This window comes from Miniopterus schreibersii (assembly GCF_964146895.1).
Source record: "Miniopterus schreibersii genome assembly, chromosome: 6".
NCBI lineage: Eukaryota > Metazoa > Chordata > Mammalia > Chiroptera > Miniopteridae > Miniopterus > Miniopterus schreibersii.
In genome coordinates this window covers 12634997-12752755 of record NC_138107.1, presented here as the reverse complement: position 1 = coordinate 12752755, position 117759 = coordinate 12634997, and the positions used below count along the sequence as shown (strand labels likewise).

Below are 117759 nucleotides of genomic sequence, written 5' to 3'. Positions count from 1 at the left end.
TTTAGGTCAGCTAGTTTGACCATCAGGACTCATATCTTTACACCATCCTTCCCAGAGGTCATGCAGCCTTGACTTGGCCTCATCTAGGGAAATCTCTTCCCTCTGTATTTCATCACTTAACTCTTGAGACAAAAATCCAAACAAAACATACCTGCCCTTTCCCCCCCAGATTGTGGAGACTTGATTGTTCTTAATGAGGGGTTTGTTGTTAGTTGGTGCTGGAATATGCATGAACTATGACCCTAAAGTAGGGGTTCTAACATTGCTACAGGTCATCAACCTCCAAGGGGAGCCACAAGAGACCTAAGATGCCTTGAAACGAGACACAATTTTGAGTATGTGTTCAGTTTTTTGGGAATAGGATTTATAGGGTTCATTATAGTATCTCCAGAGATCCTTGATCCAGAAAATGAGTCTGAAGGGAAACAGCAGGAAGACAGAAATAAAGCAGGGGTGAGATATGTCCCTTATCGTGAGCAAGACCTGTGCCACCTTTTGGACACCTTATCTGGGGTGCTCTCCAGGCAATTTCCTCCTTCAGGCTTTTTGTTCATTTTCTGGGAAGCTGGGCTGCTTTCCTGCTCTTATCTTTTCTGTAGGTTCCCCCTTCTCTTGTCTCTTCATACACATACACAGAACCTTGTAGAAATGAGTGGGAGTAAATATGTATGAAGCAATCTTTACAGCTTTCTTTGTGGCCCCAGGTGTTCCTCTTCCATTATGACACACTTGATGGGATTGGAAAATTATTCTGTTATGATGGAATTTGGCATAATGAGTATATTTTCATAAGGAGGTGATTGATGAGGCAGAGAAATAGTTCCTAGTCTCTGTGATGAAATAGCAAGTTAAAAAAAAATTCTTGGAACTATTAGGGCAAAGATTCCTAACTCTTTTATTCTGTTTTATTTCCTAACACATTTCTGCCCCATCAGATGGCATAGGCCTGTTTTTAAGGTTAGAAATCTTTTGTCGTGTAGAAAAGACAAGGCTAGGGATTTGAGGTGACAGTTGTTCTGAGGCAGCCTATTAACAGTAAGAGACCATGTGTTAGGAGACAGATGGCTGGTTGCTAGCCATAGTACTGTCTCTGTTTGCCCAGGAACTTCAATCAAGTTAGCCTTTCTGGGTCTCATCTGTAAAGTGGGAATGATGATGCTGGCTTTCCCTATTTCATCGGCTCCTTGAGAGGCTCAAAGGGGAATAGATGTGAAGAGTGCTTTGTAGGTAAGGAGATGCTGTCTCTGTTCGGCTCTTGCATTTTTGCAAGAATGGTGCTGAAGGTATTGGCGTTTGGTTAGGATGTTTAAGATGGGCGGCTGTGAGGTCATTACTGTTTAGTGTCAGGTTAAAATTCTCCAGTGCAAAGAGTGTTGTAATAGAGAACAGTGTAGAGAGGCTTCAGAGAACGTATTGTATAGGTTTTTTGGGGTTTTTAACCAGATCAGTGAACACAGTTGTATGGACCATCTCTTAAGCATGGAAATACGTTTTTAATACTTATTCATAGTGATGAAATTAGCCTAAAAGAAAAGGGGTGGGCTTTAAAAAAAAAAGTGGGATAGAAGCGACTATATCTTCTAAGTGGAGCACACCCATTCCTGTTTCCCCTCAACTCCCAAGCCTTTATTGTGGCTGTCTCCAAATGTTTTTGTGTGTGTGTGTTTTTAATGACGTGTATCACGATTGCGCTCGTAAGCAGTTGTGTCTTTTAAAGAAAGTTCAGTGTTCCTAATTCTATTTTCCATTTACGATAAAACCTTTCGGCCTGGCCAGGCATCGCTCAGCGGTTGAGCATCGACCTAGGATCCAGGCAGTTGGGGTTCAATTCCCAGTCAGGGCACATGCCCGGGTTGCACGATCAATCCCCAGTTGGAGGCGTGCAGGAGGCAGCCGATCAATGACTCTCTCATCATTGATGTTTCTATCTCTCTATCCCTCTCCTTTCCTCTCTCTGAAATCAATAAAGATATATTTTTTTAAAAAAACACCTTTTGTTAACTATCCTGCATAGTTGTTTCATATTTGAATTATCGAAAAGTCTTTTTATTCTTTCTGCTTTCATCTAACACACAATTCCCAAACATTTTGGTCACAGGACTTCTAGGTGCTCTTAAAAATTACCAAATACCCCAAAGAGCTTTTGTTTATGTAAGTTGTATTTATTGATGTTTACCTTCATAAAAATTTATATTGGAAAAAATGAAAATACAGTGGTACCTCGGTTTTCGAATGTAGTCTGTTCTAGAAACCCGTTCGGGAAACCCGTTCGAGTTGTGAAACGTTGGAAAACCAAGGGATCCACAGCCGACAGCTGGGCCTCAGGATCTTGCCCTCAGCAGAAGCCGTGTGGCATGTTCAACTTCCGAGGCATGTTCGAAAACTGAAGCATTTACTCCCGGGTTTACGGTGTTCCTAAACCAAAATGTTCAACGGAGACATTCGAAAACCGAGGTGCCACTGTATTTAATTCATTTAAAGGTAACACTAAACCTATTACATGTTAACATGAATAAAATATTTAATGAAAAGTTAACTATTCAAAAAAATTTAGTGAGAAGAGTGGCCTTGTTTTATATTTTTGCAACTCTCTTGAATGTCTGGCATAATAGAGGAGAGCGAACTCTCGTATCTATTTCTGCATTCAATCTGTTGTTTTGGTTGAAGAATATGAAAAAAGTCCAACCTCACATAGATGTGTAGTTGGAAAGAGGGAGGAGTATATTCATAATTTTTTTAGTCCTGGTTGGTGTGGTTCAGTGGTTAGAGTGTTGACCAGAGGGTTCAATTCCCAGTCAGGGGCACGTACGTGGGTTGTGGGTTCACTCCTGCCCCTGGTGGGAGCACATGTGGGAGGCAACCAGTCAGTGTGTCTCTCTCACATCAATAGTTTTCTCTCTCTCACTCTTCCACTCTCTGTAAAGCAATGGAAAACATATCCTCAGGTGAAGATTAAAAATATATATATATTTTTTTTTTTTAAAAAAAGGAAAAGCAGTGTGGGGGAGAAAAGTATCCTCTGGTGAGGATTAACAACAAAAAAATCTTTTCAGATAATTGTGGATATTCTTCGCTACATCACAATTCCGCTAAAGGCTAGTTGCAGTGTGGAATCTCAGGCTCAATCCGTGAACCTTTTATACTATATTACATTAACATTCATTGGTTTATTTTGCATTTTGAAGGGATCTTTTACTGAGGTGTGATTGGTGCATTGATCATTTGGAAAATACTACAGATCTTTTAAATGTTGACGTACATTTCATTATACAATATCAAAAAATTGTATTTGTTAATATCACCACCAGTCTCATCAGAAAAGTCTTGGGAAGCTGTTAAGCTCGCAGGAGTGAATGCAAGTGTTCAAAAAATTCTAAGTTTTGTTTAAGACTTTGAGCTTGATCATTGCTAACAAATGCTTGTCAGGCTCACTTTGTTTATTTTTGAGAAAACATCTGTCAGAGACCTAAGGCTGAATTACTTAAATTTATCTGTTTGCTGTTCTTTCAAGTAAAAGTGGTATTCCATGAAGAGAGTTGCTAATTCAGCTCAAAATTCAGAGAAATTGCCCATGTGCTTTTACTCAAGAAAAACATTGTACATAGGTAAGGAACAGAAGTGCTTCATGCATACATCCATAGAATAGTGTTCTTGAAAAGATGTGTACCTAAATAAAACAAATGATTTTTAGTGCTTCATCAAGGACTTCCTTAAGTAGAACAGGTATTTTTTTCCTGTGAATGGGTGGCAGTGAAGACTAAATACCTTGACTGCTATGCTAGTACAATTTAGTGTCATTGCTTTGATTTGTGCTAAGGCAGTAACAATTTTACCTGTCATTACTTCTCTATCATCAGTGCAAATGTCATCACAGTGACAAGGGCAAATGATATCTTAATATTATGAAAATAATATTAAGGGATCCCAAGGGCTCCACAGGCCACACTTGGAGAACCACCCGTCTAATACATGCTCACAACACTGAGAATCTTTCCCCAGTGGACTGCTATTCTGAGAGCACCCTTTCCTTCAGAAGTCTTAAGTATCTCCAAAATCCTTCACTCAACAAAAGCACCTGTTATGTCAGGCTCTTTGTTAGGGAAATAGCATTGAGTAAGAAACAATCTTTATTCTCCAAGAATTTTCTTGGGTGGTTTGGGGACCATGGGGAGAAAATAGGTAATTAAGGAATTATAGTGTAAGATAATTCCTTAAAGAGAATAATGTTAAAGGTGATAGCCAATAAAATGAATGCTGAATTTTAGATCTCACTGTGAACTCTTGATCCACATGACAGGTCTATCACCAGGTCCTCTCCTTCCATCAAACCTCTTTAAAATGTCCAAGTTAATTAACCTTTAGAAATGTTTTCACCCATAATTGTGCTTGGCTCCAGGCAGTGTGTAGTTTTGCGCTTATACATGCATGTGGTGTTTCCCCCTTCTTATTTTATTGTTCTTTGGCTTTTGTGCTTCTCTGTTTCATAATTACAAGTGTGTAGCCTTGTGCCAGTGTAGCTGATAACGCATGTTTCTTTCCTTGTCCTTATATTTAGATGTAAGCGTTTACCTGCTTTAGCCATGTGTTGGGTGATGTAACAGTGTTGGTCTTATTTGGGGGACCGTCACCCCTCAAGTTATGTCAGGACAATACACCCAAGAGGCTGCTCAGGAAGGAAAACTTCTGAGACAGAGAAGGCTTGTAGAAATAGCCGCCGTTCTGTTTCCCTGTGGTCTCCGTCCCCACGATCTGCCCCGCGTCTTCAGTTCACGGAGTCAGACTTCCTTGGTGGGATTTCCATGAAACAGCTGAATCCCGCCTGGGTCATCAGTGGCAAAAGTCAGACACGTGCTCGCCCGTCCGGAAGCCAATAGTAACTTTTGGCAAAGAGCTGCCTCAGGAAACCCCACTGCTTGGAGGCTGCTGCTTTCCGAACAAACGACCCGGTTAAAACTAAGTCTTTTAACAGAACAAAATAAAAGCATAGACGGGATAGTGAGGAAGGCTTTTCCCCTTGGCAGTGGTGAGATGTTAAAGGAGCTCCAAAGAGTGCGGGGAAGTAACGTAAAATTCCTTTACTGTTTCGCCGCTGAAGGGTTGGGGAGAAGGGGGCGGAGATGGGCTCGGGAGAGTCTCTGGCCCTTTAAGAAGGAGGGACAGGCAGAAGACTCGGTACCTTAAGAGCCTCTTTGTCTGGAAACCTCCTTATTTACCGTCCTGTGCTTCAACCAAACTTCGACTCGCGATTCACAGTGTTCCTCTACGCCACCGCCCCTTACGCCAGGCTCAAGTTGGCCTTGCGTGTGTGCCTGACCCTAAACTTTGCGCCCGCGGCGCGAACCCTGGGAGCGGACGCTAGTGCCGGGGTCGGGGCCCGGCGCTGCGCCGTTGGCGCAATGCGGGGCTCAGGGGCGGGGCTCCGGCGTGCGAGCCAATGAGTGGGCAGGGGGTGGGGCCGGGTTCGGTTGTCTCGCGCCTTGGTGACAGCTCGCGCGTGCTGATGATGGCGGTAAATAGAGGAGGGGGTGTCGTGGGAGGGGGCGGAGGAGGTGGGGGGGCAGCAAAGGGGTAGCTCCAGGGGGTGGGGGGACGGGGACCTGGGCGGCCAGGGAGTCCATTCTAAGACTCGGAGGCGGGGACAGGAGTCTCGGGCACACTGGCCCTCCCCTTTAAAGAAGCCAAATCCTCACACCGGGTGAGGGGCGACAAAGACAGCGCGCGCTTCGCGGGCGGGAGGAGCGGTGGCAGGGGGCGGGACCGCGGCGCCGGCGGGCTGGGGGCGCCCGGGGCGGGGGCCGGCGGGAGGCGAGAGCCGGCAGTGCGGGCGCGCGGGCGCTGGATTTTGGCGGGGTGGGAGACAACTGGGTTTAGGTGAAAGCCTTGAGGAGAAGAGGGGAAGGCAGGCTTGGGAGGCGGTTGCGGGGAAGGAGTCTAAGAATGAGATGGGGATTCAGGGGAGAAAGGGTTAGAAGGCAGGAGAGAAAGCCGGCCAAGGAGGTAGGAAGGAGGCAAGAAACAGGGTGGGTGTTAAGGAAACCTGGCAGGGAATGTGGTTAGGAAGACCAGGCTTGGAAGAGGAATCCTGGGGTTAGGTGGGAGAGCAAGGGTTTGAAGGGGCAAGCTTTGCAGGGCATGGCAGTGGGGCGAGGGGTACTGGGGTAAGAGTTGGAAGTGGGCGGCAACCAGGCGCGGAGCTGGGGTAGTAGTTGGGAGCAGAGGGGAGAGTGATTAAGAGCCAGACGTGACAAGGGTGTGAACTAGTGCGGAGCGAGAAGAGCTGAAGGACTAGGACTGGCGGTGGGTTGGGAACTGCGAGGTTCTGAGAAGGGTATGGGTTAGTGGTGGGCAATGGATGTAAATCCTTGAAAGTGAGAGAGTGAATGAAACACTGGACTAGCACCAGGTGGAGTTAGGAATAGGAGCGTAGTGGAAGGGTGGAAGGACATAGTGCTGAGAGACAGGCGTTTATAGGACAATTGGGGCACCAGCGAAGCTGAAAGGAAGAGAGTAAGGGTGTAAGATGATGGCGGCATGGGACAGGGTAACTGGGAATTGTGTTAATTGATGAGGTTCAGCAAGATCCAAGGTAAAAAACAGTGAAGTGAAGAGACAGGATTAAGAGTGGAGGGTAAGAGGAGCAAGGCAGAGAGGGCCCCAGGATTTAAAGGATGAGATAACGAGTAAAGGAAGAGAACAGGGTGAAGGGAAACCAGGGGAGTCCTGATGGATGCAGAACTGGGGTATAATGCACAGGGGTGGGAATCACATGTGCATGTTGTGGGGAGATACTCCAGAAGGTCTGCGCGGGACAGGGCACAGATGCTGTAGTGAAGGATCAAGTGTAGGGAGCCTTTGGTGCAGAAGAGGAGGAACCATGGTGAGTGAAAAGAGACCTAGAGATAGGAGTAAAAACTAAGAAGTAAGGGGGAAGGGCAGGAAAGGAATTCTTTGTTGAGAAGAGAACTGTGTTGAAACTGTGAGTCCTTTTGTCCATAAAAGTAGGAAATTCCAGAAACCTCTTTCTCTCTCCAAGGAATTTTGATTCTGCTTCTACCTTTCATTGTTTTTAATTTGACTTTTATGTCCACTTTGAAGAGATGAGACCCATTTTGATTTGGTTTTGTTGTTTTCTGAATGATAAAGCATCAACTCTGTGCTGAAAACCTCTTCATTTCACTAGGGTTGTGATCTTAGGAAAATGGGGTGTGTTTTGTTTTTTAGTTTTTTAACAGGGTGGCTGTGCCTGTGTAGTATGCTAGTGTTGTACCTGACAAGCACTGGGCAGGCAGAGTGCTTTATCCACAGCATTTTCATTTTCAATGGAGAGCCCACTGTTAGTGAGATAAAGACGAAGATCTTTTTGTTTTGATAATCAACCAGGTTTCTGCCTAGCTGTGTTTGGTGACTGGAGAATACTGAGAAATCATTTCAGAGAAAGGCAAATAACCAACCTGGGAAGTTTGCTGGAGAAGAGATTTAAATCAGGGCTGTGAGGGCTTTGAGTTCCTGAGCTGCCTTTAGCTTTGTGTGGGACATTTCATACTGTAGTAGGTAGCTCACCCACTTCGCAAAATGGAATAAAGAAAGGAAGATTTGTAGAATAGTGGAGGATTTTGGAGTAGGATTTATCTTTTAGGTTAAATAATGAATTTATGAGTAATTTTTATCATGGAAAAAACCTCTGTAAGATAATGCAAGCTGGAGCCTTGGACAGTTCCACTGCCTCTCCTGTTTTGTAGGTGTGAATAAAAAAGACCATATTAATATTAATTTTACAAAAGCTTTTGATTTTTAAGACACTTGGAAATTAAAAGGAAGATAAGAAATTTGGGACAAAATTTAGGTTATTCTTACTGAGTGTTTTGACGATTTTTAGTCTGAAGCTTTTACATTTAGCTAAGAATATGAACAATTATACTTGATGGTTCTAAAGAATAGAATATAATTTACTTTAAAAAATAAAAGCTGTTCTTAAGAATCTTTTTTGAGGTTATTTCATTAGTGTACACTCAGATACATAAAGATACTTTTTTTTCAAAGTCATGTAAATTTTGGATTGCTACTGTTTTGTGGGTGTTTGTGTAAAAGCAAAGATTAGGTTGTAATAGCAAAGATTCAATTTTGATTTGTGGATATCGGAAACTGGTTATTAATAATATGAGTAATTTAGAATCTATCTGAATTCAGCTGCTAACTGTATTCATGGATTCTGGATTCTGTTAGGCAGGTGTTCAAGGTGACTAGATTGATTTATCAGTTTAACAGAAGATTTTTAAAAATTACTATTTTTGCTGCTAAGTTTCAAGAAGGTTAGTCTTAAATATTAACTTTCAAACTGAAGAGTAACTTTGGTATGAGGTATGTGTTTCTGTGAGATGTGTGTGCGTATTTCCTTCGTTACAGATGTATTTGGGCTGGGATAATTGGCAGACTGTATTCTGTGTATGGTATTGCCATTTTAATAATGTAATTGTTTTATACTTAGTGTTCTTATATAAATAAACTATTTTAGACTTACTAATTTGATCAAGAAGAAAACATAAGCTATAAGATCAATTAAGGGGAAGAGTCTGTTTCAGTCCTGTCTTTTGTTTCTGTATGCTGCCATAGTGTGCTAAATCATCAATTCTCTGTGAATGGTTATTTCTCAGTTGACACTCCTAAAACTGAAAATGGATAATCTTTTAGTTCAACTGATAATATTTATCAGCAAGGACTCCAGTGATAAACTTAAGCTTTATTTTCATTTGTTCATCAAGTAGAATTCTATTCTATTTAACTTTATTTTGTTTATAATTGTATTTGCTAAGCAAAAAACTTTTAAGTTTATATTTTCAGGTTTGAATAAGTAGGTTGTACATAATTAAATGTCTTTCTGGTTAATCATAGATTCTTTGGATGGGACAAAACCTTGAAAGGACCTCTAGTTTATCCTGCAGCTTCAGTCAATATCCCACTTAAATCATCCCAGGTAGATAAAAAAATTTATACTATTTTCATAAATGCTCAGAGGTAATGTGGCAACCTTTGTAGATAATCTTTTCCAGCATTTAATTATTTTCTTTATAAGGAGAGTCTGCCTTCTATCTTACCAGCACACACTTAATGCTATATTTATATTTGTTCTCTTGCCCCATTCTCAATTTTTGAGTAAAAATACCTGCTTACTATAGTACTAAGAAGATGCTAGTTCATCATAAATTTAATAATAGTAGCTACCACGTATAGTGCTTTTGTGCCAGGCATAGTTGTAAACTCTACAGATTATAACTCATTTACTCCTCAAATCAATCCTGTGTAGTTGGCACTATTCCTGTCCCCATTTTATAGGTGAAGAAATAGAGGCTCCTTGAGATTAAGTGATTTGCCCAGGGTTATACTCGGACATTTCTATAGCTACTTGTTTGATAGCTGATAATCTACAAGTAATAGTTGAGGTTTTTCTTTTGTCAAGTAGTAAGTAAACGATAGGTTTAATATTTTTTACAGTTCATAAGGGAAATTTCTACCAAGTGGTGGAGGATAGAATTTGAACCTTGGCATTTTGCTGGCAAGTCTGTGCTCTGATTCATTGTGTTCTGTCTCTGCTTGACTGTTGTGAAGTCATCCTCTATCATTCTCTTCTCCAGATTAAACAGTGCTGATTTATTTTAATCCCTTAATGTGTCTTGTTTGCCAATCCTTAAACTATCCCTGTCGTTCTGTTATCAACTCTTTCTCAGGTTCTTTCTAGATGGGGAGCCTGAGACAGACACCCTAAGGGTTATGTCTAATGCAAAGATTACATCAAGGCTCTTACATGCTCCTAATTTTTTCATTATAAAATTGTATTTATAAGACAAAATGACCCCAAAACAATAAAAAAATGCCTAACAGCATTGCAGATTAATGGTTACCGGTCCAGCTTTTTAGCTAGAAAAAGGCCCTGGACTTGTTATATATCCTGTAGGTTTGTAGATTAAAGATTGTTGCCATTGAGGCAAAATGGAACTCAGAGTTCAGTGCAGATACCCATAAGCAGTATCTCTTTAGATTGTTGCTGACTTTTTGCTATCTTCTGTGTGTTTGCCTATGTAAATAACATACTAAGTACATTTATGCATGCTTTAATTTGGTTAAGTAAATTGATACTCATTTTTTTAAAATTAAGACTTTATTATTTTTGAAGTTTTTAATTGATTTTTTTTTTAGAGAGAGAAAGAAACATTTATGTGAGAGAGAAACATCAATTGGTTGCCTCCTGTACGCTCCCTGGCCAGGAATTGAACCCGCAACCTTTTTTGGTGTGTGGGACAACACTCCAACCAACTGAGCCACCCAACCAGGGCAAGACTTTATCTTTTGCCCTTGCTGGTGTGGCTCAGTGGTTAGAGTGTTGGCCTGCGCACCAAACGGTTGAAGGTTGGTTCTGTTCCCAGTCAAGGGCACATACCTGGGTTGCAGGTTCCATCTCTGCCCTGGTTGGGGCATATGTGGGAGGCAACCAATGGGTGTGTCTTCCTCACATCAACGTTTCCCTCTCTCTTCCTTCCTCCTTCTCTCTCTCTCTCCCTCTCCCTCCCTTCTACTCTCTCTAAAAAAACTTAATGGGGGGAAAAAAGACTATCTTTTTAGAGCAGTTTTATGTTCACAGCAAAATTGAAGGAAGATATAGAGATTTCCCTTTACCCTCTGCCCCCAACATACATAGCCTACCCCATAATCAACATCCTCCACCCAGTGATTCATTTGGTACAGTTGATCCATTCTTTTAAAAAGATAACTAATAATTAGTATTTACTAAGTGCCCAGCATGAGCTAAGTATGGCAATTAATTGAAACTCAACAACCCTATGAAATAATATCTCTTGTTAATACTAGATTCTTTTGGGTGACTTGATTTTTTTTTTTTTTTACAATGTTTCAAACTTTAGAATAGTTGCAAAAATGGTACAAGGAACTTATATATACCCTTATTTAAATTCACCAGTTTTCATTTGCCCCATTTGCTTTATCATTTTATCTCACTTGAGTATTTTTAAACAAGTAAATTTGAAGAAAAAAATGTACTTGAAGGCCTTAATTTTTGAAAGAGAAGGGAAGAATGTCTTGAGGGTATCAGCAAGTTAGTATTTGATTTTAGTCAAGCATGTGAAGCAAAGGAATCAGAGTGGATTTTGTGCTGTTACGGTTTGTTTTCTTCAGTCTATTATGAAAAACATTCTTTTACCTGTGAATGATGAATTTGTAGGCCCCTCCCACATCAGCAAAAACTATGTCATGGTGTAGCCCTCTGATGGGGACCTCCTCTGATGGGGAGTCTTCAGGATATGATAGGTATTGGTGATGTATGGGTAATTATTTTGTGAAAACAGGAGCCACAGGGCTGTTAACACCATGACTAACATGTATTCTGAAGATCCTTTTGTAGCTTCAGGGAGATGGAAAAGATCTAAGTGCAAAATGTATAAGAACATTGGTTGCAAGTCATACTAATAGGTTTGCCTTATGGTAAGGGAATGAATATAAATATTATAACATCCTATTATCTCCCCCCAAATAACCTGAATTTGGGTAGTCTTTTCAGTTGTTGTCATATAAAGAGATTTAATTCACCCCATTCCCACTGCCACCTTCCAGCTCATCCTCAGTCTTTATTATTAAAATGGTAGCCTGTCCTTTTGATAAAGGTGTGACCTGCAGAATGAGGCCTGTCTGATTTCAGTGAAAGGACTATTCGCTGTATTCGGACAAATGTAAATACAGCACTTGTAAGCCTTTTTTCCTTTCCCCCCATTTTAAGTGATCCTCAAACTGATGAAATAAAGCTTCTTATTACAGCTGATTGTAATAATTAAAAACACTTTGCTTTCATAAGGACAAGAAAATTACAAATTATTTGGAACGCATTCTTCCTAGCCATGCATTATTGTTTTTGAGGCATGGGCAGTTTTTAGACTATAATACTGTTCCTTTGCCATTTACATGTTAATAGAAGTCTGAAAAGTAAGGCACTCTTCTGAAATGTTCAGGGTTGTTTTTATTATGTGTCATGTTGTAAACAGCATTCTGTGACAGGTATTTTCTTTCTTTGTCTTCTATTGAGCTAATTAGTAATTTACACTCTAGTAGCATCTCTTCCAGCCTCACTGTGTGAAAATGCCTGCTACTCTGTGTCTTCCGTGCAGCCTGGGCTGGCAGATGATTGGGGGCAGATGTTGGTTAGCACATCAGAAGGATCAAGGCTAAAATTTATTTTTGTGTTTTTAATAAATGTACAGGCTTTTGTATATGCCCTCCCCCTTCTCCTCCCCCCTCCCCCCACATTTAAATAGGAATGTTATGGCCTCCTGTAATCCAGAGCAACTGTCCTTGATTCAACTTTGGACTCTTTTCTATTCTGTCCCCACCCCCACCCCAATGTTGTGGGATTTGGGGAGGATTAGCAGGACAGTCTGGCATAGTTTAGAGCCCAGAATGCTGGTCTTCACTGCTCCCTCCCATTGTCAGACCTCAGAGCCTCTTGTCATTGTCTTTAGAACCCAGCGGTCCTTCTCTTGCTGGTATGTTATGTGAGGGGTGGGAGGGAAGTTAGGAAGTGAGTTAGAAAGATGCTTTCATAGGACACTCATATTCCTCCAAAGGAATGACAGGCTCTGCTTTGGATCAGCTTTTTCAAAATGCAGCTGTAAGTGACTGAAAGATAATTTAGAGCTTGATTTCAGCATTTGGTCACATTGGTGTTCTGCTCTTTCCCACCCTCTTGTCTCTCTCTCTCATTCTCTGACATGGGAAAAGTGATGTGTAGTATGTTATGTGCTCACTTGGATAGGCCACATGGGTATATTAAAGTAGCAAGAGCTTTTGACTTTGAAAAAAGTTGTAAGCATCAGTTTGTTTAGTGGGGAATATAATTTCATTTGAAAATTAAAGGAATGGTAGAGAGGGGTTTACTGATTTTGTAGTTTTGAGTCCAAACCTTTCTAGTGTGCTAGATAATTTGTGGTATTTATTTTTGCAGTTATGGATACTAATTTATCAGGATAATAAGGTCATAGTCCCCGTTAGAGTTAATTAGAGTTCCCCTGACAAAAAATTATTGCCTGGAGGTGGCCACAGAGAAAATCAGGTAAGAAAATGTGTGAGTAGCTCAGTTCAGCCATCACTGCTAGTAGCGTTATAATCATAGACGTCTGGCCTGTGACAGTGTGTCCTCACTCATAGGCAGAGGACGCTGCATTTATGTTGGCAATCACAGACTGTGGGGCTGTATGCTTTCCTCACACTTACTTCTTTTATTCTCCTTTCTCTGTGTTCCAGTACAACGACCTGTGTCAATTGTCCTAATTATGTTGGGAGTTCATGGCTAGATACTAATTACACCTTTGTGCTTTAACATCAAAAAGAGGTCAAAGGTCAGATTAATAAGCAACTTATAAAACAGTAAAATATCATTGAAGTGGACTGATCACACAAAGAGGTGTTACAAGTAAGTAAAGGTGAGAAAGGGAATCCATGACTATGGAATTGAATATACTCTTTTAAAAGAAACACTTCTAGAATGTATGGCATAGCTTGAAGAACTGATAACGGTGCATTTCACTTGAAAGGTATGGGTACTTGAACAAAGAGATCAAACTCACTTGTGGTTGGCCTGTCTCCTCCATGCTAAAATCCCAAATTGGATAAACATTGCCAGTCTCCCCAGTTATATTGTTAATGTGCTTCTTGAATGTTTTTTATCTCCATAGGCAGTTCAGCTTAGCCTACAACTAATAATAAATTCAAAATCTATTTAAGCTATAAATTCAGTAATCCTAATCGTTTAAATAAATAATAAAATGAAACATATAATTACCACTTCTCGCCTATCAGATTGAGAGATTAAACAAGTTGACAATAGCCAGTAGTGAACGAGGATGTGGGGAAGCTGGAACTTTCACACGCTGTTGGTGGGAATGCACGTTTCCTGGGAGGTAAATTTAGCAATGTCTATTGGAATTTAAAACATGGGAACCATGTGACCCAACAATTCCACTTCTAGAAATTTGTCCTATAGGTGTATTCATACACTTGCATGAAAACTATAGTACAGAGTTTTTCTTTACAGCATTGTTTGTTATAGCAAAAAATTAAGTTCCTCAGTAAGGAACTGGTTAAATAATGTATGGTGGGTCCACACAATGGAATTCCACTAAGCTGTTAAGAATGCAGTGGGTCTCTATATGCTGATGTAGAAAGATGTCCATTGTAAAATTATTTTTAAAAGTCACATTATTGAATGATATGTATAGAATATTCATTCCTATTTTTGTAAAATGTTAGGACTGTTATTGATGTGTTCCCTCTTTGGGGAGGAGGTAGCCACCTTTTTTTTTTTTTTAATATGTCTTTATTGATTTCAGAGAGAGGAAGGGAGAGGGAGAGAGAGAGAAACATCTATGATGAGACTCATTGATCGACTGCCTCCTGCACACCCCTGACTGGGGATCGAGCCCACAACCCGGGCACATGTCCTGACCAGGAATCGAACCAAGATCTCCTGGATCCTAGGTCGATGCTCAACCGCTGAGCCACGCCCAGCTGGGCAGGTAGTCACTTTTTATATTCTATATACTTCTATATTGTTTACTTTTAATAATCATGTGAGGAACGGGTAACTGAGAGCATCTTTGAAGGAATCTTCTGTGGCATTCGGGAGGAGGAGGAGATTAGCCAGAGGAGAGAACTGACTCATCCTTATGAGAAACATCAGTCATATTTTGAGTCAGAAATGTCTGGAAAGGTAGAAGGAGGGAACAAAGGGAAGTTGAGGCCATTTGGTGGACGTTTTAAAGGTAATGAGAAAGAGCTTGCATTTGATTTAAAAAATGATCTGTAAAATGGAGATAATAGTACCTAGTCCATTAGATTGTTGTAAGGACTAAATAATGCATAGGAAATGTTTAGAGCAGTGACCAACACATAGTAAACTCAGTATTAGCTATTATTATTGAATGAAAATACATTAGCTTTTGTAAGCCTGAATAAGTTAATGTGTTGCTTTATTATGTACAATGATGGTTTTGCAGACCCTACTGGCAGATCGTGCAACTTAGGTGTTCTGGTTGTGTGGATGGTTGGCCCAACCATTCCTATTCTTCAGCTTTGATCCTTCCACCTACTAACACTTAGTATCAAAATCTAAAATACTGAAGAATTTTAATTTTAGAGCCCTGGACGCATGATGTCCTATAAGTGACTATTGGTTTTATTTACCAATATCATCGTGTATACTAATTAACATTTGGGGTTTGTGAAAAAGAGAGGGATAGGTAATTTGGGGGAAAGCATCATTTTGTGTGCCCATGGAATGTGGAATAGATATGTTACTTTTCACTGAAAGTGTTAATCAGTTTTGTTAGCAGTGCTGTGTAATGAGCATATTAGCTACAACACCTACATTGGCAGCCAGAAGTCAGCTGTAAAGTCTTTTAGAAAACAGAAATCTGGCAAGAAGTGTTCCCGAGCAGTTGAAATAGTTTAGGTGGGAAAATTACATAGCACAAATAAAGTAGAAAAAATTTCTCCAAAAAGAAATTGATTCACCCCTGAGACAGCCACAAGAAAAGATGTTTTTTACCTGTGAACTGAAATGTGACAATGTAATTTTGTAGGGCTTTAGATTTCTTTTTGTACTTCAACTTCATTTAAGTTTGTCATTTAATTTGTCATTTAAAGAACTTCAAGGTGTATTTATATTTGATGAAAAATTATAAGTTTTTATGCTATAAAAATTAAATTAGTTTATTTTAAGAATGACGAATTTCTCACACTATAGTATATACTATATTCTAATCTAAATTATTTTCCACTTCTACTTCCAGTTAAAACGTCTTAAAACATATAAAACATTTTTGAGGGTTTTTTTTTTAAGACCTTTCAGCAGAAATCACAAGAAATGCTATATTTAAGCATAGCATTTGGCACTTGACATGTTCAATAAATTTTTATGGAATGGGCCCTGCCAGTTAGCTCAGGTGATTGGAGCATTGTTCCATCACACCAAGTGCAAGTTCGATCCCTGGTCAGGGCACATACAAAAAGCAACCAATGAATGCATAAATAGGTGAAACAACAAATCAATGTTTCTCTCTCTCCCTTCTCTCTCTCTGAAATCAAAAAATTAAAATTTAAAAATTTATTGAATAAGTTAATGTATGCATGAATGAAAAATATTCTGAATTTGGACTTCATAATCTGTGGTTTGAGCACACTCTAGCATTGGTGTATAAAGGCCCTCTGTTCAGCCCGGCCAGTGTGGCTCAGATGGTTGAGTATTGTTCATGCACCGGGAGGTCGCTGGTTTGATTTCCAGTCAGGGCACATGCCTGAGTTGTAGGCTCGATCCCCAGCAGGTGATGTGCAGGAGGCAGCCGATCCATGTTTCTCTCTCGTGGATGTTTTTATCTCTCTCTCCCTCTCCCTTCCTCTCTCTGAAATCAATAAAAACGTATATACATTTAAAAGGCTCTCTGTTCAGCCCCTTCCTATGCCCAATTTCCTTTCTCGCCCCATAAGCACCCTCTCTAATGTGTTTATGTCCTTGATTCTGTATGCATCTTTGTAAAATATGAGGTAATGTTTTTTGTCTATGTATCTTTAATTCCAGGATTCCCCATTATATCATACTTCTGTAGAATTTGGCTATAGAATTCTCCTTGTAAAAATACTATAGATCTTGCTCTGGTTTTTACTTTTTTCACTTAGCATTGATTTAAGAGCTGTGTATGTTTTTGGATGTACATTTGGCTAATTGGTCCTAACTGCCACGTAGTATTCCATGGTGTGCATCCATTCCCATAGTGATGGATGCCTAGGCTACCATAAACAACAGTACTAATAAACAGTTTTGTATGTGTCCATTATGGATGTGTTTGAGAATTTCTTTGGGATATAGGCTCAGGGGTGGCATTATAGCCTAAGTATTGTTAGGCCGTTGAATGGGTGTATCAGCTTATATCCCACAGACATTGTATTCCCCATCACCCCAACACCTGATGATGTCCATATTTCTAACTTTTGCCATTTAATAATGTCTCTTTTTAATTTATATTTTCTAATTATTAGTGAGTTTGAGCATTTCTTCATATTTTAGTTAGCTGTTTCCTTTCTGTCTAGTTAGCATGAAACAATAAACAAAGTATTTTATTTTCTTAAACTGGAGGAACTTTTGGTTATGCATTATATTTTGTGAACTATTAATATTTTTTTCAAACTTCAAAAAGTGAAGACATGTTTTATGTTGAAGCTTAAAGTATGTTTTCTTCCTAATTGCAAGAAACAATGAAGCAACCATTTTTAAGCATCTATCTTGAAAGCTATAAAGTATGCTATAATTGAACCACCTGGCTAATCTATTCTCATTGTCTTCATTTATGCTGAAAATTGAGAGCAAGTGTTTTTACTAGAATAGATTTGGTTGGAAAGTGTTTCAGCATATTAGATTTTTAAAAAATCACCCCTGGACAAAAATCAATAGGTTATTTAAAGAAAAATCCAGCGGTTTCCCCATTTACAGTGCTCCAAATGTCATAAAACTGAGGAAATAGCAGGCAACACCTCTGCTTGCCTGTCCATGAAGAGCCCATCAGTTGATCAATAACTATGAACTTAACACTCATGATTCTAAGTAGATATTAAATATGATAAACAAGTACCATATTATACTCCCAGTTTTTCTGTGAAAGGGCCATAGAAAATATAGATGTAAAGGATTTGGAGATAGAGAAAAGCATGTCTCCTAATAGAGATGCCACTTCTTGGGGTCTTAGAGAAAGCTGGGCAGCAGTTGTTTGAGATTTGTACATGAATCCCATTACTATTTGTTCAGTCTTCAGGAGAGTATGAGGGACGGACTCAAAATGCTTTTTCTCTTGTTCCAACAGATTCACAGTATTTGTGCTTTCCTTTTCTGAGGAAGCAATACAGTTTTTTAAGTGTTTTTATTTCTCACTAAAATGTGATGCAGTCAAGTTGTTCTGTTGACTTTGGTTTAGCATCTACTTAACTGAGTGAAAAAGGAAATTTAATTTGTGACATGTTTGACGTAGCCATAAACCATGAACTTTCCCCAATAACAATATGTTAAATTTTCTTTTATTTTTCTCTTTTGCTGGTGGTGTAGTTATGACTTTTGAGTAAGTGTCAGCAGAACATTTTTTCCTGCTTTTATTTGTTTTTCAAACAAAGTCACACTATGCTAAGATGTAGAGATTTCCATATTCTTTGATACTGTTCTGCCTTGAAATTTTATTTTTCTCTCTTTTTTCCCCTCAGAAATCTTGCTTGGAAAATCTTTATTTTTAGATGTGATCTTAAAACATCCTTTTTTTAGCCTCTCAGGAATCTTTAAAAAAAATTATTTTAATCCTCACCTGAGGATTTGTTTTTATTGATTTGAGAGAGAGGGGAAGAGAGAGAGAGAGAGAGAGAAAGAGAGGGAGAGGGAGGGAGGGAAGGGGGAGAGAGAGGGAGAGGGGGGGAGAGAGAGAGGAACATCAATGTGAGAGAAACATTGATTGGTTGCCTCCCACATGTGCCCCGACTGGAGATTAAAACTGCAACCTTTTGGTGTACGGGACAACACTCCAACCAATGGAGCCACTCAGCCAGGGCAAGAGTCTTTTAAAATTTAATATTTATCAATGTTAAGCCTATATAAAGTATACTACCTGCTTCCCCCTCCACCCCCAACATTCTGCCTTTCCAGGTACCTGCATTTTCTACTCTTTGAGCTGTTTCTTTTGATACTTAATGCCATTTTTCTAAACGTTGGGCTTAGACTGCTATTTTTAAAAATCTGTATAGCCCTAGCCAGTATGGTTTAGTGGTTAGAGCATCAAGGGCAGGTGTCTTGGTTGCAGGTTCATCCCAGCTCCAGTTGGGGGTGTGTGTGGGAGGCAACCAATCGATACCTCCCCCCACCCTTCCACTCTCTCTGAAAAGCAGTGGAAAGAAATATCCTCGGGTGAGGATTAAAAAAAAAATCTGTACAGATTATTCTCTAGACCTGCACAGCTATCATCCGTGATCTACCTTCCCACATATCGTAGGTATTTCCTTCACCCCGCTATGTTGGGACTCCCTGTTTGTTGGACACCATATCTTCCTCCTCTATTGTTTATACTTTAATTCCTCCATAAAGTTCCTAGGAAAAAGGTGCATGGGTTATAAATTTGCTTGTGAATCTGCAAATATGAAAGTGTCTTCATTTTTTCTCATACTTGATTTATAGTTCCCCTGGGTATAGAATTCTAGATTGGATGGTATTTTCTCTGAGTTTAACAAGAATTGCTCTATTGATTTCTTGCTTCTATTATTGATAATGATAGTCCGATGGTGTTCTGAGTCTTGATTTTTTTTCCCCGCTCCTTGGTTACTTTTAGGATCCTATCTTTGTCCCTGATGATAATCAGCCTCACTGGGTCTCGTTTTATCTATTGTGTTAGGCATACTGAGGGCTTTAATTTGGATTTTTCATTTCTGGGATTTTCTTGAATTCTTAAATTCAAACCAGATTCCTCCTTCTCCCCCAGTTTTCCTATTTTTTCTTTCTGGAATTCTTATTATTTGTGTTTGGAACTTAAGGACTGATGGGTCCTTTAATTTTCCTAGTTTTTCCATTGTTTATCTTTTTGCTTCTTTGTCCTACTTTCTTGGAGGTGTCTTGAACTTCATCTTCAGACTCTTCTAGTGAGTTATATATTTCTACTATCCTGTTTTCAACTTTCAAGAGGTTTTTTTCTCTGTTGCTTATTAATAGTTTTCTATTTTTGTTTTATGGATGAAATAGCTCTCTTCTGAATATGTTAATTATAATTTTAAAATATTTCTTCAGCCTCTTGCCACATCTCTATTTCCTTAAAATATGTTTACTTGATCATTTGTTTTGGTTTTTCATTTAGGGAATTTCTTTAAATGTACAACCTTTGCTATCTAACTCATATTCCAGAATAAGCCATGGAAAAACTAAAAGCTAAATTTGCCACAGTTAACTGGTAGTCTTTGTTATAAGATGATTAGCCAGGAACTCAACTTTTGGGAATGGGAGGGTTACCTCTAGCAGTCAGTATTTGTAAATGTTTTTCTCTTGGCCAGGTTCTTCCTCAGAGAGAATGCTCCTGTTGTTGGCTTATACACCTGGCTGCAACATTTGCAGAGCTGAATGGGGACAGAGCTGGGGATATTTACTTTTCAGGTTTCCATTAATCCCCAGATTTTTAGACTGGCAGGGCTTCCCCTAGTTGTGCCTAAGTCCAAAGTCTCTTTAAAAGTTTCGAGAGCACACACTTCCTATCCTCTGACCTGTGGATACTTGGAGTTAAGGTGGGAACCTTGGCGTGGAACTTCTACCCTCTTCTCCTTTTTTCAGGCCTGCCCGCAGTCTCCACTTTCAGAGGCATTCTGTTTGGTTTATCTCAGCACAATTCAGTTTGTTTTGGGCTTCCCCTTAACGTGCTCTTGCTTTTGCTTTCTTTGCTCTGCTAAATCAAATATCTTAACCGTTTGCTTTTCAGCTTTGAAAAACTTCTTCGTTGTTGTTTTCTCTTCTTTGTCTTTGAGTATTTTATGTTTTAAATTCCATTTTAGTGGAGTTATGGAGAGGACAGAAGTAAATGCAGGTATTTAGTGCGTTATGTTTCATGGAAAATTCAAGCTTATTTCTTTGATGCCCTGTTTCAACATAAGACTTAGTAGCAGCTATTTTCATCTGGTATGCCATAGCACACTGGTGGGCCTCAAGAATTTTTAAAACATGCACTACCTATTTAGTAAGGGGCACTGACCTCTTTTCCCTTAGATTGTCAGATAAAAAAATGATAACAACCGACACAACAATAGCCATCTGGTGTGAATGAATAAAAATTATACCTTTTTGTTGTTGTTTTTAGATCAGCAAAAAATATATTTTTTGGTGTGACACGGAATTTTTTAATTTTTATCGGTTGTCAAATGATCTGTAATTGAAATATTTTCCTTTGTAGTTAGTTCTTAACTAGCTGGGCATTCCACTGCACTGCTGTTGATGTTGTCTGTGATGTCATGAGTGTGGCAGCCATCAACATTGCAGTCCACAGACTGGGCAGTCCCCAGAATCTCTTTAAAGTTTCCAGAAAGTTCTCTAGCTTAAGATCAGTGCCACATCTATTGGGCAGTGTTGACAATCTCATCAGAAGCGATGCTTCCAGTGTGCTTAAAGTTTTTGGGGTTTTTTTTTTATCCTCACCCCAGGATATTTTTTCCATTGCTTTTCAGAGAGAGTGGAAGGGGGAGAGAGAGAAGAGGATGTGAGAGAGACACATCAATTGGTTGCCTCCCTCACGCGCCCCAACTGGGGCCAGGGATCGAGCTTGCAGCCGATGTACATGCCCTTGGCCAGAATCGAACCCAGGACCCTTCGGTCATTAGGCCGACACTCTTACCACTGAGCCAGACCGGCTAGGGCATGCTTAATGTTTTTGCTTCTTTCTGTCTCGTGGCGGTTCTTTGAGGGCATTGATGATCAGGGAAGAGGCTGAAAGCACTACCACAGTCCAGGCCTTTCTGTTCTGAATGGTCAGGTTTGCTGTAATCCTCAAATCCTTCCAATCACTGGTTGCTTTGGCAATCTCATCACCAACCTTTTTTGGAAACAGGCCCCTGGGGGCCGAGGCAGAAATGGCACTGACTTCACCACCGTTCCACCTCAGTTATTCAACTTTGATCCTGTTGGGGCGTGGTGGAGGCAATTGGTGTTGTATGAACCTGGATTCTGGAAGACTGAAGAAAGTTGCACCGAAGCCGAAAGTATGCTGCAGAATTTTAGAAATTAGTTTATGTGTACCATGAGATGAAAAAGGTTGAAAATCACTGGCTTATAGCAATTGCAAAATTTTGCTACAGTAGCAGAATTGTACAGGACATAAATTCATTTGATTTTTGCTACCCTCATGGGTTAATGCCTAACCCATAGCTTGCAATAAGGGAATGACATCTGAATGACTTTGGGAAGTTAACAAGTAGAATAACAGAAATTTAGGTTTATTAGTCACTTAAATGATCCTTTTGCGGATGTGGAAACAAACCTGAAACCTGTTTCAGTTGAGAAGTGGCTTTCTTATGTTCATTCACTTATCTATTTAGAACTAGAACTGAGTTTCTTCTCCAGGGTTCTTTTTCTTACCAGTATGGTTCTGTTCTCATTAAAGTACCAGGAAATAGGAACGCTTTATCCATTGCTTATGTCACCCAAATGTCCTGTTAATTTAGTGTAGGTTTTAAGTGACAGTCATGGAATTTTTGAATGTTTTTCTTCCTGTTAATATTTGGGGTTCCAGTTTTATTTTGGTGAATTTTAAAACTTGAGAAAATTTGTCTTACTATTTAATGATGTTACTATCTTGAAGAATTATATTGAGCATTTTAAAGGTTTCCTTTTTCCCCCTACTGTTCCCTTCTCAGTGGGTTCCAAAAGTTCTCTGTAGGGGAGGGTGGGACTCTTTCCCGAATATAATTATAACAGGTAAAACTATTTAGAACAAATTAGTATGTCTGTTAAAATTTTTAAGTAATGTGGAAAAGGAAAGCAGGTGTTATAAAAATGTCAACCGGTTTGTTTGGAGAAATCATGGAATACTTTCTTTATCAATTTTTCAGTTCTCAGTTCTTATCTTCTAATACCCCTTCCTGCATTTTACTCCATACTACATAAACCTTTTGTCTTATTTCTCTTTCTCTCCTATAGTCTGTATTTTGTTCAGTTTGCCCCAGAACACCACTGAGTTCTATGTTGAATGAGAAGTCTTTGGCATTTTCACTTATATGTAAAATCTGTAGGGCTGAAACTCTGCTTTATACTTTTAAATAAAACCACTTACACACGTATTTATGGAATGCCTTCTTTGACTGAGGCACTGGGTTCTCTGTAGGTGCTAGCATCTTTTTGGGTACATATTAGCTCTCTGACAGATTCCTGATGGTTGGTGTAACTCCACCTTTTCTCTAGTCACTATTACAAGGCAATTGAATGGGCTCATTGTGTGACATTGGTGACTAATAATACCACCTGGGAGCAGAGTGGGGAAAACCTGTTGTTTGGAAGCTAAGGGGTCTAAAGTTCCCCTATCTGGACATGAACGTGTTGGAAGAGAAGCCCTCTGAGATTCCTTATAACCTTCAGATTTCATGATCATAAAGAGGGGCTTCCAGTGAACCAATGGGACCCTTTATAACAACTGACTGACAAAAATAATATCTCTTGGGATTGAGTGGAATCCAACAGAAATTTTACGTGACTGAGCTAAGCTGTTGCAAATATAATCTGAAGTAACCTTAGAACAGTTAGAATGATAGAGCTTTGTTTTTTCTCTCTCCCTAATCTAAATTTTTTTTTTTTAATATATCTTTATTGATTTCAGAGAGAGGAAAGGAGAGGGAGAGAGAGAGAGAAACATCAATGATGAGAGAATTATTGATTGAGTCTGCAACCCGGGCATGTGCCCTGACCAGGAATCGAACCCTGATCGCCTGGATCCTAGGTCGACACTCAACCGCTGAGCCATGCCCGGCTGAGCTCTTTCCCTAATCTAAAGTTAAACAATGCTTTGTGATTATACTTTGGAAATGTATTTTTTAATTTTTTCTAATTTTTATTTTTTATTGTGAAAAATGATATATGTGAAATACATTTAAAAACATACATACATTTTAAAGACTATTAAAATAAAAGCTGAGGTTACCAGTCTGTAAGTGTAAAAGTTCCCTGTGTGGCCTGGCCAGTGTGGCTCAGTGGTTGTCATTGTCCTATGAACCAGGAGGTGGTAGTTCTATTCCCAGTCAGGACACATTCCTGGGTTGCAGGCTCAATTCCCAGTAGGGGGCGTGCAGGAGGCAGCCAATCATTGACTCTCATCACTGATGTTTCTATCTCTCCCTCTCCCTTCCTCTCTCTGAAATCAATAACAACATATTTATTACTTTAATTAAATTTATTGGGGTTACCATGGTTAATAAAAACACATTTTTTTTAAAAAAAGTTCCCTGTGTGACCCTCCCTTATGCGCCATCCCAGGTTAACCATTATCCTGACTATTATCAAGAAAGTTAGGACTTTGCTTCTCTTTATTATGTTTTAAATTCTACCTTGAAAGCAAAATGGCTCAATGATTAAAGGCCGCTCTTTTTACATGAATATTTTATTTATTTATTTATTTATTTATTGAGGTATAACTAACCTATAACATATGTTTCAGATATACAACATAATGATTCAATGTTTATATATATTATGAAATGATCACTACAATAAATCTAGTTAATATGTGTCACCATGCATATTTACAAATAAATTTTTTCTTGTAATGAGGATATCTAAGATTTACCCTTAGCAACTTTCAAATATGCACACCATTATTATTTACAATAGTCACCATGCTGTACATTAGATCCCCAGGACTTATTTTATAACCAGAAGTTTTTACCTTTTGACTCCCTTCACCCATTTCACCCCCCACCATCACCCCCACCTCTGGCCACCACCAATCTTTCATTTTCTGTATCTGTGAGCTTGCGTGTGTATATTTTTCTTGTTTTGTTTTTGTTTTAGATTCCACATGTAAGTGAAATCACCTGATATTTTTCTTTCTCTGACTTATTTCATTTAGCATAATGACCTCAGGCTCATTCATGTTGTTGCAAATAGCAAGATTTTATTCTTATAGTTGAGTAATATTCCTCTGTGTGTGTGTGTGTGTATCTCAGTCTCACATTTTCTTCATCTATTCATTTATCAATGGACATGTAGGTTGTTTCTATATCTTGGATATTTTAAATAATGCTGCAGTGAACATGGGGGTGCATATACCTTTTGAGTTAGTTTCCTTCAGATATATTCCCAGAGGTGGAATTGCTGGATTGTGTGGCGGTCCTATGTTTAATTTTTCGAGGAAAAATACTGTTTTCCATAGTGGCGGTACCAATTTATATTCCCACCAACAATGTATAAGGGCTGCCTTTTCTCCATATCCTGACCAACATATATTTTATTTTTTACAACAGGTATTACTAGGAAAATACTGAGTAACATTTATTGAGCACTTACTTCATGCCATTTATTCTTCTGAGCACCTTACACATCCTAACTCCCCAACAATTGTATGAGATAGGTGAGGAAATTGAGGCATGGAGCTAGGAATTTGCCCCACTGGGATTCTGATTCATCCAGTCTGGCTCCTAAACCTCCTCTCTTAAATACTATACCTCATTAGGGTATTGTTAAGATCTGCATTTATTTTGCATCTTTGAATTCTCTAACCAGATAACAGTGTAGCCATTAAGTTCTGTATTGTTTCTGCTAGAACCATTTTGTTGGAAAGTTTAGGCTTTTAGATTTCATTGCTTGGCACAGAAAATATATTCCATTAATTTATTGATATCTTATTATAATATTTTTACTATTGTTCATTTCAGAGCCCTTCTAAAACATTTATTTTATAAATATTAGTTTTTTAATGGAAATTTTCAGGGAAAACCAACATCACTTATATTTGTAGTAGTGAATAGTGATATTTAGGTTAGAGTTAACTTTAATTTTTAAAAGAGCTGTGACTAAAACTCGTGGACACGAACAGCAGTGTAGTGGTTGCCAGAGGGAAGGAGGTGGAGGGATGAAGAGGGTTCTAATACATGGTGATGGGAGAAGATTTGACTTTGGGTAGTGGACACACAGTGCAATATACAGATCTTGTAACATAGAAACCCACACCTGAAACCTATATGTTCATATTAACCAATCTCACCCCAATAAATTTAATTTTTAAAAATGCTATTATGGTATAGGAAGCATTTTTCTAATATAATATTTTTAAATTCTTACTTAAAATATTTTCATGTTTGTAAGACAAGTAATATTGACACTTTTAAAAATATAATCTTGAAGAGATAACTTATTTATAAAACAGCTACTGATTCTATTTAGTGAATTAATGTTCCCTTTGCAGTGTTTTCTCTGAAAACAACTACCTGTAATAAGTCTTTATGTTTAAATTTTAAAGTTAGAAACTTCCTTTAGGAGAAGTGTAGATTTACAGCTCCATAACTTCTCAAACAAGGCAAGTAAAGTCCCTCAGGATATTGCTAACTGCCAACTAAGTTTGACTGTGGCACAAAACTTTACTTAACCTCATGTTTTTTTGACACTGATTACTGGAATCGAGCTAACTCAGAACAATTACCTTGGGTCTAGGCTATGCTGTTTTGTTGCTGTGTGATCCTGGGCTAGTCCCTTAATAACCAATTTGAGTACCCATTCTTCATCTGTAAAGTGCCACTGACACCTACTTCATTGTGAGAATTAACTGAGCAAATATACATGAAAACACCTCACATAGTATCTAGTAGGAGTCTAATAAATGTTCATAAATGTCCTCTTCCCATTAAAATTGCCATGCTGTACTGACAAAATTGTTGTATAGTATTTACAAATATGCTTGGCAATGATAGAATTAATGTTTTAAAAATGGTTTGAATATGTGCTGGCAGACTGAACTCTACCAATTGATAGTAATATATGTGGGGAGTATAAAGAGCAGGATTAGATTTAAGCACAGTTAGGAAATAGCAACTCTGGTGTATGCTATATGGAAAGTCATTTTGTGGCTAACACTGTGGCTCTACAAACTAAATGGGATTTGATATTGCTTTTGTTTGCATATATTTATCCTTGATGGTTGAGGAGAATGCAGACATATTATGCTATTGTTTTTAGGTTATTTAATTTTTGGTGAGAAGGAATTCCCAATCTGGCCAAAATCTTACCTTTTAATCCCTATCAAACTGTTAGTTTGACCAGGATGTTATTTAAAGACCCAGATACCAAATACATTTTAGGATTCTTGAGATGTACCTGAATGATCAGGCTGTTTTATCCCAGCATGCCCCCAACCTCCTGGAATGTTTGAATGTCAATGCCTCTTCTCACCAGAATAATCTTGGCTTTGCTCTCTTGGGTAGCAAGGAAAGAATAGCTAACCCATGTGCAGCTTTTGTCAGTTTACAATGCACTTACGCACACATTTTCTTATTTGATCTTCACAGCACCCTTGAAAAGGAGTAGAGTTGATGTTATATCCATTTATAGGTGAAGACTTAGAGGACATTAATGAGTTGCCCAAGGTCACACTGTTAATGAGTGAATAACCTGGGGCTTAAACCCAAGCCTTCTGAATCTAAGGCTTTTTTACTCTCCCATGTTCTTATGCTCCTTATAAATTAACAGACCCATTTATTCCCTTATTAGATATGAAAATCTATCAACAAGGCAGGAGGATTCCTACATCCGTTTGAACCCAACCATTTAGGGAAGAAACTTTCTAATGTGGGACTAGATTATTTTTCATTCTGAGACTCTGGATCTCTTACCCCAAATTATTTTTATTTAAGAAGGCCAAGACAATGGGAAATGTTTTGTACTAATACAAAAATGTATGTGTAGAGAGATGATAAAAATTATAATTTATAGTGTGTAAGTGCCATATGACGTTTTTAGTTTAAAACGCATTATAAATGTTAGAAAGCATATGACCTAAGAAGTAAACTTTGCGATGCACTTAAATTTATTTTTTAATTGATTTTTTGGGGGAGAGAGAGAAACATCAGTGTGAGAGCAAACATTGATCAGGTGCCTCCTGTACTCCCCCCACCTGAGATCAAGCCTGAAATTCAGGCACCTGCAATCCGTCAGTGCACGGGACAATGCCCAACCAACTTAGCCACACCAGCCAGGGTCATTTATTTTTTAAAGCTTCTTGTTTTAATTAAACAAGCACATATTAACAGCCACATGTGAATCCCAGATGATTAAAACAGAACAAAAACAAAAGTGACCTGCACTGCAGCTAGAAAAAGCAAACTTTTTGGCTTATGAGAAATGGTGTGTGTGTGTGTGTGTGTGTGTACACATGGGAATTTTTCAGGAAAGCCATTCCATTCCAGTCTGGACAAATAAAAGCACAGACCATTTCTGGTTTTGTTTCACCCAGAAGTAAACAGAGTAGTGAAGGTATTTTTTTTTAAATAGCAACAATTGTACTCATTAAAAAGCTTTTTCACTGAAGGAAAAAACCTTCCTGTCTATGGTGAGAACACTACCCAATAAAGGAACTATTTTAATTCTTTTCATAGAGTTGATTGACTTTCTAAAGGCCTTATGCTTATTCAGATTAGATTTTTGTTTACCAAGTTTTCTTGATTAGAGGGGATTAAAGATGGAGGCAGACTGAGTGGAAGCTACACTGACACTCTCCCAGGACCAAACTGGAATTACAGCTAAAATAGAGAAAAACCATCCTGAATAATCAACTGCAACTGAAGACAAACTGGAGAGCACCCATATAACCAAGGAGGAAAAGTGGAGACCACATAGGGACTGGTAGGAAGTGCAATGGTGCAAGAGGGCTGGGTGGGCTCCCACAGGCAACAGCTGAAGGTTTGGAGGGAGATCTCAGCTGTGGGGGTTCCCATTGAGAACTCTGGGGCCTAAACCCCAGGCTGGGCCTTGCAGACAAGAGTACCAGAACTGAGAAAGGTGCCTACATAACATCTGGCTATGAAAAGCAGCCGGGTTTCTGTCTGTCAGGGAGAGACAGCTGGAAATGCAGGTACCCTCTTAAAGAGCCAACGCACAAAGTTTCGTGTGTAGCCACTCACCTTGGGCTCCAGCAGAGGGAGGGCAGAGTGGACTGGAGCTATATGAGGAGAATCTAGGGTTGTGTGTTCTAGAGATAGAGCTCAAAGGGCACTTCTTTGGATTCCTGTGCCATGAGACATTCCTCCATACTGCAGAGGCAGACATCTACCTTCTAAGCAACTTTTGCTGGAGGGGGAAGCAGTTGCCCCACCCTGCTGGAACACCTCTCGCTCTACCCAGAGGAGTTTCTACAGCCTGAGGCTTGTTAAGAGAATCAGATTAATCAGCCTGCAGGCAAAGGCAGACCTCAGAGTGCTTTGAGTCTTTACCTGATCTGTTTCTGGACCCTGGCCTTGGAAAAGCAGACTTTGGTGTGCATCTTGGTCTGGTCCAACTGCACCCAAACCCAGCAGAGGAAACCTTAAGCTGAGAGTTGTTGATAGCTCCAAACAGGCTACTCAGGGCCAGTCACAAACTGCATTTGACATTGGCCTGCACCAGAGACCCTCCAAAAAGACTGAGTGTCCTAGATGATCTACCTAATACATAGAAACAAACTCAGCCAAAATGAGACAAAAAAAACAAGCCCCAAATGAAGGAACAAGAGAAGTCTCCAGAAAAAGAGCTAAATGAAATGGAGATAAGCAATCTATCAGATATAGAGTTCAGAATACTGGTTGTAAGGATCCTCAATAGCATGAAAAAAGATATGGAAACTATGAAAGAAATTAAGAATGACATAGCAGAAATAAAGAATACATTGGAAGGAATAAACAGCAGATTAGAGGAAGCAGAGGATCGGATCAGTGAATTAGAAGACAGGGCAGAAAAAATCAATCAGAGATCCAAAATTTAAAAACAGGACAGTTTAAGGGAGCTGTGGGACAACATGAAACGTGACAATATTTGCATTATAGGAGTGCCAGAAGAGGTTGAAAGTAAACAAGGGTTAGAGAACCTGTTTGAAAAAATAATGGCAGAAAACTTCCCTAACCTGGTGAAGGAAAAAGTCATACAAGTTCAGGAGGCACAGAAAATCCCAAGCAAGAAGAATCCAAAGAGGCCTATGCCCAGACACATCATAATTAAAAATGCCAAGAATTCAAGACAGAATATTAAAGGCAGCTAGAGAAAAACAATCTGCTACTTACAAAGGAGCTCCCATAAGGTTATCAGCTGACTTCTCATCAGAAACTCTACAGGCCAGAAGGGAATGGCATGAAGTATTCAAGGTAATGCAAAACAAGGATATGAAATCCAGTGTTCTTGATTCGAAGGATCATTTAGGGCACCTGTTAAACATACAAATGCCTGGGCCCCATTTCAGACTTCCAGCAAAGCTGCCCAGCTAACAGGTGCAGGTGACTCTCACCAGCAGCACTCAGTTCAGGAGCTATTCTGGAGTCTTCTGCTTTGCTTGCCCCTACTCACCCATCCTGGGATATTTTTTGAGGAAAACCCCCACAAAAGCCCTCTAATACTATTTGGTTTCTCTGAGCATTAGAATCGAATGCCTTTGTGAAATGGATAGGAGTTAGAAGACACTGAGTTTAGCCTGGCTTCTGACCCAAACAGCACTGGGACCTCCAGCAAGTCCCATGACTTCTCTGGACCTCAGTTTTCTCTTACCAAAAAAGTAGGTCATATCTCTCTTGAGAACCAATATTTCTCCTGTAGTATAAAATTCCTGCCAAGTCACAATAAACTTAAAAGAGGCGGTCCTCTATCAGTGATTCATTCAAATAACAATATAAAGACAATGGGACATGAAAAAATGAGAAACAATCTTTGTCTTCAGGAAGCTCACAGTCTAGGTTGTCATTTCATGTATGCTGTATCACAGTTTCATAAATCCATGCACCACATTTCTGCTTAATGGTGGAAAAAACATTTTAATAAAAAACTTACAAGAAATCAATTCATTTGGCAAGTGAACTTAGGTTTTACCACCTAGATTATTCTTTATTAAACGTTTTTATTTATTTCAGATAGAGGAAGGGAGAGGGAGAAACAATGATGAGAGTCACTGATCGGCTGCCTCCTGCATGCCCCTCCTGCTGGGGGTCAAACCCACAACCTGGGCATGTGCCCTGACCAGGAATTGAACCTCAATCTCCTGGATCATAGGTCGGTGCTCAACCACTGAGCCCCGCCAGCCGGGCTCCACCTCAATTATTCTGAACCACAGTCAGAGGATATAAACTCAACCCTAGCACCCTTTGTGGTTCACAGAAAATCATAAACCTCTCTGTTTTGCGGTTTCTGTGCAGAGGTCCTAAATTTGAACTTAAATCATTATTCAGAGCTGTTAATGGGTAAAATCCATGGCAAACTAATAATCTAGAATCTTAGAACAGTAAAGTCAGCAGATCTTGAGCCTTTGTTTATGCTGTCCATGCTGTGCAAGAGATGTAAAATGTTATATGTTTGTTTTGCATTATTTATTAGTCAGGGTGATGTGTACAAAATTTTAGAATTTTAAATTTGAGTGGGACTTCAGTGGCAGAGTATGAACTGAAACCCACAGGCTTCATAATACCTGGTCAAGCTCTCTTCCTACCAGTTGTGTTGGGCTTCCTGATTTTACAGCCAAGAGAGATTTGTGGGCTTCTTAAAATTTTATATGAGGTGTCTTTATTTAGTTGTGGATGCATGTAAAATTTTTCCTTATTTAGTTTTGGGGATTTCTTGTACCTTTGTATCTTCCAAGGTGGTTGGTCTGTTTGTTCACTTATTTATTTGTTTTAAGAGAGAGAGGAAGGGAGAGGGAGAGAGAAGGATCAATGTGAGAGCGACACATCAGTCGGCTGCCTCCTACAAACCCCCCACAGGGAATTGAGCTAGAAACCTGGGCAATGTCCCCTGACTGGGAATTGAACCAGCAACCTCCTGGTGCACGGGACAATGCCCAATCTATTGAGCCACACCGGCCAGGGCCATTTGGTCTGTTTTTAGTTTGATTAGATATTGACTGATCATTTATGATTTAAAAAATTACTTAGAACATTGGCTTAAAAATGTCATTTTGTAGCCCTGGCCAGTGTGGCTCAGTTGGTTGGGTGTCATCCTGTGAACCTAAAGATTGCTAGTTCGATTCCTCGTCAGAGCACGTGCCCGGGTTTCAGGCTCAATGTTTCTCTTTCCCTCTCCCTTCCTCTCTCTAAAAATTGATAAAAAACGAAAAAGGAAAAAAGAATAGCTCTGGTTTTAAGAGCTCTTTTCAGAAAAATGTCATTTTGTTGACTTTCTGTCCGACTTCAGAGAAGGCATCTAATTCAGGTTCTGAGCCACTGGTTCTTTGGCAGTGACAATGAGGATATGTTTTTACTCCCAAACCATCAGCATTAGGTATAGTTTCCTAGATTATCAATACACCTGCCTTTTCTACACTCAGGGCTGTCTTGAGTCATCTGGGAGATATATGTGAAAGAACTTTGAAAACCAAAAAGTGCCGTCATAGCATGTTGCATGTGTGCTGTCATGCATGAGTCTTCTGATTAACTGTATACTTGAGACTCTTCTTCATAAGACATTTTGCTATGCATGAGCCTATAGGTTGGGCCAAAAATGTCAAGAAAACACTTAAATCCGGCAAGGCCTTGCTAATAGTAAAATTATGGAGTGAATGGGTGGTAGACATAAGCCTGGAGTGTTAGTGCCTTAGATTGTGAATGGAAATAATAGGCAGACTTAAAATTTTCTTTGTTTAAATCCAGCCTCTTCTTTCTTTCTTTAATATGTATTGAGCACCTAGTAAGGACTAGACACTTTTTTAGACATCGTTGATGTTTACAAGTAAGACAAGATACTATTGCTATCCTTTAGGAGCTTACAGGTAAGATACTGGCCTTGCTGAAAAAGGTATAATCTTAGTTAATTTCTTTTCTGATTTAAATTTATTAATACTCTTTTGGTCAACTTTTTAAACATTTAAGAATATGAAATGTACATAATATATTAAATCTTTTTGAGATATGTAACATATAAACTATTTTTAAATGTATAAACGATGTGTTTTAAAGATAACCTTAATTAACCAAAATGTGGATCTATTCTACTTGGTAAACCATTTGAACATTCCCCATCTGACTACATTAATATTAGAGAGCTCTTAAAGAAAGGGCCTTGCTGCTATCACTGTAATGTTTGTCCTTGGTGCTAGTATTTTATTTTCTCTTTTTGGCTTTTTTCCCTTAATCCTCACCTGAGGATATGTTTTTATTGAGAGAGAGAGAAAGAGAGGGAAACATCGATGTGAAAGAGAAATATTGATCCTTTGCCTCCTGTATGTGTCCCAACCAGGGATCAAACCCACAACCTAGGGACGTGCCCTGACCAGGAATCAAACTCATCACCTTTTTGTGTACGGGACTATGCTCCAACCAACTGAGCTACCCGGCCAGGGTGGTGCTACTATTTCTTAAGAGTAGAAACCTGGGTTTGAATCCTAGTTCTGCCATTTATTAACTGTGGAACTCACTTGTTCCTCAGTTTCAATGTGTGTGAAATGGGACTAAAGATCCTCATAGTTGTGAGGATTGAATGAGTTAATATGTGTAAAACTGCTTAGATGAGTGTCTGGCACACATTGAAGGCTATATAAATGTCATCAACAGCTATCATCATCATCATTATTGCTATTATTGTTTGGCAGAATAAGAGTAAGTTGAGTAAGGTTTTCAAGAATGGGTTTTCTCCTCAAGCCCTGAAAAAATTGCTCTAAACTAAAGGTAGAAAGATAAGGATCACCAGCTATGTGCCAGGCAGTATAGTAGCATTTTACCAACGTTCTCATCTGAGCCTCATACCAGTGCTATGAAGTAGGTGAGGAAACAGGCTCAGAGAGTTAAGTAACTCGCATAAGGTCTGTGCTAGAAAGCGTGTACCATGATGATAACCAGTCTTTGCCTTGCATGACACCAGAAGGCCTCAGAGGACAGCAAGTTTCATTCACAGATCAGCTTGAATATGCTTGTTGGGGACCTTATTTCTAATGATGATGTAAAGGGATATCATCCACATTTTGTTTCTACTGTAGTGATTTATTTTATATACATATTCTTTAATTTCCCTTCCCCCATTCAAAAGTATACTGCAGTAGTTTAAATGATATTAAATGAGACCTAGATGGAAATTGTTTGAATGTGTGGAGTCTTATTAATAGTAAGTTGATTTATTATAATTTCCCAGTTTTCAAGATCACCATCATAATTATTGAAGTCATTGTTCAAATTAATAGCTGTCTCATAGGGCTTTTAAGCTCAAACTCCATGTAGTTAAATATCCTAGGTGCTGTTTAGAATATAATTGATTATTGTGGTCAGCTTTTGGAGAGCATCCAGCATTAATTAAAATAACTTGGATTTAAATGTAATTAAGTTAACTTTTAATCTTTTGGGGTTTTTAAAAAATATTTTGGTGTTCTTATGTTGAAAGTAGAGTTATTTGGATAGGAAAGAGGGAAGTTTTATGGATATAAAACCCCATCCGCACAATATCAGCTTAGCTTCTTGGATAAGGTTGCCTCAAATCCCCAGCCTGGAAGGTGTGGAAACTGTAAGCTCTTCCTAAAAATATTTATGCATTTCCTGGGTTTTATCTTCTAGCAGTCACTTCTGCCTCCTAGTCCTCTGTTTTTTTGCCTTGTACCTCTGATGTGCACTGTGTGCACTCAGATGTGAAACGTGGCTCTTCCTCTGATTTTCAGAAAGGCCCTAATTCACACAGGGCATTTGCAGGTTTGGTACACCTAACTGAAGAAAGGAGACAAAATAGAGGTGGGGTGAGCCTTACATTGCATTAATGCAACTCCCTTGGTAAGGCATCCCCATTCTCAAAATGTTTTCAGGCCTCACATGACCCCAGAGCTTCACCCCAACCTAACCCCAGCTTTGCTCTATTGTACTGACTCTTCCTTTCTCTCCTTATCATTCTTCTCTCCGTTCCTTTCTGAGACAACAGCAAATTCTTTCCCTTGTCTAATGCAGAGCAGTTTCCCTCTTTTGACAACCATTCTGTGATCTTGACAGCCATTCACCCCAAGGGACTGGACATGAGAGGTGGGGTGACCCATATTGAGGGAATGTATTTTCACAAAGAAAGTTCCTTCTGAGCGGAATTCTTGTGTTCACTATAGGATGACAAAATAAAGGATTTTCATCTTGATCCATGATGGCCAACAGTGTATACTAATCTCAAGCTTACTGAGTCCGCTTCCTGGATAAGTGTCAGAAACCTGATTATACATGTAATTTGTCCAAATCATATACTCTAGATATCTTTGACTAATCTAGTGTCCTTGTGTGTGGACTGTATTCCGCTTTTAAAGAAGCAGGCTGCTTCCCTAAAAGGCACAAACCACCTAACACAAAGGGGTCACCTCATGGCATCTCTCATTATTATATAGTTAAAAAATAATGGCAAAAATAATGTTTGCTTTTCATACTTGAGCATTTGTTACCAGGAATTAGTTTTTGTTTTTCTGACAGTTTGGGGTTATATACAAAGACAATGTATCATCTTTAAAACTTAAAGCAAATGCAGAAATGTATTTTTCAGGACATAAACCTTTCATACTTTCATTTATGGATCAGTCTATTCATAAGTGACTGAATCTTTGATTGCTCTTAGCTGAAAAAAAGATCACAGCTTTTTTCACTCTTTTGCATTAATTTTGAGTACTTATAGGGAGTTCATAAAACTGCATTGTAATAAACTGATCCTGTTTTTTAATTTATAAATAAAATTCATGAAATTGTTTTTCTATTGCCATATATTAGCCCAACCTTACAGATTGTTTTCCTCCATAGGTCATAGAGAAGAAAAAACCTAACCAACGACTGGAAAATAATATGGAAGAAGATGGAAAAAAACTTATTTAATGGGTAAGAAGTAAAATTGTAATGAAGAGTTATTAGTGAAAACTATTCGTAATAGCATAGGTAGCCAATCTGTAACAGGTGGCCGAAGTTGGCATACTATGCGTGTGTGTGATCAGTCTCTGTCGGTCTCCATCTTTGTCTCATCTCCATCTTGAACTGTCACCACCTTCCTCCTCCTTACTGGTGAAAATTTTTCACTACTGTGAATTAACATAAGCTAAGAAGGGACACGACCATATTTAAAGGTGAAGGTGGGGTCTGGGAACCAGCAACCATACTAAAACAAGTCGGGTAGATCTTGAAGGTAGCTGATGGTTGGATAGAGAGCATGTCTGTAATGACCTGTCAATATTAATCACCTTTTCTTGTTCTCCAAATACTGCCAGCTGCCGTGATGTTAGGCTCACCATGGGGATCCCATTCATTAGGCAAGTGCAGATTGTGTGTCAGGTGGTAATCAAATAGAATTCCACAGAAAGCCCAATAAAAGGTGTGACTAAATTTATGAGTTTATAAAATTTTTTAATGACACAAGCTCATACATTCTCATTGTTAGTCATTTAAACATGGGTAACCAAAGCCCTCTACCTGCATCTTAGCCCCTCCCAGAGAGTGTATGAGTGTATGGTACATATTTGTGCAACCTTCTTTGCCGCGTGTTTAAAAACTTGGGCTTAGGAGCCAAACTGGTTTTGACTAGCCACTGTTAACTTGACAGCTGGGCAGGTTCATTTCTCTGTGCCTCAATTCCTTGGGTATTAGACAGAAACAATAAAATGCCTACCTCATGCCATGTTGAAGATTAATTAGTTAATCCATATAAAAAACTTGGAATATTGCCTGGAAGATTGTAAGTAAGGGCTTGGTAAATGTTAGCTATAATTCTCATATGTATCCCAGTTAACATGCTTATGTACCAACCCTCCACAGATTAATCTTTTTCTGATATATACCATGAGTTAAACCTTCTTGGATAAGGTTAAACCCTGGTTATAAGGATTTTTTTAATTTTTTCTGCAAGTTTTCCTTTTGGTTTCAGGCTTCATTTCTCTCAGAGTATCCTGCTAGACTAAGTGAGAATAGAGTTAGACGCCTTCAGCTCTTACTGTATATCTTATGGTGTGTATGGTGCTTATAGGTGTGTAAGAATAAACACCTGTCTTTGGCTATGATAGTTTCATCCTGTCCATGAAAGTATCTGTGTCAGAGCTGGACTCACAATTCTCTTGTTTCTGAATAAATATGTCAAATTTTCTAAGATTCCGTCAGTCTCTTCTGAAGAACAGGTCTTTTGAGTTTCTTTTTTGTTTGTTTCACAGAATTGTAATGGTTTTGAAAATGTCTTTGATATCTTTTCCATGGCTTCTCAGCACTGTCATCTCTTTTTAATATTTTTTCCTCCTGTATTGTTTCGGGGCTCTCTTAGATTATTATGGACTATTCTTTCTGCTCTATTTTAGAAGACTAACATATAAAAACAAGTAAACATTTACTGAGTATTTATTATGTGTCAGTATTTGTTATTTTTTTTAGTGCTTTACTCATTGAATCATTGTCTCATTTAATCCTGTCATCCACTTATGAAGCAGATACTATTATTATCTTCATTTTAAAAGAAGTGAGACACAAATTGAGTAATTTGCCCAAAGTCACAGACCCTGTGCTGTGGAGTAGAGGGGTGCATGTCTAGTTAATAAACTCTTTTAAGGCTTCCTAAGGCGAGTGTGAATTTAAATAAAACAGAAAAGTGGAGTATCTCCTAAAAAAGTCACTATAATCTGTTTTTGCTTGTTTGTGGGAAGGAAAATTTGAAATCACGTATCTTAAGTATGAGGGAAATGATGTGAGATGATTATTTGTAAATAATTATTTTTCTTGACCATACTTAAATATACATTGGTTTTGCTTCATTAGGAATTGTTTGTGGTGGATACAAATCACTACCTAGCTAAGGACCGAATACATGTTTAGGAGGGATTAGAGTGAGTTGATTTGTAGATTACCATTTAGCTGCTATTCATAGAAACATGCAGACTGGAAGATTTAACCATGCAGCAGTTTGGAACTGATTGGAAATTGGAAATTGTTCTTTTGTCCCATTAAATAATATTTGAATGACAGTCAGCAGAAAGTTGTGGAAGAGAAGAAAAGGCAGGAGAAAGGTGACTTATGGGTCTTATAATTAGAATGTCATTTATAAGTGATGGTCTAAAAAGTAAATGTGCATTAGCAGTCGACATTTATATAGGAACTGGAAGGACTTATAGTACATGGTTTTTGTTCTGAGGTCTGTCTTGTCAGAGAGAAACATTGACTTTTCTTTTCTTCAAATAGCAATTCATTTTCTGTTGAAATATGGTAAAGTACAAAGAGTAAGTGACATTTAAAGTAACTAGTATGCTGATAAAATGTTTTGGCTTTCTTGTGAAGTGTGGTTACATGTAGTTAGTAACATTTTCCTCTCTCCATCTTTTTTTAAATTATTTTTTAAATATACTTTTTATTGACTTTAAAAAGGGGGTGGAGAGAGAAAGTGAGAGAGAACATTAGTTTGTTCCACTTATTTATGCATTCATTGGTTGCTTCTTGTATGTGCCCTGTCCGGAGATTGAATCCACAACCTTGGTGTATTGGGAGGATGCCCTAACCAACTGAGCTACCCTACCAGGCTCTCTCTCCATCTTTTTTAACTCCATTCCCTTGTTTGGGAATCCCTTCTGAATGTTCGTCAAAGTCTTTTACAACTGTGTGTTGAAGGGTGCTCCAGGGGCCCCTGAGACTCTTTCAGGATCCAAAACTATTTTTGTAATAATACTAATACATTACTTGCTTACAGGTATGCAGAGGAGCTTTCCAAAGGCTACATGATGTGCAGCCAACTGAATGCAGAGATAAGATAGGAGAGTCCAGCTGTCTTCCTTAACCCAGACATTAAAAAGATTTACAAAAGATATAAACTAAGACCACTCTTCACTAGATTTGCAGTAAGCACTGGAGTTGATTTCTACTTTCGAACATTACAGTGACCCCAGTGTGGGTCAGGATGTCCATGCCCTCTCTAGTGATTGTATAGATGGTGAGTGGTCACAGGCAATGTCCCCCACATAACACGTCCATGTAGATTCTAGTGACATCCTGATAGATTACAACTGTGTCTCCCAGCCTAGAGAAGTGAAAATTCTGTTCCTTTTTCATAACTGTGTTAGAGGGCATGTTCTAAATTATAAGGAGCTGTGGAAACCTGGCCCTAAAGGAGAAGGAAGCCTTTGGTGGTAAGTAGGAGCACCACCAACCTCACTAACTATTCTTGGTGTCAGCTGCTTCCAACTTTGGGAGGACCAAAAGGACCTTTCAGGACAGCCTTTTATGTTTTCAGTGTTAATTGAGCATCTGCTATGTTCCAATCCTGTTCCAGGGGCTGGAAATAAGTCAGCAAACAAAATAAAAGAAAAAACCCTCTATTCTCATGGAACTTCCATTCAAGCCTTTGAGTCCTTTGCCCTTGTCACAGCCTCCTCTCCAGGGGAATCTGAATTAATGGGAATGTAGCCACTATGGACCTTGAACACTGACTCGTGTTTCTCATTGTTCAAGTGTTGAAGATAGAGTGGAAACTGCTTGACATGTTGTGATTTATTTATTTTTTAAAAAGGCGCCAAATGGTTTGGGATTTTTCAAATCTTACATGGAACCCCAATCTAGCAATAAAGGTGGGCCTATTCAGTCACCCTCGTTGTGGTTATTTTACTCTTGTTTTGTTTTCAAAGTTAGTGCCGCATTTGTTAAAATTTTTAACTTAAAAAATGGAATACCAATGGATGTTAAATTTATTCTAATTGTTTTCTCTTATTTGAAGAAAAATGTTCATACATGTGTGAGATATTCCTTGCCTGGTGAGTTGCTCCCAAGACCTTGTAATTTGTTTAATAGACTTCTATACAGAAAGAGATTACTTGGCTCATTAAATTCTGTCACTTACTAATGACTTGAAGGTTAACTAATGCGGCCATCAGACTCCTGCTCACCGGCTTAGATGTCTGTCATATCACTCACTAACTTCAGACATTTCCAGATGCAGAGGACTGGGAATACCATTGGTATATTAATGGGAAAAGAAACTGACATTCAAAATGTGAATGACCAAAAAGTGTCTCTAAAGATTACTTTAATTTAAAATACACTTTAATAGAAGTTCTTTTTTAAAAAAAGTTGGGTTGCATTTGGCCTTCCCTTCATTGAAGGTGTGCAAGTAGCTTTCTAATCAGAATTCACCAAATGGCTGTTGTCTTCCAGCATTGCTACCTGCCAGGCGCCCCATTCTCAGCTGTGCCTGGTGTACTGAAGACCAGAAGAACATCTAAGGTTCAAATAAAACCCCAGTCTTCTGCCAAAGTGGAAAAGACATTGTCATTTGGCTGCTCGGGGCAAGGAGGGGAGAACGATGAGGGATCCTTTTAAAAGTGTCCAGCTTTTTAAATTTTATTCCACACCTTACATATATACCTTTATAGGTATGCAGGATCTTCGTGATCCCTAAGCCTTTCCAGGTTCTGAAGTTCTAGCCAGCTTGCTTGTTTATTTCACCCACTCCAGCATTTAAGTTTTAGCATGCTCTTATCTGTTACATTTCCCATTCCTCCATTTACTTTCTAGAGTCTGAAATTTTGATGATTCTCATCTCTCCTTGTGTTATCTTCTCCCATTCTTTCTGTCCTTATGAATTTATGCCCTTTTTACTCTTACTGTGATTTTACTGGGATTTTGAGAGGAGAGGAGGTAAATGTGTATTCATTCTGCTATGTTTTCCTAGAAGCCCAGGTTTTAACATAAATTATCAAGTGCATGTAACATACCATGAATCATGTTGGATACTTGATCTTTTCTCTAATTTAAAAATCTCGTCAAATTCTCTTGAGGCTTAGAAAATTCATTCACATTCGCATTCTTTGCCTACTATTTTTTGAGCACCTTCTATGTACTAGGCACTGTTATATAATCATTCATTTAATCATCACGTCAGCTTGGGATGGCTTACAGATATTATTTCTCATTTTAATGAATATGGAAACAAATTCAGTGTCACAGACCTAGTAAACGGTAATGCCAGGTTTGAGACAGGTTTCTAAAATAAACATGCTTTCATCCTGGACAGTTTTGCTCAGTGGTTAGAGCATTGACCTGCAGACTGAAGGGTCCTGGGTTTGATTCCAGCCAAGAGCACATATCTCAGCTGCAGGATGTTCCCTGGCCCGGGTCAGGACGCGTGTGGGAGGCAACCAATCCATGTGTCTTTCTCACGCCAGTTTCTCTCTCCCTTCCACTCTCTCTTTCCCTTCTACTCTCTGAAAAGCAGTGGAAGAAATAGCCTCGGGTGAGGATTAAAGAAAAAAACATACTTTCCATTATATTATACCTCTACTAACTCTTTTTTTTTTTTTTAAATATATTTTTATTGATTTCAGAGAGAGGAAGTGAGAGGAAGAGAGAGAGAAACATCAATGATGAGAGTCATTGATCAGCTGCCTCCTGCACGCCCCCTGCTGGGGATCGAGCCCGTAACCTGGGCATGTGCCCTGACCCAGAATCGAACCCCGATCTCCTGGATCCTAGGTCGATGCTCAACCACTGAGCCACGCCAGCCGGGCTCTACTAATTCTTTATTGGATATTAGGTAAATAGCTATTGTGGGTTTTTAAGCAGGGGAATACAGTATAGGATGAAAATGTTGTTTTTGTTTAATACAGAAATAGATCTAGTAGATCTATTAGATAGGCACCAAGATCAACTACAGTTAAAGCAGTAAGAGTGCAGGTGTGCAGTGTTACAGGCCTCCATTTGGGGGAAGGAGGGTGGCGGTAATAATGGGGAAGGTACTTAGGTTCAGGAAGCCAGGGGAGCATTTGAATCTCTTCTCTTAAATGAGCTATTGTGGCAAAGAACCTAGACCAGGGTCTGATTCTGTCATTTCTGCGCACAGATTAGCAGGCCCCGGTAACCGACTTGACTGTGGCGTGAATGAGGAGTTAGAGTGCAGGCTTTCAGGTCAGGCGAGGAGTGCGTAGTAGGGCAGGGAGGTTAGGAGGGGTGCAAGGAGGAATGAGTAAATTCAAACTACTTGCATGCCAAGTCCTGGTTTCTTGAAGGTGTGAACAGTGACATGTCTTCCGTATTTATTTGTGTGGTTGTATTTTGACATTTATCTGAATGTCCTGTGATCACATCACACATGATTACAGAAGGTTGACCTCATACATTCACGTTGTTTCTTGGTAGGTGATATGTAGTTGTATTTTGAAGCCAATCTTTAGTATTTTTCAAATCTGTAGTTGGAGTATCATTACTTATTTTCTTTTCAAAACAAATACTCTGATTTCATTAGCACACAAAGTATTTTTACAAATCAGTTTAAAAGACCAAGAATGCAGTGTAAAAGACATGAATTGACAGTTCACATAAAGGGGGGGGGAAGATCAATAGTTACCATAAGTTAGAGACATACAAACACCAAATATCTACTAGTCAATGTTCAAATTTTCCCAATTACGTAGTTTTAAAAATAGTTTCACTGTTTGGCCTGGCCTATGTGGCTCAGTTGGCTGGAGTGTAGTCCCATACACCAGAGGTAGCTGGTTTGATTTCCAGTCAGGGCACAAACCCAGGTTGCAGGTTCAGTCTCAGGTCGGGGTGTATCTGGGAGGCAACCAATCAATGTTTCTCTCTCACATGGATTTCTCTCCCCCCCCCCTTCCCTTTCCTCCCTCTCTCTTCCTCTCTCTCTCAAATCAATTTTTTAAAAAATTTCATTTTTTAAATTAGGATCCAAGTAAAGTTTAACCATTGCAATAGTTGATTTTATCTCTCACCTCCCTCCCCTTTCTCCTATTTTTGTAAGGTATTTGTTAAATTGTATCATTTGCCCTAGAGTTTCCTTTAGTCTGAACATTGGTGACTGTATCCCAGTGGTGTCAGTTAACATTTAATATGTCCTTTACTGTGTTATCTGTAAATTTGTAGTTAAATCTAGAGACTAATTAGATTTAGTTTTTTTGTTTGTTTGTGTGTGTGTTTGTTGAAGAAATAGGAAGTATTGGTGTATATTTCCATTAGGGGCTACATAATGTCTTTTTGTGTGTGTAATGTTAGCAGCCATTGATGATCATTTTCCAGGTCCACTAATTTATAAGAGTCTCCCATAAATGGAAATCTTAGCTACTGGCTTTGGTTAATATATTAAGTATTCTAAGGTATACAACATTTAGGTACAAATTACTTTAAACATTTTCTAGCTTTTTCTATTTTCTGCAGCTGTTCCCATTGGTGTGCTAGTTTATGTTTGGACCCTTTCATCATGATTTAAAGGCCTCTGTTTGACCAGACAGACCATCTTGTTTTTCAAACCCCAATTAAAAAATTACTTTTGTTTTTTTAGTTTTCATCAGGATATTTTCCCTTCTGAAGGTATGTAAGAGGAATCTTAGACGAAACTATTAGTAATTTGCCAAAGAGAACACTAAAGTAGGAAGTTTTTTGTTTGTTCGTGTGGTCTCGCATTCAACAAGGCTGCGTACGCACCTGCTGTGTTCTTGGCACCACGCCTGCCTCAGGTTGGTTATAGTTGTGGCGCAGCCAATCAGAAAGGCAGTTACAGTGTAACACGGCAGATGCTGCGTAAGGGAAAGTACGTCTGTGTACTCTGAGGGCACACAGAAGGTACACCTAACCCAGTCCTGGGGAGCAGGTTTCCTGGATGAAGGAATGCTATACTGATGTGAAGGGTAAGTAGGGTCAGGCTACAGAAGAAGCGGGTGGCCAGGGTAATGATGAAAACGTCCTAGGGGAGGGAGCAGCTTGTGGAAAGGCCTAGAAGTGAGAGGGCAGTTCTTTAGGGGAACTAAAAATAATTTAGAACAGCTGGATCGTAGCCATGGTGTGAGGAAGAGGGATGGGTTAGAGGGGTGTGCAGAATCAGGTCACAAAAGACGTGATGAGCCGTGAGTTTGGGCGTTATCCCCGAGGCAGTGAGAATGACATGTTTGGGAATGAGGGTGACTGCAGAAAAACCTTTTAAAAGACAGTTACAATAATGTGGGCTAGAACAGGTGGTGGTCTGACTTAGACTAGAGGCAGTGAGTGAAGTAGTTTAGTTCATTCCTTCAGAAAATAATTACTGAGCACCTCTTTTTTGGTAGGTGCTGTTCTAGGCATTTGGGATTCAGCAGTGACCAAAGTACACAGAACTCCTTGCCCTCATGGAGCTTCTAGTCTAGTGGGAGGAAGACAATAAATAAGTAAATATATACCACATTTAGGCGGGGGTAACTGCCAGGAAGGAACATAAGTCAGGAAGTTGATGAGTGTCAGGAGCAGTAAACAGAGAGGGATTTTATGTAGTGTAACCAGCGAAGGCTTCACTGCGAAGTGTGAGCAGCTTCATTTGAGCACACATTCGCATGAACTGAGGAAGCAAGCCATGTGGGTATCTTAAGAGTATTTAAAAAAATTTTTATTTTGTTAATCCTCTTCTGAGGATGTTTTTTCCATTGCTTTTCAGAGTGGGGGGGGCAAGAGAGAGCAAGAGAAACATTAATGTAAGAGAGACGCATGCACTGGTTGCCTCCTGCATGCGTCCTGACCAGGGGCAAGGAGTGAACCTGCAGCCCAGGTACGTGCCCTTGACCAGGAATCGAACCTGAGACCCTTGGGTTCGCTGGCCGACGCTCTAACCACTTGGCCACACCTGCCAGGGCTAAAGAGCATTTGAGTCAGAAAAACTGCACGGGCCGTGGGATCAGAGCGTGCCTGTGTGTTGAAGGAACAGTGAGGACGCCAGTGGGTGAAGAGGAGTATGTGAGGGCAGAACAGTGGGACATGAGGTCAGCTGAGCCCTTCGGACTCTGAAAACTGCGCCGACACATTTGTATTTTGTCTTTATCCACAGCCTTTAAGATGTCTGATAAATGCCTACTTGACAGTAACCTAGTTGAATAGTATAGCAGCTGCTTCCATTGAGAGAGGAGTCAGGATTTTTGTCTGTGCTGAGCATGGTTCTGGGAAATATATCCATCCATTGAGCCGTCATTACTGGTGACCTACATAAATCTCTTCCGTGATGCCTGGGTTACAAAGATGACAATGCCATGGTCATTGTTCCAGGTCCCAAGGACTTCAAAGCCTAATAAGTGGACAAAGGAAATTACAGTTAGGTGTGCCATAATATTGGGTGTGAAGAAGGTACTATGGGAAGACCAAGAAAGGGTTCAATAAGCTCTAGACTTAGGCAAACTTGTAAAATAGGGTAACTTCTGTATTCATTGCTTTTTCATTTACTGCCTAATCTTTGTGTAAACTCCCTTCTATCTTCTGTCCTTCTTTCTAAGTCCCTCAGACCATCTTCCTAAGGAAAGCCTTGTCTACAGGTCCCTGAATGAGCTTTCTTATTCTTTCCCAGTAGCCTGCAGATATAATCGCCAGAAGGAAACAGCTGCAAGCAAATATAAGCAGGTTCATATGTTGTTTATTTTATATTAATTTATAATTTAAATGAATAATGCTATTATAAAAAACAGAACTAAAAGAAGAAGCTTTAAAAATAAAGCGGCTTCTGTCCTATAGAACAGTATTTCTCAAACTTCCAACATTTGTATACCAGTGTCATAATTTTTGCCACATTCCAGTAACATCTGTAGCATTTTACTTAATATTTTCTGTAAACCAAATTATTTCCTTTAACTTAAAGCCTACTTGAACCTCACCCTAAAAAATATCCGTGGAGTCAGGGATTTTCTCTTATTTTATAAAGAATTAAGATAATATATAACTACTAAATTGAAAATATTGCCCCTGGACAGTTCCACTTCTGGGTAAGACTGAGAAAGCACACTCCACTCAGTCTCCCATTGAATGCAGCTAAAAATCTGGATAGAATATACAGAACAGCAGTTTGAGGACTCTGAAACGTCAACAGTAGCAAATAGATTAGAGAAGACCAGGATTTGAACTACTACCATCCGGCTGGAAGCTTCCCTTTTTATTTCTAGTATCTGCTGGCCTGGGTGCAGTACAGCCCAAACTTGGAAGTGGGCACCAGGCATGGAAAGAGAGGGCTCCAGGGTAGACCCTCTAGTTCTGACTTGACGTGAAAGGAGACTTCTAACACTCAAGGAAAGAGTGGTAAAAACTTCCCCCTTTAAAATTTTTCTCTCATTAAGAAAAACAACTTTTTAAAAAATGTTTTTATTGATTTCAGAGAGGAAGGGGGAGAGAGATGGAAACATCAATGATGAGTCATTGATCGGCTGCCTCCTGCACACCCCCCACTGGGGATCGAGCCCGAAACCTGGGCATGTGCCCTGACCTGGAATCAAGCCTCGATCTCTTAGATCATAGGTGGATGCTAAACCTCTGAACCATGCTAGCTGGACCATTTTCTCATTTCTTGTGGTGTTGGTACTGGCAGTGACAGTAGCAGGGCCCACAGATGCCTAAAACTCTTCACTTGGAGAAGCTGCAGTCCTAATAAGGTGGGGAAAATCCCCATCACTTTTTTCTTTTCTCTTGTTTACGTGCTGCTCAACCCCCAAAATATGTGGCTGGAAGACAGGAAAGGGGAGCTCCAAGGAGCTGAAGAATACCTGGGAGAAGATGGAGGGGAAGAAAGCAGCTCCATAGAGTTGTTTTTGAACTTCCAGGCTTACCCCAAACAGCACACGTGTGGATCTGACCCTAAACAGCATACAGAAACTCTGAGAATGAACATGAGAGATAAATCATGGTCGAGGTCCTAGACTGGCCACTGGTAGCACTAATGTCAGACAGGCTTGAATAGCTCTACAGAGGCTTTGAATGTGGAACTGGTGTTCATATCATACCAGCAGATTGGTTGCACCTTTGACCTGAATCCAACCAGGTTGATTACGTGTTAAAACAAAACAAAAAATCAACATTTTCCATTGGATTTAAACAGACTTGGAATATCATAATATTCAAAATGTCCAGGGTACAATACAAAATTATTCTGCCTACCAAAAACCAGGAAAATCTCAACTGAGAAAGACAACCAGTAGATGCCAACATTGAGACAGTGCCTCTCCCCTAAGCATGGAATATGCACTTCCTTCAACTTGACTGGCAAGCCCAGGCTACATGCCCACTGCTGGAATAGTGACAATCACCAGGGAGTGTCATGCACAAACTAGCTGAGACTTCCTAGGAACCACCTCTGGAGCTAGTGCTGAGGTCAGCTTCTCCAGAAGCGCATGGCCCTATTGAAGAACAGTGGCTACTTGAGGGAAAAAGCAAAAACAATTTCTTACTTTCAGACTTCATATTTTTTAATTTTTTTAAAAAAGTATGTTTTTATTGAGTTTTAGAGACAGAGGAAAGGAGAGGGATAGAGAGCTAGAAACATCAATGAGAGAGAAACATCATCGATCAGCTGCCTCCTGCACACCTCCCACTGGGGATGGAGCCCACAACCTGGGCATGTACCCAGGAATTGACCCGGTGACCTCTTGGTTCATGGGTTGATGCTTGACCACTGAGCCACACTGGCCAGACCAGACTTCAGAATTTAAGGGACTTTTCTGTAATAAGGTACAAAGAGGGTTGAAAGGAGGCAGCCTATCATATGACTCAGTACAAATTTTATTTTTCAAATTTTTATTAATTGCAGTTGATGTACAATATTATGTCAGTTTCAAATGTACAACCCATGATTAGACATTTATATAACTTCTGAAGTAATCACCCCAGTAAATTTACTACCCATCTGATACCCTATATAGTTATTACAGTGTTATTGACTTTATTCCCTGTGCTGTACTTTACATCTCTGTGACTGTTCGGTAACTACCAATCTGTACTTCCTAATCCCTTCACCTTTTTCACCCATCCCCCAACCCCTCTCCCATCTGGCAGCCATCAAAATGTTCTCTGTATTTTTGAGTCTGTTTCTGTTCTGCTTGTTCATTTTGCTTTTTAGATTTCACATATAAATAAAATCACATGGCATTTGTCTTTCTTCATCTGACTTATTTCACTCAGCACAGTACCCTCTAGGTCCATGCATGTTGTTGCAGATGGTAAGATTTCACTCTTTTTTATGGCTGAGTCATATTCCATTAATGCAAATTTTATTAAGCCCTTTGTGTGTTTTGCTTTTGTGTATGATTCTTTTTTATTTTTTGGGCAGATGGGTAAATATGCCTCCAGGCCACCTGTCACTTTAGCACTGAGATAAATAACCAGTTGAAGAATGCATCCTAGAGAGCCACACCTCAGCCTTTGTAGCTGAAGATGATAACCACTAACCAGTGATTGCTATCTAGCCAGCAGGTGCCCCCCAGCTGCCCACACTGGTCCCTGATTTGTAGCTGAGGGCTCCATGTGCTAAGTTTGGCACAGTGCACCTGCTACCCTCTCTTCAGAAAGAAATATTCCAGGTGCTCATCGATGCTACCTAGGTTTACCTGCCACTGTGATTTCTCTGAGTCTCCAGTGATGCCGTATCATTTGAAGTTTTGCTTTAGTGTATCTTCAAAGTGTTTCTTTTTCTTCTGCTTGAGTTATCTCCATTCAGCTCATCACACAGCAGCTACTTAGGAATGTAAAACAGAATTGCAGAAGGCAAGCTTGAGAAAGAGGCTACTGAAAGTGGTGGAGCTTATTAATATTCTAAGTTCTTATTCATGTTATAAGTTCTTAATGCCTTAAGTGTGTCGAGTTTTGAGTTGTGCAAGCAATAAAGGGGTCTAAAAAAAGGTAGTTTTAAATTGTAAACAAACTTACAACATTAAAGTGGCAGGATCAAATTGTGAAGGACTAAACAGTTGTATTTTACTTGAAGAGGTGACTAATAAGAGCCCAGAATAATAATTTGCCCCAAAATATCAGTACATTACCTTTATAACATTTTACCAATGAGAAGGGGAGTTCTGTGGGTCAAGTGGAAGGATCTTAGCAGCTGAGAGCAAGCTACTCATAGTCCCAACAATGTCAGCTTGTGATCTGGAGCAAGTCACAGAACCACTCTATACGACTGTCGTTTCTTGAGCTCTTACTATGTGCCAGGCATTGCTGTAAGCATTTTGTATATGTTAACTCATTTAATTCTCACAACACCTATGAGGCAGAAACTATTATTGTTTCCATATTGCAGATGAGGAAACTGAGTTCCAGAGAGATTATTTGTCCAAGGTCATATCCAACTAATTAGAGCATAGCTAGAATTCCAACCCAGGCAGCTTGGCTTGACCTTTTAACCACTATGCTATATTGCCTCTCAGGTTATTTATAAATGACACGTTAAAAATATCTACCATAACTATTTTACAGAGTTGTGGGAAGCAGAAAATTAAATAATAAAAGTACTTTTAATAAGGAAATAATACTATGTAAAAGAAAGATATCGCACAGGAGTCCAACATCATTGCTGGCAGTTACCATGTGAGAGCCCTTCCCTAAAGAACTGTAATACTTATGTATTACGTGTATATGTATGTATTTATATGTATGTGTGTTGGAAGGGTCTCTAACCCAGAGCATCCTAGCTTTTGTAGGAGGGTGGTGTAGAGAGCACTGGCTGGTAGTCAGGAAATCTGGGCTCCAGTTCTAGTTCTAACTCAACTAGGCTAATCCTTCTGATTGTGTGAGCCTTAGGTTCTTTGTGAAATCAGAGAGCTGAATCAAATAGATTCTCAAAGCTGGGAACCTCCATTCTTTCAGAATCTGGTTACATAAGTCTTTTTTAAAATTGCCTTTTAATTTTATTATTTTTCAGTGTCCTTTTTGCTGTCTTTTAAAATGTACATGTAACATTATATGTAACACATGTTAACGTGTGAAACATAAAAATATAATAATCACCTGTGAATTTGCAACCAGAACATTATCAATGCCTGCATTCTGTTCTTCTATCCTATACCCCATCCTCCTGTCCCAAGCTAACTACTGTCTCATTTTATGATTACATAGTCTTACAAGAGCTTATGGAGGCCATCTAGTCCCACATGCCTCACTGTCTAAAAAACTAACTCACAGGAGCTCAGTGACTGGTCTGATTGATTGATTGATTGATTGATTGATTGCTTCACCTGGCCCCCTACTCCCATCCCCTTTGGCAATCACCAGCTTGTTCTCTGTATCTATGTTTCTGTTTTGTTTTTTTTAGATTCCACATATAAGTGAAATCATGTGGGATTTGTCTTTCTCTGTCTGACTTATTTCACTTAGCATTATATCCTCTAGATCCATTTATGTTGTCACAAATGACAAGAGTTCATTCTTTTTTATGGCTGGGTAATTTTCCATGTGTGTGTTTGTGTATGCCACATCTCTTTTATACATTCATCTATTGATGGACACCTAAGTTGCTTCCATGTCTTGGCTATTATAATAATGATACAATGAACATGAGGGTGCATATCTCTTTTTGAATTAGTGTCTTTATTTTCTTTGAATAAATACCCAGAAGTGTTATTGCTGAGTCATGTGGCAGCTCAGTTTTTAATTTTTAAAAATAATAAGTCTTTACTGATTTCAGAGAGAGGAAGTGGGGAGAGAGATAGAAACATCAATTATGAGACAGTCATTGATTGGCTGCCTCCTGCACACCTCCTACCTAGGGATCAAGCCCGCAGCTGGGCTCCATTTTTAATATTTTGAGGAATCTTCATAGTGTTTTTCATAGTGGCTGCACCAATTTACAATGCCACTGCAATGTTCAGCGGTTCTCTTTTCTCCACATCCTCTCCAACATTTGTTAATTGTTGATTTTTTTTATGATAGCTATTCTTACAGGTGTGAGATGGCATCTCATTGTGGTTTTGATTTACATTCTCCTGATGATTAGTGATGTTGAACATCTTTTTGTGTGTCTGTTGGCCATCTGTATGTCCTCTTTGGAGGAATGTCTGTTCAGGTCATCTGTACAATTTTTAATTGGATTTTTTTAATGTTAAGTTATATAAGTTCTTTATATATTTTGGATATTAACCCCTTATTAGATATATCACTTGCAAATATCTTCTTCCACTCAGTGGATTGTCTTTTCATTTTGTTGATGGTTTTCATCGTTGTGAAAAAACTTTTTAGTTTGATAATGTCCCATTTGTTTACTTTTTCTTTTGTTGCCCTTGCCCAAGGAGACATATCCAAGAAGATATTGCTAATACTGATGTCAAAGAGTTTACTACTTATGTTTTGTTCTAGGAGTTTGTTTCAGGTCTCACATATAAGTCTTTAATCCATTTTAATTTTTTTTTTATAAGATGTAAGAAAGCGGTCCAACTTCATTTTTTTGCGTGTATCTTGTCCAGCTTTCTCAATACCACTTATTGGACAGACTATCTTTACCCCGTTGTATATTCTTGCCTTCTTTGTTGTAGATTAATTGACCATATAAAGCAAGAATTTATTTCTGGGCTCTCTGTTCTATTTCATTGATCTATGTGTCTGTTTTTGTGAGAACTGTGACATTTAGAATCATAGAATCATGAGGTTGAAAGGCTCTCCAAGGCTTTGTTCTAAGAGGACTCTATCTAACACAATGGTTTCCAGGTTTTTTTCTTTATTTCATGGATCTGTAAAATAGACACTTGTGTGCGCATGCACCCCCCCCCCCCCCCCCCACACACACACTCCAACCCAAACTACCATCTGTTGTCATTACTGTAAGGGAAAGGGCATTTACCTCTAAGAACATTGGAGAGATATAGTCACTTAATAAAGCACATTTTTCCCCCAAGAATAAAACAGAAATGCTACCATGGCCAGTCTGAAGTGTGGTTGGGACACTCATTCATCTGGATTCCTGGGTTAGATTCTGTTTGGGTTGAAGTTACTTTGGGATAGAATGAACTCCCAAATGCAAGCATTAGCAGATCATTTGGAAGCATGTTCGGGGAAGTGCTGGTTGAACTACAGTTTACCCTGCTTCTTAGTAAAGCTTTTAATGTTTGCTGTGGCAACCTGAGATGCCTTTACTTATCCAGGTTTTCTGTACTTGTCATCTATATGAGAGGGTAAGCTCTTGAGGTCACAGATATTGTTTGTGTTGAACAAATGTTTTAATGCTTTTTCTTCTTTTTCAATGTGGTTTAAAAATGACAAAATTTACTACTTTAACCATTTTTAGTGTACAATTCAATAGTGTTAAGTATATTCACATGTGGTGAAACACATCTCCAGTATTTTTTTCATCTTGCAAACCTAAAACTCTATACCCATAAAACAACTTTCCTTTTCCTCCTGCACTTCCTGTTTCTATGAATCTGACTACTTTATATACTTCATATAAGTGGAATACAATATTTGTCTTTTTTGTGGCTAGCTTATTTCACTTAGCATGTCCTCAAGGTTCATCCATGTTGTAGAATGTGTAAGAATTACTTTTTTAAGGCTGAATAATATACTTTGTATGTATATACCACAGTTTATCTATTAATCCATCCATGGACGTTTCTCTAATGATTAGTGAACAGTTCTTTATATATTCCGCATATTAACCCTTTATCAGAGATGATTTGCAAATATTTTTTCACATTCTATAGGTTGCCTTTTCACTCTGTAGATTATGTTCTTTGATACACAACATTTTTTGGTTTAGTATAGTCTTATTTGTCTTTTTGCCTTTGTTACCTGTGCTTTTGGTATCATATCCAATGTCATGAAGCTTTTTCCCTGTTTTCTTCTAGGAATTGTATAGCTTTAGGTCTTGTGTTGAGGTCTTTAATCCAGTTAATTTTTGTATGTGGTGTAAGATAAGGGTCCAACTTTATTTTTTGCATGTGGCTATCCAGTTTTCCCAATTTGTTAAAGAGACTGTCCTTTTCCTATTGGGTGGTCTTGGCACTCTTGTCAAAACAAAGATCATTTGACCATTTCGAATGGTCAAATAATCTAAGAGAGCCCAAGGGCTTATTTCTGGGCTCTCTGTTCTATTCCATTGGTCGATTTGTCTTTATGCCAGTACCACACTGTTTTGATTACTGTAGCTTTGTAATAGATTTTGAAATCAGAAAGTATGAGTCTTCCAACTTTGTTCTTCTTTTTCAAAATTGATTTTGCTCTTCAGAGTCCCTTGAAATTCCATATGAATTTTAGGATGAATTTTTCTACTTCTGCAAAAAATTCCACTGGGATTTTGATAGGGCTTTTGATGAATCAGAAGATCACTTTGAATAGTATGGACATCTTAACAGTATACTAAGTTTTCTAATCCATTAATATGATATGTCCTTCCATGTTTTGTGTCTAGTTTCCTTCAGCAGTATTTTATAGGTTTTTTTTCAATAACAGTTTACATTCAATATTCTTGTATTCATTTTAGGTGTGCAGGTAGTGGTTAGACAATCATATACTTTACAGAATGTTCCCCCCAATATTTCCAGTACCCATCTGAACCATACATAGTTATTGCAATATTGACTATAGTTCCTATGCTGTTCTTTCCAACCCTAATCTATTTTGTAACTACCAATCTGTACTTCTCACTCCCTTCACCTTTTTCATCCAGTCTCCAACCCCACTATCAGTCTATTCTCTGTATCTATGAGTCTTTCTGTTTGTTTGTTCATTTATATTGTTGTTTAGATTCCACATATAAATGAAACCATATGGTGTTTGTCTTTCTCTGACTGACTTATTTCACTGAGCATAATAACCTCTAGGCCAATCCATGATGTCGAAAATGGTAAGATTTCATTGTTTTTTATGGATGAGTAATGTTCTATTGTATATATGCACCACAGCTTTTTTATCTACTGGTCTATTGGTGGGCACGTGGGTTGCTTCCATATCTTGGCTGTAGTTCTCAATGTACAAGTCTTTCACCTTGGTAAGGTATAATATTATTTTATTCTGTTTTATACTATTGTAAATTGAATTTTTAAAAAAATTTGTTTTGGGTTTATTGTTACTTTGTAGAAACATAAATCACTTTTGTGTGTTGATTTTATATTCTGCAACTTTACTGAATTTGTTTATTAGTTCTAACTTTTGTGTGTATGTATCTGTGGAACCTTTAGGGCACGTGTGGGGAACGCCTGGCCCTGCCAAGTCAACAGCAACTTGAAATTCAATAAATCTAGGAGCTTCTTTCTTAGCTAATTTTTAAGTTGTATGTCCCATGAATGATGTTACAAATATCCAATGGCCCATGGCAGAAAAAAGGTTCTCCACCGCTGGTCTACACCTTAACTCTAAAGGTTTAGAACCTCAATTTTGTGAGAACAAAATATGATGACCAGTTTCTTAGGAGCTGACTTATGTGGTCAAAATATTCAGAATGTAGCTTCATTTGCAGTGAGAAATATAAATGTTAAGTATAGTCATACTTGAGTTTGGTGGTTATTGCATTCTCTCCCTGAAGGCAAGCAACATGAAAATCAGTTTTGGTTTTCTGTGTAAGGAATCAGTGCAAAGGGAGTCTGCTGAATGGTTTTAGTGACTAATGGCAGGCATTGGGCCCTTATATGATATCACCAGGCTCAAGTAGTTTTATTTATGAATTGGGGGACCTGCTCCACAGTGGTATAGGAAGAGGACTGCCTAATTATTGCTCTGAGGTTGTCGCTGCCCCCTCTTACTGGCCTCCAGTTGGTGGTCAGGCATAGGCTGACAGTCCTCAGTAGTCATGTTCTCCCTGGCTCTGAGGTTATACCTTGGTCACATTGATTTGGTTTAGGGGTACCTAGAACTCTGCAGTCACTCAGACCCCAAATTTTTTATATTTTTAACAGATGGATCATTGTGTCCACTATATTTTTTCTTTCTAGCTTCAATCTCTGAAGATAAGCCTTATATTATATTATTGCCATGTGTAAACATGAAGTGGTGATTCCTTATTTCTTGAGCCTCAATGACATCAACACCTTGATGGTCCTGCTCCCTTTCCTTTAAGGTCCAGATTTTATCTGAAAAAAATCCTTCAAGGTATTTTCTTTACTGTCAGACTCATAAGCTGGCCTCTTAGAATTAGTAATACCTCTTAGAATTGGTAATGCATTAGATGGTCCCTTAGAGGTCTGTTGGTTGGTGTCTTGGAATATATAATGTATAGTATTATGCTTCTGCCAATATTAGGTATGATGTTTTTATTTTTTTAATATGTTTTTATTGATTTTTTTTTAGAGAGAGGAAAGGGACAGGAATAGAGAGAGAGAAACATCGGTGAGAGAGAAGCTTCATCAATCAGCTGCCTCCTGCTCCCCTCCCACTGGGGTTCAAGCCCGCAACCCCAGGCATGTGCCCTGACTGGGAACCAAACCAGTGACCTCTTGGTTCCTGGGTTGACGTTCAACCACTGAGCCACACTGGCTAGGCTAGATATGATGTTTTTTAATTGTTAGTTTCTTCAAAGGGGTTTAATTCTTATTAGTTTTGTATGAGTGGTAGTTATAGTAATGATATATATATTTGGCTAAATTGGCTATAGCTCTATTAGATGGTTTGATGGAGACTTTATTTGCCCTTGGCCATAGGCTGTTAGTGACATGAACTTAAAAATAATTAACTGAAATTTGCTGAGATGTCAGGGTCAGACAATATATGTTCATAAATGAAAGGTTTAACTTTAGAATAATTACTGTTCTAGCTATTCATATGTATTACTTAGTGAATTACATATATACCTTGTTTCATTATATCTCACTGATATTATAATTAGATGAGTGTGTTCAACATTCAACACAGTTACTACAGGCAACATGGGAGGGATGCTGGAAAAAAGTATGAAATCAGTGAGGCTTTTGTGTGCGTGTGTTTGTATTTTTTTTTTAGAGCCCTCCCTCCTTTGTGTCCATTACTCTTTAAGGCTCAAGTTTTGCTTCTATGGGGTCTCAGGAAGTTATTCATACTTCCCTCTCCATCTAGTTCCTTCCTCACTGCATCTACCTGTGCAGTATCCTTTCCTTCAGAGCTCTGCTTTCCACTTCCTGCTGTGATAAATTCATCTGCACATAGTCACTAGTGGTTGATTGGCTTTGTGTGTTTCCCATATAAGATTCTATATTTGCCCTGGCTGGTGTTGCTCAGTGGTTAGAGTGTTGGCCTGCACACCTGAGGGTTGTGGGTTCAATTCCTGGTCAAGAGCGCATACATGGGTTGCAAGTTTGTTCCCTGGCCTGGCTGGGCATGTGCAGGTGGCAACCAGTGGATGTGTCTTTCGCACATCCATGTTTCTCTCTCTCTCCCCTTCTCTCCCTCTCTCTCTCTCCCTCCTCCTCACTCCCTTCCACTCTCTCTAAAAATGAATGGAAAAAATATCCTCACATGAGGATTAACAAAACAAAAACAAAAGATTCAATGTTTGCCTTCAATGGGGATGCCAGTACTTTAATCAGAATGGGCAGGATTGACCCGAAGGTTGGGAGGGTTGATATGGTTAAAATAGGAGCAGAGGTGGCTGGCGTTTATAGGGTTTGAACTACATGAAGTTCATTGCCTGGGTGTGCACTGGCCCTCTTTTCTCTTGTGCCTGCCCACTATAGCTGAGTTCCCAGAAGTACTTCTGCTTTATTCTTATACAAGAGACGAGGGTTCATGCACAGTTCACGTCTTTGAAATGCCTTCGATGTCTTATTTGAAAGAAGGCCCCTTTTATATTTTTGCCATGCAGCATGTTCTGTTGGACCCGTGAGTATTCAGTGGGCATACCCCCATTGGAGAGTGAGCTGCGACTGATTCTGCTTCCTTAATTCAACTGCATTTTTATGGTTTGTTTTTAACATCTTAATTGGACTTCTACTATCCTTGCACTGTGTTGATATTAAACACAATTTTTAAAGACGTAAGAGAAAAAGAAAATATTAGAAAAATCCTTTAATTTGCTTTGGAAAGATAGTGATTTTTCTCATTTTTAATATAAAAAAATCCTCTAATTTCTTGTTCAACATTTTATTATGAATGTCTTATTAGATGAAACTAGATAAAATAAGATCATATAGTCAGTTACCGTAAGCTGCTTGATTAGCCAGCCTGACATTAGGCCCTATGGAGGAAAAATAACTTCCAAGGATGGATGGCAGGTGGCCAAGTTAGCCAGTACTTTGGTGAGAGTGAGTCATTTTTAGAGTGCAGTTACATGGCCATTTCATCTGAGCCTCCCTCAGAACAACTCTTTGAAGTAGGTATTGCTCCCCAACTTTACAGCCTGAGAAACTGAGGCTTATAGTGTACCTTTCATACTTGGAATGATATTGAGGAGGGGTCCTTCACATTCAGCCGATTACCCGCCCCACCCTAACACACACTCTCATAGTCACCCTCCGTCAGAGAGATTGGTTGGGTGTTGATAGATTTAGCTGACCAGTAAACTGCAATCATGTTAGGAACTGTTCCATGAAGGAAGGGAAGATCCCTTCAGAGTTGGGAAAGGAAAGAGTCTGCCCACAGTGTTCACTTCTAAGGACAGTTTTTGGTGGTATTCCCCTGGGGAAGTAGAATAGAAATTACTATCTTGGTACCTCGGCTGATATGAAATTTCAGATGATGGACACTTGACTGACTGAGGCTCTGCTGTAGTGCCACTCTGCAATAAGCCAAAGAGGTCTGCACTTTGCCGCTCATAAGCTTATGCAAAAGAGGTTAGGGGCATTCTTTTTCCAATGATCAGTGCTTCTAGAATATAATTCCTTAGGCTTTCTATACATGGTAAATATCATCAGACTGCCTATGTCTAAATATTTTCTAATGAAAACATAATAAATCATATATGCTCTGTGTTTAGCTGCAGTCATCTTGCTGATGCCTGAATTTTTAAGATTGTTGAAACAGTCTCCTCAGTGTTGTATCTTTTTAAAAAATAAATAACACATGCTTTTTCCCCCAAAAAGGTACAAAGGTTGAATCTCCTTTTTGTTCATCTCCACCCCCAGTTTGCTACCATAGGGCTTATGGTGTTATCCTCTTAGTTGCATATGAGAGAGAGGGAGGGAGGGAGGGAGGGAGGGAGGGAGGGAGGGAGGGAGGGAGGGAGGGAGGGAGGGATTGTGTATGTGTATTTTTAGTCTTGATGGCATGTTATATACGCCATTCTGCCCCTTTGCTTTTTTCATATACTGTATTTTGAATTGTTTTACACAATTCAAAAAAACCAAACCAAACCATTGGTGGTTTCCGTTGTATGGCCAATTTCTAATTTACTTAACCTGTTCTCTATTGAAGTGCCTGAGTGTTCTCTTTGTAGCTTCCAGTTTTCTCCTTTTAGTATGTATGTAACAAATACCCCTTTGTATTTGGCCCCTTCTTTTTGCACATTTGTCTTCTTTGCTCTTGAAATAAAGTGCTCAAAATTTGTGTCTCCATTCATACAAAATACGATCGCGCTTCCTCCTGACAGATGCGCTTTGGTGTGTTTTTGGGAGGACACAGGACTAAATATACTGCTGTCATTTTAAGAAACAGGCCATCAGGAATGAGGGTCCCCTTCCTTAGCCACCGAAATAGCCAACACTGCTGACGATCCATTTGTGAATTCTAGTCAGATTTCGTTTCTATTCACAGAAATTGTCCCTTTCCCACTGCGGGCAGTTCCTAGCGTACATATGTGTCTTCCATACAAATGGCCACGTGTGGAAAGCCCTCTGCTGCCATGTGGGGAAAGCGGGAGGAGGGAGATTCCCAATCTCACTGCCTGTGCTGCAGCGGGGAAAGCAGTTCTTGGCATTTCAAGTTGAAACTTTGAATTAATCTGAGAATAATACATTTGGTAGCTACCTTCCATAGTGGTAGCACTAGTGTTCCAGTACTGTACTATAGATACATGATGGGCTTAGTGGGCTTTTTAACTGGCCCAGGTGCTACTCTTTCTGTTATTTCTATGGGAAACATGTTCCAGAGTCTCAACTGGAAAACAACCTGTTGGCCGATGTTTGAGTATTATATATTGGATCAGTTTGCCCAAATTTTCTTCACTAAACATCATGTGGACCGAGAGTAACCTTTATGTTACTGAGGTGAGAGAAACAAAAATATTTGGATATTTTAAAATATAATTTTTGTGCTAATGTTTGTTGCGACTACAGTGAGACTTAGAAAAATGTAGGATGAGCCCTGACTGTGTGGCACATTTGGTTGGAGTGTCGTCTCATACACCAAAGGGTTGTGGGTTCAATTCCCAGTCAGGGCACATACCTAGGTTGCATGTTTGATCCCTAATCAGGGTGTGTACGGGAGGCAACCAATCGATGTTTCTTTCTCCCCCTCTCTAAAAATCAATAAACATCCTCAGGTAAGGATTAAAAAAAAAAATAAGAAAGAGAAGTATAGAATGAGTTCCTTTCCACCTGCATGATCGGAGTTAGTGAGGAAGAAGCAGGATGGTGAAAAAATTAGAGATTTTTCTTTGCCAATAAAGGAGGAAGTTTCAGAGAGAGAAAACATTGGACTAAGCAAGGACATTTCAACAGACTGACTAAAGTGGCTATGTGTCCCCGAAAGACAAAGATACTCAGGAGACTTTTGTGGGCAAAAATCTGGTGAAGTTATTGAAAGAAATTTTGGGGGGCTGTAAAGAAGTTGCCACCTGAGTCCAAAGGGTATACCTGAGGCTCAGACCAAAAAGACAACGTTAGCAATCTCTGAGACCAACACTGTCGAGAAAAACTGCATTGCTACCCTGGCTGGTGTGGCTCAGTTGTTTCGGGCATCATCCTGTGCACCGAAGGGTCGCAGGTTCGATTTCCTGTCAAGGCACATACCCGGGTTGCGGGTCCTATCCATTTGGGGTGCATATGGGAGATAACCAATCTCTGTTTCTCTCTCATCAATAAAAAACACATATCCTCAGGTAAGGATTAAAAAATCTCTTTAAGAAAAACTGCATTGATTTGATTTGGTGTATGTATGGGGAGGGGGGAGGGTGCATTTCAAAGTAAAACTAGATGTGATGGTAAATGATAGAGATGAAAGATGTCTTATAACTTGTCTAGTTTGTGAATGGTTTTCTTTTGCTATCAGAGAGTATACTATTGGCTTTTTTTGCATCTTAAAAATTTTTTATGGAACTTTATAAGCATACACAAAAATAAAGGGAATAGTATAATGAATTCCATGTGCCCATCAACCAGCTTCAACTATTATGAACATTTTGACAATTTTGTTTCATGTATTTTCCTGCCTTCTAGAGTATTTTAAAGCAAATTCCATACATTGTAATATTTTACCTATAAATACTTCAGAGATATCTCTAACATATAAAGACTAAAAAATACAACCACAGTGCCATTGTCACATCAAACTAATAATAATTTCATGTTACCTGATACTTAGTGTGTGTTTATATTTCTCTAGTTGTGGACCTGGGGTGGTGGGAGGGAGGCTGGAAGGACGGATTACAAAGGGGCATGAAGAAATGTTTGGGGGTAATGGATGTGTCCATTATTATGATTTCACAAATATATACCATATGTCAAAACTTATTAAATTGTACACTTTAAATATGTGCAGTTGATTGTATATAAATTATACCTCAATTAAGCTGTTAAAAAATTAAGTGATATCGCCAGAGGCAGACAGTATTTTAAAACATTTTTAGCCCGGCCAGGCATGGCTCAGCGATTGAGCATCGACCTAGGATCCAGGTGGTCAAGCTTCGATTCCCGGTCAGGGCACATGCCCCGGTTGCGGGCTTGATCCCCAGATCAGTGGCTCTCTCATCATTGATGTTTCTGTCTCTCTCTCTCCCTCTCCTTTCTTCTCTCTGAAACCAATAAAGATATATTTGGAAAAAAAAAAAAATTTTTATCCCAGTTATCTCAAAATACCTTTTTATATTCAGTTTATTCAAATAAGGATCTAAATAAGAACCACACATGGAATTTGGTTGATATGTCTCTAGATTTCTTGTAATCCACAGTAGACCCACCCACCCCCTTTTTTCTTCATGTCATTTATTTCTTAAACACTCCAGATCATTGATCGTGTAGCATTTGCCACACTCTGATTTGGCTATTTGGCTAATTGCAGCCTTGCCGTAGCATGTTCCTATCTCCCATATTTCTTACACCCTGGTATCAGATCCAAAGGGTCCACTGGACTCAGATTCAATTCTTTTAGCAAGAGTGCTTTATAGGTGATGCTGCTGTGAACCTCTTATTGCAAGATATCGGGGAAGCATATAATGTCTGGTTGTCCTACTTTTCAGTGTAAAATTGATCACTGGAGTCAGGTGTTGTCAGCCTTATCCATCCATTATAAGATTCCCTGTCAGCTTTCACCTAGTAGTTTAAGGAGCTGTTGCTTAGATTTATTATTTCATTAGGGGTAAATTATTCACATGTGTGTGTATAATTTTTAACAGCTGTGTTGAGGTCTAATTTACATATAATATAAATTACATATTTAAAGGGCACAATTCAAGAATTTTTGACACATATACACATACATATGCACACATAATTTGACATATGTCTACATTTTCAATGATTGCCTACCTGCTACAGAAAACATAGTGTTTCAGAGGCATATGCAGGGACAAACCATGATTCTCTCAGTGGTAGCGATAGAATTTTTCCATGTGGCAGTGGAGTAGAAGAAGGACCCTTTAGTTTGGACCTTGCTTTAACACTAGCTTGTTAGGGAGATCATGCTAAAACAACAGGTTGCAGCAAGTAGGTCCCTTTGATCTAGAAGCAGCATAAACTACTAAGCTCTGAAGCAGACCTGTTTAATCGTTACACAGCCAACCTGTTGTCCTTCACTCTCGGCTGCCCCTTCTCTGCACACAGTGAGTCACAGGCAACATTTTTGAGAGAGAGATCTTCTAGTTTATTCAGGATTTCTCTGAATTTAATATCAGCAATCTTCTTTGGCAAGAGTATTAGTTTAATGAATCAAAACGTCAGATCCCTTGCCCTGGCCAGTGTGGCTCAGTTGGTTGAGCATTGTCCCCATGCACTGAAGGGTCTCAGGTTCAGTCCCCGGTCAGGGCACATACCCAGGTTGCAGGTTCGATCCGTGGTCAGGGCATGTACAGGAGGCAATCAGTCAATGTTTCTCTAACAAAAATGAAAAAATAGTCTGATCCCTTGAAGGCCAGCTGGTTTAGCTTTGTTCCATCTCCTTAGTTCCCTATCAGTCAACTCACATATCTTGATCACCAGGAGACCTGGATGAGACAGTGTGTATAGCTCGGTGCATAATTACTGCTACCAAACAAAAAAGCACAAAACATGTTCAATAGCTTCATTTTGCAAATATCATTGATAGTAGTATACCATAATACAGGTATCAGAATGTTAAGATCCACCTGAGAGTAAGCCTGCAATGAATGGAAAGATTTTTATATTCAGAAGTATTGTAGGACTCTGTGAATATATTAAAAATTATTTTGCTTTAAATGAGTAAATTTTATGGTATGTAAATTATATCACAATAAAGTGGTTTTAGAAAAGTATTTGTGAGATTTAAAAATACATTATCTAATAGAAATGATACTTGATGTTCAAGGAATAGATGAAATCGCTGAGAAGAGAGCCAAGGATAGAACTGTAAGAAAAGCCTACATTTCAAGGGAGAGAGACACATATGAAAACAGAAGGTGTGATTACAGGTGTAGGAAGAAAACCAGAAGAGAACAGTAGCCCCAAATGCAGGAGTGAATGTGTGCTCAGTGTCTTGTGCCAAATAGATGCCGATGGGGACTGAGAAAAGGCTAATACTGAACTTAGCTATAGGGAAATTGCTAATGACCTTCTGAGAAAATAGTTTCCATGAAGCGAAGGTGTTAAGGAGTGAGTTGTGAGGAAGGTGAAGCTGCACATTCCACTTGCCAGAAATAAAGTAGGCAGAAGGAGAGTTAGAAACAGTGTCAGGGATAGTCTGGAGGCAGGGCAGGCTTGGGTCGGTCTGTCTGTCTCTCTCCTGACAGGAGAGGCTTGGGTATATGTGTCCCTGGAGAGGAAGGAGGCAAACAAAAGAACAGAGACTGAAGGTATAGAGAGCTTACACCCAACTCTGGCTCTTACATGGTTGGAGAAGTTGGCATTGGGTACAAAGCAAAAGCATTGCTGGTTGTTTTTGTCATTTCCCTGCTCTGCAGCAAGCGTGCCCCCCCCCAACCCAGGGTGCTGTGAGCGGCCCTGCCCCCTAGAGGAACTCGACTCCTGTTTCATTGAAGAAAGCGCCCTAATGCAAGTGAGAGACATTATCCTGCAGGCATAACCTTAAGTCTGTTGTAACCCATGATTAGACAAACTCATTCTTGAACATCAGCACTTGGGTATTGATGCCAAATGAGTGACAGCACTCCTGTCAAGGCTCCGGCACACTCAGCACGTCAGCGGTACCATCACCTGTGGCCAAGAGCCGCTGCTTAAGTGGCCATTCCAGGTCTCAGGTCAGAGAGCTCAGCCTCTCCAAGGGTCTGTGAGCTGCGCTCTGACCTGTAGCTCTTGTCCACCCACCCTTCCCCACACTCAGGGAGAATGGTAATGAAGGGACAGGAGAGTGCAGCCTCCTCTGAGGACACTCTACCCAGTGCGCCATCCCCAGCCCCACACACTCCCTTCGCAAAGGCCTTCCCGAACAGCTTCTTTCCCTAACCTCACCTTCTCAGTCTCTCCCCCTACCTACTTCTTATTTTTATTATTAGTTTGTGTTTGTTATTTTAGCCTTAATATAAAAATTCAAAAGGCTGGATTCATTGTATTTATCATACAGCCTTTTAAAGCCCTAAAGAATATTCTAGAATTGTAGCAGTATTCCCTTTTGGGTTATTAATTGCATCCAAACGTGATTTCTACCTCGTTTTTAAAAATCGTTTTCTTAATTGTTTATTAATACTACATTATATTTTCTCTTGGAAATAAAATATTAGCCAAAAATAAGATTCATTTTTAACACTTGTTATTTGTAAAAATATATTCACTGGGTCTCTTCAAGTAGTCTTTACAGGTTTTGTGCTATGTGTAATTTAGGGTACATTTAGTAAGTTGAAGGGTTAAAATACCCTGCGCTGTCGCATATGGCAGTGAGCAGAATCGCAGATGTTGATGATACCACATAATTAGTATTCTTTTATGTAAATGAAGGCTGTCAGCATGTTACCATAGTGTCTACTCTCTCTGAAGCTGGAATTTATGCCACTTGGTCTCACCAAGACCAGGCAAGATTATTCCACTGTCCTTAGTTAAGAACTGAGAATTAATACTATGAGAGGGGAGAAATTGAAATCTTCCCTTAAAGTAGATAGATTCGCTTTATTTTTTTTCCTATTTTGCTTCTGTTGAGTTTCCCCCCCTAAATGCAGAAATGCATTTAGGATAAGATAAGAAATTTTGTATTTGAAAATAATTGGAATAGTCCAATTAAAGAACAAATCATATTTTCAAGCTATCGATTTTTATATGATTAGAGTGATCATCTCATTCACAATTTTTGTAATGATGTGATAAATCTAGAAATTTATCATCAGAACAAAAAGTAAGAATTGAAAAGATTTCATTACCTTCTTTTAATTTACTGTTTCAGAGATATTAACCATAGTATGATACTTTTAAATGTTGATAGGTTTTTTTTTTAGCTCCAATTGATTCAGATTTTATAAATAAAACTGTGGTAATTAAGGAAGCAAAAACTAATATTTTATCAGGTTTGCTCTCTCCATATGCAGACAGATCCAAGGTGTGCAAGCCATTTATTTAAAGTTGCTGATCTACCTAGTGATGGAGACTGTTCTACCTAGTGAAGGCTGTTCTTTCCCAGTTACACCACAAGTTTATTACTTTGGACATTGGGTGCCAGTCATACTGGAAAAGGTGTACATGTCAAAAAATGTAAAATAGAATTCCTTTCATGCCTGTAGGTGTTAGGCCTTGCTCTTAAATAAAGCGGTCAGAATATATATGAGCGGCGAATTAAACACATTGTCTTTCTTGAACTGAATGTACCTGAGAGATCGTGTTCTCCTTAGTCTCTGCTTTGTGTGTTGGTTAAGGTGGCTTCTTTCTTTTGTTTCACTTTTGGGTGCTTTCCATTTCATGATCAGCTACGTTTTCCCTATGGAGAAGCTAGTATGCCTAGCTTAAATCAGTGTGGTGCTGTGCAAAGTACCCCTGTGTGTTCCTGAATGGATTCACTCTGCCATCTGGCAGGTTAGTGAGTCGCCACGACAGATTTGTAATGGGAAAAGGGCTGTGCAGGAAAGGATGTGCGTGATCAGCAGATTTATAGATCAGAAAATGAAATCAGAAGAAAGAGTTTCCAGAGTGCCCTTTCCATTTGATGGCTCTCCATGGACAGTGTGGAATGGTCTTTTTACTGTTTTTCCAATTTAGGTTTTAGTTGTTCCAGCATATTTTTTCTAGTACAGGAGTTGATTTCGTGAGGCATCGTGTTCTGGTGCTGTGTTGATGTATTCCCATTCACAGAAATATTCTCTGTAGGATTTAAAGCTGTGCTGTTTCATGTGATAAGATCTGAGTAGCAATTAAATTCCTGAAGACACATCAAGCCTCCTATTGGCCAAAATGGGGACTTGCCAGGTTTTGAGTTATAAGAAGCTGTTCAGTGAGTACTGAATCTTTTGAAGGAAAGAAAACAAAAAGAAAAGCCGAGTGAGCTAAAGATAGTATGTCCTGGTATATTTAAGTCTGTGCTATCAGATACTGCAGTTACTGGCCACATGTGACTATTTAAATTAAAGTAAATAAAATTAAAAGTGTAATCCCTCAGTCTCAGTAGGCACATGTGGCTGATTAGTACAGTATTGGACAGTGCAGATAAAGAACATTTCCATCGTTGCAGAAAGTTCTTTTGGGCAGTGTGGGTCTAACTGGAAGATTTTGAGAAAGAAAATTCTTTCTTTGATTTCTATGAGGAGTTCTTCATTCCTATATAATTTGTTGGATTAGCACAGCTGTTCTAAGGTTTTAATGTACAAATGAATCATCTGTAGAACCTGTTTAAAATGTAGATTTTTGCCCTAGCCGGTTTAGCTCAGTGGTTAGAGCGCCGGCCTGTGGACTGAAGGGTCCTGGGTTCAATTCTAGCCAAGGGCACATACTTTGGTTGCAGGCTCGATCCCCAGCCCTGGTTGGGGCATGTGTAGGAGGCAACCAATACATGTGTCTCTCTTACATTGATGTTTCTCCTTCTTGCTCACTCTCTCCTTCTACTCTCTGCAAAGCAATGGAAAAAATATCCCCGGGTGAGGATCCAAAATAAATAAAATAAATAAATAAAATGCAGATTTTAGACCCCTCCCCAGACAGGATTGGAGTAGTGACCAGAAATCTGTCCATATAAGTATCCTAGGGAAATCTGATGCTGGTAGGTGGTTTAGGAGCTACATTTTGAGAAATATTAAATTAGTGAGAAACGGGAATTGCCTCTCTTGATCATTTCCTCCCCTCATTCTTTCATTTTAACTTTCCTTTGTGTCCCCTGTAATTGGTTGTAAGCATCTTGTGAACCAACTTCTTTGGTAATAATGATTTTTTTTAAGAGAGATAAACATCGATTGGTTTCCTCCGGCACGTAGCTGGAATGGGGACTGAACCCGCAACCTGGCATGTGCCATGACCGGAAATCGAACCCGAGACCTTTCAGTGCACTGAATGATGCACAGAACTAGCCACACCGGCCAGGGCCCATTTCATCTTTTTAATGTATGTGTGTTTTAATTCGGTTCTGCCCTACAGAAAGTACCATTCCAGACTGTGTGTAGGAAGGTAATTCAGATCAGCACCTTTGACCACTAAGAGCTGAGCACCCAAAAGTCTTGAAATTATAAAGGAGTAAAAAAACTAACTAACTAACTAACTAACTAACTAACTAACTATATATATATATATATATATATATATATATATATATATATATAACACAATGATCTCCACTCTGAAGGATATTATACCTTGTTAGGAAATGGACAAATAAGTCCAGAGAAATGACTTAAAGGGTACTTAGCAACAAGTTAACAATTAGAAAAATAATATAGTAGAAACTAAATCCTGACATCCCTGAAAGGAAAAGCATGATCTGGCTTGATTGAAAATTATCTAGGTTGCTTTCCTTTGTATGATTTGAGAGTTTCTTATATAGATACCTGGCCTCTGTCATCTGGAATGAACAATAAAAAATGGGAAGGATCTCTAATTTGGTCCTGTGGTGTATCTGTGGGTTTTGGCAACAGGACCAGCCCAAAAGGGCATCTGGAAAACTAAAGAGACTCCTCAGAGTGCACTGGATTTAGAACTTCTCTGGGTGGCCCCATGATAATGGAACTGCATTTGCTTGTCACAGAAATGGAGGTGAAGGAAGTTCTCTTTATAAGAGGAACTACCTTTAGGGAATTTTAATTACCAGTATTAGAAAAAAAAATCTGTTAAGGTTCCAAAGAATAAAAAGTTTTCTTTTAAAATAATTGTTTAGCATCTTTCCTTGGAGAAATTGCCCACTAGCCTTCTCTGATGAACAATATTGAAGAGGTTATGTAGGAAGACAAAAAAACACTTCAGTTTGTTGCCACTATTTAATATTTGGGCTGGTTCTGTTGCCAAAACCCAGATACACCACAGGACCAAATTAGAGATCCTTCCCATTCTTTATTGTTCATTCCAGGTGAACAATAAAATTGTTCATTCACATATGTCATCTGGAATGTTTGCTCTTTTTTCTTTTGTCTTGGTAGTTTGGTTAAACAATGTAATACCAGTAGCCATTTCACCTCTTCTCCTGAGAGTCAAATCTATCTAATTCCATACTTACCTATCCTTTCAGTAAAGAAGATAAAAAGTTTTCCACCTTTTCTGCAAGATGTACATGTTCTTTTTAAAAAGACACATTGTCTTTATACATATAAATATATATTTCAGACAAAAGGAGGGAAAGGGAGAGAGAGATAGAAACATCAATGATGAGAGAGAATCATTGATCGGCTGCCTTCTGCACACCCCCTGCTGGGAATCCAACCCATAACCTGAGCATGTGCCCCAACCGGAAATTGAACCGTGATCTCCTGGATCATCGGTCAATGCTCAACCGCTGAGCCACGCTGGCCAGGCAAGACACATTGTCTTAATCCTTCTGGATTGCTATAACAAAAATACCATAGACTGGGTGGCTTATAAACAGCAAACATTTGCCCTAGCTGGTTTGGCTCAGTGGTTAGAGCATCGGCCCACGGACTGAAGGGTCCCAGGTTCAGTTTTGACCAAGGGCATGTATCTCGGTTGCAGGCTCGATCCCCGGCCCTGGTCTGGGTGCCTTCAGAAGGCAACCAATCGATGTGTCTCTCTCACATTGATGTTTCTCTCTCCCCCCCTTGCACTCTCTCTGAAAAGCAATGGAAAAAATATACTCAGGTAAGGATTAAAAAACCAATCATTTATTTCTCACAGTTGTGGAGACTGGGAAGTCTAAGATCATGGCACTAAATTCCATGTCTGACAAGGACTTTCTGGTTCATAGCCATACACAGCTTTTCACTGTGTCCTCATATGGCAGAAAGGGTGAGGGAGCTCTTTTATAAGGGTACCAATCCCATTCATGAGAGCTCGTCCCATGAGGGTCAGTCCATTTATGATCTAACCACCATGACCTTGGAGGTTAAGATTTTAGCTTATGAGTGGAGGACACGAACATTCAGACCATACCAGACATATACACTGTTGCTTAGGTTCAGGCTCACAGTCTGCCTCCTTAGGCAGGTTCTTTGGCCTCAGGAAAATAAAAGTGATACTTTGTACTGTAGAGGACTTTCTCTTTCTTACCTTTACCTTATCCTATTGTCTCTGCTTTGAAATACCTTGAAGCTGACCTAAGATTGCCTTTTTAGTTGAGGGTCTTCATCTCTCCCACTGGTATCTGAAACACTGTCCTCCTCTTTCCTCTCCCCGTCCCTTTCTTCATACAGCCAGTGTCTTGATCAGGATGAGACATAGAAGCTTTCCTTCCAGGACACCATCAGTTCAGAAATGGTTTAGAACACAAGTTTCTTTCCCCTGGTGACCAGTTGGGTGCAGTGTGAAATAAGGGTAATGACATTTCCTAAGAAACACAAAGTCAGCCTCATAAAAATTAGCTGATACTCAAGAATTAAAACTGGTTTAGAAAATTTTGTTTCAAATTGGTGCTAACCCCCCCGCCCCCAGTATTTTATGACTCTTTTTAGGGAATTTATTGTTTTTCTGATTCTATACTAAATTTGCTTTTCTTCTTTTTTAAACTTACTTCTGAAGGAACCAATTTTGAATTGGAAACTAATGAGTATTGAGGAGGAAATGCCAGTTGTAAGCCTTTTTCTAGAAAAATACTTTGCTGAAAGCTTTTGTTTCTCTCTTTTGGGGTCCCTATTGTGCCAGGTTGAAGGAGTGGAGCCTTCTGTAAGACATGGATAGATGCAAACATGTAGGGCGGTTGCGGCTGGCCCAGGACCACTCCATCCTGAACCCTCAGAAGTGGTGCTGCAGGGAGTGCGCCACCACGGAGTCGGTGTGGGCTTGTCTCAAGTGCTCGCACGTGGCCTGTGGCCGCTACATTGAGGACCATGCCCTTAAACACTTTCAAGAGACTGGACACCCGCTAGCCATGGAGGTCCGGGATCTCTATGTGTTCTGTTACCTGTGCAAGGACTATGTGCTCAATGATAACCCGGAGGGAGACCTGAAGCTGCTGAGAAGCGCCCTCCTGGTGGTCAGGGGCCAGAAGCAGCACCCGCCGGGGAGGCGCGGCCGGACACTGCGGTCCATGGCCTCAGGGGAGGACGCGTCTCCACCGCTGCGCACTCCTCAGGGACAGCCACAAATGCTCACGGCTCTGTGGTACCGGCGCCAGCGCCTGCTGGCCAGGACGCTGCGGCTCTGGTTCGAGAAGAGTTCCCGAGGCCAGGCGAAACTGGAGCAGCGGCGGCGGGAGGAGGCACTGGAGCGCAAGAAGGAGGCGGCGAGGCAGCGGCGTCTGGAGGTGAAGAGGCGGCTGCTGGAGGAGCTGGCCAGCGCCCCTCCACGCAAGAGCGCACGCCTGCTGCTGCACGCGCCCCGGGTCCCCACCCCGCGCCCGGGCGCCCTGCGCGGACCCCCCGGGGGCCGGCTCCCGCAGCGCCGCGCTCCGGCCATGGCTCCGGGCGTCACCGGCCTGCGCAACCTGGGCAACACCTGCTACATGAACTCCATCCTACAGGTTCTCAGCCACCTCCAAAAGTTCAGAGAGTGTTTCCTGAACCTCGACCCTTCCAAAACGGAGCAGCTCTTTTCCAGAGCCACCAATGGGAAGGCGCCTCTCTCGGGCAGGCTGGCCAGCAGCTCGGCCACCGAGCTATCACCAAGGACCTACAGGGCTGAGTCTTGCGAACGGGACAGTCTCTGCTGGAATGGCGGGGCCTCCATCACCAGGAGCCTGGAACTCATCCAGAACAAGGAGCCCAGCTCGAAGCACATCTCCCTTTGCCATGAACTGCACACCCTCTTCCGAGTCATGTGGTCCGGGAAGTGGGCCTTGGTGTCGCCCTTCGCCATGCTTCACTCCGTGTGGAGTCTGATCCCTGCCTTCCGCGGCTATGACCAGCAGGACGCTCAGGAGTTTCTCTGCGAGCTGTTGCACAAAGTGCAGCAAGAACTCGAGTCCGAGGGCACGACCCGCCGGATCCTCATCCCCTTCTCCCAGAGGAAGCTCACCAAACAGGTCTTAAAGGTGGTGAACACCATATTCCACGGGCAGCTACTCAGTCAGGTAGGTGTGTCCATCCTAACCCCAGCCGCCCATCTCATTAGGGGAAGCTTGTATGTTAGCGGTTGAGTTTCCTATGAGTGCCTCCTGCAGGTTGTTGGCCTAATGGGGTAACCAACAGTGGCTGTAATTATTCATAATGGAGGGTGGCCATTTACCTTCCATTGTGCTATGTGCACTGTGGTGGCCTTGGTGAACTTGCCTCCTGTCTCTTTCTGGGCAGATTTTCAGTGTAACTTGCCTTATCGTTTCATTTTCAATGAATGTCTACCCTTTAAAGATGATATGAGTAATCTAATATTCTCATTATAATTAAGTACCCATGGTTGGCATGCCATCCTTTGATAAATTTTAGGAAATTGAACACTTTGCCTTAACCCTGCTTCTGTGGTAGTTTGAAGGAGTATGTAGTCTTCCTAACTAGACACTCTTTACATACAAGGAAGGGACGTGGCTAGGAGGGTGCCAAAGGCCTAAACAAGAGTCCCTCCTGTTCCTCATTACCTTTCAATTCCTGGATCTTTAGCCATATACAGACCAAAGCAAAGACTCTTAGAAAGGCTTTGCGAGAATATGCAGAAAGAATTTTTAAAGTTAAGAAGGTGGGCAACTTAAGAGATTCAGGTAAAACCTCTACACTGTGCTACTGAGGTTTGTGTCTTGGCATTTCCGGTTTTAAAAGAATGATGAGTAGGATGGGAAGAGAATGTTTATTTAAGCTTTTAGCATTTGAGAGGGGAGTATTTATGGGCATTTCCTCTATCCCCTGAGGGTCCATTGGAAGAAAGTGCATCTGGGAAGGTTATAAAGGTGCACTAATCAATCACAAGGTAGTTTGAAGCTCTGTGAACACAGGGATCGGTGTAGGGATGCTACAAGAATCAGGAGCAAAAAAGAGGCAAATTAGGATTGCATGGAAGGAGCAAAGTCTGGAAGAGGAAGGAGTGTGAGGATAAGAGAAGCAGACAGGAATCTGCACTGCAGCATTGAATATGGTAGAGCATCCTTTGGGTAAGAAGAGAAAGGGGTAGGTAATACCTCTGTGCCCAATGGTTTTCCAGTTCCAGCTAGCATCACATAGTTAGAAATAGATACAGAAGTAATGTGCTCTAACGCTCTTAAAGTTATGCTTATTATTTTAATATTACAAATAAAGTATTTTTTGAAAACTACACTTAGTTTTGGTCAAGTTATGTGTCTTGTATAAAGCAAACAAAAACGTATGTGGGAAGCATGGAGTTATATAACCTTTAAGTCATTCTTTTCATTTTAGGTCACATGTATATCATGCAATTACAAATCCAACACCATTGAGCCCTTTTGGGATCTGTCCCTGGAATTCCCTGAACGCTATCACTGCATAGAAAAGGGGTTTGTCCCTTTGAATCAGACAGAGTGCCTGCTTACTGAGATGCTGGCCAAGTTCACAGAGACAGAGTCCCTGGAAGGGAGAGTCTACGCTTGTGACCAGTGTAACAGTGAGTGCCGGGGTTGGAGGGGAGAGTGGGTGTGTGTGACTGGAATATCAGTTTAAGGTGCTTCTTTTGGCCCTTTTAGTCAAAAGTAACACTGATAATATTGAGTGTTTCTAAAGTGTGTTTTAAAGATTTTTTCTCCCCATTTTACTGAAAATAAACATATGGATATTATATACTAAAAAAACAACAACACCGCCCTGGGCAGTGTGGCTCAGTTGGTTGGGCGTCGTCCTGTGCACTGAAAGGTTGCTAGTTTGATTCCCGGTCAGGGCACATGCCTGGGTTGTAGGCTCAGTCCCCAGTAGAGGGTGTGCAGAAGGCAGCTGATTGATGTGTCTCTGTCACATTGATGTTTCTCTCTCTCCCTCTCCCTTCCTCTCTCTAAAAATCAATATAAGTATTTAAAAAAAACAAAAATGTAGGAGTTATGCCTCCTTAGACTTCTGCTGTGATTGACATTAGCTGTTATCTTGGGAGGCATTTGAAAGTATGAAACCTGAAATGGGGACTCTAAGAATGTGAGTACTTAGCTTCATAGTGCTACAGAGGTCCTGTTGAAATTCATGAATATAGAGTCTGACAGGTCTTATTTAATCTAAGTTCAGGTGGCATAGCCTGTTGGAGGGCTGTGACATCAGAAAAGTGTATTTTGTACTGAATTTGTAGATGTCTCAGAAGTGATGCTGAAGATCTGTACAGTAAGATCAAGAAAGCAAGTTGTAAGATGCATTGCTCTGTGGAAGTACATTCTGCATTTGTTTCTTCACATGTTCGAAAGGCTGGCATTTTGGGGGAGTCAAAAGGAAGTGGTTGTTGTTGTTTTTTGGTTTTTTTAAAAATATATCTTTATTGATTTCAGAGAGAGGAAAGGAGAGGGAGAGAGAGAGATAGAAACATCAATGATGAGAGGGTCATTGATTGGCTGCCCAGCCCACAACCCGGGCATGTGCCCTGACCGGGAATCGAACCCCGATCGCCTGAATCCTAGGTCGATGCTTAACCCCTGAGCCACTCCCGGCTGGGCAGTGGTTGTTTTTTTTAACCCTCACCTGAAGATTTGGTTCTTACTGATTGATTGATTCATTCATTCATTCACTCATTCATTCATTTATTTTGAGAGAGAGAGAGAGAGAGAGAAACATCAATGTGAGAGAGAAACATTGATCGATTGCCTCCTGTACGCCCCCAGACCGGGAATCAAACCTGCAACATAGGTATCTGCATTGAACCCACCTTTTTGGTGTACAGGATGATACTCCAACCAACTGAGCCACCTGGCCAGGGCCTGTGGCTTTAATTTTAAAGTGGAACTCTTTCCACATGGTTATGTGGACATCTTATGCAGGGCCCCTGCTGTCTTGCCACTAAAGCTTAATACTTTTGTTAACTCAGCATATGCAGAAGAAATGCAGAGCAGATGTTTAGAAGCTCATGTTTGGGGTTTTTGGCATATAAAGATTTGGAAACTAAAATTAATGGATTGTGCAGAGATGTAGAAATCAACTTTCAGCCATATAATAGTTTGGACTACAAGTATTGGGAACAAAAATCTTATGGTAGTTCTTAATATATTTGCATATGATTTTTTAAAATAGTAAATTGTGGGAAACTACTCTGAAAAATCAGGACAAAAATCAAAAGTAATACTTGTTATTATTTTGCTATTTTAAAACAAAATTTAAAATGCTATACTTGGGTAACTGTAGACTTACCTGTCCTATTCCACACTGAGATATAAAGGCAATGACTTAATTGATCTTATTAGAGCAGTATTGGTTTGTTTTTTAATATTGATTCATAAAGGTTTTTACTTGTAAGGAACAGCACAAGGATATTAACAGCTTTAATTTTATCATTTTCGGACATGATAGATTAAGCAAGAAATACCTTTACTTAATTTTGCAAGGAAGGGTTGTTTTTCTGGTGGCCAGATGTGCCAGTTTATCAGGATTTCTCTAGGCAAGTTCAAATAACAATAGGGAAGGAAAGCTATATAGTAAAGGGATGAGATGAATTGATCTTTTGCTTGTGAATTTTCAGAACTGTCAGTCTTCTTCCTCTCTGTGTGGCCAGCTTAATCAAATGGAGACAGAACTGATCAATCTCAATTGAATCAGTAATTTCTTTTTCTTTGTGAATTTCATTTTAGGGAAACAAAGCCAGATTCTATATGGTCTTCATCTTAGCTCACACACTCCCTCTGCTGACAGTGGCAGTCACTGCCAGGGCTCCCAGGCAGAGCTGTAATAATTTTTAAAAGATCTGCTGGTGAATAGGAATGTAAAATAAGGCCAGGCCCTGCTCTGAATTCTCTTTCTGTTCATGCCCTCACATATCATGACTGCCAGCCCTACTAAATGCGATGGCACACTCATTCTGCTGCAGTCTTTTATGAGAAGCAACAGCTCCATGTCCTATTGTCACAGAAAGCTCTGCGATACGTCATCTGCCTGTGATTTGCTACCTTGCACGAGTGGTACAGACAGGACTTGGAATCAGATCCCAAGCTCTTCAGACACTGAGACCATGTTATCAATAGCTCAGAGACAATCAGCAGGCACCATAAGTGGACCACTAACTAATTTTACATTCCCATCCATTCACCAATTTAATTAGTAGCAGAGCAGTCATCAGTAAATGGTTATAGAGAAGGCTTCTAAAGGAAATTAAGAGAACTTTATTTCCATTGTTTATTTGCTGTAATTTAAAAATGCATTTTTCCTAAAATTCACTGGCTTTAGAAATACACGTTTCAGAAACTAGGTACAGCATAAAAATATAAAAACCAGACAAGGTACTTTTCTAAATATTTGTATGTGCCACAAGCATATCATGCTGGGGGGGGGGGGCTGTTTTAATACTTTTCCTTTATTAATGCTGTGCTCTTACCGTTCTCCTAAGCCTGAAATACATGCATTATTCCTCATTTTACAAGAGAGCAAACTGAGATTCAGTGTTTGGAATCACTTGTCCAATAGCATACAACTCTGTGAGCAGGAAACAGAATTAGGCCTTTCTGATGAAAACAAAAAGCTCTTAAAGTTATATTATGGTACATCATAATTTAAGTTATAAGCCCATATTTAAAGGCATAGACCCCTAACATATGCCTCTGTGTGCATGTTGTTGTGGTGACCTTGCATTATATTCCATTGATAAATCCATGACATGAGTGTACCATCCTAAACCCATACCAATTTTGGAAGTTGCTGATGGAAAACATTTGAAAGTGGAAGTATCAGGATTAGGTTTAGTTGCTGGTAAGTCAATTCAAATAACAGTGACTTAAAACAACAAGTACTTTTTTTCTTCTGTTATATAAAAAAAGTCCGAAGGATCTTCAGGGGCTTGCATGGTTATTGGGGACCTGAGCTCCTTCCATCTTTCAGCTTTACTGTGTTAGTTCAGGGCTTTCAACCTCTAGATCACCTCATAGTCCAAGGGGAATTCTAACATTTGCAAACAGTGGAAAGGACAAAGGATGCACCTTACAACTGAGTCAGCCTTATTTAAGCTGCCGACCCAGAGTGCCACACAGTCATTCCTTTCATCTCGGCTAGAACTCCTATGGCCACAGCATGCGGATGTAGGGCTAGGAAATGCAGCCTTACAGGGGGGTGTATAGCTGCCCCAAATATAACCAAGTTTCAAATACTGAGAAATAAGAAGAATGCATATTGAGTGGCAAGTCATTGTCTCTGCCACAGCTAGGAAAGAATGAGACTCCTCACAATCTCTCTTATACCTTCCCAAACCATATAGGCAAACGACGAAAATCCAATCCAAAACCCCTTGTTCTGAGTGAAGCTAGAAAGCAGTTAATGATCTACAGACTACCTCAGGTCCTCCGGCTGCACCTTAAAAGATTCAGGTGAGCTTGCTCTCAGGTGTCCCATGTGGCTGTGAACTGGGAACAGCTGCTTCAGAGGCAAATGGTGAGGGCAAATGTCTGTGCTGTGGGGAGGGGACACTGGTTCCTTAGGGACCTTGTGCTTTCTGTGGAGATTAAGTGTGTCATGTCCAGTGAGGCAAGTTGATGTTGGGGCCAGCAGGACTGGCTGCTGCTCTCCTGGCCTTTTAAAATTAGCCAGCCTGTGCTTGAAGGTTTTCTAGCCTCACTTGGGCTTACAGAGTCATCTTCAGAATAAAGTATGAGATAATCTGTGAGAAGAAGGGCAGGCAGTAAACTACAGAAGATTATTGCCTGAATTGCTTCTTCAGGGATCTGTAGTTTCAGAGTACATCAGGGAACATTCATAGGAGGTATATGCAGACATTGATTATTACTGTTTTATTGATGTGAAAACCAAAGTCGAAGGTTAAGTTTTCTCAGTTCCCAGTTTTACCTACCTCTACCTATGATTCCGTACACCATTTTTACTAGTAAGAAGTTTATATCCGTGTTCTAGGTGGTCTGGCCGTAATCATCGAGAGAAGATTGGGGTCCATGTCGTCTTTGACCAGGTACTAACCATGGAACCTTACTGCTGCAGGGACATGCTCTCCTCTCTTGACAAAGAGACCTTTGCCTATGATCTCTCCGCAGTGGTCATGCATCACGGGAAAGGGTTTGGCTCAGGACACTACACAGCCTATTGCTACAACACAGAGGGAGGTGCGTGTGCTTTACCCTGTAGGGTGGGGGACATGGAAAAGGGTGGTCTGTCCACATTTCATTGCTTTCCTTTTCATCTTTAGGGGGATATTACATACATTTAAACCCAGTTGGAAGAATTATGGATGTTTGATTCAAATTTTTGATAAATTACTAAGTAATAACATAAGATTGTTCTAAAAATTAATAAGAACTGACACGTGTAAAAGTGCTTAGCACAGTGCCTAGCACATTATGCTCAATTAATGTTAGAGGTTATTATTATTAATACTTGTGCTGCAGACCTCTGTTTCCTTTTTGGTTATGCAGAAATGATATGACCCATCTAACCTTGAAGAGATATTGTATGAATCTCACTAGCCTCAGCTCATAATAAAGTTGAGGACATTTACTGAGTATTCACTGTGTCCTTACTACATCCCATGGGACATGTGAGGATACAAGGGCCCCTCGCAAGAAGCTTTCAGCCCTTGTCCTGAGAGCAGAGCCTCCCAGCTACTGCACTGGGGCAGGTGCATTTCGAGGTCTTTTCAGTAGTGTACTGATCTTGAACCCTCAGCCCTTGGGGTAGCCAGTGAGCCTGTGAACAAATAACTTTTTGAAAATACATATCTTTATTGATTTGAGAGAGAGGAAGGGAGAGGGAGAGAGAGAGTTGATACATCAATGATGAGAGAGAGTCATTGACCAGCTGCCCCCTGCATGCCCCCTACTGGGGATCGAGCTGGGAATTGAACCGTGATCTGGATCCTAGGTCAATGCTCAACCGCTGAGCCACCCTGGCCAGGCACAAACAACTTTTTATTCCTTATGAATTTTCCTTTATCACTCCTCTCTATTTACATTTCCCCTTTCCTCCTCCTTCTCTTCCCCCTCTTCACCTCACTGCCCTGGATGTCTTTGTAGGAGGCCCTGACGGGGAATGAAAAAGCCTGAATAAAATTAGAGCCAGTCAATATTGTAAGCAGTATTGTGGTGGGTTTGGTGGGATGGAAGCCGGTGGTTACAAGAAAGACTCTTGCTCTCATTTAATTGCCTCCCCACCACCACCACCAATCCAGGGTTGGCTCTCTTCACACTCCTCCGCCCCTTCCTCATCTCCTGGTTTCGCCTGCTGACTGGAAATACGAGTTGGGGAGTCATTTACTCTTTCTCTCCTTTGGTTCCCTAGGTTTCTGGGTCCACTGCAATGACTCAAAGCTGAATGTGTGCAGTGTCGAGGAAGTGTGCAGAACTCAAGCCTACATCCTTTTTTATACTCAAAGAACAGTTCAGGGCAATGCAAGAATCTCTGAACCCCACCTCCAAGCTCAGGTGCAGCCCAGCAACAACGAGGGCAGACCACGGGCCTTCCCCTGAATGGGAGGCACATGTCCAAGACTGGCTTGCTTTCAAACCATTGGTGTCCGTACATCTTTCCTCTGATAGGAAGCAAGGTTTACTGCAGGAACAGGTTACTAGGTTTGCCTCACTGGGTCTAGAGCAGAGGTGCCAGGTGACTCATGTGCTATCATAAAATCTGTAGTCACTTTGTTTTGAATGGATTTGGAAAGCCCCTCCTTTGATAAAACAAATTAAAAGGAGTAACCTGTATGAAGAGTCTTTCATCAGTTACTCCTGAATATAGAGGGATCTGGGTAGAGCGAAAAAGGAGTAAACTGATCATGTCCAGCCAGGAGAGCAGCCATGCTTTCTTTCCATTATGTGATTCCCCTGCTAATCAGGACCTCCCTGCAGCACCAGAAGAATCCCCTGATGTGAGCAGCCCAGGACAGAGCACATGAGGAGGGGCTCTGGGCTGGCAGCTTTCAGGATGGGATTGGTTCCAAGGCAGCAGGTGAAGTCTAAGGAATTGCTCCTATAAAGGAGTAATCTTCAAGGGTTGAAAACTTACAGACTTACTTTTTGTGGGGATAGCAGTTGAAGAGTAGAATGAGATGCATGGAACAAATTTCCTCATGCAAAATGGGAGGTTTTTCATATGTCATACCCTCCCTGGCTGCTGCTCATTTAATCATTCCACATCTTCTGAGACTGGCATCAACATCCCTCCATTCTAAAGGAGCAGTTCATATGGGGAAGCAATAAATGGGCACATGACATGTTCTTTGTAGCCTAAGGGCACTCCTGGCTACCCAGTTCTGTAGCAAATCCCTGGTTCAGGTCAGGTCAAGGTCTAGGGTTTGGTTTAAATTCGTCTTTAGGTCAGTTGTCTGAGGCTTTCTCAGAACTCAGTTGAGGGTGGGCGGGAACAGCCGGTGGCCCAGGGCTTATTTGAATGCCTGTACCCTGTTCTCACCTGGTGCAGTATGCAGCTTTTCTTAGCTCACAGCGTCTTTCTTGCTCCTGGAGGGTTAGAACATTATTGTTCACAATTTTGGGGAGCTTTTGCTTTCCTAGAGCTTAGGAATCTGCTCCCCTATATGTCTGAACAGTTTACTGCTGATGGCTCTGGCTTGTTTCCTTTCAAATCTTATAATCCCTCCTGTTTCTTTACCCAGCCACAAAGTCCACCAGAGAAAGCAAGAGTGCCCTGTCCTTTACTCCAGCGCTAGCAAAACAGATCTTTCTACACTGGGTCAGTTTCTAAGTGGAACGAAATTGTCCAGGTGGAAACCTTCCACGCCATCAAGCACCACTGAACTTCCCTTCTTAATTGCACTTAGACTCACCAGTGCAAGTGAATGCAAACTGTAACTCTTCTTGTGGGGTTGCTGCAGGCTGCCTCAGCTTGTCATATGAAAGCTCATCTTTTGACTGAGTATGTCATATTAACATTTCAATTCAGGTAGAAGTACAGTTGTCACTTGAAGGGAGTAAATATGGAAGGGAGTTTGGGGAGGGGTGGGAAGTTGAGAAAAGAGAGGCTAACAAATTAACAAATGAGAGTCGTAGCTTCAGCGCTGTCGATGAGCCACACCCTAGAGCAGATCTAGAACATTTGTTTTTACCTCTTTTGAGATTAATTCTCCCAAAGGACTTGCCAGACAGCACTGAGACATGGAGGAAATTCAGACAGAAAATGGCTCACCCTGATAAAGAAGGGGGAGTGACTATATTTTATATTAAACTTGCTTTTTCCAACACTGTGAGGTTTCTGTAATATTTAGCTTTTATTTGGAAGCGATAGCGTATGGCATTTTTTATGCTGTTTGGTTTATATTGTCTGCTGCAGGCTTCTTTGTATAAGCTCAGCCTGGGCTCACTCTCTCCTGGACACTGTTTTAAAGTGTCACAGCTGCGCACACTGCCAGAGGCTCTGATGTGAAGTTATACTCTCCATATCCACGTTTTCAAATCGGCATGATTGGTGGTGACTTTTTGTGGCCGTAGAAAAGCCCATTAACTAAAAAAGCCCCAGGAGAGTAAAAGGAAAGGAAAATATAAATTGTGCCTCATCTTTCATTGAATGCTGTATTTATTATTCTAGAAAAAGAGAACTTACAAATGGAGAACTAATAAAGCATCTACTTCATCCCTCAGGCTGTCCGAGGAAATATTTAAGAAAAGTGAACATTTAGTGGAAAATTAAAAGATCTTCAAATTTAATTTTTAAAAATAGTTTTATACCAAATATAAGGCATATTAACAGATTAAAACTTTGTAAAATAAGTCTTAACTTAGCTGAGCACCCCTGTATCAAATTAACAAACTTGTTCAAAATGAGTTGGCGTAGCCACCAACATCAGAGTCCTCACTGAGCTGCACGCTCTTGGAGGTGCCCCTGCAGTCACAGACTCCTCAGGTACCCACAGGCAGCAGCACTAGACGCTGTTGAAACGTTAGTATTTATAAAGATTTTTATTAAAGGAGTTCCCTGCTACAGAAGCCAATGGCCGTTGTGAGGGAAATGTCCCTCTGCCTTTAATTTATTTACATATTGGAAGTAGATGAATTTCTTAGTTGCATCTTACTTTAAATTGAAACATTCTAAAGAGAAGAAAATAAGAACCAGGTAGAAGTTGCCTAGATGCTGCCAAATCAAACCCAAGATCTCCTAACTGTGAACCGCACGGACCTGCTTCTCTCTCAGACTAGTTAGAGTCCTGTTCCAGGAGCCTGTAGCAGTTGGCTGGTGTGTTTACTTTCTGCTGTAGCCAGCCAAGATGAACGCACCCTGGCCCTCACAAAGGATTTTTACCTCAGTCTAGCTTGACCTTCATATTTGTGGTTGCCTCGGAGATGAGCATCCATTCTAGTGTAAAAAAGATTAGGAATGCCCTCAACAGCCAGAAACTGAAGCTCTTATTAACTGGTGGACAGAGCTCTTGCCAGCTTTGATCCAGCCCCTCCCAGGCTGAGGGGGGTGGTGCCACACTCTAAAGAATTTCCAGATGTCTCTTTAAACGTCATGAATAAAATTGGAAACTGTAGAAGTGTTAATGTGTCCTATGGACTCAATAGCAGAGTTTATTTTTGTTTTTAATGGCAAGGTTCCTAGAGTCAGTGATTGTATGAGTTCCCTTCTCTGGCTTACAGTTCTATCTTATTACAAGAACAAATGGGGTGGGTTGGCTGGCAGTGGGGCATGGCCCTAGCCAGGCCCCAGCATAAGCCTGAGAGAGGTCAACAGTAGTGCAGAATGAAAACTTGGTTGGGTGTGGGGGGTGGGATGTGGGGGTGGTAGGCAGGGAAGGAGAAATGGGAGTTTGTTTTACTTACTGATAAAGCTTTGTGAACTAATTTTATACAATTCATAAAATTTGGTGCCTTGTACCCAATTATGGTTTGCATGGGATTGAAAAGATTAAGGGAAAGGATTCCTTCTTGTCATTTCAAGTGGCAAATTGGTCTGTATAGTGTAAAGGACGTTTGGTATCAGACTTTTAAAAGCGTTTCATATCTCATGTGTGAAAGGAAATTATTCTTACCAGCAAGATCTGAAATTTTACTGTAATGCCCAAAATCTGTATTTGTTATTATTCATGAAATGTCTACTTTTCAAGCAGACTATGTACCCCATTCTTTTTCACCACCCTTATGTTCAAAACATTAACTCAAGCCTTTTGAAATCAGGCTGGGAGGGCCACCCCTTCCTAACCAGATACTACACCCCATCTGGGGTTATATCCTAGGAGTGGAAGGGTTGCTTTTCCAGCTTGGTGGGAGAGCACAAATGTTCAGAAAAGGCCTTTTTGTTTTTCTAATGCTGGGCAACTTATGGTAGAAGTCAAACAAAAATGGGTTCCCTGAAATAACTACCTTCATTAGTTCTAAAGTTCTTTTGCAGAAAAGAAAGCAGTGTAGAACACAATCCCCTATATGTGAACCTTTAGTTTAGATTGTAAGGCAAGCCAGTGCACTGTGTAACGCGCAAAAGAGAAGACTCAAAGAACCCATCGCAGCCCCTTTCCCTGCAGGTGTCAGCTGGGATGGTGCTGAGTGGCTGTGGGAGGTGAGACCCAGTCTGCTCACCTGTCAGCTGTTTACAGCAATGTCCTTTTATTCCGACCTCAAGGTTTCCACTGATTTCATGAGACTTCACCAAATGGTGTTTCAAAAGCTCACCACTCAGAGCACATTTAATCAATGGGTCCCTCAGCCTAACTACTGGCTTAATTAGGTGAGGAGGCTCTATCTTTGGATAGAACCTTCCATGGCCACTTAGTTTTTTACCAGGTAACTATGCATCTCCCTGGTGGCTCAGATCCTTTCAAGTCAGCACTACAGCTGAACGCGCCTTCCAAATATGACTGTGAGTTTAGTTTGTATCTTCCACATTTAAGTTAACCCTCCTCTTGGTCTATGGCCTTGACTTTAACCACTGTGGACTCAATCCACACATTGCCTGAAGTACACCATAGCTACTACAGCATTGAGGTGGTCATTTTTGTGGACTCTTTCCATACTTACTCTACTGCCATGTTTCCATTTAAAATCTAAGTAGGTAGTGTAAGAGATTTTCATAGCACTGTGTTAATTAGCCAGGGCTGACAACTGACAGGATGTAAAGCTGACTTCCCTTGGGGAGTTACGTGTTGGAATAGTGAAAGCCAGCACTTTCATTTATAGAATGATTACTCGTTATGATTTTTGAAATTGTAGATTTGGTTGCTTTATTTGCTAGTCTTACCACTTTGAGGAATTAAGCAGTTTAAATCAAACTTGACTTTACCAGCATATGGCTTTACAAACCAACCAACAGTGAACACTATTACTTGAAGCTAAAACATTGTTTTTAAAAATAATTTTAAAATGTTTTAAATTGCAGTTGACATACAATATAAAACATTAAATTTTGAATGAAATTTCAATGCTTTTGAAAGCTACCATATCCTAATTTTTGCTGGGTTTTGATTTTTAACTTTGAAAAGTTTTATGAAATAGAACTGTTCACAATTATGAGATCTGGTAGCAGACTTCAAGGATATGTTTCATTGTTATAAAGAACAGGAGATGCTCATATTGGTCCTAGCAGTGGTCTGATGCAGGTGGGAAGGGGCTTAGATCTATGCTGTAGCATAAAAGTTTCCTTCCTGGTCACCATTCTGGGGTTGATGGCTTCAAACGTAAGCCTTGCTCTCATATACATGACCCTTCCTCATCTTAACACTCGGTTAGACATAAACCTGTCAAATCCTCAGTGATCCCACTGTAGACTCTTAAAGAGTCATGGTTTCATGTTAAGCCAGCCACAGCCCTGAATTCACTGGCTCAAACTCACTCCTCCTAATAGATGGGACCTACCTGATTAATACAAGGAAATGGTACTTTTTAATAGAAAATATGTTAAAAATCAAATTCTCAAACAGCTTTCTTAATGAGATTTATGCCTGCAGGGTCAAGAGGGACTATTTTGTCCTATTTACCTTTAGTAAACAGGTTGCTTGACAACATCTGTCAACTGTAACAATTAGGCCACTGTGGTACATTTTTACTGACCCTCCCTTCCAATTCATGTCCCTTATCCCACACCAGTTCCATTGAGAGACTTGGCATGGAAAATCAGTATTTTTTTAAATGCCTAGTAGAGTAAATCAACTAGGAAAAGTTTTCAAGGGGAACCTATCTCTATCTCCACATCTCTCCTTACATGACTCTTTCTAAGCCAGTTTGTTACATATTCCATTGTTCGTTACATACTACCATGAATTTCAGGGTCAGAAAACCTATTTCTTTGTGAAGGAAGCAGTTTTCTCAAGCAGGCAGCTGCTCACTTTAGTGCCCATTGCCCAGGCTTATTTAACACCTTGCCTCCACCTGCACATCACTGCCCTTTCTGCCAATAAATCCCATTCTATTACAGCAACAATGCCTCCCTGGTGCCTGGAAAACCCACCTGGTGCACTAACCAGCTATGCAACACCAAATGGCTTCTTCCCCTAGTAATGCTCAAAAATGGAAATTCGTCAGTAAGCTTTATCCTGTTAACATCTTTTTTTCCCCTTTTAATATGAAGCAAACCACCTCTGTCACAACCATGTTTGGGGCTTGTTCCAGTCTCTTTTGAGTGTGAAATATAAATCATGTTTTTATGATTTTTGTAAATCGACTTTTTACACCTTGTTTTTGTAAGATGAAGTTTCTTATTAAAAGAATTTAAAATGGCTGTCTTTGTGGGCAGTCTTTATTTCAAATGTTAAAATTCCATCAGGTTATGCCTCAAGACAAGAGTAGAGATCACACCCCCTACAGAAACTTCGGAGTTATGTACAGAACTTTACAAAACAGAGGACAACACTTTAGCTAAAGCCTGACTGCTGACCAGAGAATGGAGTTCTGAGTAGACTCACAAAGAAAAGTTAATCAGGCAGGGAAAGGAAGGTGCTCATCTGAAGCAAACTTCTGCCGCCATCAGGGTAAGTCTTGTGATGGTCAGATTGGAGGCTGTTTGGAAGGTTCAAGTACATCACGGGTTCCATGTGTCTACAATCAGATGACCAGACAGCAGGTGGCATTAGAAATGTAGAATCACTGGAGGGAAATTGGTAGACTTAAATCCCTTCTAACATGGAAACACATTTAACTGGGAAGCTGCCAAAGGTTTTACATCAAGTCTCTTTTCTATATTTTGAGAATAGTTGATAAGTTTATTGCTTCTCCCAGCCTCTAAAACTCTTAAGACACAGAGCAGTGGTGAAGTGCTTACCTATTTGACTACACCCCTGGCTGAGGTGCCATTAAGTCAATGTCACTCAAATTCCTGGCCAGCCAAACTCCTGCAGCAAAAAGCCCCAAATTGAGGATCAAGTTCCTGGAGAAAAAATGTATTCTATTAACCTTGTGGTCACTGAATCACTTATCTTTGGTTAACCAAAGTTAACTGGGGGGAAAGGCTTCTCACTGCCACCCTGGAAAAACCTCCCCGAGGCAAAACTTAGATTTCAGGAGCGTTGATCATTACATGGTAGATTGCCCAAGATCCACACAGTTATTTGGACTTAGTGTCTGTGTCTAATAAGAACAGGGTCAAATGCAAAGACCAATGAAGCACTAGTCCAGGGCCGAAAAGCCAGTTTGTGTGTTGGCGCTTCTTCCAGGGTCCGGTCCGGTCCGGTCCGGTCCACCCCACCCCCACCCCAATCTAGGTGAAATTTTCTAGACAGGCCAGTAACTGAAAATACCGCTTTTGCCGCATGGGAACTCTCCCAGTCAAGGACCTCAGCAAACCACGGCCAGAGTCACTAAGAGGCCTAGATGTTAACCGTCGGAAGGAGCCGGAGGCGCCAGCCTGGGCGAAGGGAAACGCCGCAGGCTATGCGCAGGGCCCCGGGGCGGGGGGCAGAGAGGGACCAGGCTCCGGGCCTCCGTTACCTCCGGAAATCATTCCTATCGGTGGCGAAGCGGTAAACGCCCCGAAGCCAATCTCCCACGTTGTCTGGAATTTCAGGAGCTTCATTTGACGAGCCACCAGCGTTCATACCGATGCCGCTGGAAGCCATAGCAGCACCTGCTCGTTCCGCAAGGCCTCCGACGAGGAACCGTGTCGGCGCAAACGGATGACGCTGCTTCCGGTCTCGGCGGCCGCCGGCGTGCGGAAGGCGCCGCCGCTCGAACCCGGTCGGACGCCGGAGGGCGAGGTGGAACTGCCGGGCTGCGCGTCCCCGAGCTCTGCAAGGGGAGGAGCGTCCCTGCTCCAGCTCCACCTCCGGCTCCGTCCAGGCCTTCGGCTCGCCAGCCCGGTCATGTCGCACGTGGCCTCAGTGGTCACAGCATTTGCTCAGGAGGAGGAGGCTGGAGCTCGAGCTGTCCCAGCCTGTGGGGTCGGCGTAGGGGCTAGCTCAGCAGGGACTGCGTAGCTTTGGGAAGAGGGGCTTCTCAAGAAATTCTCCATCAAAAGTCACAGAATGCGCGGACTGAAGAGGGAGTACTCAAGCTCGTCGGCCCGCCGCCTCTCCCAGGCGTGTGCCTGATTGCTTTCAGTCTAGGATTTGTATAGGGGGTGGAGTCTCGGCCTACCGCCTTACAGACCCCCCCCCCCCGCCCCCTTCTCCAGGCTCGCCACTAGCAAATGGTGCAGTGCTTCCTGGAGGTGTCTCTGTCCCCAGCTTGTAGACTTCCCGGGGTCTTGCAAGACCGGGGAAGGCGCTGGCCTAAGAAAAAGCCTTCTGGTTCTGAATCAGAGGAAGAGGAGCAGGTGGGGCAGGGGGCGTCCTCCTTGGGATCAATGGGCGTCTCCAGGGGGCCCATCTCTCGTCCTTTGGGTGCCTCAGCCTTGTCCCCAGATCGACACTCCTGCTCCGGGCTGGATCCAAGCAGTCCCCTCTGGGCTTCTGGACTGCAGCTGGCACCTGCGGCGAGGGCTGCTCCGGAGATAGTAGCGGAGTGTAGTGGGGCGCGGTCCCCTCCTTCAACTCCGTCGAGCCCCGCCTCCCCTGCTACGGGCCGAATCAGACAGGCCTGTCTCAGGGCCCCGAGTCTCCCACTCCCAGATCCCGGCGCGGGGGCCCCCGGTCGATATGCCCAGCCTCCCGCCCCGCCCCCGAGTGTTGCGCGCCGCCGCCGCCGGGAGTCCTCTCCGGGGCTCCTCGCCCCTCCCCGCCTCCGCCCACCAGAGGGCGGCGGCGTTCCCAGTCCACGAGCTAGTCCCGCGCCGCAACCTCAACCGCGGCGCGGGGTGGGTTCTGGAGGCCCTTGGAGCGCTCCGGCCAGGGATGCACGGTGAGATCTGCGGGCCCCCAGGCTCGGGTTTGGGGGGTGCAGTTGGAGGACGGGGGCGCTGCTGGAGGGCGCTGCTGGAGGGACGGGACGGCGTGGGACTGGGGCCGGGGTCCCAGCCCGGGAGAAATCCCTCCTCTGCCCAGCCCAAGCCCTCTTCCCCTTTGATCTGCACCTTTCCTCCCTTACCAAGCGACAGCCTTCCTTCCAGTGTCGCAGCCGGGCTCGTGCCGGCATCCGAATAGCGACTCTCAAAGCAGCTGGGGCAGCAAGGGCCACCCCCCGGCAGGGCATAACGTCCTCCGCCCAAGGGCCCGGCGCAGTCCTGGCAGCAGAAGTGGTTCTCGTGCCAGCGCCATCCCTCCGCCTCGGTGCAGCGCCGGGAGAAGATCAGCTGAGAGAGAGGGGGGGGAAACGGCTCGCTCATTCATTCATTCATTCATTCATTTATTCATTCATCCAGTGACCACGCCTTATAGCCAGTTAACGCTAAAGCACGTCTACAGACTTTCCCATTTGATCTACTCAACCACTCTCCGACGCAGGGAGGGCTGACTGGCTTAGCCAGGATCCCCCAGCTAGCAGGTGGCAAAGCCACGAGTGCGACCGTGTTGCCTGGACTCCCAGCCCAGGGTTCGGCGCTGCCTTTTATGCTAACATTAACACTGGGCGCCCAGCATACTGATGGGCAAGAGTCTATCCAAGAGTACCTGCTCCAGAGAAATTCTCTTGGTTCCAGAAAATATGGGGGAAACTGCTTGCCGTGGGGGAGGGCGCAAAGGGTCCCACATGCCCAAAGTTCAAGTCAGCAATTGAACACAAAGGCCCCAGGCTGGTGCCTCGTTCTCTCCACTCCCTGATACTGGGAGAGATGTTCCCTTGCATCCTGCCAAGTTGGGACCCTGAGCAGACACCCTCAGCCCCCCCACTCAGAGCTGTACCTCGTCACAAGCAGGGCAGCGAGGCCTCAGCAGCTCAGCGTGATGACGGCCACAGTAGAGGTGCCCATCGTGGTAGAAGTAGATGAGGTTTATCAGGGCCTGGCCACAGGCCTGGCAGGTAAAGCAAGTCGGGTGCCAGCAGCGCCGCTCTCCTGCCCGGGCTGCAAACACTCCGTATTCCCCTGGCCTCAGCAGATCCCTGCACTGTCAGGCAGGGGTGCTGGCTGGTCAGAGGCAGTACCACCCTCCTAGCTTCCCCCCTGGCTCTTCCATTCCAACCCCACCCCCACTGCAGGCTCACCAAGAACCCCCAAAATTGGTTTCTCTTTTTCTTAAAGTTTGCCATACTATCAATCCCCAACCAGAGTCTCAGAAGCTAGCTCCTTCTGCAGAATTGAGAGGGCAAAGAGTGGAGGGAGAGGAATATTGGGGGTGGGTGGGTACTGCATACCTTCTCACAGGTGCATTCTTTGAGCCTGGGAGGTATCTGGCACACCACCCCCTGTCCCAGGGCCTCCTGTCTCCGCTGGGCACAGAAGAGCCGCAGCTCAGCCAGCTCCTCCTCCCCAAGGGCCAGGCAGTATCGCTCCTGTGGAAACAGGTTCCACTGTGCCGGAGAGGGCCCCAGCAGGCAAGATTGAAGTTTGAGTGGAGAGAGAAGGCTTAGCTGCTGGGTCAAAGGAAGGCTGCAGAACCTCAGAGAGGTGCAGGCAATAGCAGCATAGATGGGCATTGAGACAGAGAGGGAAAGAGGGACAAGGGACAAGAGTGCCAGTAAATCCACCTCAGTCTTACCCCCCCCCCAAGGTCATCACTCTGGTCTGACAGCTCCATAGCACTTAGCCCTGTCCCCACATATTTAGGTCCTTGCTGCCAATGAACTGTATGTAGCTCAATATCACTTCCCATTGTGTTTTCCCTATTTATTCCATATTCTCCTATCTTGACTTCCCAACTGAATTACAGGGCCTCAATAAATACTTAACCACACTCCCTACATTTGTACATTCCATTATTTGTTTCAAAAGTCATTCATGTCCATTTTCTCATTAGCTCTTCAACTAAGCATTGTTGTGGGCAGAACAGCCATTATGTAGATAATTGTACCCATTATGTAGATGTGAAAACTCAGGCGGGGGGTGGGGGAATGACTTCCCCCAATTAGTGGCATAGCTAGGCCTTAAATTCATGTTCCCTGACTTCTGGACCAAGGTTCTTCCCACAGTATGTAAAGAGAGGGAAGCTGGGGAGAGGGAGACCCACATCGCTGTCCTGTGGAGGGAGCTGCTGCAGGAGCATCCAGAGCCCAGGCCAGTTTGGGGTTCGGTTGGTGTCCAGGCCAGGGAGCCCCAGGCTCAGAACTTCAGGATCCTGAGGAGACACAGCAGAAGATGAGGAATGGAGCTAGGTTTTCCTTCTTTCCCCCTCTCTCCTCCCCTTCTCATTACCACCTCTTCTCCAATCTGGAACAACATCCAAGCATACTCTCCTCCCCCCCCCCCCCAACTCTCCCCTACTTCTTTTGAACAGTCAACTTCAAGATCACTGGGACAGCTCATCCACTCCTGCATTTGTGGTCTGATTGATGGAGCTTGGGGAGCGTCACACCCCAAAACAGCTTCCCTTCTTATGCTTGAAATCACCCCCTTCACTCAGGGCCAAAGCCCCTCAGGTCTCTTTTGACAATACAGATCCCCTTGGAGACATAATGTGTATTCACATGAATACATTTAGTCAAACTCTCATGTCCTGAGGGGGCTGTAGAAACAGCCCCTGCAGAGAGAAAAGGGCCACAAGAGGCTGGGCAAAAAGGCTGTCTCTCCCCAGCTGGTGGAAATGGGAGGAGGTCCAAAAGGTGGAGGCATATTGGTCTCAGAAGGAAGGGCAGGACTCCTACTACCTGAGCAGAGGTCTCCTCAGGGTCCTCCTCTGGCAGGTGGCCTGGGCCACTGTCTAAGTTCGCTGGTGGACCTGCATCCTGAGCGATGAGGCTCTCCCCTCGGTGGGGCCAGCCAGGGTTCAGCACTGACATTGATGGCAACGTCTGCCCAGAAAATAACAAGAACACCTCCCATTTACTCAGTCCTTAACAATGTGCTACTAGGAGGTGCTAAGTGCTCTCTACAGACATTATCTCATTCAACAACCTTGTGAGTTAGTTGGTAGTTTTGTCTCCACTTTACAGATGGCCAAATTGAGGCTGGGTGAGCATAAATGGTATGCCCAAGGTCACACAGCTAGTAAGGGGCAGAGCTAGATCTTGAGGCCAGGCCTTTCAGCTCCAGAGTTGAAGCTCAAACTCTGGGTTCTCCTAAGATTGGGATGGAGGAAAGAGAAGGCCCACAGTGGGAGGAGAGGGCATTTTGCCTTTCTGGTGAGCCTTTGAGCAGACTGGTCCCACCTTCCCCACCTCCCTAGCCTTAACTCTCACCATTCCTCTTTGTATACTTACCAGGCCAGTGAGCTTGCTTCCTCCCCACTCCCTTCACAGGCCCCACTTTTCCAGCTGTAGGCTTGAGCCAGGTGAAAGGACCACTTCACCAGGAAGCCCTTCTCAGCCTCTCCAGCCCATAATGTTTTTCTTTGCTGCCTGTGTCTCTCTCAGCTCCTCATCTAGTCTATAAGCTCCTCCAGGACAGAGGAAAACCTTGTCTTTCTATCTTCTACCTATAGTGGCAATTTCATTGGACAATTCTAAGTGCATCTCTTCAGCTCTCCTCTGGGCAAGCCCTGGTATGACCACAGTGTCTTGGGAGTGGGGGGTGACTACTGAAGTAGAAAAGGGGTGGGCTCTGCCCACAAGGAGGTCATACTCTAGAGGGTAAGACAGAGATGAAACCAGGTAGAATGGGGCTAGAGCTCTGGGCAGGTATACACAACACCACAGCAAGAAAAAGAACCAAAGCACACTTTTCTGTTTACTCTGTGCCATTTTACATATGTGCATTTTACATATTTAATCCATCCTCACAAAAATCCTATGAGGTAGCTTCTATTATCCCATTTTAAGGTTGAAACAAACTGAGGTTAATTACCTTGCCCAAGGTCACTTTAGAAGACTAAAGGAAGCTTTAGGAGGAGGCTGCCTTTGAGAGCTGGGATGGATTCTGACTGGTGGCAGGGCACAGGAGTGCCATCACCAAATCCCTGGCCTCTCTAAAACTTGGCTTTGGGGATCGGAACAGGGTTTGGACTCTTAACAGTTATACTGCTTCCCAGCCCACAGCCCCCCCCCCCCCTTTCAGATGGCCTGTGCCACTCTTCCTGACTCCACACCCACCTGCTTCCTTCCCGTTGTGTCCCTCAGGTCAGGTTTCCTGTGGAAGGCAGCCAGGATGGGACACTCACACTCAGGGCCAGGAGTGGCCACTTTCCCTAACAGCAGTGCCCCTGCTCCAGGCAGCAAGAAGTGCACACAGGAAGAGGGGGTACATCTGGGGCCCCAGAGGGGACTTGCACCCTCTCTTCCAGGTTAGTTCTAGTTTGCAAGAAACTGTCCCACACAGAAACAACGCTCAGAAATCAGCCCTCGCCCCTCACCCTTCCATTCCTTCCAAGGGCAGCCTAACTCCACCTCCGCTTAGCACTGGACCCCGCCTTTCTAATCTGCTGATTCCTTCCAGGATTCCCCTCCCCCTGCTCCCCTTAGACAAGGGACAAGGCTGACGCCCCCCCCCCTTTTCCCTCCCCTCCCGTTCCCACCTGCGTGCAGGTGCAACCAGGCTCGCAGAGTTCCCACCCACCCCTGCCCTGAAGTGCAAAGCTGAGCGGCCCTCCAGTCTGGGGAGGTAAAGGGATGGGAAGGCTTCCCCGGACAGTGAGAGGAAAGAGGGGAGAAGTGTCCGGTCCCGACAAGTACCCTCTGGATAGATCCCCAAAGTCTGGCGGATCTAGGTGGAGGCGGGCGGCGTAGTGTGGGGCGGAGCCAGATGGGGTTCCCAGTCTGGCTGCTGGGAGTTTAGAGAAGGGGGCGGGAGTCTGCTGGGGTCTCACCCTCATCGCGCGCCGGTGCCTGGGCCGTTCTGGACCGACCCCGTCGTCGCTGGGTCCCCACCCCGAGGCTCAGCGCCCGCTTCCGCCCGCCCCGGAGCGCGGCCCTCCCCCCCACGCGCTCCCGGCTGGTGGAGCCGGACGGCTCCGGGAGGGGCGTGGACTGCAGATTCAGGAAAGCCGTTGTGAGATTCGGGGTGGAAAGTGTGCAGGCTCCACTGCCCCCCACCCCGCTGCCATGGGCTCCGTGCCGGGATCGCGCCCCTGCAGACAGCCGGGAGCCTCGTTTATGCCGGGTCCTCTGCCGCTCACTGAACAGAACGCCCTTCCAAGCACGCAGCTCTCCCCAACCCTCCCTCTGGTTTTCTAGCCCCGCTCCTCTCGGTGTCCCCACCCCGCCCGGTTCCCTCCCCCTTCTCCCCAGCGGTCCCTCAGCACCTTCCCCTTTCCTCAGATCCAGAGTCCACCGTACTGCCCTGCTCTCTCCCATCCCTTCAGACCCCACCCCCATCCTTTGTGTTTCTCCCTCCACCCCCTGTCCCTTGCTGCTCCGGGCAGTGGAAAACTCTGGTCCCACCTCCGGTCCCCGTAGCCCCGCCCCCGCCCCAGGCCCCGCCCCTCCCCTGCCCGGAGCGCTCAGGGGCTGGCTAGGAGCGCCCTCTGGCGTGTGCGCATGCTCCCTGCTCCCGACTGCAAAGTCCTCCAAAGGGACCTTCTAGGCTGCGCGCCGGTCGCCCCGAGCGGGTCCGCCCGCCCGCAGCGTCTCGTTGGTGCTGCCGGTGACCTCCGACCCCGTGGCCGCGGGGCGGGGCGGGGAGACCTTAGCTCCGGGCGGGCGGCGGCTGCTGCAGCGGCACCCGGGAGCGGGGCCCGGCGCCGCCCGGGCCGCGGGGCGATGTGAGTCGGGGCGCGGCGGGGCGGGGACGAGGCGGCTCCGCCGAGGCCGCACCGCGCCGCAGTCTCCGTTCCCATCCGCGGAAGCCCTGGGCGGGTGGGCCGGTGTGTGGTGAAGCCCCGGGGCTGGGGGCGGGGATCCAGGGGCGACGCGCGGCCCCGACCTTTCCCATTCCTTTCCGGTATCTAGCAATCCCCTTGACGACCCCGCAACCTAAACGCCCCTCGCGCCTCAGAACCACCCCGCCCCCGCCCCCACCCCACCCCCGACACACCTTCGCAGGTCCTGGTGCCCTCAGAACGCCTCATTCCTTCGAATTTCCCATTCGCCTGCAGAGCCACATTCTCTCCTGGATGCTCCCACATGCTTCAGCCGCCCTGAAATCCCTCTGGTCCATCATACCCCCTTCCGATTCTCCTTTCACCACATTCAAATCCAAAACACTGTCCACGTTTTCCCAGCCCTCTCATATATTTTGAGTCCTTATAACCCCCTCTTAACTCCCTCCCCCAATGGAAACCTATCCCAGACCATAGCTCTCTTCTCCTGTCCCATCCAATGTAATGCCCCTCATTGGGCTATCATGATATGTCCTGATAGTCATCTTAAAGAGAAGGGACAGCAAAAGGTGCAACGTTTTCCCTCCTCATGCACCTTATAGTTAGTTCTTGGTTTCACCCGACTCCCAGCTTGTGATGGCTCAAGCCACAGTATTTTCCCAGCTGCCCTGTCTTTCGGCAGTGCATTCCTCCCTCAGCCTGCAAAGAAAGAGCCAAACCAAGAGGGTGGGGGTCTTTTCACCTGGGAAGTTTTCCAAGAATACAGAGCACCAGAGGCCCTGGGAAATGATACTGTTTTTTCAGAGAGGAGGATGGGATTTCAAGCCTCCAGGGTCCTGTCCTGTCGGCTTGTCCACCTGGGGCTCAGATCTCTGAAATTTTGGTTTATTGTTAGCATTTGTGTTAAAATTTTAGACCTTTCAGAGCTTGGAGAACAGAAAATCTATCAAGCTTCTAAATGTGAAATTGTCGTGAAAGATGAAATTTTTAGTGATGTTTGTTCTACATACTTCGCTCTAGAGGTTATTTAAGCTGGAAGCGCCACAGCATACAAATATTTCCCTTAAAAACCAAAGCCTTGGGGTGGGAGTTGGGGGTGGTGGGGGTGGGGTTGATTTGGCCGTCTCCCAAGTACCTATAGTAGCAACAAAACAGACAAGAATATTAAGTTTCCTGAGCCCAGTACTCTTTCCAGTACATCGTAGTGTCTTTTAGAGAGAGCTCTTTGTAAAGTTCTCTGCAAAGGTAAGGTGGTGGTTTTGGTGCTGGATGTAACAGGATTCAGATGGAGTCTGGAGGCCACTTAAAAGGTCTTGGGCTGCCTCAGACTTCAAACCCATTGATGCTAGGGGAATATCCTTCCCAGGGCTTATGGAGCTCAGAATTTGTGGTCTTTTTGCCCTTGATCTTGCTTTATGCATTGGTGTTTCTGTCCCATTAGGACTTGGAACAGATACCCAGGTGGGATGGACTGACAGCAAGTCAATTTCATGAACAACTGGTGAGGATGAATGTTTCTGCTAACCTGTGGTCTCTGTCTCTTATGCTAGGTGAGCCCCAGGTGTGTCCCAGAGGGATCCAGGTGACTTCTCTGCAGACTGCTTGCCATGATGCCCCACCAAGAACAGGGGGACTAAAGTGGGGGTCCTTCCCCATGCCCCTCCCATGGTCAGTTTCCCGATGGCCTGGGTGAGGTGAGAGCTGTGTGTAGGAGTCACTTTCCTAGAGTTTCCCAAGTTGGGAGGAATGGAGAGTGCAGGTCAGGCTTGTTCAAGGCTTTATACATTCAGTGGGAGTTCTGGAAGGATAGCTAATCTTATAGACTCATTTCTTGCAGCAAGTTTCAACTTCTGATTGGAATCAGTCCATGCATTTGCTTGCTCCCTTAGGTCAGTCAAGCCTGGTAGTAGGCATCCCCTCCATCTTAGGCACATGTGCTACTATTGTCACATAACTTCCAAGTACCATAATCTTGGAGGGAAAAGCCCAAATTACATCTCCCCTTTGTTCAAAAGCAAACTCAGCATTCACTTTTTTAAATGAAGAAATGCCTAATCAAGGTTATAAAAAGTGTGCTCTGATTGAAATGTCTAATCTTCAGAGTGTATCTTTTGACCATAATGTAGCACCTCATGTGAAGAGAACATCAGAAAGATAAAGTTGAGGTGGGTGTTGGGATGGTGGAAAAGAGGATTTGGGTAACGTGGGCAGAGTGAGGTGGAAAAGGAGAAAAGTACAGGCCAAAGCGTCTGGGACACCCTAATGAATTTCGTCGCTGAACCTGGACCAGGCCCCAGGCCGGCACCCACCTCCTGTTGCAAATCACATCTTCTGGGTCCCTACTTTTTTTCATGTTTTTCTTGCAGCCCAGGCCTCCCTTCCCTGTCATTACATCAGCCAAAATCCTATGTACTTCTCAAGGTCTAGATCAAATGCTCTTTTCATCCCCTCTCCCCCGTCAGCATTAATCTTTACCACATCCTAACTTGAGTTAATGTTTATGCAATGTGTGTCTGGCCCCGGGTTGAGAGTGGGAATTTCTTGGAGGGACTATGTCACATAGTCCCTTGGGCAGAGTAAGTGATCACAATGAGGTGGTTCTGCCGGAGTTCCCTAGAGCAGGGCTTTTTGAAACTGACCTTGATGGCTTTCTTATCCCTTATGCTCTCCCTAGGGTGGTCTGGCTGCTCTGACACCATGGGGAGCTGTTGCAGCTGCCTGAATAGAGACAGCATCCCAGACAACCACCCTACCAAATTCAAGGTACCCACAGCCCCTCCTCTCCTGAGTTCCCAACATGGCCTGCTGGTCTCGGGCTCCAAGCTGTCGAATGCCTTAGCCTCTCTAAAGAAGGCGAAATGACAGGCTGAGGCTGTGGGCTCATTAAGACTTCTTGAGATCGGGGCCTCTGAGGTGGCCTGAGGAAAAAGAGCCCAGGCCACTGTCGCTTGTTTGGCTCTTGGTACTACCAAGAATGAAGAAGTGCCATAATACAGTAGCAGATGTTGTGCTTTTAGGTTATTCATTCCTGTCAGTATATCTTTGTAGTTTTACATATAACTTTTTTAAGCAAAACAACAAAAGTCTTTATTTGTGAGTTAATATGCATAAAGTATTTAAAACAGTGCTTAACACATGGTAATCAATGTATTAGTGTTTGCTGTTTGCTTTGAGAAGCTAAGGCCAGGCCCAGTGGACCTGTGCACCCCAGCTCCCTCCCACCTTTCTGGTAGTAGAGCCCCCTCCTCACTCCCTGCCAGTTGAGGCACAGGTTTCTCCTGCTCATCACAAGAGGGCGCCCTCAGCAAGGTCCCACAGTTGGGGAGATGGTGGAGGCAATATGTATTTCTTCTGCCTTGGGTTTGACTCTCCCAGGGTCTTAAGATTCTGAACTTATGCCCAGCAGGGTGTGGCTTAGCTGTTGAGCATCAACCTAGGATCCAGGAGATTGCGGTTTGATTGCAGGTCAGGGGACGTGCCCAGGTTGCAGGCTCAATCCCCAGGGGCATGCAAGAGGTAGCCAATCCGTGACTACTCATCATTGATGTTTCTAGCTCTCTCCCCCTCTCCCTTCCTCTCTCTGAAATCAATAAAGATATATTTAAAAAAATAAAATTTTTTCTTGAACTTACAATCGAACACCTTTCCCCATTAACATTTGGTCCTTCGATACTAAGCCATGGACCATCTGAAGTCATCTGACTTTGTTCGTCTAACCATCTGACCTTGGAAGTTAACTTGCTCACTGTGCAAATGACAAAACTGAGGCCTAGAGAACTGTTGTGGGTCAGTGACACTGAGTAATCCTGTGGTGTTCTGTAGAGTTTGTGGTGAGTCAGGTGAGCCCCTCATCCCCAGCTCTAGCCCTGCATCATCTAGCCTGCTTGTCTCCCAGTGGCTCAGGGACCCATACACACTCTTCTTGGACTTACTCATTGACCCTCTGTCTCCTGTTCCCCAGGTGACGAATGTGGATGACGAGGGGGTGGAGCTGGGCTCCGGGGTGATGGAGCTGACACAGAGCGAGCTGGTGCTTCACCTGCATCGGCGGGAGGCTGTCCGCTGGCCGTATCTTTGCCTGCGGCGCTATGGCTATGATTCCAACCTCTTCTCCTTTGAGAGTGGCCGCCGGTGTCAGACAGGCCAGGGTGAGTACCAACCCCTGCCCCACGCTAGTATAGGGGCTTGTGCACCTGGGCCAGGTGCTAGAGCTGGAAGTTGTAGCTCAGACTTGGCAGGTGTTGCCTAGCAATGGGAAGGGTCATGGCCAAGAGCACCAACATGTTAATGTAGAACTAAATGGACTCACAGGTCAGTGCTCTTTCACTTAGCTCTGGCCTGGTTCCCTTTGTGGGGACATTTATTACACAGCCTAGGGGGAAGAGCTGGTGCTCCCAGGCCAGAGCTGCTTGGAAAAAGCAACTAATTCCTTCTTCCTCTGTTACTCCAGTTTCAGGGGTCCATGTTTTCCCCTAAATAGGAACAAACTTTCTTCTGAGCCCCCAGGTCATATCCCTTAGAGCCTGTGAATAATGAAAAGTCAGGCAGGAAGCTCTGCCATCCTTGGGGCTGAGTGGCTTGGGAAGGATAGATTTGGGCAGGTAGGTCTCTTGAGTACCAGTGTACAGAGTAATCCTCAAGAGGTTAATCTTTGTCCTTTATCACCTGTGAGCAATGGAGTGTGATATATTCTCCCTTCTTCCCCTTTCTACCTGTAGCCAGAGGTCCGGGAGTGGTGGCTTGTTCCGTGAGGTCAAGGCTAGAGCTTAGCCATAGCTCTTTTAAAAAAATATATTAAAATTTTTTTAAAAATATGTTTTGCATTGATTTTAGAGAGGAAGGGAGAGGGATAGAGAGATAGAAACAATGTGACAGAAACATTGATCAGCTGCCTCCTGCGCACACACCCCTTACTGGTAATCGAGCCTACAACCTGGGCATGTGTCCTGACAGGGAATCAAACCAGAAACCTCCTGATTCCTGGGTCAGTGCTCAACTACCGAGCCACACCAGCCAGGTTAGCCATGGCTCTTTAGAGCAGTGGTGTGGTCTAGGCTTCTCTTTTAGGACCCAGACTTAAGCTCTACAGAAGAAGTCCTGACTGGGACTATGCTAAATGCAGTTTGGTTGTGATTGTGCAGAGGTGAAATGAATGAACTCCTTTTATGAGGCTGCCAACAGTCAGTGAGTCTCTGAAGTTGTATTGGCTGGGGGAGCCACCTTCCCCTCCAGCATCTGATCCTTGGAGCTCATGAAGCAGAGGCATTAACACTGTCTAAGCAGAGAGAGGGGAGGAAGGGGCTTCCCTGCTTCTTGTGGTGTTTGGTCCATACTTGGGATCCTGGAAGGGTGGCTATAGGCCTCAACAGAGGGTTCTCCTAGAACTTCAGGCTTTCCCAGCCTTTTTTAGCCCTTGACATAGCTTGCCAGAATAGTCTTTTTTCTCTTCCTCTATCCTTCCTGTCCCATTCCTTCAAACCTCAATTGTCTCAAACCCCAGCCTAGGTTTATTATCTTTGCTATGAATATATGCACACACACCACCCAGGTATCCTCCCCTGAATCCCAGGCCCCACTCTTATCGGGAGTGCAGAATCCCAGACTGGCACGACACCCTGAGGGCATCTTCAGATCCCCTGAGTCACAGGTGCTTGGCCCAGTCCTGCTGACTCTGGGACTTTGAGTTCCTGCATTAGAGTTTGAGAGGCTGTAAGGTGGCTGCATTGAGGAGCCACACAATCGCTTTGCTATATTTGTCCTTTACCTGGTCAGCCCATCCTCTCTTCCTTTCTGCACCAGAATTTAAGCTCCATGAGGTCAGGGCCTATACACAGTAGACGTTTGCTCTCTGGCCAGGATCTGGGCTAAGTACCCAGTGAACAAGCAGTGAACAGGACAGACCCTCTACCCTCAAAGAGCTTTGGGGCTGTTGGGCATATAGCTGAGGGCTGGTACCCTGGGTGGAGCTCATTTTTCTGGGGAGTAAGGGGTAAGCAAGCAGAGGGAGATGGGGGGCAGCGTGTGAGGAGCTGTCACCCTTTCCACTTTGATTTTTACTTCTCTTCCCCTCACCTCTGTACACATACATCCTTATTAAAATGGTTTAACCTCAGAGCAGTATAGCTGAGGTATTAGATCTGCAGATGCTAATAGCTAGTGGGAGACAAGGGCAGGGCGCCTGGGCCCAGCTCCTCCCATTTTAGAGTGTGCTGGGGAGAGGGCTCCTGATGAGGGGGCTCTCCTCCTCACCCTCCACAGCCCTGCGAGTGGAGTTTAGGGACATTTCCCGAGCTTTGTGCATCGGTTTAGCCTCTCTGGTCCTTCCCTATTGGGCACAGGGTCAGAGGAGCCTCATGTCTTCCTCTCATGCTTCAGGGATATTTGCATTCAAGTGCTCCCGGGCTGAGGAAATCTTCAACCTCCTTCAGGACCTGATGCAGTGCAACAGCATCAATGTGATGGAAGAGCCAGTCATCATCACCCGCAACAGCCACCCTACCGAGCTCGACCTCCCGCGGGCCCCACAGCCTCCAAATGGTGAGGTGACCCCCGTCCTCAGCACCCCAGTACACACGTGTACACACATACATGCACACATAAGCATAGGCCCAGGAAACACCAGGCTTAGAGGCCCGAGTCAGGCAGGCAGGTGGGGGGATGGCTGGGTGAGCCAGCCTTCCAAGACCGGGGACCATCGTCAGAACCACTCTTGGGAATGGGTAAGGCCTGGCCTGGACCAATCAGGTGACTCCAGCTGAGGCTGGGGAGTCCTGGAACTTTTATGGACTGATGGTCAGGGAGCAGACGGGTTTCCATGGAAACGGCAGTCTGGAGCCTTTTTGCTTCCTTCCTTCCATCTACTGGGTCATACCCATATACCTCTCCTAATGGATGGTCCAGGCATCTCTACCCATAACCAGTTTCTGAGGAGGTTCCCACAATTGCTGCTTGTTCATTCACTGAGTCCACACTGAGCATCTGCTCTGTGTTCTGTGCTCCATGGAGTGGTGTGAGGGGGGCAGGAGAATTGGAAACAGTCCTGGTTTCAAGGAGCTTCCCTGGAACTCACTGGCAGAGCTAGAATGAGCAAAGGGACAGTCCAGTGATGACAAGGTGCCTTAAGTGTTTCAGCTAAGGCTGTGATGGGGGAAGTGTTATGGGGTTCAGGCTGAGCTTTGAGGGAAAGATAATGGGGGACCGCAGGTTCAGTGTGGCCAACTACTTTGGGGGCCCTGGGAGCATCTCCCCATTAATTGGAGGAGTCCCAGGATGCTGCATATGTGGTGTAGATGGTTTAAGGACCCCTCACCTCGGCTTGTCTCCTCTGTGCCCAGCTCTAGGCTACAGTGTCTCCAGCTTCTCCAATGGCTTCCCTGGGTGCCCAGGAGAGGGCTCAAGGTTCTCAGCACCCCGGCGCCCCTCAACAAGCAGCCTTCGGCACCCCTCACTGGGGGAAGAGTCCACCCATGCCCTCATTGCCCCTGATGAGCAGGTAAGCAAGCAGCTGCCCCGCCCATCTCTTGGTCTGGGTGGGAGTGGAGGTCAGGAAATGTGGCATGTCCTCCCAGTGATGATCATGGGGGGAAGAAAATCTGTAGGGTCCTTTCCTGTCCCCAGAAAGGGAGGCAGCTGTTTGGAAGGTTTGGAGGACCAGGAGGAGGAGAAAACCCTCGCTCTTTCCCCATGCTTCTTGACTCTCACCCTCCTGTCCCTTCTGCTCTCCTTCGTCCCTGTCCTTGGACCCTCCTGCTTTATTTGGACTCTTTCCCTCCAGTCCCACACTTACGTCAACACCCCGGCCAGTGAAGATGACCACCGCCGGAGCCGGCACTGCCTGCAGCCGCTGCCCGAGGGGCGGGCGCCCTTCCCAGCACAGGCCCGGGGCCCTGACCAGAGGGACCCGCAGGTGTTCTGGCAGCCGGGCCAAGTGAAGTTCGTGTTGGGTCCCACCCCTGCTCGGCGGCACATGAAGTGCCAGGGCCTCTGCCCCAGCCTTCGTGACCCCCCCCACCACAACAACAATGAGGGCCCTTCTGAGTGCCCAGCCCAGCCCAAGTGCACCTATGAGAATGTCAGCAGGGGGCTGAGGCCGGGGGCTGGCTGGAGACTGAGCCCCGAGGAGCCGGGCTGGAATGGCCTTGCCCACCGCCGGGCTGCCCTGCTGCACTACGAGAACCTGCCCTCCCTGCCCCCTGTGTGGGAGAGCCATGCCCAGCAGCTGGGGGAGGAGGCCGGGGATGACGGGGACTCAAGGGATGGGCTCACACCCTCCTCCAATGGCTTCCCCGACGGCGAGGAGGACGAGACCCCATTGCAGAAGCCCACCAGCACCCGGGCTGCCCTCCGCAGCCACAGTAGCTTCCCTGTGCCACTGACCCGCCGCCGAGGCTCCCCGAGGGTCTTTAACTTTGATTTCCCCCGGCCAGGCCCCGAGCCTCCGAGGCAGCTCAACTACATCCAGGTGGAGCTGAAGGGCTGGAGTGGAGACCACCCCAAGGGGCCCCAGAACCCCACGGTCCCCCAAGCCCCTGTGCCCACCACGCACCCTACCCGCAGCTCAGACTCCTATGCCGTGATTGACCTCAAAAAGACCGTGGCCATGTCCAACCTGCAGAGGGCTCTGCCCCGAGACGATGGCACCGCCCGGAAAACGCGGCACAATAGCACCGACCTGCCTCTGTAGGGACTTCCTCCCCCTGCCCCGGTCCAGCCCCTGCCTCACGCTCCTGTCCTCTGAGCCCACCCACCCCGGGTTCAGGGGTGCTTCGCAAGAGGGCATTGAGGTGGGACCAGATGCTTCCCTGCGCTGGCCGGAGTCCCCAAAGATAGCCACTGAGTGGCCTGGTCTCCCAGTTGGGGGGAGAGGAGGGTGACCAGGTGAGGAGGGAGCCATGGTGTAAACTGTGAAGGGTTCCCTGACTGCATTTAGCACCCTCCCGTTACGTCCATTGTCTTGTCGTCTCATCTGTGTATTCTTTTTGGTTGAAATTTGAAGCATTTTGTACCTGTTGATTTTATTTATCAGTTTATTTTTCTATTTATTGTTTCAAATGTAATTTAACATATTTATTATTAATATAATTATTTTTAAATTCTGTCTTAGTGGATGATGTCAAATTCTTAGGAAGTCTTTTCTGGCATGGTTCTGGGGGCAGGTAAGGGAGGCCTAATGGAGGTAGGGGCTTCGTGCTGGGAAATTTGGGGTGGTTGTGATTTTTGTGACAAGTCCTGAACATTGCCTTTTCTCTTCCAAGAAGCCCAGGCCCAGAATTAAAGTTGCCAGTAGTGGGTGCTCTGTCAAAGGAAAGTGACAGCACACTGGAGTCCTAGATGCAGGAAGGGGATATGTAGGGAAAACTGCTCTAATGACATAAAACCCTGGCCCTCCAAGGTGGCAGTGGCTGCGGGGAGGGTGTAGGTGGGGAGAGCTCTACCAGTTTCACCTCTGGAACCCTCACTGATTCTGCCTTCTGCTACCAGGTGGGTGACAGTGGATACCATTCCCCTTAAACACCTTGGCCCAAAGGTGGACCCTGGATCTTCCTTTGGCACCACCAACATGGCTAGGCCAAGGCTAGAACCAGTTAATTGGACTTTGCTAAAAGCCCAGGAATAGCAAAAGGAAAAAACTGTGTGATATGTAAGTAATCTGGCTTGCAAAGTGTCACTTCCCCAGAGCACCGTTCCCCAGGAATGGACTCCTGGGGCGCCTTTTCCCTACCACAGGGGTGGGGCCCTGGCAGATCCACTGCATCCGAACACCTGCCTGGAAGCCGGGGCCTGTGCAGGGCTGCACACGCCACCCGCCTGGCGCTGGTGCCACTGTTGCGGAAGCTCCTTCCCCCTGTTCCGAGACCGCCTCTCTCTTCTTCCTCCTCTCGCTGGCCTCCCTGCTTCTAAGACTCCATTTCTATCCCAAACTCCTGATGGTTCATCTAAAGGAAATCCAATGTCTGTGATAAGCACTCAGGGCCCAATGAGGAGTGGGAGCAAGGTTTGTGCAAGACTTGGGGACAAGCCTTCACATCTCTGGTTACTGCTTGTGGCCCTGCTCTAACCTGTAGAGAGACCTGTCATCACCAAGGAAACAGGCCAGGGCGAGGCCCACATGATTCCCTCCCCTCCCCCTGTCCAAAACACCACAGCCTGGACCTCAATTCTGGGAGCTCCTTTTCCTCTGGGTGGGCCTTGAACTGACCAGCTTCCAGACTCCCCTGACATTGGGTGCCACTGTCAGTGAAATGGCTGAAGAGGACTGGATGTGAGGAGGCCCTTCCCCTGGGGCTCAGCAGGGGCCCGGGGTGCAGCTGCTGCAACCCCAGAGCTGGCACAAACCCTTCTCTACTTCCTTTTGATCTCTGGACCAGAGGGATCACCGGCTGCAGGCTGGATTCGCTGCATGTTTCCCATAGTGCAGTAGGGACATGCCGCCCTCTCTGCAGCTCAGCTGGGTGCCCAGTTCTTTCTCTGCATCCTTCCACACTACCCCTTGTTGCCAGTAGTGGGTGCTCCGTCAAAGGAAAGTGACAGGACACTGGAGTCCTAGATGCGGGAAGGGGATGTGTAGGGATGTGGAACTCTCAGCCTCCACAGTTGGTCTCCACAAATGAGAGCCAAGATGGGGGGCAGTATGGCTGTGCCAGGACTAGGCCTACGGCCCTGGCCATGCCAGTGACTTGTTCTGCTCAGGCTCCTGTCACTCATGGACACTGTCATGGGGGAGCCAGAGGCTGGGTTCTGGTTCTGACTCGGCTATTATCTCTGCTCTCTTGAGCATTTGGTTACCTCATATGGGCCTCAGTTTTTACACTTGGAAAGCACGGAGCCGGTTGTGAGAAGTAGCCAATGAGATGATGAACGTGACACCACTTTGGAAAGCAGACAGACCCGGGCAAGCTATGTTAACACCCAACTGCTCCCGAGGGAAAAACAACTGGAAGTCACAGCTCCTGGCTCCCTCAGACCTCAGGCTTATTGCCGCTTCTAGCAGTGCAAGAAAGAGCAGTTTAGCCCATTCTCTGGGGTGGCCAGATTCCGGTCAGACCCCTGGGGATCCCCCAGAGCAAGTCGTTATCACTTTATTGCACATATTTGTGGGGCGAGAAGGAGGTGTTCAGGACACATGTCCCAGGAATTGGCCCTCAGCCCAGTGTGGCCACCAACCTTCCCTGTCCCCTCCCCAGGTCCCTGCCTCTGACCCAAGAGGCCTGCTGCAGGAATTTTCCTCTGGTAGAGTTGGGTGGGGAGTGGGTGGATGGCTTTCCTGGTAGGAAGGGGCGGTTGGGAGCCATGGCCAGGAGGGTGACCACTGTGTTTGAGCCTGCCCGGCTGACGTCAGGGTGTGGTGTGCAGATGGAATCCGTTTGTCCAAAGATCATCACTAACATCGGTGAATGTTTGCTGAGTGCTCAGTTCTCTTCTTTAGAAACAGGCCCTACCCACTCCCTGGGCTGCCCTCAGGAAAGGAGAGGAGCCAGCATCCTGTCCAGGAGTGACATTTCAGGTTAGACCAGGAGGGGCCCTTTCCAAGCCCACCCCTGGGTAATAATAGCACTTTAAAAGGATATAAACACAGTCAGCTTTACCATTTATCTCCGGCTCACTCGGCTGGATTGTTATCACTGCTGTGCAGAGGAGGAAACAGGCCAAGAGGTGAAGTGACTTGCCTCAGGCCACAAAGTTAATTAGTGGCTTGAGCTGGGGCTGCATGCCAGTCTCGTGTCTCTCGCTGCCACAGCTCCCAGCCTGGCTTGAAGAAACTTAGTTCCCTCGGGTGGGCTGCAGGGATGGTATGTTGGGTGCTGCCCACTACAGAAGTGGGCAGAGAGTCAGCAGGGGCCACTCGCCCATTCCTGAATGCTCCCACTGAGCAATCCTTTTGAATTTCCGGCCAGGGCCTTACCTGGGCAACACAAGGTGAGGCTGCTCTCCCCTACGGCACAACCAACACCAGCCAGCGACCCTGCCCCTGCCACACTCTTTCAGTCTGTAGGTGGGTGTGCAGGGGGGGCTGCCCTCACCTGTCCCTGGGCCCTCTCCTGACGCACCTCAGCCTGGACCTCCCTGAGCTCTGGGCTGCTTTCTGACCAATTCCTTAAAGAGGAGTAATACTCACAGGTGGGGGGGGGTTATAATGAAAGACCCCTGGTCCTCCAGGAAGGCCGAGGAAGGCTGAGGGGGAGGGAGAACTGAGGCAGGGGTGAGGGGCCTGTGTGGGTTGCTCAGGGCTCTGTAACTACAGAATCACTGAGTCCAGGATGGAATCTTGTAGGTGAGCCCAGCTAGGACCCACCCAGGGATCCCTTCGACAGGCTTCCTAGAGATGTTTACAGTGGTACCTTGGTTTTCGAATGTGATCCGTTCCGGAAGCCCGTTCGAGTTCTGAAGCGTTGGAAAACCAAGGGATCCACAGCCGAGAGCTAGGCCCAGGATCTTGCCCTCAGCGGGAGCCGCGGGGCATGTTCAACTTCCAAGATGTGTTAGGAAACTGAAGCATTTACGTATGGCTTTATGGCGTTCGTAACCCGAAATGTTTGTCGATGGAGATGTTAAAAAACCGAGGTACCACTGCATTAGGTTTCTGTTTGCACACTTCCCAGGACGGGAAGCTCACTATTTCACAAGTCCATTCTCTACTTAGGTCTCATGGTGTCCTTAAACTGCCTCTCATTGGGCCCCAGTTCTGCCCACAGACCTACACACTGCTAAGTCTAGTTTCCCTGCACAGGGCGCTGAACTTTGCAACCTGGCAGCACTACTTACTGACAACTTGACCTCCCTGTGCTTCAGTTTCCTCATCTGCGACACAGGGATGGTAACAGCCCCTCTTCACCTTAGCATGGTCCTTTCCTCCTCTGTGCTCTAGTTTGACCCAGAGCTAAATGTGGTACCCAGGCCTGAACCTCACCTTCCTTCAGCGCATCTGCCTTGTTGTAGACACACTTCTGCTGGTGCTGCCTGAGTTAGCATTCAATTCATTGGCCCTTCTGGCTCTTGGGGCCTTAGAGCTGGCCTGAAACCACCAGGTCTTTCCATATGAACATCTGCAGTCCTGGGCTCATTAAATCAAAGTCTGAACTGTCCATTCACCCAGTTGACATTTCTCGTTAGCCTGGGCCTGTCCTGAAATTTAGGCACCAGCTCTCGCAGTGAATGGAACATGGAGGAGCGCAGAGGTGGGGGCTGGGAGTGTCAAAGAGAACAGTCTGGCCCGGCCGGGCCTGGCTCAGCGGTTGAGTGTTGACCTGGGATTCAGGAGGTCGTGGTTCGATTCCCAGTCAGGGCACATGCCCGGGTTGCGGGCTCAACCCCTGGTCAGTGGCGTGCAGGAGGCAGCCGATCAATGACTCTCTCATCATTGATGTTTCTATCTCTCCCCCTCTCCCTCTCCCTTCCTCTCTCTGAGGTCAATAAAGATAAATTTTTTTTTAAAAAAAGAGAGAGAACAGTCTGGGAGGAGGTTCTCCATGGGCTAAGCTGAGGGCCCTCAGCTTAGCGCTTCTGGAAGCTTCATTCTGCCTGCCAGTGGTTGATAGGAAGCCTCCCTGCCACTTGCCTTGCTCACCAGGTGGACCCTTTTCTTGGCCTCTCTGGGCGCAGTTGCCCCGAGGGTGGTCCCCAAGGATGCCTGTGGAGAGGGGCCTGCAAGGTCAGGCATGTGAGAGCATCGCTCGTGCTCCAGGTGCAGGTTGTCATTATGCTTATTCTTAAGGGGTTATTAATATAATGACTGAGGTCACGAGCAGGGAAGGGGTAACCCCACCCAGTTCCCTGCTGATTGATGGGGAGTTCCCTCAGCCATCTCTTCTGCCCCTTTAGCTGGGAGGCATGGTCCCTTGGGAGTCCCTCCCTGCCACCTCCCTCCACCTGTCCCCTTTTAGTCTTGCCTCATTTCCCTCTGGGTGAGAAGGCACCAGAAAGAGCATGGCCAGGACAAGATGTGGGCAAGGAGATGGAAAATTGGAGACCCTGATTCTCTGGGAAAAGGAATGTTAATCTTGACTAGGTGCTGCTTGGGCTGGGGAGAGCCAGGCAGCTGTGTCTGAGGAGGGCTGGAGAGATGGAAGAAGGGGTGCAGAGCAGGGGGCAGCGGGCTGAGTGGGGGTGGGGAAGTTTCCAGGTTCTTTGAAGCTCCTTGCCTCGCTGGCCCTGGGTTGGTTCTGGCCTCTTTCCTTACTGAGCTCCTTTCCTCCTGGAATTAAAGGGCCTGGGGCTTACATCAGTGTATTCATGGATTTAGTGAGTTCCTGCTATGATGCAGTCGTACAAGTACAGTGGCCTTGATTTCCCCAGCAAACATGAGGCACAGCGGGTCTAGGATTCAAAATCTGGGTTCCTGTGGGCTGAGTCCTGACAAAGCCCCGACTCCCTAGAGCTCACAGTCTAGTTGGAGAAGTGAGGCTCCCACAGGACAGGATTATGGTACAGGGGCCTCTACCATTTGATGGCTGTGTGACCTCAGGCAGATCACTCAACCTCTCTGAACCTGTTTCCTCATCTATTAAAGGAAACTATCAACACTTAAGTCACAATGTCGTTGTGTGTTAAATGAGAATAGGCACATAAACTGCTTAGTGGGTGCTTTGCCCAGAGCCCAAGCTTGGCTGTTATGGTTGTCAAGACAACAGCACTGGATACGGAGGAACTTGCTGAAGGAGGTGGGCCGTGTTGGTTGAGGATTTGGGGAAGGAACGGGAGTGTGGGCCCTGGCAATTAGCCTGGGCAATGGGGTTGGGAGGAGAGGAGCCGGTGGGGCCTGGGGCTGGAGGAGCTGGATTGGGGGTGGCTGGGGAAGGTGAAGGCGACTGTGCTTTCTGGGCTATGGAACAGCGGAGCTGTGTGCCTGCACGTGGGTCAGGGCGGGCTGTGGGTGCGAACATGCACTCATCCCCTCATTCAACAATATTTAGTGAGCACCTGCTGTGTGCCAGGCCCTGTGGTGGGTGCTGGGGACACAGAAGCAAGCAGGACAGGTAAGGACCTTTCCTCATGAACTTTCATTCTACTGAGGGTGGGATGATTAACCAGTAAATTAATTAAATGAGCAAGTTAAGGTCAGGGAAGAGATAACTTTGAAGAAAATGCAGGAGGGGTAATGTGATGGGCAGGGATGGGCATGTCAGGGAAGGCCTCACTGGGGAGGTGACATTGGAGCGGAGGTTTGAGTGCGTGGAAGAGGCTGAGTGAACAAGTCCCAGACAAAGGGGACAGCTAGTGCAAAGGCCCTGCAGGGTTCAGGAAAAGTGAAAGGGTCAAAGGAGACGGCCAGTGGAGCTGGGCGCTGGAGGGGAGAGGGTGCAGGGGGAGGAGCGGGTTAGCTATTGGAGGATTCAGTACAGAGGGGATCTGACTTGAGTTTTAATAGGATGACTCTGGCCACTGTGTGGAGATGGGTGGGAGGGTGTGAAAAGGGCAGAAGGGGGAACATTTATTGGGAGGCAACTGCTGTAATCTAGGAGAGAAATGATGGTGGCTTGGAGCTGATTGGCAGCAGCAGAAAAGGAGAGGAGCAGACAGATGTGAGATGTATTCTGGAGGTCGAGCCAGCAGGGCGCTGGTGATGGAGATGCGGGGGTAGGGTGTGGGAAAAGGAAGGGATGGATTAAGGATGGATTAAGGAGGGCTCTGAGGTTTGGGGCCTACCCCTTCCCCAGGCCTGGCAGGGAGAAGTGCCTTTTACAGGGGCGGGGAAAGGAAGGTGGGGGAAGGAGGGACAGAAAGGAGCAGGAGGCCCTGGGGGAACTGGGCCAGGGGCTGAAGAGAAGGGTCCTCGGGGCAGCCCAGCGCTGAGGGCTACACCACCCTCACATTCCCAGGGGCCAGGCCAGGCCTTGCAGAGGCCCCACCTTACTCCTCCTGAGCCTGTGGTCTGGTGTGTCTGTTCTCTGTTGAACCTGCGTACCTACGACCAGGGGTGATCTGGATGCTGAGCCCCCATCACACCCCCGGGGCTTTGGGGTGTGAAGCCACAGGTAAGAGGGGTGTTGATGTCCAGAGCAGGCCTGTGGGAGGTCAGCACAGAGAGGGTGGTCCATGTAGGCAGAGAGTCCCTAGAGGGCAAACCATCAGAGCTCTGGGCCAGCACTGAGTAGTGATGACACCTTCTCCTGCAAAGGGACAAAGGTGAGGTGCTCAGAAATCCTCCTGGAGCTTCAGGATCGAAGTCTCAGCGATCTTGGAATCTGGGCAGGGTGTGGGGAGGGTCCCCAGACTTGGAAGCTGGGCCACGCTCAGCCAGACACCCTCAGAATCTGGAAAAGGGGGTATGCAGCCAGGAAAGCAATAGGGGTGGTCTGGGGATGTCCAAGGCCTCTGGGTCCTGCCTCTCTTTCACCACTGCTGGATGCATGAGGACTCCCTGAGGATTTGGTTCCCCCTTCCTGCTCCAGGCCTTGGTTTCCCTATAGCGGGTATACAAAGCCAAGCTGTCCAAACAACAGAATGTTGGGGAGGGTTTGTGTGGCTGCCCACCCCCAGCTCCCTGTCCTGGGCCCCTGGCCCCTACCTTGCCCAGGGTGACCCACACGAGGAGCCCCGAACAGAGGAGAGGCCCTGGAAGGCTGCCCACTGCCACTCACAGGCCCACCTTTCCAGAACCCAAACTAGATTTGCTGGCATCTGGCCTGAGACCACAACCACACCCATCTGAGGCCCAATGCAGGGCCACAGGGTGGGGGAGGTGAAGGGGTCAGACCTGGAGCTTCCTGGACCCATTAGCAGTGTTTGGTTTGGGACTTTGGGAACAGGCCTGGTTCCAGCTCCTTATCTAGGTCCTGGTGATTAGATTATCTGGCCTTCGATATGCCCAAGCCTGGGACATAGGACCCTTTCCCTGCCACCCAACCCCAAACCCCAGCATTCCTCACTCCCCCACCAAGGAGACCTGGTCTGTGACCAAGTCCAGCTGAATCCACACAACCCCTCCCCATAGCCTGTCTTACCTGCTCAGCCCCCACTGTCCCTACTGTCCCCGCTGCCCCCACTGAGCCCCTGCAGGGTCTCTGGGCACAGGGGCACAGGCCTGGCCCCTCCCAACAGACCTGGGGGCTTAAAGGGGAGTTTCTGGAAGTTCCCAATGGGCCACTTGTTTTAGAGGAGAAATCGAGGGAGGCTGGGCAGATCCACGGGGTGACCTCGTGAACAGGGAGTCAGGACTGGCCAGATGGCAAATGTCTTGTGCTAAAGTCAGACTACCTGTCCTAATTTCTGCCTCGAAAACTGTAGTCACATAGGGGCTTTCCCTGGTCCAGACCCCAGGCTTGGAGGGGACAGCCCCAGTGGAGAGGGGGAAGGGGAGGGGAGAAGGGAGGGCAGTGCAGGAGGAGAGGAAGAAGGGGAAAGGAAGGGGGGGAGAAGGGACGGGAGGAGGGTCATGGGGAGGCCTTCCTTCCTGCCCTGCTTAGAGGAAGGAGTGTCAGTGCCCCTGGAAACGCACAGATGCCTCTGTAGGGGAGCAGGAGCTTGTGTGTAGCACGTGGCTGGTTGCGAGTGCACGTATGAGCAGGAGTGTGCCTGCATGTGGATATGCGTTGGTGCGTGTACATCAGCATTTTGTACCACGAGCCGCACACGCGCACCTAAAGCACCACACAGCCACGTTACCTTCACTGCCCTCGGATCTGCTCCCCTCCGGTCCGCGGCACTGAAGAAGAGCCCTCACCAGGCCCTCCCAGGCTGACTTCACCACGCCAATGGGACGAGGCCCCGGGTTTGAATGCCCTGTGCATGGGGGTCCTCACCTGGAGTGACCGGGCACTGGAACCCTGTGTGATTAACCAGGTGACACTCAGGAAGTGGGGGAAGCTGAAACCAGGTGGGAGCTTTGAAGTCAGCCTCCCCTCCTGGGGGCCCCAGGCAAGCCCCACCTTCCCTTCGTGTGTCATACAAGGATACCTAAGGACACCTGGACCTCAGTGCTTCCTGTACAAGTGCAGTCACACCCTAGGTCCCCCGACCCACCAGCTTGCTTGGTGGAGGGGTCTCACACTCTGCTAATGTGCAATCTTCCCCCTGAGACATCTCCCAGCCACACCTCTTACCCCCCAACAATCCTATTCATACCCTCCCCAGCCCACACTGCCCCCTCTCTCTTCTGCCCCAGTCACTGGGGGGACACTGGGAAATCTGAGAGGCCCAGCCTGGGAGCCCCTGTCTGAGGGGAGACAGAGCCCTGCCCTCAGGGAGCCCCTCTGAGGGGAGATACCTTAAAGATTCAGGACAATGGGGAGTCATCTATAAGGGTCAGAGTCAGCCATTAGGGAGCTGTCGGAGGTGGTGCCTGAGGCCCAACTGTGCTTCAGTGACAGAGTCTCCCTTCCAGGTGTGTTACTATGGAGAGGCCAGAGTCAGGACCCCTCCTCGGAATTTCACGATCCTTTTGACACCAGCTTGGCCAAGCTGTGGACGCTATTTGTCTCTGTGGAAGTCTGGCCTGCTGTGAGGCCCACAGGGGAAGTCACAGGGTCACCTTGCCCCCATTCTGGGTGGGGCTTAGGTCATGCCGGGACTCCAGGGGGCTGATATGGAAGTGAGGACTCTGAGGAGTGGAGCTGATGTCTAGCCTTGCTCCCATGCACATGCTTTGTTCCCACTGCACAGCAGGACCGCACCCTCCCCAGAGTCCTGCCTTCCACACCCTGACAGCAGGCGGTGGGCGGCCAGCAGGGCAGGAGCTGGCTGGGAGTCTAGCTCCCCTCCTGCTGAGGGAGGCTGCTGGGTCCTGTCCTCCTGACGTCCACCCCAAGGGCCTTCTCCTCCCGGGAGCAGATCCGGGGCTTGGCCATCGCCAGTCAGAGCTGGGCACCACCTTCGACAGCACCTGCTTGGATGGGATAGAGGGCCTGTCCTCCCCTTCCACCTCTGCAGCGGGGCCACCAGTCATGGGTGGCCTTATTCAGCGGAACCTGATCCCAGGGCCCCTGGTCAGCTTCTGTGTCACCAGGTGAGAGGCCCCCCGCTGTCTGGGAGCTTCCTCCCTGCTCCTCAAATGCTCATTGCTGGGTGGGGCTTATGGAAAACTGCCCTGTGGGGGTACAAGAGTAACAGGAGGGTGGCAAAGGGGGGCAGGCCTGCAAGGTTGACTCAGAGAGTGGGCTCCAGAAATGGGGGTCTAGTCGCCCTGCAGCTGCCTCCTCCTGAGACTGACTGTGTCTTTTGTCCACAGCAGACAAGATGACACCACCATGGGAGAAGTCACCTCTGGGGTAGGGACAGCTAGCTGTACCCAGGTGATGTCTACTATAGCCCTGCTGTTGGTTGCCCAGGGTTATTGGCAACCAATTCACCTTCCAGGGGCAGGTGGATTCAAATCTCACCCTCCCACCCAGGGAGGAGGCTGGGGACTCCCTTTGGGAAAAAGACAGAACTTTCTCCAGCCCAGGGCAGACCTGGAGACTGGCCTGGGCTCTAAGGGAAGTCTGCTTGAAGGCTGGGGAAGACATGGCATGACCTCTGACTGCTGATGACTCCTCCCTCAGGTTGTCCATAGGAGACCAGGCCACTGACTTAGGCCACTGACCCAGGGCCACTTGGCTGTCCTGGACACAGAGATCTCCCTCATCACTGTCCCCGAGCAGATTTTTTGGTGAGTTGACTGCTCCCTGGGATCCCAGGGAACAGCCAAGGAGAGGCAGGCTCCCCCACCCACTGTCTCTGGAAGTCAGAGGACACTGGCCTGAGGCGCTCCTTCCAAACCCTAGCCTCTGAGGGTTTGCATGCCAGTTCCCTGCTGGCTGCTTAATGCCCCTGCACTGGGACCTCCCCGCCCCTCTCCCTAAAGGCTCCCCTAGCAACAGCCCTTTCCTCATATTTCTGCCCTATGCTTGGGCTCCCTCTTGGTGCCTTCCCTGGGGCATTCATCTGGGAGAGGATATATCTGCAGTGGTGGTGGGAGGTTGAGGGATCAGGTAGGAAGGATTGGGGTGCAGGATGGATTTCTGAGCGTGGGAGCCCTGGAGGGAGTGGATTCTGACCACCCGTCTCCATGTCCCTTATTATTTCTCCAGTTTGTCACCAACTGTAGCAGTGGGCACGTCCCACCCACCATGCTCTTCACCATCAATGGCACCAATTTCCCCTGCTGGGTTTCAGTACTTTTCCCCTGTAATTCTTGCCGTCTCTCTCTCTCCCTTTACCACCCAGGCTTGGGGGAAAGCCCAGGAGGCCAGGTGGAAGGGGAACCGGTTTGAGGCCTTTAGGGATCTGAGACATCGGATTTGCAGAAGACCTTCTGGATCGTTTTATCAACTTCTTCCACAAAAATAATACCAGGAACCAGTTTACCCGGAGCTTTCTGCGAGGCGGTACGGGTCGTGGAGCCCTCCTGCGTTGTGATCCTTGTTCTACCACTTCCGAGCTTTGTGACCTTGGGTAAGTCACTTAGCATCTCTGAGCCTGTTTCCTCATCCGTAAACTAGGGCCAATACGTGTTTACCCCATAAGGTCCCTGTAAGAGTAAGCGCACTGGTAGAGGGAAGCGGTTAGAGCAGCGCCAGGCGCCCGGCCGGGTGGGGCTCGGCGGTTGAGCGTTGACCTGGGATCCAGGCGATTGGGGTTCGGTTCCTGGTCGGGGCACATGCCCGGGTTGCGGGCTCGATCAATGACTCTCTCATCATTGATGTTTCTATCTCTCTCTCCCTCTCATTTCCTCTCTCTGAAATCAATAAAGATATATTTTAAAAAAAAACAACAAAAAAAACTAAAACAGTGCCAGGCACACGCTGGGCACTGGCTGCGAGTCCTGGTCAGGCGCTGAGCCAAGGGCTCTGTGTGCACTTTCCCTTCAAGTCGCCGTGAGAGTCCCGGGAGTAGGAACGGCCCTCACTCCTGCAGGTGGTCACTCGGCCCCTCCTTAAACCCAAGGCTTGGCACTTAATTGTCCTCATTCCAACCGCCCAGGGTGAGGGGTTGAAGCCAAAGTAAGCGGAAAGGTGGACGGTGGGGCCTCTGCAGGTTGCTCGGTCCTCCAGGTGTGGCCGCCCGCACCTGCTCTCCCAGCCGTCAGCCCCGCTTCTAACGAACAAACATGCCTTGAGCGTCTTCTGTGCCTCCACTGTGGGGGACACGAAGGAAGGAAGAGATGCCACCCCGCTCTCCAAACACTGTGACTGATTGCTTTTGTGTAAAATGACAGCTGAGACTGCAATACTGTGTGAGCACGCGTGTGTGCATGGTCACACGTGCTCACTGCCACCTGGCTCAGTGTTTTCAAATTGCAGCTCACAACCCATTAGAAATCAATTTAGTTGATTGGAGCCATCGCTTTAGAAACAATTAAATAAAATAGAAAAATTGGGGTGCATCACATGTTCTATGAACTAGAATTTTTATGGCGGGAAGAGACTTTTGTTTTAATTGTATATGTATGTGTGTACTATAACGTTATGGTGTAAAATATATTTCTAACTGTGGTTTGCCATCAGAAAAGCCTCAAGGCCTCAGCCCTGGTGCTTGGGCCTCTGCTTCCCTCGGCAGGCCCCTCTCATCGCCCTACTCCAGCCTCACTAACCCCACCATTTTGTCTTTCTTACCTCAAGCCCTTTGCATGTGCTATCTTGCTGCCAGAAATGCTCTCTTCTCACTTTTTCACCTGCCTAACTTGTATTCATCATGCAGAATGCAGCTATGGGTCACATGATGCCCTCTGTCAGGTGGGGAAATAACCTTAGAGAGGTTAAATGGCTTGCCCAATGCCCCACAGCTGGCCAGAGGTGGGCTAAGATTTGAACCCAGGATTCCCTGATTTTAGAGCTCGGGTTCTTTCCTTAACCCAATGAGACTGGCCCTCTGACAGCTCCCTTCTTTTCCTCCAGGTCAGGGCAGTAACTGCCTCATGGGGTTCCAGCCCGGGTACCTGCCCTCGGAGAACGGAGGTCCCTGTAGCTCCACCATCTTCCTGAGACTCTACAACTCCAACTGCAACAGGGGCAATACCAAGGTGGCCTGCCACTGCTGTGTGGGCTGGCTCTGCCTGTCTCCTTTGTCACAGGCATCCCTCTGGGTCTCACAGAAGTTAGGAAGCCCCCATTTTTCACTCATTCCACCAAACCCTGCTTCTCAGGGCTGAGATCTTAGAGACCCCAAATAAAGCTGCTCTGTAGGTTCTGGCTTCGAGGAACAAGGCAGGTGGCTGAGGGGTCGAATGGGGGGTCAGGTCAGGTCAAGTTTCATGCCTGCTCAATATAGGTCAGTGGGTCCCAAATTTGTCGTTCAAATAGCACCCTCATGATCTCTGCACTATCTGCGTGTGGCCACAGGTTAGAGTCCACTGGGAGAGGCCATGCCAAGTTTCACCCCCAGCTCTCCAGCTTGTGCAAGGTGCCATTTTTTGGAGACATGGGGCAGTAGTTTGGGATGAAGCTGAGCTGGCCATGTGGACAGAACCACGGACGTGAAGCCCTGGCTTGGCAAGACAACTGACCAGGTGCTCACAGTTGTCCTGCCTGTCAAATGGAGATAGCCACCCCTGGGCAGTCGGGATACGGCTGGGAGCTCCTGGCTGGATTTCACATCTAGGAGATTGCCACTCTCCACGGGCCCTGGGGCTGGTCAGCAGCAGGAGGAGAAATGAACACCTAGAGGGTCTAGGGCCGGGGGTCCCGGCCCTTGGGAAACAGCAGGCTCTGCCCGGCCCGATGGCCAGCCTAGGAGACAAACTCCTACGTGACAAAAATTTCAGGCTGCAATTCTGCTGCTTCCTGATGCGTCTCAGTTAGGAGCCCGTCTTGACCCACAGTGTCCATGAGATCAGGGGTGTGATTATATATCTGTGCTACAATATAATAAATTCGTGGCTATGCAAAAAACACATGTTCACCTTATTTCATCTAAAGTCTTCTCTGCCTCTGCTGCGGTGGGAAACGTCATCATGGTGAGTGTGCAGGGTCCCCATCGGCCCGGGACTCCCTGAGCGGGACTGTCCCCCTCCACTTTGGGGTCCTCTGAGGGCAGGTGTTCTGTCTCTTTTCTCCTCTCCCTTCTTTTTAAAATGTGCCTGTAACAAATTGTCAGTTACAAAATAGTCCCTGGATGTAAAGTACAGCATAGGGTATATATCATTAAGTTACAGTAATAACTATGTATGGTGTCAGGTGGATGTAAGACTTCTCGGAGATCACTTTGTAAGTTATATAAATGCCTAATCACTATGAATTTTTTTTTTAATTAAAAAAATTAAATGTGACTTTATAACATTTTTTTTAAAATCCTCACCCAAGGACGCTTAAAAAATTGATTTTAGAGAGAGAGAAAGGAGGAGAGAGAAAGAGAAACATCGATGTGAGAGAAACCTCAATGAGAGAGAAACATCCATCAGCTGCCTCCCGAACATGCCCTGACCAGGGATCAAACCCAAAACCCGGGTATGTGCCCTGCCCAAGAATTGGACCCACAACCCTTCCGTGCACAGGCTGACACTCCAACCAACTGAGCCATACTGGCCAGGGTGACTTTATACAATTTTTAAGTGAAGTATAAGATACATGCTGAAAGGTGCACACATTATGAGTATATAACTCACCAACTTCTCAAGGACTCATGTCGCTGGGACTCAGGTCAAGAAACAGAATTTTAGCAGCATTCCCCAAAGGTCCTTTTCCCTCTTCAGCTCCTGCCTCCACCCCCTGTCAACTAAAAGAAAGGATCCTGATTCAGCTGATAGTTCCCGAGGGCTTGCTACGTGCGAGCACTCCCATAACCACGGCCTAGCTGGGTCATTGCAGCAGCCCTGCAGGGTGGATTAGCCCCACTTCACAGCCAGGGAAGCTCGGGCTCAGGAAGGGCAAGTGAACTGCTGGGGTCAAAGGCCAATGAGAGCGCAGACTGGCCTCCTAAAGCATGTCACACATCACATTCTTTAACGTGCACAAAGAGGGGCGGGTGAAGGGTTAGAGGTAGGGTCCGTATGTCACCAGAAATAAACATGCATGGACCTCTCTGAGATTATTTGCCCAGAAACACCTCTGGAGACTTCTGTCCACACTTTTCAAAATGCTTCCCAGGGAAGCCGCCAGGTTCTTACAGGGCCATAGCCGAATGGTCCCGGCCTGGGCACCTGGCCAATCAGAGAGCTTTCTTGGGGACCTTGTTTCCTTCTGTCTCTGGAAAAGTAAAACTCAGCTTCTGGTGGCCAGATACTGGGAGAAACCAGCCTGGGGGGGTGGGGGCAGGGAGGGGAGGGGAGGAAAACAGGAATGAAGAACAAAGAAAAGGTCCTAGCGGTGTTTGGATCCCAGATTCCAGTTGACACCAAGGCTCTGCCCTATCCTTCCCCTTCCTGCAGCTGGACTGTAATGCGACATGTCCCCCATCTATCCAATGTATTCCCCTTTCCACCTAAGCCAGATAAGCAAGTTACTGTCTTCGAGCAAAAGGTACTTTAATCAGTAGACCAGAGGAAAAAAACCAATCAATCTATTTATCCATGTATACGCACAGAGATCAATTTCCAGCTGTTTGAGATATGGACGATAAAGTGCGCTCCTCTGCAGAGCAGGGATAAGGTAGCCTACCTTGGGGGGTGGTTGTGAGCACTGCCTGATTAAATAAATATCAAGCACCCTGCCTGGCACACTTTCAATGACGGGGAGGATTTCTCGGCAGGGGAGGAAGAGTCCATTTTCAAACCTTGAGCCCAGCTCTTCCTCACTGTGGAATTTTAATGAATAAATGTAGAAGGAATGATGGAACTAGAAAAGCACCATTGGGGAAACACCACCAAAATTACTGTTGCAGGCAAGAATGAATAACAGATGTTACAGTCAGTGGGCAGAGGAATGATGACAAATGGGATACTTACCTGATGTCAAAGCGCCTCTCCAGGGGACACTTATTAATTATCAAGGGAGGGACAGTAACTGTGCAGCAGAGAAACCTGGCAGACCTCACTTAACCAAATTACTCAGGTTAAATCCCAATAATAAGACACATCCATATCATGCACCTCCTGATATCACGCACTGAGAAGGTATATCACCTCTGTGATTTCTGCCCCAAAACGCATGCCCTCCATCTCATCATGAGAAAACCTCAGAAAAACATAAACTGAGGCGTGCCCTCCCTCCGGAAGCACGCCCCTGCCTTTCCCTTCTCCCTCTTCTTTCCTCTTAGGCATGCAACTCCTAAACTCTAAAGGACCCCAGGAGCCTTGAAACCAGGGGAGCAGTGGGCAGCGGTGGCAGCTCATCCGGGCTCATCCCCGGAACCTGGCCCCAAACCCCCTTTTCTCTGACTCCCCAGTGAGCTGACGGCAGCCCTGCCTTGGCTCACTTTTTTCCTGTAACATTTCTAGAGCCAAAGCAGCCCCTTCTAGTTTGTTTCCTGTTGCTTCTATCCTAAGCCCTTCCTTGTTTCACTGTCCCCAGCTTTAATAAACTTACTGTCAAGAAAAAAAAAAGAAAAACCTAAATTGAAAGACATTCTACAAAATAACTGATCAGTGCTCTTTAGAAGTAGCAAG

The 117759-nt window shown here is 44.2% G+C and overlaps 4 protein-coding genes across 18 annotated transcripts; 2 read left to right on the top strand and 2 right to left on the bottom strand.

Moving 5' to 3' along the window:
- Window positions 1–5455: 5455 nt before the first annotated feature.
- Window positions 5456–78913, top strand: USP49 (ubiquitin specific peptidase 49). 7 transcript variants are annotated; one of them, XM_081141051.1, is made up of 8 exons: window positions 5468–5509; window positions 8890–8971; window positions 35494–35568; window positions 68868–70233; window positions 71504–71708; window positions 75471–75579; window positions 76118–76323; window positions 77495–78913. In XM_081141051.1, exons 4-8 carry the CDS (start codon window positions 68896–68898, stop codon window positions 77680–77682), a joined length of 2046 nt encoding a protein of 681 aa, XP_080997177.1. In that variant the 5' UTR covers window positions 5468–5509; window positions 8890–8971; window positions 35494–35568; window positions 68868–68895; the 3' UTR covers window positions 77683–78913. The 7 variants fall into 7 exon arrangements, with proteins under 7 accessions (XP_080997178.1, XP_080997177.1, XP_080997180.1 ...); XM_081141050.1 differs by lacking the exon at window positions 5468–5509 and adding an exon at window positions 5622–5695; XM_081141049.1 differs by lacking the exon at window positions 5468–5509 and adding an exon at window positions 6215–6877.
- A 4959-nt stretch (window positions 78914–83872) lies between these two features.
- TOMM6 (translocase of outer mitochondrial membrane 6) lies at window positions 83873–85293 on the bottom strand. Its single transcript, XM_081141048.1, has 3 exons — window positions 85078–85293; window positions 84413–84517; window positions 83873–84189 (listed from the first exon to the last, which is right to left on the bottom strand). The coding sequence occupies exons 1-2, from the start codon at window positions 85203–85205 to the stop codon at window positions 84421–84423; spliced, it is 225 nt and encodes a 74-aa protein (XP_080997174.1). The 5' UTR covers window positions 85206–85293; the 3' UTR covers window positions 83873–84189; window positions 84413–84420.
- Window positions 85078–91823, bottom strand: PRICKLE4 (prickle planar cell polarity protein 4). Of its 5 annotated transcripts, none has more exons than XM_081141047.1 (8): window positions 91791–91823; window positions 90643–90679; window positions 89263–89406; window positions 88626–88733; window positions 87814–87951; window positions 87363–87566; window positions 86611–86815; window positions 85078–86141 (listed from the first exon to the last, which is right to left on the bottom strand). In XM_081141047.1, the coding sequence occupies exons 3-8, from the start codon at window positions 89392–89394 to the stop codon at window positions 85768–85770; spliced, it is 1161 nt and encodes a 386-aa protein (XP_080997173.1). In that variant the 5' UTR covers window positions 89395–89406; window positions 90643–90679; window positions 91791–91823; the 3' UTR covers window positions 85078–85767. The 5 variants fall into 5 exon arrangements, with proteins under 5 accessions (XP_080997173.1, XP_080997171.1, XP_080997169.1 ...); XM_081141045.1 differs by lacking the exon at window positions 91791–91823 and adding an exon at window positions 91356–91501; XM_081141043.1 differs by lacking the exons at window positions 90643–90679; window positions 91791–91823 and adding an exon at window positions 91356–91462.
- Window positions 91824–92113: 290 nt separating this feature from the next.
- Window positions 92114–101315, top strand: FRS3 (fibroblast growth factor receptor substrate 3). 5 transcript variants are annotated; one of them, XM_081141038.1, is made up of 7 exons: window positions 92115–92249; window positions 93857–93974; window positions 94981–95069; window positions 96268–96454; window positions 98682–98843; window positions 99641–99798; window positions 100081–101315. In XM_081141038.1, the coding sequence occupies exons 3-7, from the start codon at window positions 95004–95006 to the stop codon at window positions 100987–100989; spliced, it is 1482 nt and encodes a 493-aa protein (XP_080997164.1). In that variant the 5' UTR covers window positions 92115–92249; window positions 93857–93974; window positions 94981–95003; the 3' UTR covers window positions 100990–101315. The 5 variants fall into 5 exon arrangements, with proteins under 5 accessions (XP_080997165.1, XP_080997164.1, XP_080997163.1 ...); XM_081141037.1 differs by having other exon boundaries at window positions 93857–94000; XM_081141039.1 differs by lacking the exon at window positions 94981–95069 and having other exon boundaries at window positions 92114–92249.
- Window positions 101316–117759: the final 16444 nt, after the last annotated feature.

What these genes read in the sequence shown, in the direction of transcription:
- USP49 (XM_081141052.1), top strand. Translation starts at nt 68,896, where the DNA reads ATGGATAGATGCAAACATGTAGGGCGGTTGCGGCTGGCCCAGGACCAC. An exon ending in ACGGGCAGCTACTCAGTCAG is followed by an intron (nt 70,234 to 71,503) that starts GTAGGTGTGTCC and finishes TTTTCATTTTAG; the next exon opens with GTCACATGTATATCATGCAA. An exon ending in CTGCACCTTAAAAGATTCAG is followed by an intron (nt 75,580 to 76,117) that starts GTGAGCTTGCTC and finishes TCCGTGTTCTAG; the next exon opens with GTGGTCTGGCCGTAATCATC.
- TOMM6 (XM_081141048.1), bottom strand. Translation starts at nt 85,205, where the DNA reads ATGGCTTCCAGCGGCATCGGTATGAACGCTGGTGGCTCGTCAAATGAA. An exon ending in GATAGGAATGATTTCCGGAG is followed by an intron (nt 84,518 to 85,077) that starts GTAACGGAGGCC and finishes TTTTTTCTCCAG; the next exon opens with GAACTTGATCCTCAATTTGG.
- PRICKLE4 (XM_081141043.1), bottom strand. An exon ending in AAGAATGCACCTGTGAGAAG is followed by an intron (nt 87,567 to 87,813) that starts GTATGCAGTACC and finishes CCTGCCTGACAG; the next exon opens with TGCAGGGATCTGCTGAGGCC. An exon ending in GGAAGGAAGGCTGTCGCTTG is followed by an intron (nt 86,142 to 86,610) that starts GTAAGGGAGGAA and finishes TTCGGCCCGTAG; the next exon opens with CAGGGGAGGCGGGGCTCGAC.
- FRS3 (XM_081141038.1), top strand. Translation starts at nt 95,004, where the DNA reads ATGGGGAGCTGTTGCAGCTGCCTGAATAGAGACAGCATCCCAGACAAC. An exon ending in GGCCCCACAGCCTCCAAATG is followed by an intron (nt 98,844 to 99,640) that starts GTGAGGTGACCC and finishes CTCTGTGCCCAG; the next exon opens with CTCTAGGCTACAGTGTCTCC. An exon ending in TCATTGCCCCTGATGAGCAG is followed by an intron (nt 99,799 to 100,080) that starts GTAAGCAAGCAG and finishes CTTTCCCTCCAG; the next exon opens with TCCCACACTTACGTCAACAC.